The 144,179-nt window shown below is 44.9% G+C and overlaps 1 protein-coding gene across 3 annotated transcripts; it reads left to right on the top strand.

The window, feature by feature from the left end:
• Positions 1–23,704: 23,704 nt before the first annotated feature.
• Positions 23,705–131,297, top strand: LOC147115358 (cyclin-dependent kinase 13-like). Of its 3 annotated transcripts, XR_015079122.1 has the most exons (15): positions 23,707–25,048; positions 28,030–28,671; positions 42,821–42,994; positions 53,002–53,141; positions 62,558–62,728; positions 64,691–64,880; positions 85,330–85,386; positions 90,610–90,711; positions 90,822–90,899; positions 93,222–93,338; positions 96,895–97,026; positions 103,360–103,559; positions 122,283–122,765; positions 127,856–129,103; positions 131,107–131,297. XR_015079122.1 is itself a non-coding variant. In XM_085993901.1 (14 exons), exons 1-14 carry the CDS (start codon positions 24,069–24,071, stop codon positions 128,731–128,733), a joined length of 4,344 nt encoding a protein of 1,447 aa, XP_085850027.1. In that variant the 5' UTR covers positions 23,707–24,068; the 3' UTR covers positions 128,734–131,297. The 3 variants fall into 3 exon arrangements, 2 of the variants coding, with proteins under 2 accessions (XP_085850029.1, XP_085850027.1); XM_085993901.1 differs by having other exon boundaries at positions 127,856–131,297; XM_085993903.1 differs by lacking the exon at positions 42,821–42,994 and having other exon boundaries at positions 23,705–25,048; positions 127,856–131,297.
• Positions 131,298–144,179: the final 12,882 nt, after the last annotated feature.

The raw sequence follows: 144,179 nt of genomic DNA, 5'->3' as shown, positions 1-144,179 counted from the left end.
CACTGATCTCCAGGAACGAATCCCCGGGAGGTGATGCAGAGTTGCAGGTAGGTTCAAACTTGCTTTGTCGCCATTGTTGTGTCTGTGTATAATAAGACACAGACTGCAGGAGAACGGTGGCTCACACGGGAACTGGTCTGTACAGATTACTACTCAGTGCTATATACAGGTGTGATCACTGCCGGTACTGCAGTATACATGAGCTGTAAAAAGTAGTTCCCCCCTTAAAGGTATATACATTACATCTACCACAGAAGGCAGTGGAGGCCAATTCATTAAATATATTCAAGAAGGAGTTAGATATATTTCTTAAGGCTAAAAGAACCAAGGGATATGGGGAGAAGGCAGGGACAGGGTACTGAATTTGGATGATTGAAGGATTGGGATTTGAACCAGTTGAATGTTGCAGTCGAGCGACACAGCAGGACAACCTAGTTTCAGTCGAGACTAGTTAAAAAACACAATGGACTGAACTACAAAAGTGATTAAGCATGTGGAGATATGAGAAGCTGCAATAACAAGGTTAGCTATGTCCAATCATGAGTCACTGATCGGCCGAAGCCACAATGAAGTAAGAAAGGACCCTGCTGTCCAGATAACTGGACAAACTTAGATAAAAGACAGAACTAAAAGAAGGGGCTTAGCTAACGATGTAAAGTTATAATTAGGTTGTTTTTGAAGGAATATAATTGGGGAGGGGGGCGGCTGTTGCCACGAAGCCAGACTGGCCAAAGAATAAGTAATGTAATCAAGGCCATCGATGTGCTCCAGTCTTGTACTGTATATAAGCTTGTGAATTTTGTTGATCAGGGAGAAGGTGCTCACACAGACCGCGGGGTCTGAGACGCTTCTCCCAGAGCTCTGTTTTCAATAAACTGCACCTTTTACTTTACCACAGATTAGATGTGAATTTATTTTCACCCAACAAATTGGCGCTGCAAGCAGGATACTGCAGAGCTGGAAGACCGCCTGCACCAGTGAGCGGGGCGAGTAGTCAGATCTTTGACCGTCCAGAAATTGGATCACTCGGAAGGGCGGTGTGACAGCAACGCAGTATCGAAATAATCTGGTATCCGTGACGGGTGAGAGATGCAGTTTAAATAGTAGTTAAGTTGATTGAAACCTGATGTGTTATTTCGGAATGTAAATGTCTCGAGGACCCATACTGAGCCAGAATTAAGAGGGCGACTGGGCCCCACGTGAATGCCAGAGTTAGTTGGGAATCCGAGACAGACTAAAAGGCCTAGAAATTCAGTTGGCTGCGCCAGGCGCTAACGCCAAAAAAGGGCTATATTTCCGTCGATAAAGTCTTCACGCCGGAATGCAGACCGATCTGCGCCGACGCCCAAATTCATTTGAGATTTAGCGCCGGCGCAAAGTGTTAGCGCCCACTCGGGTGCGCGCGCAGCTTATGACGTCATATCCTCGCGCAACGCTGTTTTAGCGCCCCAACCCGGAAATTGAGTGGCGCCCGCCCAATGTGGGCGTGGCGCTATTAGGAATTGTAAAATGGAACGTTGCAGAGGCCCTGTGGGCCTCGGGGAGCGCAAATTAAAGGGCACCTCCACTGACCTATAAAGCCCAGCCATTTTGCTGCAATGACTTCACTGCTTTGGATTTCTACACAGAGACCAAGGGACAGAGATTCCAGATTTGGGACAAGATAGGAGAGGTCTTTCTGGCTTCTGGCCAGTGCTTTGACATTTGACTCTTGCTGATTTCACTGTTGCGACCTTGATTATGGGGGCTGCATGGGGGGCCAACATTGAGTTGCAGCATTATGTGCGGAGGGCTCGCAGACGCTGTGAGAGACGGGCAGCCATGCGTAGACACAGAAGGGCCATCAGGCGTCGCCAACGTAGGCCTTACGCACCCAGGCAATACCGGCAGCAGGTGTCCTATGTCACCATGTCTGCGGCACTTTGTGTAAAGAGGCTGCGCTTCAGAAGGGAGGTGGTTGGAGAGATCTGCCAGCTGCTTCACGCAGATTTGCAGCCACAGCTCATGTCCAGGACGTCTCTCTCAGTGGAAGTGAAGGTCACGGTGGCTCTCAGCTTTTATGCAAGCGGCTCGTTCCAAGCCGCTGCTGGGGACATCGCGAACATCTCCCAGTTCGCCGTACATCGCTGCATCCATCAGGTCACCGATGCACTGTTCGCGAGGAGACACCAGTTCATCTCCTTCCCCATGACCCAACAGAGGCAGCAGCAGCGTGCAGTGGGATTTGGCAGGATCGCGGGCTTCCCCATGGTGCAGGGCGCCATTGACTGCACGCATGTGGCTATGCGGGCACCTATAGACAATCCCGAGGTTTACCGCAACCGCAAGGGCTACCATTCCCTCAATGTGCAGCTGGTGTGTGACCACAGGCAGCGCATCCCAGCTGTAAATGCCCGCTTCCCAGGAAGCAGCCACGATGCTTTTATCCTGCGCCAGACTACTGTGGCTGACATGTTCCAGGCACAGCCTCCACCAAGGGGATGGCTTATCGGGGACAAGGGCTACCCTTTGTGCACATGGCTCATGACCCCGCTCCGCGCGCCCAGGACCCCAGCGGAGGACTCATACAACGAAAGCCATCAAGCAACAAGGAACGTCATAGAGCAAACCATAGGCGTCCTCAAGCAACGCTTCCGCTGCCTGGATCGCTCCGGCGGCTCTCTACAGTATTCGCCGGATAGAGTGTCCCAGTTCGTCGTCGTGTGCTGCATGCTGCACAACCTGGCTATCCGCCGGACGCAGGCACTGCCACCTGACATTGCACCACCACCTGAGGAGGACGAGCAGGAGGACCATCAGGAGGAGGAGGGGGAGGAGGAGGAGGAGCAGGCCAGGAGGGGGCCAGAAGGCCCAAGGGCCGTACGCCGGGGGCTTATTGCTCGACACTTCTAGGCCCGCTGTGAGGGAATGGCCTGTGGGAATGAGCGCACCTGAAGGCAGCCGCTCCGGAAGCCGTCAGCCAGTTAACGCAGCAAACACTTGAAACATGACACCTGGACAAGCTGACAAACTGAGGCCCCTTCCCACATGAAACTCAAAAACACAGAAGACACCCAAAAAACAGTCACAAACATATGTCACTCCCCCAACCTGGGGAGGACTAACAAAAGTTGGCCATCCACATGGCCTTCAACATTGGCCGTAACAAAAAAAGGGCCCCCCTCGCCAACAGAAAGACCCCCATAAAAACAAAAAATGCCTTCAATTTCGGCCATCCACAAAAATCAGGCCCCAAAACACAATCCCCCCCATATATACAATGCCGCAGAGACCACACTCTAGCGGCTGTGCCGAGAGGGCGAGTCCTTAGAGAGCCTTCCCCGGCCCCTGCCCGGCCTACTGCTCCGCCTCAACATGGGCCCTGTGGCGGCCTCAAGGCTGGGGGAAGGCTCATGAGGGCCCCCATGCGTCGCGACAGATGGCCTTGGGGGTCGGCCAACACGACGCACGTCCCGGGAGGGGCCGGCTGCTGACTGGTTCGGCTGTGGCTGGCCAGCATCAGTGGCAGCAGCAGCTCCTCGCACCCTGGCTGGGGGAGTGGCAGTGTCGGATGCTCCAAGGGGGGCAAGCTGGCTGCTGCCAGGCGCGCGAGGTTCAGCAGACACAGTGGCAGTCGTCTGGCCTGGCAGTTCAGCTGGCGCAGCTATGTGCTGGAGGCCAGGCCGCTGTGTTGCAGCAGGGCGGCGGGTGCGGGTGCGACGCCTCTGCGTCAAAGCGAGTGTGGCAGAAGTCAGTGACCGCACTGCCCGGGTATGTGCCTCCAGCTGCTGTGACAGTGTTTCGAGGGAACCACCTCTCTGGCGACTCTCCTCCTGCAGTGCCGCGAGTAGTTCGACCCCCCTGGCGTGCGCTGCGGCCAGTTGCTCCACCCCCCTGGCCTGTGATTGGCCGAATGCTGCCACACTCTGAGCCAGGGACTCGATGGCGTGCGGCATCTGCTGCACAACCCCCATGAACTCATGGTGGCGCTGGTCAGACGCCACCGAGATCTCTTGCAGGAGGCGCACCTCCTGGCCGAGGCCACTCTCCGGACTGGAGAGAGGACTCTGCAGCTGGGGAGAAGCCGGCCGAGCTGGCCGACCCCTGCCGCCTGCCTGGACCCCACTGCAAGCAGGATCTGCCCTCCCCTGCAACACCTCCCCCTGGCTCTCCTGCATGCCAGATGTCCCCCCTTCATTGCCATCCCCTGGCACGGCTGAGGGCTCGCCCGATGGCCCGGCTTCCTCCTCGTCCTGGACGTCCTCCTCCTCCAAGGGCCTGGCACCCGGCGCCTCAGGGACCACCTCCTCCTCAGCAGCTGAAAGCAGGAAGGCACAAGAGTAGCTTTAAAGTGAGGACAGGGCGTCAGCGAGGGACGCCTGAGCGGTGGCATTATGCGCATTTGTCCGTCAGTGGGAAAGGATTTAGATCGGAAGCACTAGGGCAACGAGAGAGCTGCAAGCGGTCATCTCCTTACCAGTGGCTTCCAGCACAGGGTCGGCATCCCCGATGGCTACTGGGCCAGTCACCCGGGGACGCAGGAGTCCAGCGACGCTCTCCTCCAGAGCACTTAGAGCCTGGTAGTGGGGCCGTCCACCACCGGTCTCCAGCCGGCTGCGCGCATTTCTTGCCAGCTTGGCCTGCAAGAGAAAGGACGGACTCTAAGTACAGTGTGGTGCCCTGTTGCTGTGTGTACTGCCTCCCATGGTGGAATAGCCTGGCCAGTGTGGTCAGTGCAGAAAGTGCTGCTGATGATCATGCCAGTGGCATTGCTGCGTGAGGAGGGCTGCCCATTATGCCTTTGAGGTCCCTTTGCCCATAGTGTGAGGCTCACATGCAAGGATGAGGAGGACAGTGGAAAGGGTGATGTAAGAAAAAGGAGACTTACCATCAAGTAACTTTAAAGTAAGCTTTAAGTAACTTATAAACACACTATATACACGAGAGGTCTTTACCATGCCTCTGGTAGAAGCCTCTTACAATACTGAACAGACCAGTATTTATACCAGTCCAACAGGAAGTGACATATGACAGGAAGTGAGGTATGTACACAGTTCATAGTTCATAGTTCACAGGAAGTGATGACATAACTTCCCGGAAGTTATCATTTTTATCACATTCTTCCCTCCTGCAGGATTAGGAGGCTGTGGTCTACCTTTTGGTCCGCAGCCGCCGAACAAGGAAGAGTCGCACCCGTTTGGATTCCCGTCGTAGAGGGTCGCTGGTCCGCTTGCATGCGGTTGGCCATTGGTCAGAGTCTGTGTGGCCTGGATTGCCCTGTGAAGGGTCGGGGAGATCATGGCTTCGAGTACGAGCCCCAATAGGTTCAAAGTCGGACTGCCTCTGTTCAGAGGGAGGTGCAGAGCTGGTCTGTGGCGGATCAGTACTTTCATGCGCGGTACTGGGAGGGTCGCAACCTTGAGCACGGGGTTCTACCGGCACCAAGCTAGTTGGTGTCCGATCAGGATCCTGGAGAGGGGTACCCGATAGGTCCCAAGAGTTTCCTGGTGAAATGCCATCACCCGATGTCCCACTAGGTCCTGGTGGGCAGGGAGCCAGATCCCGTAATGATACGGTAGATTCTCGGCCGTCGGAATATCGTATGTTTGCATAGGTGGGGTTGGCATCGGTTAGTTCGACCTCGTCTACAAGAGGGTCATTTTTAGACGTCCAAACGTATCTTCGGAGTAATACAGGTCCAGGAGTAGTTAGCCATGACGGGAGTGATGTCCCATGAGATGAGCGACGCTGGAATCCAAAGAACCGCTCATGAGGTGTAGTATTTGTGGCTGTAGAAAGCAGGGACCGTATAGAGTGCAATGCATCCGGAAGCACTGTTTCCCATTGCTGGTCTGGTAGGCCCCGAGATCTTAAAGCGAGACGTACGGAATTCCAGATGATACCGTTATACCTCTCTACCTGCCCATTTCCGATGGGATGGTATGGTGTTGTTTTGCTTGTAGCAATTCCCCGTTCTGAGAGGTAGTCCTTGAGTTCCCTTGACATAAAGGATGGACCCCGATCTGAGTGAATATAAGCCGGCATGCCACAGAGAGAAAATACCTGCTCAAGGCAGCAGATTACTGTGGACGCCAGCATATTGGAGCAGGGGAAGGCAAACGGAAAACGTGAATATTCGTCGATCATGGTGAGCAAATATGTGTTCCGAGTTGAAGAGGGCACTGGGCCCTTAAAATCGATGCTAAGTCGTTGCATCGGTTGGGTTGCATGTATGAGTATACCATCTGAGGGGCGGAAGAACTGAGGTTTTAATTCCGCACAAAGCCAGCATTCTGAGCATATTTTCTTTACATCTCCAGTGGAAAAAGGGAGATTCCGTGATCGTACGAAATGTAGCATGCGCGTAACGCCAGGATGACACAAACCATTGTGGACATCCATGAGAGTGGAGGATGACATAGTGGAGCAGAATGCCCGTGTGAGGGTGTCCGGGGCCACATTCTCCTTGCCAGGCCGATAGAGAATGGTATAACCAAAAGAGGCCAGTTCCATCCTCCAAAGTTGTATTTTATTATTCTTAATTTTGGTTCGTTTTCGATTATCGAGCATGAAGGCGACTGATCGTTGGTCCGTGATCAATGTAAAGTGCTGGCGAGCTAGAAAATGGTTCCACTTCCGTACTGCCTCTATGATGGCTGTGGCTTCTTTCTCAACCGGAGGATAATGTAGCTCGGCACCTTGTAAGGTCCTGGACATAAATGCTACAGGACGACCTTCCTGATTCAGAGTAGCCGAGATCGCCACCTCCGAGGCATCACATTCAACCACGAAAGGGAGATTCTCATCAATGGAGTGAAGAGCCGCTTTCTCCAACTGTTTTTTGAGAAGGTTAAAGGCTGCAACAGCCGCTGTTCCCAGTGGAAATGATCTAGCATGCAGCAAGGGTTGGATTTTGTCCGAAAAATGAGGAATCCATTTAGCGTAGTATGCAAACAGACCGAGAGCCCGACGTAAAGAAGCCGGATTCTTAGGTGACGGGAGCTCTTGGAGCGGGCGAAGTCTTTCTGGGTCTGGCTTAATGATACCATTGCCTACGCAGTAGCCAAGGATGTTGATGGTCGGTTGCGACTCAACAGATTTGGATTCATTCAGGGTCAAATTACGGCAATGGAGGGCATCCCGAAATTTTTGGAGGTTGGAGTCGTGTTCCTGTTGATCGTGACCTGCAATGGTAATGTTATCAAGATAGGGAAAAGTGTCCCTTAGGTTTTCCTGCTTAACCAGGCCATCCATTGCCCGTTGAAAGACAGCCACTCCATTTGTAACCCCGAATGGGAGGCGACAAAATTGGTACAGCCGTCCATTAGCCTCAAAGGCTGTGTACTGCTTATCTGAGACCTTCAAGGGTAACTGATGATAGGCACTTTTTAAATCGTAAGTTGAGAACACTTTGTATTCGGCCAGTTTATTAACCATATCATCAATGCGTGGCAATGGGTAGGCGTCCAAGTCGGTATATTGATTGATGGTTTGCGAATAATCGATGCATAGTCGCTGTTTGTGAGGTTTTAGAGGGTTCTTGACAATGACGACTTGAGCCCGCCAGGGCGACGAACATGGTTCAATGATATCCTCTGCTAGAAGTCGAGAGATTTCAGCCGCAATAAAAGATTGGTCTTCCTGATTAAAGCGCCGTGATTTCGTTATTATCGGTTGGCATTGAGGCGGAATACTGGCAAATAATGAGGGTTCATCAAGTGAAGCTGCTGATAATGCACAAAATGGTAATTTAGACGGTATATTAGAAATAGTAAGTCCGGGTTTGGATCCACCAAACTCAATGGTGAGTTTCTTATGCTGTTTTTGGAAGTCCAGCCCTAAGAGGAGATCACTACATAAGTCCTTGAGCACCGAAAGTCGGGTGGAGGGATACATACGACCATGAAGTGTCATATCAACAACACAAAAGCCGGAGATTCTGGTATTAAGTGATGACTGGGCCATCGCAATTGCCTGGTCCGATGGGAAGACATGTAGTTTCAATTTCGCAACAATCTGTTCCTTAATGAAACTATCAGTACTTCCTGAGTCAATTAAGGCATCTAAGGTATGCCCTTTAATTGAAATTTTTGTGGCTGCATGAGACAGGTTCTGTGGGCAAGCAGCTGTAATTGGTGTCGTTGCACAGAGAGTGGCTAAAACTCTCGGTGTGCTTCTTCGGGAGAGAGCTCGAGAGGAAGCTTGATAGGTCCTAGCTGGAGCATCTTGATAGGCCCTAATTGGGGCAGTTCGGTAGGCCTTAGCTGGATTGGCCCTCGTAGAGGCCCTTGATAGGTAAACTTTAGCAAAGTGTCCTTTTTTCCCGCAATAACTGCAGATTGCATTGCGAGCAGGGCAGGTTTTCCTAGGGTGAAAAGCATCTCCCCAAAAGAAGCATTCCTTCCTAGATTGCCAAGAGGCTGCTAAAGTGGGGTCGTCCTCCTCTTCTTCATCAGAATTATCAGAATTAGATTCCCCCATGATAGGGTTCACCTGAGACCGCTTGAATTGTCTGGTTGCAGCTACAGCAGCAGATCGAGATCTGGGCAGCTGATAGAGGTCTGCATTTCTCTTTGCCAAATCCAGTGAACAAGCTAGGTCAAAAGCTCTTTGTAGCTCAAGTGTTTTACTTTCTAGTAGACGCTGGCGTATAAATGGAGAGGCAATCCCGCAGATGAAAGCATCACGAATCATTTCTTGGCGGTACAGCTCAGCTGAGGCTGCCTGAAAGTTACAATCTACGCTGAGCCTGCGAAGTTCTTGCAGGAATTCGTCAATTGATTCCCCTGGCCCTTGTCGGGCTGTGGCCAGTAGATGTCCAGCATAGACCTCATTTGGGGTCTTCGCATACAGTTTCTTAAGTGCCCGAATCACCTCTTCGTAATTATCCCATTCATCAACATATTCGAACACTTTTGGGGTCACATAATTGACAAGTATCTTCAATTTAGCAGGAGCATCCGCTTTACATTCATCCAGAAAATTCTCAAAAGTACGATACCAATGCTTCCATACCCTGCCAGCTGCTGGTGTATTCGGGTCCAAGTCCAGACGAATAGGTCTAAGGATTTTCTCCATGATGGGTGGTTCCCTGGATCCTTAACTTCCGAGTTTGTCTGAAGGTCTAGTATTTGTCAGTGTAAATATTAAGTTACTTAAATTGATGTAAGAAAAAGGAGACTTACCATCAAGTAACTTTAAAGTAAGCTTTAAGTAACTTATAAACACACTATATACACGAGAGGTCTTTACCATGCCTCTGGTAGAAGCCTCTTACAATACTGAACAGACCAGTATTTATACCAGTCCAACAGGAAGTGACATATGACAGGAAGTGAGGTATGTACACAGTTCATAGTTCATAGTTCACAGGAAGTGATGACATAACTTCCTGGAAGTTATCATTTTTATCACAAAGGGTACTCACCTTCACCAGCCGACAGAGGTCATTGAACTTTTTGCGGCACTGGTCCGCAGTCCTGGGCACATCTGAGTTTGAGGAGACCCTGCGTCCAATGCTCCTCCAGGCTTTCCTGAACTCTCTCCTGGGAGCCTTTCTGCCATTGTCCGGGCACAAGATGGGTCTTCTCTCCTGGACAGCATCAATCAGCACCCTCAGTGCATGGTCTGAGAAGCGCTGGGCTCTTTCACGGGCCATCTCCATCTGTTCTGGCGCTATTTTGTCCCACCAGCACTGTTGAGGCCTAGCAGCAGGGCTCCAGTGTGCAGGGCGTGGCAGCAGTCAAAGTTGACCCTTCCCCCTTTAAGAGCAGGCCGGCGTCAGGGTGTCTGCTGTCAAGCAACACATGACCGCACCTGCGCTGCGCCCGGCATCAGCGTTATCAGGCCGCAGCGCCGGTTTAGCGCCGGAACCGAGCATTGCAACGCCGGTTTCAGCGCTCGCCAAAACTCTTGGCCAAAACCACTGAATTTCAGCGCGGTTGCCTGCAGTTTCCGGCGGGCGCTAAATTTACCGAACGCCCGACTTTAGCGCCCCAAAACTGTGCAAACTGAATTTCTAGGCCAAAGTCTCTCTGCTGTGTTGCGTTGCGGGATCTGTTGGATTGCATTAAGTGACGTATTGTGCTAATGTATTAGAGCCTGCAAGTGCCAGACGAGCACCTCTGACAGGGATAGTTACAAGTCAGGACCGCCACCATCTAGTGGTGGACGATAGGTAAGACCTCTGAGAACGAGTTACTAGGGTGGACCGGAACGCGGTAAACTAGTGGAAAAAAAAATGAATACATTATGGCGGAAGGCGGAGGCCCAGACTGGGGTCCGCCAGGATCGATGAGTCGGCTCTATGCTGACGACCAAAAGGGTTTGATCGATAAAATGAAGAAAGATGGGTGGGATCCACTAGAAAAACCAATAACACAGCGGGAGTGGTGGGAAAAGCAGAAACAAAAGAAAACTAAGAAAGCAGGAGTAATTTTAATACATCAGGTAGTAATGTTAACAAAAAGGGTTAAGGCACAAACCAGTAAGATGGAAGAACAAGAAATAAGAATAGCAGAATTAGAAACTTTAGTAGAAAGGATGGAATTGACAGGCAAGGGAAAAGGAGACGAACGGGATAAAGAAAACCCCCCGCCGTATGCCTCGGCTCCACCTAGAGACGAAAATGATATTCCAGCAGTGCCGATGGCACCCGTAATACGACACCCAGTGCCAGCTCAAAGTCGATATCGGGCTTTCTCCCCTCTTGAGAAACAAGCCATTCTTAAAGATTTAGGAACCCTTAAACCTTGTAGTCAGAACTCAGAGTTCTGGAGGAATTTAGAGGAAATATGGGAAATCCATGATTTACATCCTCGAGACATCCACCAGTTAGTTAGGGCGAAATGCCCAGCCGACAAATGGAGAAATGTAAACCCCGCTGCAGGCATGCAAGACGGAGCGTGGGCAGATGCAGTACCTGCGGGTGCCGCACTAGCGGCACAGCGGGCAGCATATGGGCCCTTTAAGATCGCAGTAGAAACGGCACTTGGGGCCCCTACTATAAACTGGGGAAAAATCCAATCAATAAAGCAAAGAAAGGGAGAATCTAGTAGTGATTATGGAGAACGATTGTTTGACGCCTATTGCGAATCGTCAGGGCAAGCAAACCCACAACGAACAGACCAGCCCTTCATCCAGATGTTTAAGGATGGACTCTCATCGGCACACCAAGCCATCCTAAAAATGGGGGTAGTAGCTGCCCCTACGTATGATCTCGCAGTTCAATGGGCATGTCAGATAGACGCAAAGGAATCTGAACACACCGAAAAGGGAGGTGTAAAAGTTAAACAGGAAAGGGTAGCAGCAGGGGAGGCATCACAATCAAACAAGAGGATTCAGGGGAACTGTTATAATTGTGGGAAGATGGGACATATGGCAAAGGATTGCAGGAGTGAAAAGAAAGGGGGATGTGACTATTGCGGTAAGCCAGGACACCAGAGTTACAGCTGTTGGCAGAAGAAAGGAAACGTGGACCAGACACAGGGCGCTTATCTCAGTCCGGAGGATAGAAGGGACTTTCTTGAGTACCTCAAGTCAAAAGGGAAGAGTCAATGACGGGAGGCGGCCCCCGTAAAAGGAGGCTCGGATAGCCGAGTCTATGCAGCAGCATTATTAGGGGGCCGACCATGTGAAATGTTAGTTGACACAGGAGCCTCAGTATCCTTGACTGATTTGCCCCTTCCAACAACCAAGGAATATGTATATATAGTAGGATTAGGGGGTATAAAAATTAAGGCTTATAAAAGTGAGGTACAAGTTTTAGAGTTAACAGGAAAACTCCTCCCCGCCCAATTTTATGTGTGTCCAAATAACGAAGGTACCATATTAGGAATAGACTTGCTAAAAGAATTTAACATATTGGTGGACTCCGCGCAAAATAAAATTGTTTGGTCCAAAGGAGATGGGTCCAAGGTCAGTATAGATAAACCATGCACCAATTTGGCTAGGGTAGGGAGTGCAGCATCTTTGAGCAGGGATTGGGAACTAGAACGGAAACCATACGGGACCATATGCAAAATTATGAAAGGGATTTGGGCTAAGACAAAACAGGACACCGGACAGGTAAAAATGGAGCCAATCACGGTTCCAGGTCCGGAACACAAGCCCCATAAGCAATACCCTATTAAACCAGAAGCCCGGGAAGCGGTACAAGAAATAGTGCGTGATCTGGAAGAAAGGGGCATAATTAGGATTACCGAAAGCACGACCAACTCGCTCGTATGGCCAGTCACCAAACCGGATAAATCATTCCGACTGACTATTGATTATACGGAATTAAACAAGGTAACGCCCAAATTGCACCCAATAGTGGCCAGCCTATCCACAATCTTCACAGAAATCACAGAAACCCCACAGTGCAGATAGAGGCCATTTCGGCCCATCGAGCCTGCACCGACACATATCCCACCCGATCCCTGTAACCCCTACAATCTTAAATGCCTTGAACTCGGAGCACAAGATTTTTACAGTTTTGGACATAGCTAATGGATTCTGGTCTTTACCTTTAGACCAGGAATCCCAGAATAAGTTTGCCTTTACGGTCGGGGAAAGACAGTATACATGGACTAGGCTACCTCAGGGGTTCCATAACAGCCCGGCGGCATTCCACCGGGTAATGAGTTCACTGTTAGAAACAGTGAACCTCAACCTGTACCGCAGCACTGTATTGCAATACGTGGATGACCTGTTAATCGCCTCGGAAGATGAGCATGGACATGCAGCTGCATTAACTGAAGTCCTACAAGCCCTGGAAATAGGAGGGTTCAAGATAAACCCTAAGAAAGCTCAAATCGGGCAGAGCACAGTTATTTACCTGGGACAACAATTGTCACAGGGGACCAGAGCCATGCCAGGTGACCGACGGAAGGCCATACAAGAGATGCCCCGACCGGTCTCAGTACGAGGAATCAGGAAGGTTTTAGGTCTCTTTAATGATAGTAGGAATTTTATAGCGAACTTTGCAGCTATAGCGGAACCCATCCAGAAATTGGTGAAAGGGGGGAGTCCCGGTAATACCCCGGTAGAGTGGGGACCAGAACAGGAGCAGGCATATGGGAGTTTAAAACAAGCGCTGATAGTGGCCCCTGGCCTCGGTCTACCCGACATGAGGAAACTATTCCACATTCATTGTGAAAACGAAGGGGGGGTTCTACGCCGCCGTGATAACCCAACAACATGGGGACAGGCAACGGCCGGTAGCATATTACTCCACTAAACAGTCATCCATAGCCGCTGGATTATCACGATGTGTAGCAGCACTGGATTGCGCAGCGTGGGCGGTAAAGGTTAGTGAGCCCACAGTAATGACCGGGGACATTATCCTCCATACCAGACACACGATAGTAGAAATGTTAAATAATAATAAGCTACGGTCAGTATCTAACATGCGAAGGGCACGTTGGGAGACGGTCCTAATACCTAAGGACGAATCAGTGGTAATTGTTAGGGATAGAAACATAGAAACATAGAGATAGGAACAGGAGTAGGCCATTCGGCCCTTCGAGCCTGCTCCGCCATTCAATGAGATCATGGCTGATCTTCGTCTGAGATCTTAGCTGATCTTACCAGTTCAGTACCCCGTCCCCGCCTTTTCTCCGTAACCCTTAATCCCCTTAGCCTTCAGAAATATATCCAATTCTCTCTTGAAAATATTTATTGAATTAGCCTTCACAGCCCTCTGTGGCAGGGAATTCCACAGGCTCACCACTCTTTGAGTGAAGAAATTCTTCCTCATCTCTGTTTTAAATGATTTGCCCGCTATTTTTAGACTGTGGCCCCTGGTTCTGTGCTCCCCTGCCATTGGAAACATTCTCTCTGAATTCAGCCTGTCCAGGCCTGCCATAATTTTATATGTTTCGATGAGATCCCCTCTCAATCTTCTAAACTCCAGTGAGTACAAGCCCAAACTATTCAATCTCTCCTCGTAGGTCATTCCCGCCATTCCAGGTATCAGCCTGGTGAATCGCCGCTGCACTCTTTCCATGGCAAGAACATCCTTCCGCAGATGGGGCGACCAAAACTGTACACAATACTCCAGATGCGGTCTCACCAGCACCTTGTACAGCTGTAGTAAGGTATCCCTATTCCTATACTCGAACCCCCTTGATATGAAGGCCAACATACCATTTGCCTTCTTAATCGCCTGTTGCACCTGCATGCTCTCCTTCAGTGACTGGTGCACAAGAACACCCAGGTCCCTCTGCACTTCCCCATCTCCCAATCTATTGCCATTTAGATAATAATCTACCCTCCTGTTTTTACCCCCAAAGTGGATAACCTCGCATTTATCCACATTATAGTGCATCTGCCACGTATCCGCCCATTCCCCCAACCTGTCCAAATCGCACTGTAGCCTCCTGACATCCTCATCAGAGCCCACCCCTCCTCCTAGTTTAGTGTCGTCAGCGAATTTGGAAATATTGCATCCAATTCCCTGATCCAGATCATTTATATATATTGTGAACAGCTGGGGTCCCAGGACAGATCCTTGTGGCACCCCGCTGGTCACTGCCTGCCACTCCGAAAACGAGCCGTTTATTCCAACTCTCTGTTTTCTATCCGCCAGCCAGTTCTCTATCCACGTTAATACTTTGCCCCCAATCCCATGAGCCTTAATTTTGCATGATAATCTTTTGTGTGGAACCTTATCGAAGGCTTTCTGGAAGTCAAGGTACACCACATCCACTGGCTCTCCCCCATCTATTTTACCAGTTACTTCCTCAAAAAATTCCAGCAGATTAGTCAAACACGATTTACCCTTTGTAAATCCATGTTGACTCTGTCCGATCCTTTCCCCATTTGTCAAGTGCTCCGCTATTTTATCCTTAATAATGGACTCTAGCATTTTGCCCACAACCGATGTAAGGCTTACTGGTCTATAATTCCCTGCTTTCTCTCTACCCCCCTTTTTAAATATTGGGGTAACATTAGCTACCCTCCAATCCACGGGTACTGTTCCCGAGTCAATGGAGTTCCGGAAGATGATCCTTAGAGCATCTGCTATCTCCAGGGCCACCTCCTTAAGTACCCTAGGATGTAGTTTATCAGGCCCCGGGGATTTGTCGGCCTTCAGTCCCCTCAACTTACCCAACACCATATCCCTAGAGATACTAATTTCTGTCAGCTCCTCCCTCTCATTAGTCCCTATGTTTGCCGATATTCCTGGGAGGTTATTTGTGTCCTCCTTTGTGAATACAGAACCAAAGTATGAGTTTAATTGGTCTGCCATTTCCTTATTCTCCATTATATATTCTCCCGAATCGGACTGCAAGGGACCGACTTGGGATTTTACCAGTCTTTTCCTCCTGATATACCGATAAAAGCTTTTGCAGTCTGTCTTTATGTTTGCTGCAAGTTTACTTTCGTATTCTATTTTCCCCTTCCTGATTAATCCCTTTGTCCTCTTTTGCTGTATCCTGTACTGCCCCCAATCTTCCGGTCTGGTGCTTTTTTTTGCCAGTTGATATGCCCTTTTTTTTGATTTTATGCTGTCCCTAATTTCCCTCGTTATCCACGGTTGAGCCACCTTTTTAGGTTTATTTTTATGCCAAACCGGTATAAACATGTTCTGGAATTCTTCCATTCTATCTTTGAATGCTTGCCATTGTCTATCCACTGTCAATCCCCCCAGAAACACCACCCAATCAATCTTACCCAATTCCCGTCTCATACCCTCGTAATTCCCTTTATTTAAGTTCTGGACCTTAGTCTCTGATTCAATTTCCTCACTCTCCATCTCGACTGAGAGCTCGATCATATTATGATCGCTCTGACCCAAGGGGCCTCGTACAAGAAGATTGTTGATAAGTCCCTTCTCATTGCACAATACCCAGTCTAAAATGGCCTGATCTCGAGTCGGCTCCTCGACATATTGGTCCAGATAACCGTCCCGAAAACATTCCAGGAATTCCTCCTCCTCAGAATTTTTACTAATTTGGGTAGTCCAATCAATATGTAAATTAAAGTCACCCATGATGACAGCTGTGCTCTTATCGCACGCTTCTCTAATTTCCCTTTTTATGCCTTCCCTCACCTCCATATTACTATTTGGAGGCCTATATATCACACCCACTAACGTTTTCCTCCCCTTGCTATTTCTCATTTCTACCCATACAGATTCCGTTTCATCCGAGTTAATATCCTTCCTTTCCATTGCATTAATCCCCTCCTTTACCAGCAATGCTACCCCACCTCCCCTACCTTTTTGCCGATCCTTCCTAAATATTGTATATTCCTGGATATTAAGTTCCCAGCCTTGCCCACCCTGCAGCCACGTTTCTGTAATCCCAATCAAATCATACTTGTTTACCTCTATTTCCACAACTAATTCATCCACCTTGTTCCTAATGCTTCTAGCATTAAGATACAAAGCCTTCAGGCTTGCTTTTTTCACACTCTCATTATGAATTAGTTTGGCCCTTTGTGTTTCTCTCCTTTGCTTATTGCTTCTCACCTTTCTACCATCTATTTCTGACTTCATATGACTTCCCTCTTTTCCACTACCTAGGTTCCCATCCCCCTGCCAAATTAGTTTAAATCCTCCCGAACCGCCCTAGAAAATATTACCCCGAGGACATCGGCTCCCTCACAGTTCAGGTGTAGACCGTCCCCTTGGTACAGGTCACTCCTCCCCAAGAACTGGTTCCAATGCCTCAAGAATTTAAATCCCTCTCCCTTGCACCACTGCTCAAGCCACGTATTTAGCTTATCTATCTTACTCTCTCTAAACTTATTAGCTCGTGGCACTGGTAGCAATCCAGAGATTACTACCTTTGAGGTCCTACTTTTCAATTTAGCTCCTAACTCCCTAAATTCAGCTTGTAGGACCTCCTCCCTCTTTTTACCTACATCGTTGGTACCTACATGTACCACGACAACTGGCTGATCCCCCTCCCCCTTCAGAATGCTCTGCACCCGCTCCGAGACATCCTTGACCCTTGCACCAGGGAGGCAACATACCATCTTGGAGTCTCGGTCTCGGCCACAGAAACTCCTATCTATCCCCCTTACAATTGAATCCCCTATCACTATAGCCCTATCCCTCTTTTTCCCGCCCTTCTGTGCAGCAGAGCCAGTCATGGTGCCCTGAACCTGGCTGCTGGTGCCTTCCCCTGATAAGTCATCTCCCCCAACAGTACCCAAAACGGTAAACCTGTTTTGGAGGGAGATGACCGCAGGTGACTCCTGCACTACCTTCCTGCCTTTACCCTGCCTTTTGGTCACCCATTTACTGTCTGAGCTAGCCTTTACCTGCGGTGTGACCAACTCACTGAATGTGCTATCCACAACATCCTCAGCATCGCGTATGCTCCAGAGTGAGTCCATTCGCAGCTCCAGCGCCGCCATGCGGTCTGCTAGGAGCTGCAGCTGGACACACTTCCTGCACACATAGTTGTCAGGGACAGTGTCCCTGATTTCCCACATGGCACAGGAGAAGCATGACACGGGTCCGAGCTGCCCTTCCATGACTTAACCCTTACAATACCCTTTTATTTACTACGATTTAGCTTAATTATTGAATTCTACTTAGAATAAGTTTGTGAAAGTACTCACCAAACAGTCACCTACCTGTTTTCTGGTGTTGTATTTTCACTGCCGCCTCCTGTCCTGGAACCTTCTCCACCTAGGTTAGGCTCCTGAAATAAAATAAATTGAACCTACCTTTTCAACTTCCCCTAACCCCTAAAAGGTTAGAGGAGGTGGAAGGGTGGGAGACACTACACTGTAGTGTTTCGGGTTTAGCAACAGCTCCACCTATATAAGAGTTACTGGCCTCCTGCTCTCCCGACTGCACCAGCTGTGAAAGAAAAAGCCCGCGAAAGGTGAGCTTTTAAACTCACCAGTTACTGGCCTCCTGCTCTCCCGACTGCCCCAGCAGTTACTGGCCTCCTGCTCTCCCGACTGCCCCAGCAGTTACTGGCCTCCTGCTCTCCCGACTGCCCCAGCTGTGGTCTCGGGCCTCGCCTCTCTCCGGTTTTTATACCGGGCTCTGACTCACTGCTCCCGACTGGTCTCGGGCCTTGCTGGTCGCCGGGTTTTCTCCCGAGCTCCTCCTCGCTGCTCCCGCTGGTCCCGACTGGTCTCGGGCCTCGCCTCTCTCCGCTTTTTATACCGGGCTCTGACTCACTGCTCCCGACTGGTCTCGGGCCTCGCTGGTCGCCGGGTTTTCTCCCGAGCTCCTCCTCGCTGCTCCCGCTGGTCCCGACTGGTCTCGGGCCTCGCCTCTCTCCGGTTTTTATACCGGGCTCTGACTCACTGCTCCCGACTGGTCTCGGGCCTCGCTGGTCGCCGGGTTTTCTCCCGAGCTCCTCCTCGCTGCTCCCGCTGGTCCCGACTGGGGGAGAATCCCGCGGAAGGGATCCTGGGATCAGGGGAACCCCACGTATGTGCAGAAGTAGATGAGGAAGTAGATGGAGACCCTTTGGAGGAAGATCCTCTGGAAGACCCACAGCTTACCCTGTACGTGGACGGCTCCAGAAAATATGTTGACGGGTCTCCCCGAACTGGGTGGGCAGTCGTAAATGAAAAATTAGAAACAGTATTGTCCGGCAGATTGGACAGGGCATTATCAGCCCAAGTGGCAGAATTAGTAGCACTCACTGAGGCCCTGACCCTGGCAGAAGGAAAAACAGTAAATATTTACACAGATAGTAGATATGCATTTGGAGTGGTGCACGTTTATATGATAGCTTGGGGAAGAAGGGGATTTGTCACTGCAGGAGGAGATCTTATCAGACATCAACAGCGAATAGGGGCCCTCTTGGAAGCTGCAAAAGCACCAAAGCAGGCGGCAGTAGTAAAAATTAAAGCCCATCAGAAGGTAGAAACCCGCCAACAAGAGGGCAATCGGGCCGCGGATTTGGCAGCGCAGCAGGCATTAGAACAGGAACTACCGGTAGCAAGTACACAGGTAGACCAGATAGACATCGGAAGGTTGCACCAGGATACTGCGCCGGGAGAAAGGCAGGAATGGTATCGGGTAGGAGGTAGAGCAGATGATCAGGGGGTTTGGCGAAAGAACGGGAAGGTAATAGCCCCCGCTTGTATTCGACAAACACTCTTGGAGTTACACTATGGCACAGATCATGCGGGCAGAGGGGCGATGACCCATCTGGTAGGACAAGAATGGTGGTGGCCAGGTGTAGGAAGGGATGTAGCAAAGTATTGTCAAAAGTGTCTGACATGCGCCCAGCATAACCCAGGACGGCCAGTAAAAATACGAATGGCCCACCAGCCGAGACCTAGAGGCCCTTGGGAAAAGATACAAATAGATTTCACCGGACCATTACCAAGTTCCAGGGGGAAGAGATATTGCTTGGTAATTATAGACCAGTTTACTCGATGGGTCGAGGCCTTCCCTACTAGGGACTGCACAGCCACCACAGTGGCAAGAATAATGGCAGAAGAAATAATTCCCCGATGGGGAGTACCAATCCAAATTGATTCAGATCAGGGGACACATTTTACAGGGATAGTAATAAAAAAGAGATGGGAATAAAGCAAAAATTCCATATTCCCTACCATCCCCAGAGTTCGGGAATGGTGGAACGAATGAACCGGACTTTGAAAACAGCCTTAGCCAAGGCGTTAGGGGAAAAGCAACAGCAATGGGTAAATGTATTACCAACCGTGTTAATGAAGTTAAGGGCGAGCCAAACCGAACGACGGGTTTATCCCCTTACGAATTAATGACGGGGAGAGCGATGCAACTCCCCCATGGAATAATAACAGGAGGAGAGGATATAGGCCCTCTGAGAGATAGAGTCCGTAGGTACGTCTTGGAACTAAGTAACCAGTTAAAGGAAATGAGACAGCAAACTAGGGATAGACAGGAGGAAAGAGATAAAGATTTGGAATTGACTGCACTTCCACATATCCCTCCAGCGGGAACTAAGGTAATGGTTAAAATTTTACCAGAAAAACCAGGCTTTGCCCCAAAATGGTCAGGACCGCATCAAGTCCTTATTAGTGGGGATACGTGCGCATGTATAGATATAAAGGGGATGGGGCGGTGGAAACACTGGACTCAACTGAAGGTCTACAAGGACTAAAATACATATTTGTATATCTAACAGGTGATACCTGCAATCAATCTCAATAACCCTTTGGAAAATTGTTAATACGTCTTTAAAATGTATTTGACTATAGTATTGTTTTGTGGAATATGTGTGGCATTGACCAAAGTGACATGCCACCCGGCATGGGAAAAGCGAGAATTACATGTTAATACCTTTTTGTATATAAGTTATGTGTATGCAAGGGACAAGGGAGAAAGTGCATGTTGGGTATGTAGCCATATCCCAATCCACTCCAGAGGGGGAATCCCTCTTAGACCAGTACCATTGAATGTAATTTAAATGGCTGAGTGGTTAGTTAGTAGAAACAATACGAGCAGTAGTACTAATGGTAAGGACACCCAGAGCAGAAAACGGGAGGAACAAAGAGTACAGTTCAGGAGTGCAGGATATCCCTTAAACATGTTTGAAGGATGGTACAAACCCGTGTATAATATAAGCGAAAAGCCACCGTACCTTATCCTCACAAACACAACTGGGGTAGGAAGACCCGTTGGGGCGATATGTTGGATAAGGAATGTAAGCAGAGGGGAAGAGGGGAATCTGGAAGCAGGAAACAGTCGTTGTAAACATAATTGGACAACCCTCGAACAAGGTTCACCCTTAGAAGTTTGGTGGTTTAACACAACTGGTTTAACAAACCTCACTAGTGGGGGGAAATGGAACGGAATCACAGGGAGTAACGGCGAGTCTGGCTTTTCCACATTCACAACGAATATGAACCTAACTGCCTATAACGGGACCTATTTTATTTGCGGACATAAGGCATACCCATAGCTTCCACGAAATTGGACTGGGTCCTGCTATTTGGGATATGTGGTGCCATACATCCATCACTTGCCCTCCCTAACAGATCATCACCATTATCGCTCCAAAAGGGCAATTACAGAAACAGAGCGGTTCTTCGCTATTTTATTCCCCGGGTATGGGACGGCTAGGGCAATAAAGGAAATTCGACTCGTAGCATCGGTATTAGAGAAAGTAGCTAATGACACAGCTGAAGCCCTGTCTGAAATAAGTGCAGAAATGGTGGCTATGAGAACAATAGCTCTCCAGAATAGGATGGCCCTTGATTATCTCCTAGCTAAAGAAGGTGGCACATGCGCAATGATAGGCGCTGAGTGCTGCACCTACATACCAGATAGCTCAGAGAATTTAACCAATTTGGCCGAGCATATACAAAAGGAGGTAAAGAAATTACACCAAACCTCAGGGGAAGGTTGGTTGGACTGGCTCTTCGGAGGATCATGGGGATTGTATTTGATACATGGATTTATAATTGTTGTTGTAGTGATGACAATATGTTGTGTTATGACAACGATTTTGAAAGTATGTTGTAAATTGGCCCTCGCTGACATTCCAGTAGCATCTGGAGATGCGATAAAACCCTGGCTATCAACGACAGACGAACTGCAAGCAACAGGAGAAGACAACGAGGACAACGAGTCTCACATGTAAAGAGTCACATGATGAGCAACGAAGGACGAGCTCAGGACAATTGAGCCCAACCCTCAATACAGGGTGACTACCCGGTGGATGGCAAGAAGCGGCATTGGAAGTTGGTATCCCGGGGCAAAATCTAAATTTGTACCGGGACCAATAGGAGGGATTGAAGGATTGGGATTTGAACCAGTTGAATGTTGCAGTCGAGCGACACAGCAGGACAACCTAGTTTGTCGAGACTAGTTTAAAAACACAATGGACTGAACTACAAAAGTGATTAAGCATGTGGAGATATGAGAAGCTGCAATAACAAGGTTAGCCATGTCCAATCATGAGTCACTGATCGGCCAAAGCCACAATGAAGTAAGAAAGGACCCTGCTGTCCAGATAACTGGACAAACTTAGATAAAAGACAGAACTAAAAGAAGGGGCTTAGCTAACGATGTAAAGTTATAATTAGGTTGTTTTTGAAGGAATATAATTGGGGAGGGGGGCGGTTGTTGCCACGAAGCCAGACTGGCCAAAGAATAAGTAATGTAATCAAGGCTATCGATGTGCTCCAGTCTTGTACTGTATATAAGCTTGTGAATTTTGTTGATCAGGGAGAAGGTGCTCTCCCAGAGCTCTGTTTTCAATAAACTGCACCTTTTACTTTACCACAGATTAGATGTGAATTTATTTTCACCCAACAATGATCAGCCATGATCTCATTGAATGGCGGAGCAGGCTTGAGGGGCCGAATAGCCTACTCCTGCTCCTATCTTCTATGTTTCTGTGCAACCCTGGGCACCAGTGGTTTATAAAAAAGACTTGCATTTATATCGCGCCTTTCACGACCACCGGACGTCTCAAAGCACTTTACAGCCAATGAAGTACTTTTGGAGTGTAGTCAGTGTTGTAATGTGGGAAACGCAGCAGCCAATTTGCACACAGCAAGCTCCCACAAACAGCAATGTGATAATGACCAGATAATGTTTTTGTTATGTTGATTGAGGGATAAATATTGGCCAGGACACCGGGGATAACTCCCCTGCTCTTCTACAAAATAGTGCCGTGGGATCTTTTACGTCCACCTGAGAGAGCACACGGGGCCTTGGTTTAATGTCTCATCCGAAAGACAGCACCTCCGACAGTGCAGCACTCCCTCAGCACTGCACTGGAGTGTCAGAGGAGAGGAGGCTCGTGAACAGAAGTGATACACGCAACGGCCACTATCACTCTCACTTTTCTTTTTTCTCCCTCGTTGCCTGTGCCCTTTCATGGTGTGGAGATGCCGGTGTTGGACTGGGGTGGACAAATGTAAGAAGTCACACAACACCAGGTTATAGTCCAACAGTTTTATTTGAAATCACAAGCTTTTGGGGCGCTGCTCCTTCATCAGGTGAAGTGGAGAGATGCCTATAGACACAGATTATATAGTCAGAGAATTACTATATAATCTGTGTCTATCTATAGGCATCTCTCCACTTCACCTGACGAAGGAGCAGCGCTCTGAAAGCTTGTGATTTTCAAATAAAACTGTTGGACTATAACCTGGTGTTGTGTGACTTCTTACATGTGCCCTTTCAAGCAGTGGGGTAGATCTTGACAGTGTGCCATAGTGTGAAGCGGGTGATAGTAAGTCGATGGGAGAGATGTCCCCGAAAGAGGCCCCTGATTTGCCATCACCCGTTTTACAACATCGCACAAAGTCAAAAATCTACCCCAGTGAACTAGAACTACCCTCTCACAGCCCAGATTTGGTTATGGAGGGGTGGTCTATTCGCTCTCTCTCTCCAGTACTTGCCCTACACGTGAGATTAGGAACCCGTTGCCTGGGGTTCATTGGCCGTAGACTTGTGCCAAAACAATTCGGTGACATCTCCTTACCCCAGTGCAGTGGACATGGTGGCACTGTCCACGATCCATTGGGTAATGCCAACACTTGCGAATTAATTGTGAGACATGTGATTTTTAATGAAAATTTACTCCAACTCGCGAAGGGTGGTGATAACGGTAGGATTTTTTTAAAAAAGTGCTTTGTAAAGCATTTTCAGATGCAGTAACGCAGTTTTTGTAAAGAGCTGTGACCTGAAGAGGTTAAATAAAGCCACTTATGAGATTTATAAACCAAAAAACTCATGATTTCTTAGCAAATCTCCTATAAGAGTTTGTCTAATGATTTAGGCGACGGTGGGATTGGCATTACTGTAACTCAGTAAAGTGGGATTTGAGCTGCAAAAGGCGACCAGGCCCTGCAGCCACACTCGCTGCTTACAGGCCGAGAGATAGACAGCGGCGCCCCGGAAGCAAACGGCTGAGGTCGACGCGGTATCTCGGGCGGCGGCCATTTTGTGAGTCGGCGCAGAAGCGGAGAGCGCCGCGGAGCCCGGATGTGCCGGCGCTGTTGGAGGAGCGAGAGAGAGAGAGAGAGAGAGAGAGCGCCCCGGACACAGGCCCCGAGCAGAGCAGCGCAGCGCAGCGAGGCCGCGGCTCTCTGACACAGCACCCACCCCCCGGGCCTCACAGTGGGGTGTGCGGCAGCCCCGAGCGGATGGAGTGAGAGGCGCCGGGTAGTCGCGGAAGTCAATGCCGAGCTCGGATACGCGCGGCGGGAGCCGGGGTCGCAGCCCCAGCGGGAGGAGACGCCAGAGTGAGAGCGGGCCGGCGCAGGCACGGGATAAAGGCCGCTGCGCCACGGCCACTTCTTCATCCACCTCACGGCGCAGCAAACGCCGCCGGAAGCGCGCGGCCGACAGCGGGGCCCGGCGGCGGGACGGCAAACACCCGGCGGCCGCAGCCACCACCTCGGCTTCGGGCCCGTCCGCCATCCCGCTCGCACTCCGGGGCCTGGTGGAGTACGACGACGTGAGCTCGCAGTCGGAGAGCCTAGTCCGCAGCCCCGCTTCTTCCGCCGGGCGCCGACCGGACCGCTGGCGGGACAAGGAGAGGCGGAGACGGGACAAGGCCAAGGAGAGCTCCCGCTCCCGGGCCGACGGCAAGGCCAAGAGCAAGAGCCGAAGCCGGAACAAAGCGGCGGCGGGCGGCGAGCAGCCGGCCCAGGGCGACAAGGAGGCCCGAGGAGGCCGCGGCTCGCACCGCACTGACAAAGAGACGCCCGCGGCTTACAGGGAGCCTCCGCCGCGGGCCTACCGGGAGCCCGAGTGGGAGGCGCCGCCGCGGGCCTACCGCACTTCGGCCTCGCCCCGCAGCCCGCCTTTCCAGGAGCCGAGTCCGTACGGGACGGCCGTGTCCTGCTACCCACAGGCTTACGGAGCCGCCTCGGGCCCCGGCCACAGCCCCGCCAGGCCTGCCGCCGCCTTCGACCTGTACGGCCGCAGCCCGCCGCCGCTCTTCGCTTTCAAGCCGCTATACAGCTCGCGGGACCCGGGCTCGCACCCCGGCTACACGGGCCGCTCCCCCAGTCCTTACTCGGCTCCCCGCCGCCGCTCGCCCAGCTTCTCCCGGCACCTCAGCCCCTACGAGTATGGCGGCCTGTCCCCCAATCCCTACTCCAGCAGCAGCCGGCGCCGCTCGTCCAGCCCCTACAGCCGGAGCCCCGAGCTCAGGTACGGCCGCTGTCAGTCTGCGTGTATCGGTGCAGGTATCTGGCAGCAAGTGTTAGCACTTAGGGAAGTGTATCGCAATTATAACTGCATAATAATGTAGCTCTGCATATATAATATCTAAAGTTAGTCTGAAATATAATGTATCCATACAACAAATATACTATAAAATCTGAAATATTTGTATTCATACGTGGAAATATAAGTGTCAAATAATGCATTCATACAACTATAAAGTGTCAAATATAATATCTCCACATATCGAATAAACCATGGTCTGATATATAATGTCATACATCAAATGTGCCATAAAATCTGAATTATACTGTACATACTATACTGTAGTACTGTACTATTAGTACACTTAATGTCCATCAAATGTAATTCCTAACTTCTGTCAAATATTTCTGACATACCTTACATTGCAGATGTTATGAGTAGAAAATCTAATACTGTATCAAATAATATAACCATAGATAGTTTGCTAATTTGCATATAAAATACTATGTTCAGTATATTCTATATTGTGTGTATGTTTTATATAATTGAGTTTTTAAAAGTTTGAAACAAAATAAATCGGGTTTCAGGTTGTTGTAATGTCCAAAGAGGAAGGTTGTTCAGTGTTAATTTGGGTTTTACAAAAATAATTGCTGTGCTGATTATATGTAAAAATGTCATGGAGCTTTTGAAAGGTATGCCTGTTCTTTATATGCACTAACCTCTTGCAGTTAAATTATCTAATTTTGCAAGTTTGAGGATTCAGTGGTTCTTGACGATGTACTTTAATTCTGTATCAGTTCTTGCTGCTGGCAGCAAAAAATCCTCTTTATAACAGGGGTGTAGTAGCACTTAAGTACTGTGATAATATTTCAATACTGGTGACCTTTTGGTTAATCGTGTAATCAGGTGGTTTACCTGCCTTAATGTCAAAATAGTTGGGGAACTAAAATTACTGCATTATATATTATTGAATTCTTGTTAAACTAACTATAGCTGACCGCATACATTTTTTTACAAAAATCTGCCATAAAAACATCGATTAAAAAAAAATATATATAATTAGTAGAAGCTTAGTACTTCAGTCACTGGAAGTCTTTGACAATGTCCCCATCTAATTAAGAGTGAGTCTGTACATGATTACTCTGTTTCGGTATTCCTTATGTTATTATGCGGTAGATTTCAATAGCTGGTTGCAGTTGTCAGGTTTTGAGATTGTCATCCGCTGTTACTTTAAATTATCAAACCCTGCAGGTTGTTTGTACTGTTCGCAAAAGTTAACTTATGATTTGTACATGGTCTGTGGCAGTGGTGTCCAAGCTCTTTGCCTTAGAGTCATAGAGTTATACAGCACAGAAAGAGGCCTGCCAGCCATCAAGCCCTGTCTATTCTAATCCCATTTTCCAGCACTTGGTCCATAGCCTTGTATGCTATGGCATTTCAAGTGCTCATCTAAATGCTTCTTGAATGTTGAGGGTTCCTGCCTCTACCACCCTTTCAGGCAGTGAGTTCCAGATTCCAATCACCCTCTAGGTGAAAGTTTTTCCTCAAATCCCCTCTAAACCTCCTGCCCCTTACCTTGAAACTATGCCCCCTGGTTATTGATCCCTCTACCAAGGGGAAAAGTTCCTTTCTATCTAACCTATGTCCCTCAATTTTGTACACCTCAATCAGGCCCCCCCTCAGCCTTCTCTGCTCTAAGGAAAACAATCCCAGCCTGTCCAGTCTCCCTTCATAGCTGAAGCGCTCCAGCCCAGGTAACATCCTGGTGAATCTCCTCTGCACCCTCTCCAATGCAGTCACGTCCTTCCAATAGTGTGGCGACCAGAACTGCACACAGTATTCCAGCTATGGCCTAACTAATGTTTTGTACAGTTCCATCATAACCTCCCTGCTCTTGCCTTCATTAGCCGAGGCATAGAATATAAGTATCTTATCTACCTGTCCTGCTGCCTCCAGGGATCTATGTACATGCACACCAAGGTCCCTCTGATCCTCTTCCTGGATACAATGGAGCCTTGGAGGCCACTTATAGTATTTGAATGCTAAGTAATTTGCAGAAATCTTAAGTTGCTGATACAGACGTGTCTTGGTGTTCTGATTTGGGAGTTACAGAGCAACACTGCTTAGTAAAGAACCCTTTTCAAACTTCCTGGCTCACAAAATTTGAACAGGACTAAATAGCGAGCAAGAAATACAAGAACCTAATAGACCCTGGGTTTCGAGAGCTGGATTGCCAGGGTTCGAGAGTGACCTACTGGCTGTCGTTCAGATCCCCTTGAACTACTGGTGTTGAAAACCTGTCGCACACACTGACTGATCAGGTTCTTTTAAGCATCATTCTGTGTGTTATCTTTTCAGCGCTCAATATTGCTCAAATTAAACGTATAGTGTTAAGACCATGCAGACTGTGTGTACCCTGTCTAACTTTAACTTTAATTTATTATATTTTGATGTTTGTGCATAACCAGTGAAATTTGACCAAAATGTCAAAAATCTGTGAAAAATATACAAATCAACATATAACTGACAAGTGATTTAAGTTAAGAGCACATATTATGGCGGGCGCATTCATTATTTCCCTTGTTATATGTTCGAACAGGAATGTCCAGGCTTCTGGTTTTCACGAGCTGCATGACTCAAACAGGACAAACCAACAAATAAGCCTGCAGTTTGGACACCCCTGTTGAAGACAAATAGTGCGAATTTTAGTTATTTGTTTGTATGAAAACTGTAGTCTACTCATAATTTAAAATTGCTTACTTCAAATTAACTTTTTTTTAACATTATTCATTTTGCTGTATTTATGATGCTCAATTCCAATATTTGATCATTCACATTTCTTACTGCAAGAAATGACTTTGCATTATCAGGAGTAGACATATTTACTTTAAATGATTCAGACTTTATTTGCATTTAGATTAAATGATTTGTGCTTTTGGTCTAATTAGTTGGGCCTTTATTGATTGCGTGATTTGCAATTTCAGGAGGCCTAAGTCACGGAGTAGAAGCCCATATTACTCTAGACGCTCAAGATCTCGCAGCAAGCACCGTGTGTCAAGGTCTCGCAGTCGGCAGTCAAGCATTTCACCGAGCAGTTTAACTTATAAGACTAGTCTTGCTGCTGAGTTGAGTAAGCACAAAAAGGCAAGAGCTGTTGAGGCCGCTAAAAATAATGCGAAAACCTCTAATGCACTTAATGTAACTACTGCCAGGGCGTGTGGCAATGCCAGCTCAACGACAGCAGCCCATGCATCTCAAACAAAGGATACAAAGGAGGTGAATAAGCTCAAGTCTGAGCGAGCAACAGTTTCCCCATCAGACACTGGAATCCAGGTAACAGTTAAAAACGAGAAACCTAAAGCCAAGACGATTACTCAGGAGGCAAAAATAGACCATGACTCGACCGCGGACAAAAAGGAAGTGACGCAGACAAACTTTGGGGCAAAAATTCCCAAAACCCCAACATTGAAAGTGGAGTCAACCACGCCAAAAGAAAAACACAAGCAAACTGTGCCAAGTGAAGCTGCAAAGGAGAAAGAGAAGAATCCAGCACTACTAACATCAACGCTACCATCACTACCTCTGCCCCCAGTGCTGACCAAGGAGGAGCATGAAGATGTGAGCAGGTGAGAGTTGCTGTAAAACATTGTGGAACTTTCAGTTGCATATCTGAGTCAGGACAGGAAGTGGTGAAGAATTGATTAGTTTTTGAAGCCTCTTGCTTACCAAATTTTATTTGTGCATTGCTGCATGTGAATGCATTTTGTTTTTTGTAGATACTAGAACAGTTTGCTTTTTAAAAGTGCAGCATTTTTTTCAAGGATGGGGCATGGCCTTTAAGAACATGAAGAAAGGATGGACCTGCATTTATATAGCACCTTTTACTTCCTCGGGACTTTCCAAAGTGCTTCACTTTTGAAGTGCAGCTACATAGGCAAACATGGCAGCTAGTTTATTCCCAGCCCAACCCCACAAACAGCAATGAAATCAATGACCAGATAATCAGTTTGTGATGTTGGGTGAGGGATAAATGTTGACCAGGGCACCAAGAAAACTCCCCAGCTCTTAGTCATAGAGTCATAGAGTAATACAGCACGGATAGAGGCCCTTCGGCCCATCGTGTCTGCGCCGGCCATCAAGCCCTGTCTAATCTAATCCCATATTCCAGCATTTGGCCCGTAGCCTTGTATGCTATGGCATTTCAAGTGCTCATCCAAATGCTTCTTAAATGTTGTGAGGGTTTCTGCCTCCACAACCCTTTCAGGCAGTGAGTTCCAGACTCCAACCACCCTCTGGGTGAAAAAGTTCTTTCTCAAATCCCCTCTAAACCTCCCACCCTTTACCTTGAATCTATGCCCCCTAGTTATTGACCCCTCTACTAAGGGAAAAAGCTCCTCAGCATCCATCCTATCTATGCCCCTCATAATTTTGTACACCTCAATCATGTCCCCCCTCAGCCTCCTCTGCTCCAAGGAAAACAAACCCAATCTGCCCAGTCTCTCTTCATAGCTGAAGCGCTCCAGCCCTGGTAACATCCTGGTGAACCTCCTCTGCACCCTCTCTAACGCGATCACATCCTTCCTGTAGTGTGGTGACCAGAACTGCACACAGTATTCCAGCTGTGGCCTAACCAGTGTTTTATACAGCTCCATCATAACCTCCTTGCTCTTATATTCAATGCCTCGGCTAATGAAGGCAAGTATCCCATATGCCTTTTTTACCACCTTATCCACCTGTTCCGCCGCCTTCAGGGATCTGTGTACTTGCACACCCAGATCCCTCTGACCCTCCGTCTTGCCTAGGGTCTTTCCATTCATTGTGTATTCCCTTGCCTTGTTAGTCCCCCCAAAGTGCATCACCTCGCACTTTTCCGGGTTAAATTCCATTTGCCACTGTTCCGCCCATCTGACCAACCCATCTATATCGTCCTGCAGACTGAGGCTACCCTCCTCGCTATTTACCACCCTACCAATTTTTGTATCATCCGCGAACTTACTGATCATACCCTTTACATTCATATCCAAGTCATTAATGTAGACCACAAACAGCAAGGGACCCAGCACCGATCCCTGTGGTACCCCACTGGCCACAGGCTTCCAGTCACAAAAACAACCTTCGACCATCACCCTCTGCCTTCTGCCACTAAGCCAGTTTTGTATCCAATGTGCCAAGGCACCCTGGATTCCATGGGCTCTTACCTTCTTGACCAGCCTCCTGTGCGGGACTTTATCGAAGGCCTTACTGAAATCCATGTATACCACATCCACTGCATTACCCTCATCCACACACCTAGTCACCCCCTCAAAAAATTCAATCAAATTAGTCAGACATGATCTTCCCTTGACAAAGCCATGTTGACTATCCCTGATTAATCCTTGCCTCTCCAAGTGGAGACAAATTTTGTCCCTCAGGACTTTTTCCAATAATTTTCCTACCACTGATGTTAGGCTCACTGGCCTGTAGTTCCCCGGTTTTTCCCTACTACCCTTCTTGAATAATGGTACTACATTAGCGGTTCTCCAGTCCTCTGGCACATCCCCTGTGGCCAGAGAGGTCCTGAATATATGTGTTAGAGCCCCCGCAATCTCCTCCTTTGCCTCACACAGCAGCCTGGGATACATTTCATCCGGGCCTGGGGATTTATCCATTTTTAGGCCAGCTAAAACCGCCAATACCTCCTCCCTCTCGGTTAATATGTTCGAGCATATCACAGTCCCCCCGCCCTATTTCTATGTCTACATCGTCCTTCTCCATAGTGAAAACAGATGCAAAAAATTCATTTAGAACCCCTCCTACATCTTCCGGCTCCACACACAGATTGCCACTTTTGTCCCTAATGGGCCCTATTTTTTCCCTAGTTATCCTCTTACCCTTAATATACTTATATCTTCTTTGAATAATGCCATGTATCGGTTCCGTCCATCTGCGAGGGCATATGGGGTTTCTGTTCAGTGTTTGATCCGAAAAGGAATGCCGCACTTCCTTAGTCTAGATTATATGTTTATGGTACGGTAGTGTAGTCGTTATGTTACTGGACTAGTAATCCAGAGGCTTGGACTAATAATTCAGGATGCGCAAGTTCGAGGCAGTTTGAGGATTTACATTTAGTTTTTAAAAGGCCACTACAGAGGACTGCAGCGGCTCAAAGGGAAGGCCCACAACTGCCTTCTCAGAGCAACTAGGGATGTGCATTAAATGCCAGCCTAGCCCGCGACTCCCACACTCCGAGAATGAGTCCTGGAGTGGAGCTCGAACCCACCAACCTCTGACTTGGAAGGAAGAGTGATACCAACTGAGTCAAGCCGTTACTTAAATGTTAACATTTATTTGAGGGTTTCTTGGTGTTTTGGCAGGTGAGAAGGAAAAGTGCGAGTTCTGTGGTATTTGGGTCAGGTTTCTCAATCTAAATGGTTAAAACTTATTGCATCAATATTGTGTTTACAAATAATTTGACCTGCGTTGTTGACTTCCTTGCACATATTCGATTCCTCTGCTGAACCTCTCTCATCTGCCAATAGCCAATATATCAGTAAGAGAAAGTTTTGCGCTGTCTACTATGGTATGTTCTCTATCCCTGATACTGTATTAGATGTATCCCAGCACTGTAGTCATAGAGTAGCGCTTATGATACTAGAAACCCTGAGGTTTGTAGCACCAGAAAAAATGACCATGAAAGGTGCCATTTTCTTTTAAAAGCCCAACTGGTTAATTAATATATCCTACAGGGAAAGGTACTTGCCGCCTATGTTCCCTGTAATTATTTTTGGCCCTGTGGGCCATTCAAAATACCACGCATGCGCAGTTTTTACATTGAAAAGCCGGCTGCGCGTGTTCTCTGGAGCAGTGCACACCTTACAGGGAACAGTACTTGCCACCCCTATCTAGTCTATTGGTCTAGTGACTTCTGTTATGTTTGCACTCCGATTTATAGAAAGAAAGAAAGACTTGCATTTATATAATGCTTTTCGCGACTTCAGGATGTCCCAACGCGCTTTACAGCCAATGAAGTGCCGTTGAAGTGTAGCCTCTGTTGTACTGTAGGAAACGTGGCAGTTAATTTGTGGACAGTAAGCTCCCACAAACCGCAATGAAATAATGACCAGATAATCTGTCTTGGAGATGTTAGTTGAGGGCTAAATTTGGCTAGCACTCCCTTGCTCTTCTTTGAAATAGTGCCATGGGATCTTTTACGTCCACCTGAGAGGGTAGACGGAGCTTTGGTTTAACGTCTCACCTGAAAGATGGCACCTCTGACAGTGCAGCACTCTGTCAACCTTCTTGATTAATGATGCCACTTGTGGGCATTGCCTGTGAATGGTGTAAAGCTACATATAAACCACTATATTGAAATAAAAACAGAAAATGTTGGAAATGCACAGTAGGTCAATCAGCAAATGTAAAGGGAAGGCTAGGTTAACATTTTGGATGTACACCTTTCATCGTATTTTATTTGTCTGATTCTCAAATGGCGAGGCTTGTTGAAGACTTAATTCTACTTGTTGCATAATTAAGCCATTTGTTTTGAGTTAAATTCTGTAAGTAATTTAATTTAGTTGGTGTGGTTAAAAACGTATTCTCGCATTGCTGTAAAATATTTGCAATGCAATGTGAAAGTTGAAAATGAGTTGCCGAGGACAGATGTCGGGTGAAAACTTTGGTTTTTCTGAGCCCCATTAGTTTGAAGCCTTCTCTTATGCATGGAGTAATCTCTTAGTTCCATGATATTTTTGTGGTTATGTAGTGTGGATTAAAAGATTGGGGGAATTATTTTCATATCCTTGTAACTATGTTTTGGTGAAGTCCTTATTACCTTTATCTATGCACCCATAAAAGTTTTATTGTGGGACATAGTCTACTGTCTTTTAAGTGGATTGGGATCATTTTAGATGAAGTTAGGGCTGTATCTTGTTCGAGTACAAGATCCTGTTTTGGTAACTTCGTACAGACCACGCTGCTTAAAACTAATAAGCAGTCTCACCAAAGACATGGTTGTTGGGCCTTGTTCGAAGCAGAATTTGATTTGTTCCACATACTCAGGCTGCCCTGTCATTCTGGACAGAATCCCGGTGGCTGTATGTACACGCACTGGGAGACCTAAGGGGCTGGTGGTACTATTTTTATAGGTTCTTGTCTCCAAGCAGCTGATTACTTTTAGACAAAAACCCTGGGCTTGTTGGAATGGCTTCGAGCATACACTGATAGCTAGAATATATTTTGTATTGCTGCAGGCGGCGGCCCAGCAGATTCTAGCACTTTTTAAGCATTTCTTTGTATCGTCCTGGTGGTGGGAGAGTGTTAGGCCAAGCTCTTGGGGAGGGGCAAAAATGTTGAATAAAGATTTTAATGAAATCACACATTATTTTGGTGTCTTATTCTCCCAAGCCTTTATGCCCCAAAGCCTAACTGTTCATTGGATATTTGGGTAAGGTAGTTGATTCAGGATATTTGTGTTCTCGGGAATTGCTAATCACGCAAATCTTCTCTCGATTGGCTTGGGTTGTGTGTGCGTGTGTACACATGAAGAACGGCAGCTCGGAGAACCTCCCCGACAGCCTCAAGTCCTTGGAAGTGAAACTCAAAGTGCCAGTGTATTGAAAGAAAACTAGAGCAGAGGGAAATGCAGATTGAGGCAGAGGTCAGATCCAGTTCCGAGTGGATTGGGGTTGAGAGCATGTCTTTGGGGAATACCCTGCATTCAGTGGTGTTATTCCTGACCATGGAATGCTGATGCTGACACCAGAAAATGTTGCACTCCCCAGTGCAAGCATCCTTCATCTTGCTGAGCACTGAATTCACGCAAAGAAAAAAATTGCGAGGTCCTAAAGTGAATAGTTAGTGTGTGAAAGCCAACAAAACATTCAGTGACTCATAGGACAAAAGAGTGAAACAAGCCATCAATGGAAAGGCGTTGGCCCAGAAATTTGGGTCGGAGGCTTCCCCCCGGGTGTAAGCCTCCGCCCTGCACTTACCTAGCGCGCCGGCTGTTGTGCTGTGGGCCCACGTGGGATTCCGATCCTGGGCCTGCTCCAACTGCCGGCGCGCAGTGCTTGCGTATCCCAGGGGCGCAGTTAGTTCGAAGTGGGCCATGGAGAGCCAATCGTAGCGGGGAATCTGTATTCATAGATTTGACAGGAAGGGCTGTCAAATCTATGAATACAGTTCAGCCCCAAAACATCACTAAAACTTCAAAAAAATTTTTTACAAATCACATTTTTAAAATAACTATAAATTACATAAAATAACTATTTAATAATTTAAATTTTTGAAAAAATTAATTACAGTTTCTAACGGGGCTAAAAAATAAACTTATCTTTCTTTAAAGTATTTAAAAATAATAAACCTGCGGAAAAAAGTTTTAATTTAATTCACCACTTACCTTGTTAAAAGCAGGCCTTGCGACTGCTTTTTACAAGCGTAGCTCCTGGAGACTTGCCCTCATGGAGAAAGCTGCAAAAAAAAAGGAAGTTCCAGGCGTACACGCTGCCTCTCCAGCGCACGCGTTCGACCTGTGAACCCCTTCCTTTAAAGGAACGGAAGTTCCGATTTCCCGCGCAAGCGCAGTGCATGCACAAACCCGGCACTTTCGTTGGGCCTACGCGTGAGTACCCAGCACTTGCTCACCTGTGGGGACCCAAAGTTCTGGCCCAATTTTAAAATTCGTTTCCAATTTCCCCTGGCAGCTGCAGGGGGAAATTTGAATTTTTAAAAAAATATAGTTCCTTAAAGTAAAAGCCTAATTTATTTCCTGTTATCTATTCCATTATCATGTATTATTCCTGCTCATGCCTGCACCTATGATTAGGGGAAGTGGTCTGCCATGGCAAAAATTGGCAGAATTAGCAGGGCAGGGGCAAGAGTAAATGGCGGGTAGTTACATAATGTACAGGTCAATTCCTGTCAGATTCTCCTCTTGCCAGCACTTCAGTCTTGACCAGCAGCATGTTTTATCAGTTGCCTGACTGTAACATGTAACAGCTGGTTTTACCATCGGCCTTTAGCTCACTGGCACTGTTTGTCTGAATTAAAGCATGGATTTCATCATGGCTGTCATGCCATGACAACTGACTTGCCCTAATCATGATCACCTATTCATGCCCTTATAGGTTGCTAAACCTTATAGATTTCAATCATGTGGCTCCTCTTGGCATCTTTCCTATTACTCCAAAACTTGTCAATTATTGACCATGTAATTTTAAGTTTCAAAATATTCTGAGGTTTAAATCCACATCATTGTTGCACGCTATCACTGTGGATACCATGATACTGCACTGTGTGTGTATTTCATATTAAAGCTCATTGATTTGAATTGTGTTGCTTTGATTAGCTGTTCCCTCCTCTCTGGACTGTTGAGTTCACCTTGCTGGTTATAACACTCCAGCTCCTGGACATCTCCATCAGTGCTGTCAAAACCCTGCTTACTCGCTCTATTAGCGCACTTGGGCCGAGCCCAACCACTTGCAATTTGCAAAATACATTCCCAAAGGGAAGCTTGAGCAAGAGTGTCAATTGACAGTGAGTTTTGAGTTTGGGGATTTCATAGCTCAGTAGCGTAACACCTCCGAAAGTATGTCGTGCCAGCCTGGCTCCGTGGTAGTGCTCTCGTCTCTGAGACTAGGACTTGAGCATGTAATCTAAGCTGACACTTCAGTTAGAGATGCCATTAAGACGTAAAAAATCCTATGGTGATATTTGCAGAACAGTAGAGAGTACTCCCAGTGTCCTAGTCAACAGCACCAAAAATCAACTAATTGTTCATTCATCTCATTTGCTGTTGGTGGGACCTTGCTGTGTGCAAATGGCTGTTATGTTTCCCTACATAGCAACAGTGACTACATATCTCTGTGCCTTGTTCCTTTCTATCTCTAACCTTCAGTGCTCTCCCCTCCTTTCACCTCACCAGGCTGCTGTGCCTTCAGCTGCCTGTGCCCCATGCTTTTGCATTTCTTCCCTAAGCCCCCCTCCCTCTCTACCTCCCTCTCTTCCTTGAAGATCCTCTTTGAAACCCATCTCATTGACCAAGCTTTTGATCACCCCTCCTGATAAGTCCTTTGGCTTGACGTCCATTTTTTTCTTGTGCCTCTGAATGCTTTGGGATGTTTTTTGACTTTAAAGGAGCTATTTAAGTATGTGGTGTTCAAAAGTAATTCATTGTCTCTGATGTGGTTTAGGACATACTGAAGATTTTGTTTTCATGGATGGAGTTTAACAACACATACTATTGTAAGGAGAATGTTTAGTTGGTTGGTATTCACAGTACCAGTGTGTTTTTTAATTGTTCTTATCTGACTTCCTCTCAGTATAGTGTTTTACCTGCTGCTTACAAACGATCATATTTTACTGTTGGTGTAACAGCATATTTAAAGAGGGAGAGAGAAAAAGGGCTAGTTCTGATATTTTAAAATTTGATGAAATGGTGTCATAAATATCCTTCTCTATGTTGCATTCCCCTGAGCTAGTTGAATTTTGGGAGACAATTCTAGCCGTGTGTATTCTCAATGATCAAGAACACGTTTTCTTTTTTAAAATAAATTGATTACATTCTGCCTGTGCTTTGTTGGGCAGATGCTGCTTCTTCCCCACATTGTGGATGGAAAATTGTTTTAGCAATTCACTCATTTAATCATTGTATTGGACCGTGTAACTGATAAATCAGTTCATAGTAACCAGGGATTCTGGGCATGCTCAAGCTCATTTCATTATGTATTTTGAGAAGCACGATGTGGTGATCCAGTACAGTATAATGAAACTACAGCAGCCTTCCAAAACCACGTACTTTATCTTGCATAGGGTGTTTTGGAAACATAGCTTGCAAAGATATTTGTAACGAAAGGAAAACCCGCCACCCTCGGTATTGCATACGCCTAGCAACACTGTTGCGGATCTGATGCTTCATATTGTATTGGTTGTTTCCAACTCTTCGAATGTTCTCAATGACAATAGACCAATGTATTGCTGTAATGTGCTAGTTTAGAAGTTGGAAGCTAATGATGGGTAAAGGTGGTGCATGCACGAGTGTATAGATGCACTGTACTTGGCAGCAGTGACTCAGTTTCTGCTGCTGCCCAACATCTGCTGATTTGAGAATACAGCCAATTTGTTGTCTCCCCTGTATGCTCAATTTGACAGCAAGCATGTTTACAAAAGTTTGAGAAGCCGTTGCAACATACAATAGGTTGCAATATTGTTGCTGTAAAACAGTGAGTGAGAAATTTTCATAGCATGTTCACTTGAGCAGGGAGATGCAACTAGCAGTACAGTTATGGATTTTACCCTTCCAAACATGGGTTGTGTCCAGAGAGAGCATTTTGAAATGCTAACAAGTTACATTAGAGTTCAATCTGATCTTACAAAGGAGGCATATTTGACAAGATATTTCAAGTAACCTGAACAATTGGTAAGGGCCCTGGAAGGTGGTGGGAGATGCCATATCTCCCAAGGTTTTAGGAAAGTTGCACCATTTATTTACAGACAATTTGGCAGACATTCGAGTAGTGTTTTGTATGGCACTCCACCAAATTATAATTGCTCTTTTTAAATGTTCCTAAAATTGTCAAATTGTACAATTCTTTGAGCCGTGTATACCAGCCAGTGCTGTTTCTCAGGTGGGATTGGCTTAGGGTGGTTTAGCATACCATGTGGTCTTTCCTGCGATCTGCTTTGGTGTACTGTGGAGCATGATCATGGTTTTCACCAACATTGGGACCAACCGCCTATTTGTATGTTGTCCTTGTACAGTGGGCCTGGGGCCTTTATCTGTCAGAGATAACACTTGATGAATCTCTTGAGTAATGCTGCATTCATTGAGATGGTTAGAATCCCTTGTAGATGATTATAATTCATTTGATTATCAGTCAAAGGGATAGAGTTAGTGGTTCTTGTACAAATTATCTTGGTACCCAGCTGTAAGAATCCCCATTAGAATTCTATGATTAAGGAGTGAACGCTCTTTAAAATAGTGCAGTTACACTACAACGGTTAAAGTGGTTTTGCTTTGCACTGCTAAGCTTTCAGGCTAAGTATAGAGTCCAGTTGGACCCTAATTCTGGAATTGCGCTGCAGAGCTTTAAGTTGGTGCAAAGCAGAACTGCTTTAGGGTAGATAGAGAAACTTTTTCTGATGTGGTGGAGTCTAGGACAAGGGGACATCACTTTAAAATCAGAACCAGGCCATTCAGGAGAGAAGTTAGGAAACACTTATTCATGCAAAGGTTGGTATAAGTGTGGAACTCTCCTACAAAAAGCACTAGATCACAGAAATCACAGAAACCCCACAGTGCAGATAGAGGCCATAGATTTTTGCGAGCCAAGGGTATAAAACAACACGGCGCCAAGGCAGTTGGATGGAGATAAGGTACAGATCAGCCATGATCTCATTGAATGGTGGAACAGGCTCGAGGGGCTGAATGGCCTACTCCTGTTCCTATGTTTACACTGATGCTACAGTTGCAGTGTGAATGCACACTCCGAGCATTCTTAAAATATCAAGTGCTCATCTTCTTTTGCTCCCTGTCACAATCACCTCTTTGTGATGGTGACATTTCACCAGGTACTTAAATGGTCGTCTCGCAGCAGAAGTGTCCAAGCTTTGTTTGTGGACAACTTGGGTCTATATCATAGAACCCCACGTTTGGGAGGTGCTGTCGAAGAAGCTGTGGCGCGTTGCTGCAATGCATCCTGTGGTTAGGAAGCACTGCAGCCACAGTGTGCTGATAGTGGAGGGAGTTGCTGTTTAAGGTGATGTATTGGCTGCCGATCAAGCGGACTGCTTTGTCAGAAGAACAAGAAATATAGCAGGAGTAGGCCATTCGGTTACAGCCTGCCAACTCGAAACTGACCTTTTTATTCCTACTCTCTGTCCGTTAACCAATCCTCAATCCATGCTAATATATTGCCCCCAATCCCATGAGCCCTAATTTTGTGTTATAACCTCTTGTGTGGCACCTTATTGAATGCTTTTGAAAATCCAATACATTACATCCACTGGTTCCTCCAATCTACCCTCAAAAAAGCTAACCGATTTGTCAAACACGATTTCCCTTTCAAAATCTATGTTGCCTCTGCCCAATCATATTACACCAGGTTATAGTCCAACAGCTTTATTTGAAATCACAAGCTTTCGGAGCGCTGCTCCTTCTTCAGGTGAAGTGGAGAAATGCATAAAGACACAGCTTATATAGTCAGAGAATCATGTCAGATGTTTACAGGTAACCTTTCCAACTGCCATTAATCACACCTCGGCAGAGAGATAATCACAGCAGTCAAAGGTGTGAATGGTGTCCAAACAGGTCAGTCAGGGAAACATTACATCAAAGAACAATGAGGTGGGGTCACAAGGGGCCAAATATTGCAGATGCTGGGGTCTGTATGGAAAAACAAAAAAACAGACAAAAAACATTTTTTTTTTTTTTGGCTGGAAATCACAGCAGGTCCGGCCGCATCCGTGTAGAGAGAACAAGCCAATGTCGACTCGAGTCTGGATGACCCTGCATCAGGTGGGGTTACATGTAGCGTGACATGAACCCAAGATCTCTGTTGAGGCCGTCCTCATGGGTGCGGAACTTGGCTATCAGTTTCTGCTCGACGATTTTGCGTTGTCGTGTGTCTCGAAGGCCACCTTGGAGAATGCTTACCCGAAGATCGGAGGCTGAATGTCCTTGACTGCTGAAGTGTTCCCCGACTGGGAGGGAACACTCCTGCCTGGTGATTGTTGCGCGGTGTCCGTTCATCCGTTGTCGCAGTGTCTGCATGGTCTCGCCGATGTACCATGCTCCGGGGCATCCTTTCCTGCAACGTATGAGGTAGACAACGTTGGCCGAGTCACATGAGTATGTACCATGTACCTGGTGGGTGGTGTCCTCACGTGTGATGATGGTATCTGTGTTGATGATCTGGCATGTCTTGCAGAGGTTGCTGTGGCAGGGTTGTGTGGTGTCGTGGTCGCTGTTCTCCATAAAGTGTCTTTATGCATTTCTCCACTTCACCTGAAGAAGGAGCAGCGCTCCGAAAGCTTGTGATTTCAAATAAAGCTGTTGGACTATAACCTGGTGTTGTGTGACTTTTTACATTTGTCCACACCCCAGTCCAACTCCGGCATCTCCACACCAATCATATTATGATTTCCTAAGTACCCTGTTACCATGTCCATAATAGATTCTCGCATTGTCCGGCTAACTGGTCCATGGTTTCCTGTTTTCTCTCTTCCTTGAATAGCAGGGTTATAAATCTTGGGAATTCTGGAAGATCAAAACCAATGCATCCACTATCTCTGTAGCTACCTCTTTTAAAACCCTTGGATGTAGGCCTTCAGGTCCAGGGGATGTGTCGACTTATAGTCCCATTAACTTCTCCAGTACAATTTGTTTACTAATAGTAATTTCTTTAAATTCCTCATTCTCGCTAGACCCTTGGTTCTCCACTATTTCCAGAATATTATTTGTGTTTTCTACCATGAAGACAGATACAAAGTATTTGTTTAATGTCTCTGCCATTTCCTTATTCCCTATTATAATTTCTCCCTTCTCTGCCTGTAAGGGGTCCATGTTTACTTTCACTAATCTCTTCCTTTTTACGTATCTATAGGTGAGTACCCAATTACTGTATACTGCTCATTTCTTGATTTAAAAAAAAATTTCTTTGTTAAAAATAGCCTCGGTAGATAACCCTCTCCGTCATCTGGAGTTTTTGATCATGTCGGTGCCGGATACCAAAGAGTTTCCTGTAATCAAAAGAACTCGGTGCTACTTAATGTATTGTATGCACCAAATAGTAAGAAGTGGAACATCTCATACGATTGGTGAAAGTCTTATACTGCCAGTAGTGACTGAAATGGCATTGATGGTATGTGGAAGGATAGTTACTGACCAGCTAAGTCTTATCCTACTGTCTGACAATATGATTAGCCCCAGTATTGCTGATAGAGCAGGAGTCATCCAGGAGCAGCTAGTCAAAGCAGTGAGGCTAAGTCCATTTTTTCAGGCTACAAATTGATGATCGTACTGACTGTGTACCAGTGCAGCACGAATTATGGTTTTCATTTGATACTTCATCTCACCTGAGATCAAAGAGGACTTTTCATTTTGCCATTCTGTCTCACTACAGCTGAGCAAGTGTTCAGAATTTTAGGCCAGTACGTGAAAGATAAAAACACTAAGTGGAATTGTTGTGTCGAGATTTGCATGGATGTGGTAAAAGGTGTAACTGGATGGAATGGTGGATTTGCTGCTCGGGTGAAATCATTTCCACCACACTGTGCGTGGCAGTACTATTGCATGCACAGTATGCTACCGACCATAGAGCACATATACCAGAAACGCTGTTTATGGAGGTCACGGTCCACCATCAAAGACCCTACCCACCCCAGTCACAGTCTGTTCGCCCTCCTGCCATCTGGGAGACGCTACAGATGCATTCGCACCCGTACGACCAGATTTAGGAACCGCTTCTTTCCCAGGGCTGTCATCCTACTGAACTCCACAAATAAACTCTAAAGCCTGCACATCTGCCAATGCACTTTATTATGGTCATGTTTATGTTAATGTATTACAAGCCAAATGTATGTTGAATGTTTAAATGTCTTAATCTAAATGTACACTCTCGGGAGCCGCAAGCCTACATTTCGTTGTACTGCACTTGTGCACTAACAATGACAATAAAAGTTGATTTGATTTGATATACAGGGAGGTATTAGCTGCAAAAGCAATACCAAAATGGCTGTCAGATGTACTAACTGCTGCTCTCAAGGTTGTGAACCATACAAAAACTCGACCACTGAACTCATGGGTCTTATGCCATGTGAAAAGATGGGACCGTAGCACCAGCAACTTCTGCTTCAACAGAAGTCGATGGCTATCTTAATGGTAAAGTTTTGGGAAAAACCTGCAAACTCTGAGCAGTGCCGTATATTTTTGATCAACTCCAACTCGCCACTTCACCATCATTTCAGTGACCATCTTCTCCTGGTTTTACTAGGCTATTTGCCTGACATTTTGACAGGCTTAATGAACTTATCAGCCCTCCCAGAAGAAAAATAATAGCAACAACATGCATTTACATAGCTACTTCAATGTAAAAATAAAAGTCCAACAATGTTTGAGGTGTAATCGGGCAAAAATGGGTGCCAAGCCAAAGGAGGAGATATTAGATGGGGTAACCAAAAGGTTGGTCAATGTTGGTTTTAATGTGGGTCTTAAAGGAGGAAAGCGAGGGGTTTAGTGAGGGAATTTAAGGGTGTGGAGCCTAGGCGACTCGAGGCATGACCACCGATGGTAGGACAAAGGGTGTGGGGGTAATGTTTAATATAGCATTACTTGTAAACCAGTATGAACCAGAAATCATAGCTGATGGGCTAGTTTTGGAACTATTATACTTTTACATTACCATTTATAGGACTACTGATCATTCACTTTCTAGAGACCACGGTCATGTCTAGTGTTGTGCTACCCTTCAGCTGTGCCTACTCTTCCCAACTATTTCCAGCGATTTGTGCTTTTTTTGACCGAAGGAGATTTTACCTTGACAACAAACCGAAAACAAACAAAATTCATGTTGGCTAATGCCTGACAGCACTGAGTTGAATTTATGACCACAATGGTGCAAAGCAGGTGTTGTAACTGATACAGTAATGGGTCAGTGTAGAGGGGAAGAAGTTTTTGAATGCCCCTATGTGGTTGTAATGAGTCTGTTGACCTTCAGTCTTTTAGGGTTCATTTGATTGCCAGGAAAAAAACTGGTAATGAAATTCGGTTCTGTCTTCAATCTATATATTTTCTACTTACAGTCCAAAAGATGGTCTTGTAACAAAGGCAGTAAAGAAGGACCCTGAACGAAAGCCTCGGCACTTACTAACTGACCTTCCATTGCCACCTGAACTTCCAGGATCTGATTTACCTTCACCTAAAACTCCTGAAGAGAAGAAAGCACCTGTTCTTTCACAGATTAAAAAGCGACCCAAGTGAGTGAAAATATTTGTTTGGTGCTAAAGATCAGCCTTTTCTACGTTATGCTAGATCACTCCAGGCATTCTTGGTGTGGCATCTATGTATAAAGGAAAATGAACACCGAATGGGCCAGAAATTCGGGTCCCCATGGGTGAGTACGCGCTGGATACTCATAGGGCCAATGGAAGTGCTGGTTTGATGCATGTGTTGGAAACCGGAACTTCCATTCCCTTGCAGGAAGGGGTTCACAGGTCGAATGCGTGCGCCGGAGAGGCAGCGCTTACGCCTAGAACTTCCTTTTTTTTTTACAGGTTTCTCCAGGAGGGTAAGTCTCCAGCAGCTACGCTTTTAAAAAGCAGTCGCAAGGCCTGCTTTTAACAAGGTAAGTGGTGAATTAAGTAAAATTAAAACATTTTTTCCGCAAGTTTATTATTTTTAAATACTTTAAAGAAAGGTAAGTTTATTTTTAGCCCTGTTAAAAACTGATTAATTTTTTCAAAAATTTAAATTATTGTTTAAAATAGTTATTTTATGTAATTTATAGTTATTTTAAAAATGTGATGTTTTAAAAATTTATTTGAAGTTTGTGTTAGGTTTTGGGGCCGATCTCTATTCATAGATTTGACAGGTCTTCCTGTCAAATCTATGAATAGAGATTCCCTGCTACGATTGGTTCTCCATGGCCCACGTGATCCCAGGGGACGCGTCGAACTAACTGCGCCCCTGGGATACGCAAGCACTGTGCGCCGGCAGCTGGAGGAGGCCCAGGATCGGAATCCCATGTGGGCCCACAGCACAACGGCAGATGCGCTAGGTAAGTGCAGGTCGGGGGCTTGCACCCGCAGGAAGCCTCCGACCCGAATTTCTGGCCCATATAGTGTATAGGTCACACTTAGACATCACATTTGTGTGTGTGGGGAAAAAATGAACAAATGATGGAATCCTAGTAAAGGAGCGAATATAGTTGCAGTTCTGTCATTCTTGTTTCAATGAAGCAATGATAATAGACATGTTGAAATTTTATACTGCAGTGAAATTTCCATTCTTGGTTATCCATATGAATTTTCCCGAGAGCTAAGGCTTTGAGTCGATGGCCTCACTCGGAAGAGGGCACTCTACAGTATGAATTCAGGGCATTTTGCTGAACTGATCAAGAGGAGGACACGTATCAGAGATTTGCTGATAGTTATTTGAATTTTTGCAGTTGACGGTTAAAATGTTTGTTGTGTTGTGGACTGACTTGAACTGGGAGTGGGAACTGGAGTTGCTCTGAAGCCATTTTTGTGCCCTGCCATGTGCACTCAAAGCTCCTCTGGGTTTTTACTATGTTCTTTTGAGGTGGTTATGTATACACATATTGATGGTTTTCATGCAAATGTCTGTGGAACTACCCAGCTTAATGAATTTCCAGTTTTGCTTACTGTATGTAGAGCTGGAGTCTGAAAAAATACAGCAATAGCAATCAAAATCTCCACTTGCATTGTAATTTTTTTTTGTTAGTATAAAGTATATATTTAAATATGTGCAAGAAATGTCAGGATGCCAATGTATTTATGTTGCAAGTGGCTTTTATTTTTACTGCATATTCTATGGAAAGGCGAGAGTAGCTGCCCTCAACATCAAGGCAGCATTTAACCAAGTACGGTACCAAGGAGTCCCAGCAAAACTGGGGTCAGTAGGTAGATCCAACAGTGGTGGGCATTCTAGCTCGTGCAAAAGATGGTTCTGGTTGTTGGTCAATCATCACAGTCCCAGGACATTGTTCCAGTAGTTCTTCAAGAAAGCATCCTTAGCTGCTTTATCAACTACCATCCCTTTGTTAAACAGTCAGAAATGGGGCTGTTTGCTGACTCTTTCAGTGTTTGGTTCCGTTCACAATCCTTCGATAATGAAGCAGCTTAGAGCAAGATCTGAACAGCATCCAGGCTTGAGCTGACAAGTGGCAAGTAACTTTCACATCACATGAAGTGCCAGACAATAACCATCTCCACTAAACCTTTGATTACGCTACAATTACCAAGATCCCACTGCCCCCAAGCCTCCAACTTCCTGAGGTTCACTATTGACCAGAAACTTAACTAGACCAGCCATATCCATATCGTGGCTTCAAGAGAAGGACAGAAGCTGGGAACTCTGATTTTTGGCTTACCTCCTGACCCTTTAATGCCTCTCCACCATCTACGAAGTTCAAGTCAGGAGGGTGATGGAATACGCACCACTCCTCTGAAAGGGTGCTGCTGCAATACCACTCATGGAGCTCAACACCATCCAAGCAAACTGAAGAGACTGCAATGACTGGAAAATTGAAAGGCACATATCTTAAGGTTGATTGGAATTACCATCAGGACTAGAGATCTTACTGGAGTACAGATAGTGAAAAATCCAACTGACAAGCATGAATAAAACTTGATGCCAGTTATAGTGGTAGAACAGAAAGTGGCAACCAAGATCAATCAAGATTAGAGGTAGAAGAGAAAAGTGAAACAAAAGGTAAGCATTCTCTATAGAAAGCCTAGTTTGCAGACTATATTCTAAAGACATCCAGCCACTGCTGTGCTCTTTAGCATCCAACTCTCCGCATCATACAGAAGTGTTGACCAGGCGTGAGCACGTTCCAACTTGATTTTAAGAGGGCCAACCATCAGCTTTGAATATTGTTCTGTGGCACGCAAATATGTCAAAGCATCACCTTATCTTGGGGAGAATCTGGATTGCAATTAGACCGGCAGTTGTCATTGCAGGGGCCTAGGGCATAAAAACCCAAAAAGGAAAAGTGATCCAACCATGGCTAACAAGAAATTAAAGCTAGTATTAAGTCAAAGGAGGAAGCTTATAAAGTTGCCAGAAAAAGCAGTCAGCCTGAGGATTGGGATCTTTTTAGAAATCAGCAAAGAGGGACCAAGAAATTGATAAAGGGAAAATGGAATATGAGCACAAACTAGCGAAAAATATAAAAATGGATTGTAAAAGCTTCGATAGGTATGTGAAAAGGAAAAGACTGGCAAAGGTAAATGTAGGTCCTTCACAGTCAGAGATGGGAGAATTTATAATGGGGAATGAGGAAATGGCAGAGAAATTAAATAAATACTTTTTCTGTCTTCACGGAGGAAGACACAAAAAACCTGCCCGAAATGCAAGAAAACCAAGGGTATGGCGCGAATGAGGAACTTAAAGAAATTATTAGTAAAAAAAAACAGTAATAGCAAAATTAATGGGACTAAAAGTCGATAAATCCCAAGGACCAGATGACCTACATCCTAGGGTTTTGAAATAGGTGGCCATTGGAATAGTGGATGCATTGGTTGTCATCTTCCAAAATTCTATAGATTTTGGAACAGATCCTGCAGATTGGAGGATAGCAAATGTAACCCCGCTATTTAAGAAAGGAGGGAGAGAGAAAATGGGGAACTACAGACCTGTTAGCCTCACATCAGCAGTTGGGAAAATGCTGGAATCTATTGTAAAGGATGCAATAACTGGGCACTTAGAAACTAATAGTAAGATTGGGCAGAGTCAACATGGATTTATGAAAGGGAAATCCTGTTTGACAAACCTATTGGAGTTCTTTTGAGGATGTAACTAGTGGAGTAGACAAAGGGAAACTGGTAGATGTGTATCTGGATTTTCAGAAGGCCTTCGATAAGGTCCCACACAAGAGGTTGGTGAACAATATTAGGGCACATGGAATTGGGGGTAATATACTAGCATGAATTGAGAATTGGTTAACAGACAGAAAACAAAGAGTAGGGATAAACGGGTCTTTTTCAGGATGGCAGGCTGTGACTAGTGGGGTACCGCAAGGATCAGTGCTTGGGCCCCAGCTATTCACAATCTATATTTAATGATTTGGATGAGGGGACTAAATGTAACATTTCCAAATTTGCTGATGATACAAAGCTAGGTGGCAGTGTTAGTTGTGAAGAGGATGTGAAGAGGCTTCAAGGTGATCTCGACAGGCTCAGTGAGTGGGCAGATGGAATATAATGTGGATAAATGTGAAGTTATCCACTTTGGTAGAAAAAAACAAAGGCAGAGTATTTCGTAAATGGTGAAAGATTGGGGAATGCAGATGCTCAAAGGGACCTGGGTGTCCTTGTACATGAGTCACAAAGTAAATGTGCAGCAAGCCATTAGGAAGGCAAATGGTAAGCTGGCCTTCATTACAAGAGGATTTGAGTACAGGAGTAAAGGAGTCTTACTCCAATTATATAGGGCCTTGGTGAGACCACACCTGGAGTACTGTGTACAATTTTGGTCTCCTTACCTAAGGAAGGATATACTTAGCATAGAGGGAGTGCAACAAAGGTTCACGAGATTGATTCCGGGGATGGCGGGACTGTCGTATGAGAAGAGATTGAGTAAACTAGGCCTGTATTCTCTTGAATTCAGAAGAATGAGAGGGGATCTCATTGAAGCATACAAAATTATTACAGGGCTTGATGGGGTGGATGCTGGGAGAATGTTTCCCTTGGCTGGGGAGTCTAGAACCAGGGGCCTCCGGATAACAGGTAGGCCATTCAGGACTGAGATGAGAAGAAATTTCTTCACACACAGGGTGGTGAGTCTTTGGAATTCTCTACTCCAGAGGGCTGTGGAGGCTCAGTCATTGGGTATATTCAAAACAGAAGTCGATAGATTTCTGACTAGTAAGGGCATCAAGGGATATGGCGATAGGGCCGGTGAATGGAGTTGAGGCAGAAGATCAGCCATGATTTCATTGAATGGCGGAGCAGGCTCGAAGGGCCGAATGGCCTACTCCTGCTTCTTATGTTCTTATGATCTTCTGTCTAGCTGCAAAAACTAGATCAAGAATTATTAAGGAACTACCAGGGACTCCATATCCCAGCTCTTTTGTTTGTGTATGTACCACAGAATACCGCTGTACTATGAAGCATAAGTCATCACTCAAGAATAACTCGTACCATTCAGTCACATATATCTCATGTCCTTTACCTTTCATTCTATATCCCTGGAATCCTTGCTGAAGATGGGCAAATCACACTCTTGGGGTTTTGGATGGTGCAATTTAATGCACCTTCACCTACACACACAAGAGTTTTACGTAGACTAAAATCCAATCAATCTTTTGCCCGACTTGCTTAAACCTTGCTGCTGGCATGCGTTTGCCTCATGATATGGCCACATAAATTGACAAAGTTACCATCGAGATGGAGCGCAAGGGTTGGACTCTGCTCAACAACAAATTACAAAAATTTTATCCTTTTTAGATGTCAAATCTGCAGGATTCAATTCACAGATATTAGACATTTTGTCTAAATGCACCCATTATATATGGGTTCAGTTATTTATTGGACCTCTGAACAGATACCTTGGCATGTACTAAATACTCCATATTGCATTTAAGTGGTGAAATAGAAAGTGCAAGTATGGTACCTATTAGATGATTAAAATGTTTATGCCAAGATGTATAGGACCACCTTTGTGCCCTTGCTCGTCCAGAGTGTTTGTGTTGCCTGCTGGGAATATTTCCAGCTGGAGCAATCCGCCTCTTTACTTACATAAGAACATAAGAAATAGGAGCAGGAGTAGGCCAATCGGCCCCTCGAGCCTGCTCCGCCATTCAATAAGATCATGGCTGATCTGATCCTAACCGCCAATCTACTATCACAGAACCATCTCCTGAATCTAACAGAATTAGACACATGAAATAGGAGCAGGATCAGGCTACACGGCCCCTGGGCCCGCTCCGCTACCCACAGGGCCATGTCCGATCCGAACGTAGACTCATGTCCAAATTCCTGCCCGCTCCCCATAACCCTTAATTCCCTTTACTTCTAGGAAGCTGTCTATTTCTGTTTTAAATTTATGTAATGATGTAGCTTCTACAGCTTTTTGGGGGCAGCATATTCCATGGACCTACCACCCTCTGAGTGAAGTAGTTCCTCCTCATCTCAGTTTTGAAAGAGCAGCCCCTTTGATGCGCTATCAATTCTAATAAAAGGCTGGGCTGAGTTCAGAACGACAGGCTTTTATTAACTACTGAATTGCACTTCAGACAGATCAGGACTATGCCTCTAGTGGACGACCGAATGCCAGGAGCTGCCATGCGGCCGCTCTTATACTCGGTAGCCCAGGGGCGGAGTCAGCTGAGGCATAGTCAGGCACAACAGTGAAACGAGAGTGAACGACAACAACAACAACAGTGAACTACAGTGGTTTACCACACCCTTATTCTAAGACTATGCCCCCTAGTTCTAGTTTCACCCATCATCGGGAACATCCTCCCCGCATCCACCCGATCCAACCCCTTCACAATCTTACATGTTTCAATAAGATCGCCTCTCATTCTTCTGAACTCCAATGAGTAGAGTCCCAATCTACTCAACCTCTCCTCATATGTCCATCCCCCTCATCCCCGGGATTAACCGAGTGAACCTCCTTTGTACTGACTCGAGAGCAAGTATGTCTTTTCTTAAGTATGGACACCAAAACTGTATGCAGTATTCCAGGTGCGGTCTCACCAATACCTTGTACAACTGAAGCAATACCTCCCTATTTTTATATTCTATCCCCCTAGCAATGAAAGCCAACATTCCATTGGCCGCCTTAATCACTTGCTGCACCTGCATACTAACTTTTTGAGTTTCGTGCACCAGGACCCCCAGATCCCTTTGTACTTCAGTACTTTCCAGTTTCTTGCCATTAAGATAATAACTTGCTCTACGATTTTTCCTGCCAAAGTGCATAACCTCACACTTTCCAGTATTGTATTCCATCTGCCAAATCTCTGCCCACTTACTTAGCCTGTCGATGTCCCCTTGCAGGTTTTTTATGTCCTCCTCACTCACTACTTTCCCTCCCATCTTAGTATCATCTGCAAACTTTGATATGTTACACTCGGTCCCCTCCTCCAAATCGTTAATATAGATTGTAAAGAGTTGGGGACCCAGCACTGACCCCTGTGGAACACCACTAGTTACTGATTGCCAGTCCGAGAATGAACCATTTATCCCAACTCTCTGCCTTCTGTTAGATAGCCAATCCTCTATCCATGCCAGAATATTACCCCCAATCCTGTGATTTTTTATCTTAAGCAACAATCTTTTGTGTGGCACCTTGTCAAATGCCTTTTGGAAGTCTAAATACACTACGTCCACTGGTTCCCCTTTATCCACCCTATATGTTACTTTCTCAAAGAACTCCAGCAAATTTGTCAAACATGACTTCCCCTTCATAAAACCATGCTGACTTTGTCCTATTAAATTATGATTATCCAAATGCCCTGTTACTGTCTCCTTAATAATGGACTCCAATATTTTACTTACCACAGATGTTAGGCTAACCGGTCTATAGTTTCCAGCCTTCTGTCTACTGCCCTTTTTAAATAAGGGCGTTACATTAGCAGTTTTCCAGTCTGCCGGGACCTTTGCTGAGTGCAGGGAGTTTTGGAAAATTATTACCAATGCATCCACAATCCCTACCGCCACTTCCCTCAAGATCCTAGGATGTAAGCCATCAGGTCCAGGTGATTTATCCGCCTTGAGTCCCATTATTTTACCGAGTACCACTTCCTTAGTGATTTTGATCGTGTTTAGCTCCTCCCGCCCCCCCCCCCCCCCCATAGCCCCCTGTTTGTCCAGTGTTGGGATATTCTTAGTGTCTTCTACTGTAAAGGCTGATACAAAATATTCATTCAGTGTTTTTGCCATCTCCATATTTCCCACCATTAATTTCCCGGTCTCATCCTCTAAGGGACCAACATTTACTTTAGCCACCCTTTTTCTTTTTATATAACTATAAAAACTCTTACTATCTGTTTTTATATTTTTTGCTAATTTACCGTCATAATTTATCTTCCCTTTCTTAATCAATCTTTTTGTTATTTTTTGCTGTCTTTTAAAGTTTTCCCAATCCTCTATCCTCCCACTAGATTTGGCTACCTTATATGCCTTTGTTTTTAGTTGAATACTATCCTTAATTTCTTTACTTAGTCTCGCACCCATTTGTTCAGCATTCTCTCCCCTTTGGCGTCCACATTCTCCAGTCTTCAGTCATCCTTCTTGCCCTTCCTTAAACCATGAGTAAAATTTTGTTTGTTGGGAAGCTTATGATGACCCACTGCTTTCCTTCACTATTAGCCATCATGATGGTAGCAACCAAGAATCCAGTAAAAATAGGAATATAATTGGTATATTTCAAATGCTGGCACGCACTTGCATCTTCAGACTTGCAGCCCTTGTTGTTTCTCTCTCACTGTTATAGTCAATGATTATATCAAACAAGTTGAGTAAATAGGTACAGTAATGGGAATCCCCTCTTCACTTCAATCATTTTGGCATTTTACCATAAGTCATCTCGCATGTCTACTCCCTCACACATCTGCTTTACTAGTCTGGGATTTTTTTTTTAGCTACTCCAGAGTTCCATGAACTCTACACAGCATCTTTCCACATTTGATTGTGAAACACCCCCACAAATCACTTCCACACTCCCAGTATGTTTCAGTCCTCTGTCAGTGTGATTACTTGGTGAGCATGAGCCATGTTCATGTCCTGTTCTGAAGCCATATTTCCACTTTAAAGTTAACCCTAACCCTCGCATGGCTGGGTTTGGTGAAACATGGTCAGGATTCTTTGAAATTATAAAATCAGTTTTTAAAACTAGAGCCTAATCTCCTAAATGATGTATATGGAATAGACAAGTTTGAGGCAATAATCTGTCAGAGGTATTTAGTGTGGGAACTATTTTTGCTCCGGAGATGTTGCAGCCAATATATGAGCAATCAGATATCTGATGTAGCAGAAGATCTTTGGTAGGAATATAAGAAAATATTAAAACCGGTTAATTAAAGTATGAGGGATATCGGTGAATATCCTAGAGCATTCTGAAAATCAGTAAGGGGAAGGTACTTGACAAATCAAAAGGATGGCGGCGCAACCGATCCCCTTGGCCAGATTGCATATTACCTTGAGCTGGGGAGTCCAACCGCAGGTCCAAATGTGACCCACTTTCTGATCTCGCCTGACCTATAGAAGTCTGCGTTTTGATCACTCCTACTGCGAGAAACAGCTGATCTGCTGATCGGCTTCTGGTAATTAAAAAGGAATCGGGCACCTGCCTGCTTTGTTAGCAGGAGTGTACTGGATTGACATGCTTCCACTGCCAGCAGCACTGCTGTCACTTTCAGTCGAGAGCTGTGTCAGGAATCCACAATACTGAAGGAGGAGAGCGGTGCTGCTGGAAGCAGGAGCTGAAATCATTCCAGTACACTCTTCTTGACAAAGCTGGTAACGCTGTCCATGGATTTTTTTTTCATATAAATTCCCACAAACCCACTGGAAGATTAGCTATTTCTACTGTTTTTTTTAAACAAGCGAGTGCTTTTCATTATCTCGCCCACAGCTCTGCATTGGGTGTGGGAGTCGAAGTGTAGCCTATCTTGGACGAATCCAGGCTCTCAATGACTGAGCCTGAGGACTTCACCTTTGCCCCCAACCAAGAAACTCTTGGACCCACTCCCAACATATAGCATCAGCGCTCACATTGCTTCCCATCATGTCTCAGAAGTGGCGGTCACTTCCAATTTGCCTGCCCAGCCACTTGCATACTGATGCATCTGTTTCTTCCACCTGCCGTGAGTCGTCATCTGCTGTTGCCTCTAACTTGAGACCTGATACTGCTACCCCTCGTTCTCAACAGTTGCAGAGAGGACAAAAGAAAGGGAAATAGAAAAATAGTAGTGAAGGAAAGACCGAAATGAACTGGAATGTGGCAGAAGTGAAAGAGAGAAAGAAATGGAATTGAAGTGAGCGAGAAAGACACCTAGGGGAAGTGGTGTACTTAGAGGTAACCCACAGGAGTCGGTGTCAGACTGGGGGAGATGCTGAGTGGTGTTAAATGACCAGATAAGTTATTTAAACTATGGTTCTATATCACTCAGCTAATTGCTTTTAACAGTTCTGACTTGCAGCATTACTTCCGTTTGACTAGCGTTAACCCTGATTGTCTGCTCGTTAGCTGATGATTATATTGAAGTTTGTAACTGATGTTTTATTTCCAGAATCTGTGGTCCTCGACATGGTGAGACAGAAGTAACAGAAATAGACTGGGGTAAACGCTGTGTGGACAAATTTGACATCATTGGAATAATCGGGGAAGGAACTTACGGACAAGTTTACAAAGCTAAAGATAAAGATGCAGGTAAAATGTTATTCCTTGCAGTGGTTTGTTAAGTGAAACTTTAAATTGAGCTTAAAAATGAGTGTTTGTATAAAGGAAGAAAGGGGTAACATTTCAGGTCACTGACCTTTTGTCATCGATGTGGAACGTTAACCCTACCTTCCTCTCTCCACTTTTACCTTCCTCTGTTTCACTTCCTTGCTTTTTTTCCAATTTCTGATTTTTAGTTTTTTGTATATTCCTTTCCTGTTGCTGTGTCGTTAAAAGTAATTCTGACCTGAGTTTTTCCAGCAATTTCTGTTTTTATTTCAGATTTCCAACATCTGCAGAATTTTGTTTTTCGTTTTGTATATATGTATAAAGATCAGTTAAGGTGTTTTTGTTTGGTTTTCTGGTTGTAAAAGTAATATTCTCTTGCACCCCATCCTACTTTAGGTGCCCCTGTGCTACATAGTATTCTGAGGATGACCAGTTAGTCATAAGCAGGCTGCCCTTGAATGTTACAAACTTCAGCATTACACTGTCCCCTCTGCTAGCACCTGCTGCTGTGTCTCCCCATGATCATTCCTCCACTCAGGTCTTCCCATACATAGTCGAGAGGGCAGCATGCAACCTTATTCCGAGTTCTCTGCAGCAGGCAAATTGTGAAAAAGTGGTACAGGTTGAAAGACAGGTCCTGTTTTTCGTCTGTTTCCTTGGAAGAAGTGGCGAGCATCTCACTGATGTGTCCAAGACCTGGAACTTGCTATGTTCGAGTTAGAGGGTGTGAACCAATGCCCTGCTTACACCATGTTTGTATGTGTTCTATAAATGACACTAGTGTTAAGTTACACTGTTTTACAAGTCCATCTATATTTAGAAGATTTAAAGGCAGGAATCCAATAGGCTTGTATATGATTTTTACTGCATTAGTTTTGTGTGTTTTCAGTATACTTACGAGTGATGTTTTGTATTTTTACTCAGACTCTTATGTGATTTTGCACATCTATCCCGGTGAGAGGCAGATTAGAGTTTTGAGGGCATTTCTTCTGTTTCACTTCCTTGCTTTTTCTCCAATTTCTGATTTTTAGTTTTTTGTATATTCCTTTCCTGTTGCTGTGTCATTAAAAGTAATTCAGTCTTTTCCTAATTCTTTAAACCTGCACGATACAAATATGAGCATATAACACCTGACAGTCCACCATCTACAAGGCACAAGTAAGGAGTGTGATGGAATACTCTCCACTTGCCTGGGTAGAGCAGCTCCAACAACACTCGAAGCTCGACGCAGGACAAAGCAGCCCGCTTGTTTGGCACCCCATCCACCACCTTAAACATTCACTCCCTTCACCACCGGCGTACCGTGGCTGCAGTGTGCACCATCTACAAGATGCACTGCAGTAACACTCCAAGGCTTCTTCGGCAGCACCTCCCAAACCCGTGACCCCTTCCACCTAGAAGGACAAGGGCAGCAGGCGCATGGGAACACCACCATCTCCAAGCTCCCCCTCCAAGTCACACACCATCCTGACTTGGAAGTATATCGTCGATCCTTCATCGTCGCTGGGTCAAAATCCTGGAACTCCCTACCTAACAGCATTGTGGGAGTACTATCACCACACTGACTGCAGCTGTTCAAGAAGGCGGCTCACCACCACCTTCTCGGGCAACTAGGGATGGGCAATAAATGCTGGCATTGTCAGCGATGCCCTGATCACATAAACGAATACATTTTTTTTTTTTTTTTTTTTTTTTTAAAAGTCGAGGGGGTGTAGAAAGAAGTAATTGTAGGGCACTTTAAGAGCTTTGTGTTGTGCATAGCCAACTTAATTAGATTTCTCTCCTCTCGCCTCAGGATGTTGTACATAACATATTATTCAGCCCATTGTCATGCCTTTAGTTCTTTTCAACTATTGTCAGAAGTTTAACTCTCCTTTCCATATAAACTTTTGTTCTTTATCCATTGGTTGTGTTCAGTACTACAACCTAATGGTCCTGTAATATAAATCTGTGAATTAACTTTATTTTAGCCAATGTTGCTAAGCTTTTATTCAACTTGGCAGTGCTATTTCTTATCACTGTTACTTGCTTTGAGACTTGTGTTTTCCACTAGGGCATGTCCTAACTCAACAGACGGATGGACCAAAACTGACATTTTTAGTATTGTTTTACATTTAATTTACAAGAAACGATTGGGTGTCTTGGTGTCACCCAACCAACTGCCTCAGTTGGTTTGATCCTGATTTTAAGATCTGTGACCAAAGACAGGACTCGGTACGCCAATTTTTGCTGAAAGGGAATGGGTTTGATTTGCCTTAGGAGGTAATATTGCTGCAATTTTATCCATGGTAACTTGCTTCTTCCACTGAGAAAATATTTTTGGGAACCTGTGCAGGGAGACAGAGGAAAGGGAAGCAAGGATAGAAGCAAAAGACAGGAAGGAGAAAAGCAAAAGTGGCAGTCAGAGAAATCAAGGGTTTAAATCAAACATGGCCACAGTAAATAATAATTCTAAAAGTCTAAGTATTAAAAAAACAAGCCTGAAGGCTTTGTGTCTTAATGCGAGGAGTATTCGTAATAAGGTGGATGAATTAGCTGCGCAAATAGATGTAAACGGATATGATATAATTGGGATTGCAGAGACATGGCTCCAGGGTGACCAAGGCTGGGAATTCAATATTCAGGAGAAAGAGGCAAAAAGGAGGTGGGGTAGCATTGCTAGTTAAAGAGGAGATTAACACAATAGTAAGGAAAGATGTTAGCTCTGATGATGTGGAATCTGTATGGGTAGAGCTGAGAAATACCATGGGGCAGAAAATGTTAGTGGGAGTTGTATACCGACCCCCAAACAGTAATGCTGAGGGTGGGGATGGCATTAAACGGGAAATTAGAGATGCGTGCAATAAGAGCACAGCAGTTATCATGGGTGACTTTAATCTACATATAGATTGGGCTAACCAAATTAGTAACAATACTGTGGAGGAGGAATTCCTGGAGTGTATACGGGATGGTTTCCTGGACCAAAATGTCGAGGAACCAACGAGAGATCAGGCCATCTTAGACTGAGTATTATGTAATGAGAGAGGATTAATTAGCAATGTTGTTGTGCGAGGCCCCTTGGGACGGAGCGATCATAATATGATAGAATTCTTCATTAAGATGGAGAGTGAACTATTTGACTCCGAGACTAGGGTCCTGAATTTAAATAAAGGAAACTACGATGGTATGAGGCGTGAGTTGGCTAGAATGGATTGGGGAACGTTACTTAAAGGGTTGACGGTGGATAGGCAATGGCAAACATTTAAAGATCACATGGATGAACTACAGAATTTGTTCATCCCGGTTTGGCATAAAAATAAAACAAAGAAGGTGACTCAACCGTGGCTAACAAGGGAAATTAGGGATAGCATAAGATCCAAGGAGAGGACACATAAATTGGCCAGAAAAAGCAGCAACCCTGAGGATTGGGAGCAGTTTAGGATTCAGCAAAGGAGGACAAAGGGATTAATTAAGAGGGGGAAAATAGAGTATGAGAGTAAGCTTGCATGGAACATAAAAACTGATTGTAAAAGCTTCTATAGATATGTGAAGAGAAAAAGATTGGTGAAGTCAAGCGTAGGTCCCTTGCCGTCAGAATCAGGGGAATTTATAATGGGTAACAAAGAAATGGCAAATCAAATAAATACATACTTTGGTTCTGTCTTCACAAAGGAGGACACAAATAACCTCCCAGAGATGTCGGGGAACATAGGGTCTAATGAGAGGGAGGAACATAACATAAGAAATAGGAGCAGGAGCAGGCCAATCGGCCCCTCAAGCCTGCTCCGCCATTCAATAAGATCATGGCTGATCTGATCCTAACCGCCAATCCACTATCACAGAACCATCTCCTGAATCTAACAGAATTAGACACATGAAATAGGAGCAGGATCAGGCTACACGGCCCCTGGGCCTGCTCCGCTACCCACAGGGCCATGACCGATCCGAACCTAGACTCATGTCCAAATTCCTGCCCGCTCCCCGTAACCCTTAATTCCCTTTACTTCTAGGAAACTGTCTATTTCTGTTTTAAATTTATGTAATGATGTAGCTTCTACAGCTTTTTGGGGCAGCATATTCCATGGACCTACCACCCTCTGAGTGAAGTAGTTGCTCCTCATCTCAGTTTTGAAAGAGCAGCCCCTTATTCTAAGACTATGCCCCCTAGTTCTAGTTTCACCCATCATCGGGAACATCTTACCCGATCCAACCCCTTCACAATCTTATGTTTCAATAGGATCGCCTCTCATTCTTCTGAACTCCAATGAGTAGAGTCCCAATCTACTCAACCTCTCCTCATATGTCCATCCCCTCATCCCCGGGATTAACCGAGTGAACCACCTTTGTACTGACTCGAGAGCAAGTATGTCTTTTCTTAAGTATGGACACCAAAACTGTATGCAGTATTCCAGGTGCGGTCTCACCAATACCTTGTACAACTGAAGCAATACCTCCCTATTTTTATATTCTATCCCCCTAGCAATGAAAGCCAACATTCCATTGGCCTTCTTAATCACTTGCTGCACCTGCATACTAACCTTTTGAGTTTCGTGCACCAGGACCCCCAGATCCCTTTGTACTTCAGTACTTTCCAGTTTCTTGCCATTAAGATAATAACTTGCTCTACGATTTTTCCTGCCAAAGTGCATAACCTCACACTTTCCAGTATTGTATTCCATCTGCCAAATCTCTGCCCACTTACTTAGCCTGTCTATGTCCACTTGCAGGTTTTTTATGTCCTCCTCACTCACTACTTTCCGTCCCATCTTTGTATCATCTGCAAAGATGTTACACTTGGTCCCCTCCTCCAAATCGTTAATATAGATTGTAAAGAGTTGGGGACCCAGCACTGACCCCTGCGGAACACCACTAGTTACTGATTGCCAGTCTGAGAATGAACCATTTATCCCAACTCTCTGCCTTCTGTTAGATAGCCAATCCTCTATCCATGCCAGAATATTACCCCCAATCCCGTGATTTTTTTATCTTAAGCAATAATCTTTTGTGTGGCACCTTGTCAAATGCCTTTTGGAAGTCTAAATACACTACGTCCACTGGTTCCCCTTTATCCACCCTATATGTTACTTCCTCAAAGAACTCCAGCAAATTTGTCAAACATGACTTCCCCTTCATAAAACCATGCTGACTTTGTCCTATTAAATTATGATTATCCAAATGTCTTGTTACTGTCTCCTTAATAATGGACTCCAAAATTTTACCTACCACAGATGTTAGGCTAACCGGTCTATAGTTTCCAGCCTTCTGTCTACTGCCCTTTTTAAATAAGGGTGTTACATTAGCAGTTTTCCAGTCTGCCAGGACCTTTGCCGAGTTCAGGGAGTTTTGGAAAATTATTACCAATGCATCCACACCCCCTACCGCCACTTCCCTCAAGACCCTAGGATGTAAGCCATCAGGTCCAGGTGATTTATCCGCCTTGAGTCCCATTATTTTACCGAGTACCACTCCCTTAGTGATTTTGATCGTGTTTAGCTCCTCTCTTTTCCCCCCCCCCCCCCCCTTTAGCCCCCTGTTTGTCCAGTGTTGGGATATTCTTAGTGTCTTCTACTGTAAAGACTGATATAAAATTTTCATTCAGTGTTTTTGCCACCTCCATATTTCCCACCATTAATTTCCCGGTCTCATCCTCTAAGGGACCAACATTTACTATAGCCACCCTTTTTCTTTTTATATAACTATAAAAACTCTTACTATCTGTTTTTATATTTTTTGCTAATTTACTTTCATAATCTATCTTCCCTTAATCAATCTTTTAGTTATTTTTTGCTGTCTTTTAAAGTTTTCCCAATCCTCTATCCTCCCACTAGATTTGGCTACCTTATATGCCCTTGTTTTTAGTCGAATACTATCCTTAATTTCTTTACTTAGCCACGGATGGCTGTCTTTTCTTTTACACCCTTCTCAGTGGAATATATATTTTTTGGAAGTTGTAAAATAACTCCTTAAATGTACACCACTGATCATGTATCGTCTTACCCTTTAATCTATTTTCCCAATCCACTCTACTCAATTCCGCTCTCATACCTTCATAGTCTCCTTTATTCAAGCTTAGCACGCTTGTTTGAGATCCAACCTTCTCACCCTCTAATTGAATATGGAATTCAACCATGTTATGGTCACTCATTCCAAGGGGATCCTTTACTAGGACATTTTTAATTAATCCTGTCCGTTACACAGGACCAGATCTAAGGTTGCCTGCCCCCTGGTTGGTTCAGTTACATACTGCTCAAGAAACCCATCCCTAATACACTCAATGAACTCATCCTCAAGACAGCCCTGCCCAATTTGATTTGTCCAATTAATATGATAGTTAAAATCCCCCATAATTATAGATGTTCCCTTATTACAAGCCTCAACTATTTCCTGATTGATACTCCGTCCAACAGAGTTGCCACTGTTCGGAGGCCTATAGACTACGCCCACTAGTGTTTTTTTCCCCTTATTCCTTACCTCCACCCAAACTGTTTCATTATCCTGAGCTTTTGACCCAATATCATTTCTCTGTATTAGTGATTCCTTCCTTTATTAACATAGCCACCCCACCTCCCCTTCCTTCCTGCCCGTTAAACTGAACTGAATGAAATCCGTATTGTTAGGGAAATTGACGGGATTGAAGGCCGATAAATCCCCAGGGCCTGATCATCTACATCCTAGGGTACTTAAGGAAGTGGCCCTAGAAATAGTAGATGGATTGCCAGTCATCACCCAAAATTCTATAGACTCTGGAACAGTTCCCATGGATTGGAGGGTAGCTAATGTAACCCCACTATTCAAAAAAGGTGGTAGAGAGAAAACGGGGAATTATAGACCAGTAAGCCTGACATCGGTAGTGGGGAAAATGCTAGAGTCCATTATAAAAGATGGAATAGCAGAGCACTTGGAAAACAGTGACAGGATTGGACAAAGTCAACATGGATTTACAAAAGGTATATCATGCTTGACTAATCTACTGGAATTTTTTGAGGATGTAACTGGTAGAATAGATAAGGGAGAACCAGTGGATGTGGTGTATTTGGACTTTCAGAAGGCTTTCGATCAGGTCCTGGATAAGAGATTAGTGTGTAAAGTTAAAGCACGTGGGATTGGGGGTAAGGTACTGACTTGGATAGAGAACTGGTTGGCAGACAGGAAGCAAAGAGTTGGAATAAACGGCTCTTTTTCCGAGTGGCGGGCAGTGACTAGTGGGGTACCGCAGGGATCGGTGCTAGGACCCCAGTTGTTCACAATGTATATTAATGATCTAGATGCGGGAACTCGATGTAATATCTCCAAGTTTGCAGACGACACAAAGCTGGGTGTGTGTGTGCTGTGAGGAGGATGCCAAGAAACTCCAGTATGATTTGGACAAGTTGGGTGATTGGGCAGATGCAGTATAATGCGGATAAATGCAAGGTTACCCACTTTGGTGGCAAAAACAGGAAGGCAGATTATTATCTGAACAGCAATAGATTGGGAGAAGGGGAAGTGCAATGAGACCTGGGTGTCCTTGTGCACCAGTCGCTGAAGGTAAGCATGCAGAGGCAGCAGGCGGCTACGAAGGCAAATGGTATGTTGGCCTTCATAGCGAGAGGATTCGATTACAGGAGCAAGGATGTCTTGCTGCAGTTGTACAGGGCCTTGGTGAGACCACACCTTGAGTATTGTGTGCAGTTTTGGTCACCTTATCTGAGGAAGGATGTTCTTGCCATGGAGGGAGTGCAGCGAAGATTCACCAGACTGATACCTGGGATGGCAAGAATGACGTATGAGGAGAGATTGGGTCGATTGGGCTTGTATTCGCTGGAGTTTAGAAGAATGAGAGGGGATCTCATTGAAACTTATAACATTCTAACAGGACTAGACAGACTAGATGCAGAAAGGATGTTCCCGATGGCAGGGGAGTCCAGAACCAGGGGTCACAGTCTAAAGATAAGGGGTAAGCCATTTATGACTGAGATGAGGAGGAATTTCTTCACCCAGAGAGTGGTGAACCTGTGGAATTCTCTACCAAAAAGGCAGTTGAGGCCAATTCATTAAATATATTCAAGAAGGAGTTAGATATATTTCTTAAGGCTAAAGGGATCAAGGGATATGGGGAGAAAGCAGGGACAGGGCACGGAATTTGGATGATCAGCCATGATCTCATTGAATGGCGGAGCAGACTCGAGGGACTGTATGGCCTACTCCTGCTCCTATCTTCTATATAACTAGAACAAAATTAATTTGCTGGTAGACCCAATCGTTTCTTCTAAATGAATGTAAACCATCCCTAAAAAATGTCACTCTTGAATTGAGCAATCTGTCTGTTCTGCTCTAGGGCAGGTCCTAACTCAAGTCTCTCTCACAGTTCTTGACCCGCTTACTAAGGAAGAGTAGCTGAGGTGGTTTCCCGTTGCCTTCCTCACTATTTTTTATCTCGGAATAACCTCTCATAGGTGGGCTGCAACCAGGGCCAAAGAGCCCCACACATTGGATGCAAGCACCCCTGTTGGATGTCAACCCAGTATTTGGAGCCGGAGCTCCAGTCTTTGCTTGCCAGGGATGTCTGGAATGGGGCCCGAATCCAACCTTTGACTTGGAGGTGGGAATACTACCGCTAAGCCTGTGGTCACTCCGTCTAGACATGTACAACCCAGTATTTAGACACCATATTCTGGTCTCCACTTCCTGGGGCTGTCTGGAGTGGGGTTCAACCCCTTCACCTCTGGTGGGAATGCTACTGCTAAGCCAAAGGCTCACTCCTTCGGTCTTGGTAGGAATATTATAAGTATGCAACTTTATTCTTTGCTATCTTCACGTGTAGATATGCCAAATCATGATGCCTGTTATTTGGTCGATTTTGTAGGATTTTGGCACTACTGGCAAGGCAGCATTTTGTGTCCATCCCTAGTTAACCTGAGGTAATTGAGAATCAATCATATATCGTGGGACTGGAGTCATAAGTAGGCCTAAGTAGTTGAGGCAGATTCCCTTCCCTGAAGCACATTGGTGGACCAGTTGGATTTTTACAACAATCGGGCAGCTTCCATCGTCATTTTACCTGGTGCCAGCCCACAAATAAACGGATTTATTGGATTCAGTTTTACAACTCACCATGGTGGGATTAGAATTCACAACCTCTGGGTTGCTAGTCCAGGGCCATAACCACTCTGCTACTGTACGCTAGATATACCAAAGAATGTTAGTAAAGTAGAGGAAAAGAGTTGACTTCAGCAAAAGAAAAGTAAATAAACTTTGCAAAACAGTATTTGTGTTTTATGGGGTACATTTACATTTAGGGCAGTGTGTTTGTGTATGTGCACGTTGCATGTTTGCTCACCAATTCTCAGTTTGTCTCTGCAAAAATAGTTTGTTCCTTTGAAGTGGACGTGTTAAAAGTTTACAGATTATATTTCTAATTGTTGTACGTTTGTTTTCAGGTGAAATGGTTGCTTTAAAGAAAGTCCGCTTGGATAATGAAAAGGAAGGCTTCCCTATAACTGCTATCCGAGAGATTAAAATACTAAGGCAGTTACACCACTCGAGCATCATAAACATGAAAGAAATTGTGACCGATAAGGAAGACGCATTGGATTTTAAAAAAGATAAAGGTATCTGGATCTATCAAAGTTTTAGGATTTGGAAATATTTGGGGGACTGGTTGGTGCAGTGAGTTAGAACAGTGTGTCTTGAGTCTGAATCCAGCTCCAGCATTCAGTTGCAATATAACTGAATGCAGTAAAAGTCTCGTGCTGGACTATAAAATGGATTGCTGCTATCTCAATGCAGCAGCAAATTACTTTGCAAGCTTAGCTTTTGATTTTTATAAATGAAAAGTTGTCTCATATTTCCCCACACGTGCTTTGTCTAGGACACTGGCTGTGTATGGTAGGTTTCAAATATGCATGCTTAGATACCAGGCCACAGCACGAGAAACTCTTTGGATACTGTGTGGAATGATATAACACAGGAGGCCGCCATTCGACCCATCATGCCTGTGCTGACTCTGAAAGAGCTATCCAACTAGTCCCTCTCCCCTGCTCTTATCATAGCCCTGCAAAATTTTCCACTTCTAGTATTTATACAATCCCCCTTTGAAAGTTACTACAGTACTGAATCTGCTTCCACCACCCTTTCAGGCAGTGCATTCCAGATTGTAACAACACTGTGTAAATTTTATTTTCCTCCTGCTGCCTCTGGTTCTTTTACCAATCACCTTAAATCTGTCTCCTCTGGTTACTGACCCTTCTGCCACTGGAAACAATTTCTCCTCATTTACTCTATCAAAACCCTTCATGATTTTGAACACCTATCAAATCTCCCCATAACCACCTCTGCTCGGATGAGAATTACCCTAGTTTCTCTAGTGTCTCGATGTAACTGAAGTCTTTCATCCCTGGTACTATTATAGTAAATCTCCTCTGCACCCTTTCTAAGGCTTTGAAATCCTTCCTAAAGTGTGGTGCTCAGAATTGGACACTATACTCTAGCTGGGGCCTAACCAGTGATTTATAACTATTTAGTACAACTTCCTTGCTTTTGTCCTCTCTGTCTCTATTTATAAAGCCAAGGATCCCTTTTTAACAGCCGTCTCAACTTGTCCTGCTAGTTTCAAAGACTTGTGTACATACACCCCTAGGTCTCTCTGTTTCTGCACACTCTTTAAAATTGTACCATTTAGTTTATATTGCCTCTCCTCCTTCCGACCAAAATGTATCACTTCACACTTCCTTGCATTAAATGTCATCTGCCATGTGTCTACCCATTTCACCAGTCTGTCTGTCCCCCTGAAGTCTGTTACTATCCTCCTCACTGTTACTACATTATTGAGTTTCGTGTCATCTGCAAACTTTGAAATTATGCCCTGCATGCCTAAGTTCAGGCCATTAATGTATATCAAAAAGATATGTGGACCTAATACCGACCCCTAGGTGACACCACTGCACACTTCCCTCCAGTCTGAAAAACAACTGTCCACCACTACTCTCTGCTTTCTGTCCCTTTGACATTTTTATATCCATGCAGCCACTGCCCCTTTAATCCCATGGGCTTCAATTTTGCAAACAAGTTTACTATGTGGTACTTTTATCAAAAGCCTTTTGAAAGTTCGTATACACAACATCAACTGCACTACCCTCATCAGCCCTCTCTGTTACTTCATCAAAGAACTCAATTAAATTAGTCAAACACGATTTGCCTTTAACAAATCCGTGCTAAAGGTAAAATAAAAGATTTTTGGTTCCCATTTATGTTACCTGCTAATCTATTCTCATACTCTCTCTTTGCCCCTCTTGTTTCCTGTTTCAGTTCTCCTCTGTACTTTTTGTATTTAGCTTGGATCTCTCAATTATGAACCTGATATTTATCATAAGCCTCTTTTCTGTTTCAGTTTAATCTCTATCTTTAGTCATCCAGGGAGCTCCAACTTTGGATGCCCTTCCTTTCCCCCTCGTAGGAATGTGTCTAGTCTGTACCCGAACAATCTCCTCCTTGAAGGCACCCTACAAGTTGACCCCTTACCTAGTAGTTTATTTAATTTTGTTACTTTACAATGTATTCTACTTCTCTCATAGGTGCATTTTATTTGGTGTTTGAATATATGGACCATGACTTAATGGGACTCTTGGAATCAGGATTAGTGCATTTCACTGAAAACCATATCAAATCCTTTATGAGACAACTAATGGAAGGTCTGGACTACTGCCATAAGAAGAATTTTTTGCATCGAGACATCAAGTGCTCCAATATTTTACTTAATAACAGGTATTACCATATTCAAGTAGGCAAATTGATTAGCACTGGTATAAAATGAGAAATGCTTGTAAATTGTAATTGCTTATAAATTGGAAATCTTTCATTTCTGATTCATTTGTTAATTTCAAACAATTGTATATAAAAACATGTTTTGATTCTGATGCAAGATGCTACTTGTCAGGTTTCCTCAACCCACAATGTACAGGAAGATAACATTTTTATAGTACATAGAGGAAGGTGAGAACTAAGCAAATTATAGCAATCCAGGAGCTGGTGGAGCTCGACTCACTTCAGACATCATCAAACTACAGAAATCTGCTGTGCCTTCCCATTTCTTACTTTCTGCAGCATGTTGTGTTGCAGGGCATAATTTAGCAACTTTTGGAGTCATTCTAATGTGTCAGTATTTGTCTAAATACAGTAGGGTATTCCACTGTCCAATTTGGGACACTGATCCTAAAAGATCATAATCTTATGTAACTTATTTTATAGGTCCTTGGGTGCCTCAGCAGACTTGAGTGAAATTCCTGCCCCTATATCGCTCTCCTAACAAGTACCTGCTGCTTGTTTTCCTTCAGCCAATTTCTTATTCATTTCCTGGTTTTATCCTGAATCCCACCACTTTAAGCTTGCGTAGCAGCCTTTCATGAAGTGCTTTGTCGAGACTCTCTGGAAGTCTAGGTACACTACGCCATAAGGCTTTCCACAGTCCACTTGGGATGTCACTTTCTTAAAAGGAGCTTGGTAGGCAGGATTTTGTCCTTCTGAAGCCATGATGGCTCCAGTTTACTAGGTTATACAGGTAATCCTCATGTTTGCATCTGATAACTTTTTAGTTATTATTGATGTAAGGTTGTAGTTGTCTTGCTCTGTTTTATCACATTTACTTTTTGAATATAGAGACTCATTAGCTTACTTCTAATTTAGTGGAATTGTCCCAGCATTCATCAACTCTCAGGATGATGTCAGCACTTCACAGGTCTCATCCTACCTGTTTGTCAGTCATTAAGCCTACCTGGACTATATCCAATAATAGAGGACATATTTTTAGTGAATTCTCTAGTGAATACTTGAAAGAAGTAATAATGGAATATATTGACTATTTTACGCTTGTCCTCAGTTTATCCTGTTTGTGTTCTTCAAGATTCTTATCTTTTTTCTGACAGTCCTTTTACTGTTATGCTGCGAGGATTTCTTGCTGCTTTGTTGAACATTTGCAGATATGCTCTTCAGGTTCCTCTTTTCTCTCTCAACATATTTTTGAAGATTCCTATATTCATCCTGGTGCTTACCTCACTTTTCTCCCTGCAGATTTTGTGCAGTTCATTTCTGTTATTTTGATCTATTTAAGGTTATGCCGGATGTGACTTTCCCTATTCTCACATTGTATAATTTGCTTTGTTCTGGCCTTCCTGACTTTTAGTCAGGTTGGTGGTAGCAGTGTTGTGACTGAAGTCTTCATACAAGAAAAAGTTTGTTAGCAATTTTATCCCTTGAAATGCAGATCTCTTTGGAAATGCTCCTGGGTTCAGCATTTTCCCATACTTTTCTTTCGTTCGGCTTGTTCATCATTTCCACTTCGAAGTGCAGCTCATTTTTGACGTTCTTTCTTTGATTGTGTTTATGTCAGTTGATTTGTTCAAGATGGAGTGCCAATCTGGCACAAGTCCTCTCATCCTCCACTTGTTGTGGTTCTGAGAGGAGCATTCATCTGAGCAGCAAGTTTTTTCCCCTGGTGCTGAGTACTGTCGTAGCTGCTAGGTAATCTTGTATTAAAAATATGAACTGGTATGTTCTTGTTGCCAGTATACTTAATTGTGTTTCTCCATCACGGCCATTTTAGATCTGGTCCCTACTATCACCTAGTTACCTTAGGGTGCATTGAGTGGGCATTTTAGTCTACCACCTTAGAAGTTGACCTATAGTTGATCCACCTGCCTTTGTGCAGGTTGTGTGTGCATGGTCTGTTTGGAAGAGAGAGTTTAATGGTAGGAGTGGCATTGTTCTGTATTTAAATTGTGGCTCATCCTCATTCTTAACAGATTTGGAATGCTTGAAATTTGCTGCTGAGACATTGTTCACCCTTTAAACTGACTCCATTTTGGAACAAAAAAATGCTGGAATATGCGAATTGTTGGTTAGTTGCTGTTTAAAATTTTTTTTTTTTTTTTTTTTTAATTCATTCTCCGAGTAGGCATTGCTGGCAAAGCAATTATTGCCTGTCCCTAATTGCCCTGAGAAGGTGTTGGTGGGCTTTCTTTTGATACAACTGAGTGGCTTGCTTGTTAATAGTCAACCACATTGGTGTGGGATTGGAGTCATGTATAGGCCAGACCGGGTAAGGATGGCAGGTTTCCTTCCCTAAAGGACATTAGTAAACCATTTGGGGTTTTACAACAGTATGACAACTTACTGATACCAGCTTTTTATTTCCAGATTGTTTAAACTGAATTCCAAGTCTCAACTGCAACAGTGTGATTTTAAACTTGCATTTTCTGGATTACTAGTTTCTGGATTACCAAATTACTATACCTTACTACACCTCATTAGGCTACTGTATCCAGTGCATTTAAAGGGATCATACAACAACAACTTGCATTTATATAGTGCCTTTTAATGTAGTAAAAATGTCCCAAGTCACTTAGCTACCCATCTGATCTTTGCCTCATCTGCTGATGGTCCTATCCTTATGTGAAAAATACATTTCAATCAAAAGTCGATGGTCTTTTTCATTTTTTATCATGTAAAACAAGTATTGTTTTAGTCGGTTGAATTAGCTGCTGTCAGCCTAGATGGCAGTAGGAATGGCACAATTGGCCTCGGTGCACATGAACTAAGATGGGGAAATCAACCAAGAATTGCTGCTCCTGTTCGCTGTCTAGTGCCTGCTGCTGGAAAGTATGTGTGTGAATGGCTCAGCTATGATGTTCCCCATGGATGAATTGCCTACCAGCATTCCCTGTCTAGAGTACACATGATTTTGGCATGGTACAAAAGGCGATGGGCACCTTCAAAAGAATGATAGCGAAAATTTGCAAAAAAAAAATATGGGCGATTGGCACTGAGCGCTCTCCTCCCCCCGGTCTCGCGCACTCTCCGCACGCCCCCCCTCCCCCCTGGCCTCGCCCGCGCTCTCCCCCCCCCCCCCCCCGGCCTCGCCCGCGCTCTCCTCCCCCCCCGGCCTCGCCCGCGCTCTCCTCCCCCCCCCCCCCGGCCTCGCCCGCGCTCTCCTCCCCCCCCCCCCCCGGCCTCGCCCGCGCTCTCCTCCCCCCCCCCCCCCGGCCTCGCCCGCGCTCTCCTCCCCCCCCCGGCCTCGCCCGCGCTCTCCTCCCCCCCCCCCCCGGCCTCGCCCGCGCTCTCCTCCCCCCCCCCCGCGGCCTCGCCCGCGCTCTCCCCCCCCCCCCCCCCCGGCCTCGCCCGCGCTCCCCCCCCCCCCCCCCCCGGCCTCGCCCGCGCTCTCCTCCCACCCACCCCCCCCCCGGCCTCGCCCGCGCTCTCCTCCCACCCACCCCCCCCGGCCTCGCCCGCGCTCTCCTCTCCCCCCCCCCCCCCCCCGGCCTCGCCCGCGCTCTCCCCCCCCCCCCCCTCGCCTGCGCTCTCCTCCCCCCCCCCCCCCCCCCGGCCTCGCTCGCCTCGCCCGCGCTCTCCTCCCCCCCCCCGGTCTCGCCCGCGCTCTTCCCCCCCCCCCCCCCCCCCGGTCTCGCCCGCGCTCTCCTCGCGCTCTTTCCCCCCCCCCCCCCCGGTCTCGCCCGCTCTCCTCCACCCACCCCCCGGTCTCGCCCGCTCTCTTCCCCCCCCCCCCCCCCCCCCACCCCCCGGTCTCGCCCGCTCTCGCCTCCACCCCCACCCCCCGGTCTCGCCCGCTCTCTCCTCCACCCCCCCCAACCCCCCGGTCTCGCCCGCTCTCTCCTCCTCCCCCTGGTCTTGCGCGCTCTCCTCTCTCCCCCCCCCCCCCCCCCCAAACAGACAGACAAACTCTTTTATTTATATATATATATATATATCCGGCAGCATCGGTAAAGAAAGGAAAAATGTTAACGTATCAGGTATAACCCTTTGTTACATTCTGATGAAGGGTTACAGAAATGCTAGCATTTTTCCTTTCTTTATTGATACTGCCTGACCTGCTGAGTGTTACCAGCCTTTTCTGCTTTCTTTTTACTTGTGAATAGTCTTTCTAGTTAATTGAGTAAGTTCTGTTTTCCATGTTCTCTCCAGTGGCTCTGGGTAAATGTGCTGTGTGGCGTAGCAATGATAATAAAGGTCTCAAGTGTTTGAGGTAAATTGGCTTTTTTGGGTAGGGGAGGAAGTGCTACTGATTATTATCCAACAGCCCCTGTAGGAATTGTGTCTCGATGCTTTTGAGAGCAGGATTCAGCTTGGCTAGGATTTACTCCACCTTCCCCTCACCCGCCCCCCCCCCCCCTTTCTCCTTTGACAAAACTGAGTTAAAATAAAAGCAGTCTGATAAAATGAAGGTTGTAGATGTAGTGTATGTGCCTTTAAGGCAGAACTACTTTTACAGCTCCTGTATACTGTAGTACCGGCAGTGACCACACCGGTATATAAGCTTTGCGCATGCCTCTGTACCCCCAGTCTAGAGACTACCCTCCTCCAGTAAAGACCTGTTATTTGTTAATGTACAGCATCCGTGTGATTATTTAATAATAGCATATCCACTGAACCACGGACCCAACAGTGGCGACGAGTGTCGATTTGAATCTACCTGCAACATAAAAAAAAAAATAGTCGAGGCCAGGAACCGCCCAGCAGTCAGGCAGAGATCCAACTTCGCTGGGGAGGCTGTGGAGAGCCGGGCTTGGTTCCCCAGCCACAACGAGCAGTAAGAGACCGACGACAGCTCCAGCGCAGACCCTTCCCGAGCAGCGGCGGCTGGAGCTGACCGACGGCGGAGAGAAAGCCGAGCAGCGTCGACGGGGTAAGACAGAGGGTGAAGAGCGCAGGGCGCAGCTGGGGGTTGAACACCGAGCGGCGTCGAGAAGAAGAAAACAAACCGGAGAGAGAGAAGGTAAGAAACAGCCGGGTTCTAGACTGAGCGGCATCGAAAAATATAAAATGAACGCGCAGAGCACAGCCAGTGCTCACGGGCTGAACAGGGTCCACGGGGCGAAGAAAGGGGAGACGCCATTGAGCCGCGGAGAAGGAAGAGCGCGGGAGGCGCCATTTTTAGAAGCCGCAGCGGAGAAGGGCGAGCGCGGGAAGGAAGGAAAGCGCGGGAGACGCCATTTTGTGCCAGCGGAGAAGAAGGGGAAGCGCGGGAGGCGCCATTTGTGATAGTTAACTCACACCCAAGGATGCCGAAGAGTGGCAGTATCTCTGCGTTCGACAATGAAGTTGAAGATTGGGCGACATATGTGGAACGTATTGAGGTGTACTGTATTATGTCCGTGTGTAATTGAGACACGGACTGCAGGAGTTGGTTATAACAGGTCTTTACTGAGTGGAGACAAACTGGAACTAACTATGCAAAGTTACTACACCGGCTTATATACAGGGGTGGTCACTACTGGTACTGCAGTATACAGGGGCTGCAGAATATAGTTCCTTCTGCAAAGTACATACACTACAATTCCTCCCCTTTTAGCTAAACAGTACATAACATTCGATTAATAATTAAATAACATATTTACAATTACAGTTGTCATATACATTAGCTGAAGTTAAGCAATTATAAGTTCAGTCTTTGAGGAGGCTTCCTGATTCTGTCTGGATAACGCCTCTTTGGGGTATCAGGTTCTTCTGGCAGAGTTGATTCGGAATCAATGTCGTTGTTTGGTTTGTCTGCTTCCAATATTCCCGATTCTGAGGTAGATGCAATTGGTACTTCGGTTTCATCACCAGGTGCATCGGATCGTGGTGTGGAATTGACGTTTTCCATTGACTCTAGAATCTGGTCAGCATGGTGTCTTACAATGCTCTCTCCAATGTCCACGGTATACATTAGAGGTCCTTGCCGTGTGCAGATCATTCCTGGCTGCCATTTCTCTGTGCGGTAGTCCTGGGCCAAAACCGGCTGACCTATCTTAAAACTCCTGGTCGGCCTTTCATTCATATTCTGAAACTGCCTGTTCTCCACATCTCTTCTGATGTTTGGCTTAACCAAATCCAAGCGGCATCTTAGTCTTAGATTGAAGAACATCATGGCTGGAGTTTGGTTGGTAACCGCATGTGTCGCATTCCGGTAGGCAAACGAGAAGTTATCCACCTTGTGTTGTAAGGGTATGTCTTCATTACACATTGCCTTGATAGCCTTCTTGAATGTTTGAACGAACCTCTCAGCCAATCCATTGGTGGCTGGATGATATGGGGCGGATGTGTAATCCTTAACACCATTGTTCTTTAAGAACCTCCGGAACTCTTCAGACACAAACTTTGGTCCATTGTCTAAGCAAATCTGTTCAGGCAGCCCATTTCTGGCGAATATGGTTCGTAAGACTGTGATAGTTTTTTCTGTGGTGGTTGAGGACATTTTTATTACCTCTGGCCACTTTGAATGTGCATCCACCGCAATTAAAAACATCGAGTCCATAAATGGACCAGCAAAATCAATGTGCACCCTTTGCCATGGAGATGAGGGCCACTCCCATGGATGTAGAGGGGCTTGTGGTGGGGCGTTTTGGACCTTCTGGCATCCTGTACAGCTCTTGGTCATCTCTTCGATTTCTCTATCGATTCCCGGCCACCACACAAACGCTCTGGCTAAGTTCTTCATTTTTACCCCTCCCAGATGACCCTCATGAAGCTCATTGAGCACTCTATCCTTCAATTTGGGTGGATTTACTACTCTGGATCCACACATCAAGGTTCCTCTGCACACTGACAGCTGTTCTCTCCTTGGTGAGAATGCTGGCAACAGTGGTTCACCATGTGCTGGCCATCCCTTCACCGTTAAATCATAGACCCAGGAGAGTGTCGGGTCATTTCGTGTTTCCTTTTCTATGTTTGCATTCGTCACAGGCAGACATTCGACTATGGTCAAGTGGAATATCTCCACTGGATCCACTGCAGGTGCTTCTTCCACCGTCGGCAACGGTAGGCGCGACAATCCATCAGCATTCCCATGCTGTTTAGTTCCTTTGTACTCGATGTCATATTGGTGCGCCCATAGGAAAAGGGACCACCTCTGTAGCTGTTGTGCTGTCATTATTGGGACGCTTTTCTGAGGGTTGAAAATGGAGACGAGGTTGATGATCAGTTAGTAGAGTAAATTTCTGACCGTGCAGGTAGTGATTGAACTTCTTCACCCCCCACACCAGGCTGAGGGCCTCTCTGTCAATCTGGGCGTAGTTACGCTCGGCTGAAGTTAACGAGCGTGACGCAAAAGCTATCGGCCTCTCTGAACCATCAAGGAATTTATGTGACAGTACCGCTCCAATGCCATAGGGAGACGCATCACACGCCAGTCTTATCGGTAGTGATGGGTTATAGTGAGCCAATACTTCTCTTGAAGTGATTAAGTCTTTACTCTTCTGAAAGGCCCGTTTACATTCATCGCTCTATTTCCATGCTACTCCAGTTTGTAGTAGGGCGTTCAATGGGTGCAGAATTGTGGACAAATTCGGCAAAAACTTATGGTAGTAATTCACCAATCCGAGGAATGACCTCAGTTGCGACACATTTTCAGGCGCTGGAGCCTTAACTACCGCTTCAATTTTGTCAGGGGACTTATGTAACTCCTCTTCATCAATCACGTGGCCACAATACGATATCTGTTTCTTTAAAAACTCGCACTTGGGGCGATTGGCTCGTAGCCCATGTTCTCTTAGTCTAGTGAGCACCTGCTCTAGGTTGGCAAGGTGTTCACTGTCATCTTCACCTGTCACTAGGATGTCGTCCAAGTAACACTGAGTCCCCGGAATCCCTTGCAGGACTTGTTCCATCGCTCTTTGCCATATCGCCGGAGCTGATGCTACTCCGAATACCAGTTGATTATACTGGTAAAGACCTTTGTGAGTGTTTATCGTGAGATACTTCCTAGAGGATTCTTCAACCTCCATCTGCAAATATGCTTGTGCTGGGTCAATTTTTGTAAAACGTTTCCCTCCAGATAGTGAGGCGAAAATATCTTCTATCCTCGGGAGAGGATATTGTACTGTGTGAAGGACTGGGTTCACAGTCACCTTGAAGTCCCCACAGATGCGAACCTTCCTTGGCTCCTCAGACTTATTGTTTAACGTTTTCTTCATGACAGGAACGATGGGTGTCGCCCACTCACTCCAGTCTACCTTCGATAACACGCCTGCATTCTCCAGATTCTCCAGCTCTGCCTCGACGGCTGGGCGAATTGCATATGGTACCGGTCTTGCTTTGAAAAACTTGGGAATTGCATTCTCTTATATTTTTATCGAGGCGGTTACGCCTTTAAGAGTTCCCAGTTCTTGTTGAAATATCTCTGGCGTTAGCTAAGATTTTTGACAATCGTCCAGGTGTGACATCGTCATCCTTTTTATCAGCCACCGTCAGTGCCTGAATGGAGTGCCAGTCTAAACTTATCTTTCTGATCCATTCACGTCCCAATAACGGTGGTCCACCATCTTGCAGTATGTACAGATACAATTTCTGTATTTCCTTGCCGTTGTATTCGACAGGCACCCTTATTTTCCCTCTGGGGTATACTTTTTGCCCCGTATACGTCTTCAAGACAATGGATGTCTCTTTCAAGGGTATGTGTGAGAATAGCCGCTTGTAGTCTCGTCGATTCATGACGGTCAGGGCTGATCCTGTATCCAATTCCATTTTGACTTGGGACCCTGCTATCGTGAGGGTGACCCAAATGGTTCGGTGATCCTCTTTTGCGATTACATTGTGAAGTTTGAGACAGCTTAGTCTCTTGTTCCCGGATTCACTATCGCTCATCTGGTCTTCGGAACTACTGTCCGCCATCTTTTGTACTTTCCTGTACTGTTCCTTCGTAGCCTTTTTGTTGTCGTTAGTCTCCTTCCCAGACCTGCAAACTTGTGCAATGTGTCCCATCTTTCCGCATTGCCTGCATATTTTGTCCTTGGACCAGCAGTCCTTCTGGTCATGGGTTGTTCTGCCGCAGCGATAACATTTTTGAAATCCCCGTGTCATTTCATGGGTGCCGTATTCCTGTGGCTTTTGCTGTATTTCCGCAGCTCCCCTTGCTGCTGCTTCGTACGATACTGCCACGCTGAAAGCCTTATCTAGCGTCAGCTCTTTCTCTGAGAGTAACCTCTTCTGGGTTCCTTCACTCAGGAGTCCACAGACAAGTTTGTCCCGTAGAGTATCTGTCAGTCCTGCTCCGAACTGGCAGTGCTTTGATAGCTTGCGTAGTTCCGTAAGGTAATCAGCATTGCTCTCATCTTTATGCTGATTTCTCCTGTGGAATTTAAATCTTTGCTATCAGCAGCGGTGTAGGATTTAGGTGTTCCTGTAGGATATCAACAATTTTGTTAAAACTCTTCACCATCGGTTTGGCTGGAGTAATCAGGTTCAGCAATAGGCCGTACGTTCTTGCGCCCATTAAGTTTGAGTACCGATGCCTTTTTCTCATCGGCTACTTCGTTTGCCTCGCAATATACTTTGACTCTTTCCACATACGTGGTCCAGTCTTCTATTGCATTATCGAAGGCAGTGATATTGCCAGTCTTCGGCATCTTGGAAATCTAAGATGGCGCCTCCCGCGCTTTGCCACCTTCCCCGATTTAACAAAATGGCGCCTCCCGCGCTTTCCGTCTTCTCCGCTGCTGCTAGCACTCTCGCTGGCGTTTTATGCCTTGATGGCGACGCCCTATGGTCTTCGCGCACTTCCCCCCCCCCCCCCCCCCCCCAGCGCTGCTGTTAACGCCGCTCTCCGCGGTTCCCGTGGCAAACTGCAGCTCCTCGCGGCTTTCTGCGCTTCTAATTTCTTTTATTTCCCCGTCGGAGGAGGAACCCTACGGGACACTTTCCTCCCTGTTCTCGGGTCTGTACGCTGCCCGGCTTCGTAGCACCGGCCGCGCCCTGTGTGCTCCACCCTCTCTCCTCTTCCCGACAACGCTGCTCGGCCCCGTTGAAAAGCCGCCCGATCGAGCTCTAGCCCGCCGCAGCCCAGGAAGGATCGGTGTACTACCTGCCACCAGCCCGCTTAGCTGGAACACCATCGACAGGATAACCAAGCCCCGCTCTTGACAGCCTCTCCTGCAAATCTTGAACTCCGATGAATCAGAGGCGGTTGCCCATGGTCGACGCCCGTTTCTTCTGTTTTAGTTTTTTTCTTTCTTCCTTCTGGCCTCGACCTCTGACAACTTCGCTTCAGGGATGGATCCCCATGAGGTGGTGCAGACTGTAGGTAAGTTCGGATCTGCTCGTCGCCAGTATTATGTCCGTGTGTAATTGAGACACGGACTGCAGGAGTTGGTTATAACAGGTCTTTACTGAGTGGAGACAAACTGGAACTAACTATGCAAAGTTACTACACAGGCTTATATACAGGGGTGGTCACTACTGGTACTGCAGTATACAGGGGCTGCAGAATATAGTTCCTTCTGCAAAGTACATACACTACATACTGCAGGGCGAATGAAGTGCCAGATGCTAATAAAGCACTGGTTCTGTTAAATTCCTTCGGTGCAAAAACTTATGGGTTACTGCGAAATCTAATAACCCCAGAGAAGCCGGTAAACAAGAATTTTGAAAGCATAGTAGAAATCCTACAGGACCACTTAAACCCCACACCGCTGCTGATAGCAGAACGATTTAAGTTCCATAAAAGAAACCAACACAAAGACGAAAGCAATGCTGAGTACCTAACGGAACTGCGCAAGCTATCGAAACACTGCCAGTTTGGAGCGGGACTAGCAGACACGTTAAGGGACAAGTTTGTGTGTGGGCTACAAAGTGAAGGAACCCAGAAACGGCTTCTATCAGAAAAGGACCTTACGCTGGACAAAGCTTTCAGTATGGCAGTATCACACGAAGCAGCCGCAAGGGGCGCTGCAGAGATACAACGGATATCGCAAGAATATGGCACCAATGAAATGTCCTATGGAACAGGGAAGTGCTATCGCTGCGGCAGAACAACACATGACCAGAAAGATTGTTGGTTCAAGGACCAAGTGTGCAGACAGTGTGGGAAAGCAGGACACATAGCAAGAGTCTGCAGGTCTGGGAAGAAAACCAACAGTAAGAAATCTCCACAGGAGAAGTACAAAAAGGTACACCAGGTGATGGACAGTGGTTCAGACGAACAGAAAAGTGACACAGACTCCGGAAGCAAGGAGCTGGGTTGTCTGAAACTACATAAGGTAACCGAAATGGAGGATCACCAGACTATCTGGGTTACACGCAAGATAGACGGAGTCCAAGTGGAAATGGAATTGGACACAGGGTCAGCTCTAACATAGATACATAGAAGATAGGAGCAGGAGTAGGCCATTCGAGCCTGCTCCGCCATTTAATGAGATCATGGCTGATCATCCAAATTCAGTACCCGGTCCCTGCCTCTTCTCCCCATATCCCTTGATCCCTTTAGCCTTAAGAAATATATCCAACTCTTTCTTGAATATATTTAATGAACTGGCCTCCACCGCCCTCTGTGGCAGAGAATTCCACAGGTTCACCACTCTCTGGGTGAAGAAATTCCTCCTCATTTCAGTCCTAAATGGCTTACCCCTTATCCTTAGACTATGACCCCTGGTTCTGGACTCCCCGGCCATCAGAAACATCCTTCCTGCATCTAGTCTGTCCAGGCCTGACAGAATTTTATAGGTTTCGATGAGATCCCCTCTCAATCTTCTAAACTCGAGTGAGTATAAGCCCAATCGACCCAATCTCTCCTCATACGTCATTCCTGCCATCCCAGGTTTCAGCCTGGTGAATCTTCGCTGCACTCCTTCCATGGCAAGAACGTCCTTCCTCAGGTAAGGCGACCAAAACTGCACACAATACTCAAGGTGCGGTCTCACCAAGGCCCTGTACAACTGTAGCAAGACATCCTTGTTCTTGTACTCGAACCCTCTTGCTACGAAGGCCAACATACCATTTGCCTTCTTAACCGCCTGCTGCACCTGCATGCTTACCTTCAGCGACTGGTGTACAAGAACACCCAGGTCTCTTTGCACTTCCCCTTCTCCCAAACTATTACCATTCAAATAATCTGCCTTCCTGTTTTTGCCACCAAAGTGGATAACCTCACATTTATCCACATTATAGTGCATTTGCCATGTTTCTGCCCAATCACCCAACCTGTCCAAATCGTGCTGGAGTTTCACGACATCCTCCTCACAGCATACCCTCCCCCCCAGCTTTGTGTCGTCTGCAAATTTGGAGATATTACATCCAATTCCCTCGTCCAGATCATTAATATATATTGTGAACAGCTGGGATCCTAGGACAGATCCTTGCGGTACCCCACTAGTCACTGCCTGCCACTCGGAAAACGACCCGTTTATTCCAACTCTTTGCTTTCTGTCCGCCAACCAGTTCTCTATCCAAGTCAATACCTTGCCCCCAATCCCATGTGCCTTAATTTTGCACGCTAATCTCTTATGTGGGACCTTATCGAAAGCCTTCTGAAAGTCCAAATACACCACATCCACTGGTTCTCCCTTATCTATTTTACCAGTTACATCCTCAAATAATTCCAGTAGATTAGTCAAGCATGATTTACCTTTTGTAAATCCATGTTAACTTTGTCCGATCCAGTCACTGCTTTCCAAGTGCTCTGCTATTACATCTTTTATAATGGACTCTAGCATTTTCCCCACTACCGATGTCAAGCTTACCGGTCTATAATTCCCCGCCTTTTCTCTACCACCTTTTTTGAATAGTGGGGTAACATTAGCTACCCGCCAATCCATGGGTACCGTTCCAGAGTCTATCGAGTTCTGGAAGATGACCAGCAATGCATCTACTATTTCTAGGGCCACTTCCTTAAGTACCCTGGGATGTAGATTATCAGGCCCTGGGGATTTATCGGCCTTCAGTCCCATCAATTTTCCTAACACCATTTCCCTACAAATACTGATTTCTTTCAGTTCCACCCTTTCATCAGACCCTATGTTCTCTGGCATCTCTGGGAGGTTATTTGTGTCCTCCTTTGTGAAGACAGAACCAAAATATGTATTTAGTTGATCTGCCATTTGTTCCCCATTATAAATTCCCCCGATTCTGACTGCAAGGGACCTACGCTTGACTTCACCAATCTTTTTCTCTTCACATATCTATAAAAGCTTTTACAGTCAGTTTTTATGTTCTCTGCAAGCTTACTCTCATATTCTATTTTCCCTTTCTTAATTAATCCCTTTGTCCTCCTTTGTTGAATCCTAAACTGCTCCCAATCCTCAGGGTTATTGCTTTTTCTGGCCAATTTATATGCCCTCTCCTTGGACCTTATGCTATCCCTAATTTCCCTTGTTAGCCACGGTTGGGTCACCTTTTTTGTTTTATTTTTATGCCAAACTGGGATGAACAAATTCTGTCATTCATTCGGTCTTTGAATGTTTGCCATTGCCTATCCACCGTCCACCCTTTGAGTGCCATTCCCCAATCAATCCTACCCAACTCGCTCCTCAGACCATCATAGTTTCCTTTATTTAAATTAAGGACCCTAGTCTCCGAGTCAACTACTTCATTCTCCATCTTAATGAAGAACTCGATCATATTATGATCGCTCCGACCCAAGGGGCCTTTTACAACAAGATTGCTAATTAACCCTTTCTCGTTACATAATACCCAGTCTAAGATGGCCTGATCTCTGGTTGGTTCCTCGACATATTGGTCCAGGAATTCCTCCTCCACAGTATTGTTACTCATTTGGTTGGCCCAATCTATATGTAGATTAAAGTCACCCATGATGACTGCTGTGCCCTTATTGCACGCTTCTTTAATTTCTCTTTGAATGCCATCCCCAACCTCCGCCTTACTGTTTGGAGGTCTATAAACCACTCCCACTAACGTTTTTTTCCCCTTAGTATTTCTCAATTCTACCCATACAGATTCCACCTCATCAGAGCTAATATCCTTCATTACAATTGTGTTAATCCCTTCTTTAACCAGTAATGCTACCCCACCTCCCTTTCCTTTTTGCCTATCTTTCCTGAATATCGAATACCCCTGGATGTTGAGTTCCCAGTCCTGGCCTTCCTTGAGCCACGTTTCCGTAATCCCAACCAAATCGTATTTGTTTACTTCTATTTGCGCAGCCAATTCATCCACCTTATTACAAATGCCCCTTGCATTAAGACACAAAGCCTTCAGGCTTGTTTTTTTAACGCTCTTAGACCTATTAGAATTATTATTTACTGTGGCCATGTTTGATTTAAACCGTTGATTTCTCTGACTGCCACTTTTGTTTTTCTCCTTCCTATCTTTTGCTTTTATCCTTGTTTCCCTTTCCTCTGTCTCCCTTCTCAGGTTCCCAACCCCCTGCCATTTTAGTTTAAACCCTCCCCCACAGCACTAGCAAACACTCCCCCTAGGACATTGGTTCCAGCCCTGCCCAGGTGCAGACCGTCCGGTTTGAACTGGTCCCACCTCCCCCAGAACCGGTTCCAATGTCCCAGGAACTTGAATCCCTCCCCCTGGCACCATTCCTCTAGCCACGTATTCATCTGAAGTATCCTTCTATTTCTACTCTGACTAGCACGTGGCACTGGTAGCAATCCTGAGATTACTACCTTTTGAGGTCCTGTTTTTTAATTTATCTCCTAACTCCCTATACTCCGCTTTTAAGACCTCATCCTGCTTTTTACCTATATCGTTGGTGCCTATGTGCACCACGACAACTGGCTCTTCACCCTCCCCTTCCAAGATGTTCTGGAGTCGCTCGGAGACATCCTTGACCCTTGCACCAGGGAGGCAACACACCATCCTGGAGTCTCGTTTGCGGCTGCAGAAACGCCTATCTATTCCCCTTACAATTGAATCCCCTATTACTATAGCTCTACCCCTCCTTTTTCCTCCCATTCTGTGCAGCAGAGCCACCCCTGGTGCCAGGAAGTTGGCTGCTGCTGCCTTCCTCTGATAAGCCATCCCCCCCAACAGTACTCAAAGTGGTGTATCTGTTGGAGAGGGGGATGGCCACAGGGGACCCCTGCACTACCTGCCTGCGCCTAGTACTCTGCCTGTTGGTCACCCGTTCCCTTTCTTCCTGTCCAACCTCTACCTGCGGTGTGTCCAACTCCGTAAATGTGCTATTCACGTTGTCCTGAGCATCGTGAACGCTCCAGTATGTGTCCAATCGCAGCTCCAGCGCCGCAATGCGGTCTGTCAGTAGCTGCAGCTGGATGCACTTCCTGCACATGTAGTTGTCAGGGACACCGGAAGTGTCCCTGAGTTCCCACATATCGCAGGAGGAGCAGATCACGGTGCCCGGCTGTCCTGCCATGACTTACCCTTTAATTAATTGAATTTAAATTAAATCAATCAATCCCACTAATTACACTACAGTTAACTGGTTTACCAACAGTCCCTGCTACACCAGAGAGACCTTAGAAACTATAAACCAGAGTTAAAGTTTAAAAAAAAAGTCATAACAGTCATAAATCAAAGAGACTACAAGCGGCTATTTTCACACATACCCTTGAAAGCTACAGAGATTGTCTTGAAGACGTATACGGGGCAAAAAGTCTACCCCAAAGGAAAAATAAGGGTGAAAGTGACATATAAAGGCCAGGAAATACCTAAAATGGATATATATGTATTGCCAAATGGAGGACCACCACTGCTAGGACGTGAATGGATCCGGAAGATACAATTAGATTGGCATTCCATACAGGCTCTGAAGGTTGAGGCCAAAAAGGATGACGACGTCACACCTGGACGACTGTCAAATGCTAACTGACGCAAAAGAAGTGTTCCAGGAGGGATTAGGAACACTAAAAGGAATAACAGCAACGATTAAAATAGAGGAAAATGCAAGCCCAAAGTTTCTGAAGGCCAGACCAGTGCCTTAAGCGATCAGACCAGCTGTTGAAGCAGAGCTGGAAGGGTTGGAACGTTCAGGAGCACTGTCCAAAGTGGACTGGAGCGAGTGGGCTACACCCATCGTTCCTGTAATGAAGAGGTCGTTGAGTAATACGCCTGGGGAACCAAAGAAGGTCCGCATCTGTGGGGATTTTAAGGTGACAGTGAACCCAGTCCTTCACACGGTGCAATATCCGCTTCCACGAATTGAGGATATTTTCGCCTCGCTATCTGGAGGTAAACACTTCACCAAAATTGATCTAGCCCAGGCGTACTTGCAAATGGAGGTAGAAGAAGCTTCGAAACATTACCTTACGATCAACACTCATAAAGGTCTCTATCAATACAACCGGCTGGTGTTTGGAGTAGCCTCGGCTCCGGCTATCTGGCAAAGGGCGATGGATCAGGTCCTGCAAGGGATTCCAGGGACCCAGTGTTATTTTGACGACCTCTTGGTCACGGGCGAAAATGACGGTGATCACCTTGCCAACTTGGAGAAGGTGCTCACCAGATTAAAGGAGTATGGGTTACAAGCTAATTGCCACAAGTGCGCGTTTTTCCAGAAACAGATCTCGTATTGTGGCCACGTCATCGATGAAGAGAGGTTACATAAGTCCCCTGACAAGATTGAGGCAGTAGCCAAGGCTCCAGCACCGGAAAATGTGTCACAACTGAGGTCGTTCCTCGGGCTGGTAAACTTCTACCACAAGTTCTTACCAAATTTGTCTACGGTATTACACCCGCTGAACACCCTACTGCAAACGGGTACCATGGAAGTGGGATGACGAATGTAGACGAGCTTTCCAGAAGTGTAAAGAATTGATCACATCAAAAGAGGTGTTGGCCCATTTCAACCCAGCACTACCAATTCGTTTGGCATGTGATGCATCACCCTACGGTATTGAAGCGGTGCTGTTGCACAAATTCCCAGACGGGTTGGAGAGGCCAGTAGCCTTTGCGTCTCGGTCACTAACCTCAGCCGAGCGCAACTACGCCCAGATTGACGGAGGCCCTCAGCCTAGTTTGGGGAGTAAAAAAATTCAACCACTGTCTGCATGGGCAGAAGTTCACCTTGCTGACTGACCACCAACCACTTGTCTCCATCTTTAATCCTAAGAAGGGCGTTCCAGTGATGACTGCACAGCGGTTACAAAGATGGTCCCTGTTTCTAGGGACAAATCAATATGAAATAGAATATAAAGGCACGAAACAGCATGGGAACGCTGATGGGCTATCGCGCCTGCCACTGCCTACTGTGGAGGGAGCACCAGCAGTGGACCCTATCGAGATATTTTATTCGTCAATAATTGAACGATTGCCAGTAACAAACGCGGATATAGAGGAGACCCGCAATGATCCGACGCTGTCACGGGTATATGAATTGACGGTGAGGGGATGGCCAACACATGGCGACTCACTGTTGCCAGCATTCTCATCCAGAAGAGAACAGCTGTCAGTATGCCAGGGGACCTTGATGTGTGGATCCAGAGTGGTGATTCCACCCAAGTTAAGGGAGAGAGTGCTAAATGAGCTACATGAAGGTCATCTGGGGGGAGTGAAAATGAAAAGCCTTGCTAGGGCTTGTGTGGTGGCCGGGAATCGATCAACAAATCGAAGACCTAACCAAGAGCTGCTCAGGATGCCAGAAGGTACAAAATGCACCACCACATGCCCCTCTACACCCATGGGAGTGGCCATCCTCTCCATGGCAACGGGTGCATATTGATTTTGCTGGTCCATTCATGGACTCAATGTTCTTAATAGCAGTGGATGCTCATTCAAAGTGGCCTGAGGTGATAAAAATGTCTTCAACCGCTACAGAGAAAACGATTGCAGTCCTACGGACCATATTTGCCAGAAATGGTTTGCCAGAGCAGATTTGCTCTGATAATGGACCACAGTTTGTGTCCAACGAGTTCCAAAAATTCATGACATGAATGGGGTAAGGCATTACACATCCGCCCCGTATCATCCAGCCACAAATGGATTGGCGGAGAGGTTCGTACAAACCTTTAAGAAGGCGATAAAGGCCATGTGCGACAATGAAATTCCACTACAGCATAAGATGGACAATTTCTTATTAGCCTACCGAAACGTGACACATGCAGTTATCAACCAGACCCCGGCCATGATGTTCTTTAACCGAAGGTTGAGATCTCGTCTGGACTTGCTCAGACCAAATGTGCGAAGAAATGTTGAGGACAAACAATTCCAGCACATCAATGAGAAGCCGACAAGGAGCTTCAATGTAGGGCAACCAGTCTTGGCCCGTGACTATCGAACAGAGAAGTGGCAACCCGGAACGATATGTACAAGGCAGGGGCCATTAATGTACACAGTGGATGTCGGGGAGAACATTGTGAGACGGCACGTCGATCAGATCTTAGCGTCACAGGAACGCATCAACCCCATGTCTCGAGTACCTGGGGATGAACCCGACATACCGGTAGCATCTACTTCAGACCCAGTAGCAGTGGAACCCGATGAACTACCCAATGAAAAGGGGTCAGAATCGCCTCTGCACCAAGAACAAGAACCTCTGGAAAGGTGCTATCCCGAAAGGGTCAGGAAGCCGCCCCAAAGACTGAACCTATAAATGGACTTTTGTTGTTTAATGTACATGTTGAAGTGTTAATTGTTATTTGAATATTAGGGGTATTACTAATCTAAAAGGGGAGGAATTGTAGTGTATGTGCCTTTAAGGCAGAACTACTTTTACAGCTCCTGTATACTGTAGTACCGGCAGTGACCACACCGGTATATAAGCTTTGCGCATGCCTCTGTACCCCCAGTCTAGAGACTACCCTCCTCCAGTAAAGACCTGTTATTTGTTAATGTACAGCATCCGTGTGATTATTTAATAATAGCATATCCACTGAACCACGGATCCAACAGTAGACAGTTGTCTATGGACCAAGCCAGGTTCACTGGCTTTGTTCTAGGTGCTAATTAAATTTACGAGATCAAGGCTTTGCAAACCAGGCGTTTGGTGAACATCTACGCATCCACATTCTGTTCAATAGTTTGCATCATTGTGTCATTAATCGTGTGATTGACAGCTTTGACTTCAGAGGCATTAAGTCTGGGTCACACTCATAGGCTTTAGTTCTGTCCAGCAATCTGAACTCCGTGGATGAATTGAGATTTACATTATCCATTTTGCAAGTCTATGAAAGACCGTTGCTTATCAAGCATGTAAAAAATACATTCTGAAAAAGATACAGTAATCCCTTATGTGAAGATTCCAATTTTGTTTTGAGCATTGTGCTGATTCAATATCTTGCTGTATTATTTGGCTTCTGTGTATTTGATCAAGTGGTTTTAGCTTTTACGCATTGGTCTGCATTGTGATATTTTTTCTATCTTTTTGGGAGAGCAAGGGGAGGGGCAATCCCTCCTCCTTCCCCTCTTTTTTTTTTTCTCCTCCCACCAATTGGTCTCGCTCTCCTTCCAATACTTCTCACAAGCCATCTCTCCTCTTGTCCTCCATTCCCCCCCCCCCCCCCCCACCAACCTCTGTTCCTTCGTTCCTTCTCTTTCCCCCTCCCACCTTGCTTGCTTGCACTTTTTCTCTTGATGTCCCTATACCGTTCTACCTTTCTCCCTCTCTCACGCACAGGCCAGAGCTTGCTGGTGAGGCAATTGTATGGAGTATGTGAAAGCTGCTGCCTGAAGAACTGCTCCATCAAGAGTTGGCTTCAGGAGAGAACGGATAAAGGGTTAAAAATAGAAGGAAAATATTCTTGATTTGGTTTCCCTGTTGAGTACATGTTTTTCCATTGCATGAGTCTGCTGGAAATGTAATTTTTTTATAATCCTAGTTTTATTCTCCAAACTTCTAACTATGGTTGCACTTAATGTGCTAGCTTTTTAAAGATCAAGATGATAGCAAAATACTGCGGATGCTGGAAATCCGAAATAACAACAAAAGACGCTGGAAAAACTCAGCAGGCCAGGCAACATCCATGGAGAGAGAAATAGAGTCAACATTTCAGGTCGAAACCCTTCTTCAGAACTGGGTTTCGACCTGAAACGTTGACTCTATTTCTCTCTCCGCGGATGTTGCCTGGCCTGCTGAATTTTTCCAGCGTCTTCTGTTATTAAAGATCAAGATGTTGCTTTGGTTAGGCTCCATTAACTACACGGTGCTTAAAATACAAAAAAAAACTTCCTTTCTGCAGATCTGTTGGGACTGTAATACATTTTTTGAATATTGCATTCCCAATTCTCATTTTAGGAGATGCCAATCATATTAAGCCCTTTACGGTGTCTAGAACTATAATTTTTACAACTTTTTCTTAAGTTTGTTGTATTTTATATATGTACTATAAAATTTATTGTATTAAGATTATAAAATTGTTAATCGTTTGACCAGTTTTAAAATTACATTGTGCTGTTGGTGTATTCAAACTACTGATGATACTAGTACCATGTCCCAAATGTAGTGTTCAAACGACCAAAATAAATGTAAAGATTAAAAACCTTGACGTTTAACACAAGTTTAATTGAATGTAATTTTCTTTGCCACCAGGGGGCAGATAAAACTTGCTGATTTTGGGCTAGCTCGACTGTACAACTCGGAGGAAAGGTATGTGGCATTATAAAGTGTAATAATTCATATCGGCTTTAAAATACTGGAACCTTCTGAAGAATAGGCCCCTTGAGCCTGTTCCACCATTCAATTAGATCATGGCTGATCTGTACCTCAACTCCTGCCTTTGCTCCATATCCTTCAATACTCTTGCCTGACACAAATCGATCTCTCTTTTGAAGTTTTTGGCCAGTTGAAAAAAACGATCAGTAAAAACGATTATTAATAAAGCATTAACATTGGAACGTAGTGAGCTTCAGGTATGAATTGACAATGTATTCCACGCTGTCGTCACTTAATGCAATTTATAAAGGAAATTTGCACCAATTATGTAGATGAGGAACTTGTCTAGTGCACCATCAACACAGCAAATCTTTCTTTTCAAATATCAGGAATTCAACCTATCCGTTTTGAAGTTTGCACATCAACAGATGTGACTTCACTGCTTTTTAACCAGGCATGATTGTAGATGCAAACTAGTATATTCCCCTTTTATATTTGCAAAAACTTGGAATTTAATCATTCTAGCATTCAAAAGTCCACATATACAGTAAACATAGAAGATAGGAGCAGGAGTAGGCCATTCGGCCCCTCGAGCCTGCTCCGCCATTCAATGCGATCATGGCTGATCATCCAAATTCAGTACCCGGTCCCTGCTTTCTCCCCATACCCCTTGATCCCTTTAGCCTTGAGAAATATATCCAACTCCTTCTTGAATATATTTAATGAATTGGCCTCTACTGCCTTCAGTGGTAGAGAATTCCACAGGTTCACCACTCTCTGGGTGAAGAAATTCCTCCTCATTTCTGTCCTAAATGGACTACCCCTTATCCTTAGACTGTAAAGGTCCTAGTGAACAAGTAACAATCATGCGCAAAAAAATTTAACTGGCAAAAGGCGAATTTCAGTGAGTTAGAAAGTGATCTGGCCCAGTAAGATTGGAATCAAAGATTGGTAGGTAAAACAGTAAATAAGATTGGGAGGCCTTCAAAGAGGAGATTGTTTGGGTACAGACAAGACATATTCCCATGAGGAGGGAAAGGAAGGGCATCCACAGCTAGAGCTCCCTGGATGATTAAAGATACGGGGAAAAATTCAGTATCGCCCCGTTTGGGGCGCCATTATCAGCCTTGCGCAAAGTTTAGCGCCTGGCGCTAATTATCGCCTCCGACAGCAAACTTGGCTTTCATTGCCCCTGGAGGTGATTGGAGCGCTGGCAAAGCAAGGAAGGGCAAATCAAAATAACCCTGCAAAGTACTGCTCAGTACTGAAAACTCCTTCGCGCAGCATTGAATCTCTCCAGAAGTCAGTCTCTCTCTCTCTCTCTCTCTCTCTCTCTCTCTCAATACATGGTGCAAAAATGTTACTGACAATAAAAGGCAGGAAGTGGTTGCCTTTAAATAGCGCTCCCCTAGTCACTTTCTGACAGCAAAACGCTCCCCTCAACCTGTCATTGCTAGCGGCAGGGGGCGCCACTCAATACCCGGTCCGGGGTGCTAACGGGGCGTTGCGCACTCGACTGACGTCACAATCTGCCGGCGCAGGAGATCGTGGGGGTAGTGTTTAGCGCCGTCGCAAAATGTCTAGTTAATTTCGCGAGCGGCGCAAACATTGCCACGCCCGGGCGCTAGTTGCTTTGCGCCCAATTAGCGCCCTCTTAAGGTGCTAACGGGAGGCGCAAACAACTGAATTTTTCCCCCATAGAGATTAAAATGAAACAGAAAAAGAAGGCTCGTGATAAATGTTAGTTCATAATACAGTAGATAACTAAGCTGATTACAGAAAGTACAGCGGAGATCTATAAAAGGAAATAAGAGGGACAAAGGGTGTATGAGAATAGATTAGCAGCTGACATAAAAGGGGAACCCAAAAGTTTTTATAAACACAAATAGTAAAAGGGTATTCAAAGGCAAGATGGGGCTGATTAAGAGCAAAAGGGGAAATCTTCTTGTGGAGGCAGAGGGTATGGTTGAGGTACTAAATTAATACTTCACATCAGTCTTTACTAGAGAAGAGGATGCTGCCAATGTAGCAGTAAAGAAGGAGGTAGTAGAGATATTGGATAGGATAAAAATAAGATGTAGTACTCAAAATAGAAAAGTCACCTGGTTAGAATGGGATGTATCCTAGGTTGCTGAAGGAAGTAAGGGTGGAAATTGCGAAGGCTTTGGCCACAATCTTCCAATGCTCCTTTGATGTTTGGGGCAGATTGCAAATGTTGCACCCTTGTTCAAAAAAGGGGAAGTGGATAAATCCGGCAATTACAGGCCAGTCAGCCTAACGTGGTGGTGAAAATTTAGAGGCAATAATATGGGACAAAATTAATTGGCACTTGGAAAAGTATGGGCTAATAACTGAAAGTCATCATGGATTTGATAAAGGCAAATCGTGTTTGACTAACTTAATTGAGTTCTTTGATGGAGAGGGTTAATGTGTATATGGACATTCAAAAGGTATTTGATATAGTACCGCATAACAGACTAGTTAGGAAAATTCAAGCCCATGGGATTAAAGGAACAGTGGCAGCGTGGATACAAAATTGGCTCTCAACAGAGAGCCCAAAATAGTGAACACATTTTTTTCAGACTGCAGGGAAGAATGCAGTGGTGTTCCCAGGAGTTGATATTCGGACCACTGCTCATTTTGATATATATTAATGACCTGGACTTGGGTCTACTGGGCATAATTTCAAAGTTTGCAGATGACACAAAACACAGAAATGTAGTAAACAATGTGGAGGATAATAACAGACTTCAGGAGGACACAGAATGATGAAATGGGCAGACACATGGCAGATGAAATTTAACAGAGAAGTGAGAAATAATACATTTTGATGGGAAGAATGAGGAGAGGCAATATAAACTAAATGGTACCATTTTTAAGGGGTGCAGAAACAGAGACCTGGGGGTGTATGTATACAAATCTTTGAAGGTGGCAGGAAAAGTTATGAAGACTGTTAAAGCATATGGGATTCTTGGCTTTATTAATAGAGGCATAAAGTACAAAAGTATGGAAGTTATGCTAAACCTTTATAAAACACTGGTTAGGCCTCAGCTGGAGTATTGTGTTGAATTCTGCACACCAAACTTTAAGAAGGATGCCAAGCCCTTAAGGAGGGTGCAGAAGAGATTTGCTTGACTGGTACCAGAGATGAGCTTCCAGAATGAAATACTTCAGTTATGTGCAGAGACAGGAGAAGCTGGGGTTGTTTTCCTTGAGCAGAGAAGGTTAAAAGGAGATTTGATAGAGGTGCTCAAACTCATGAACTGTTTGGTTAGAGTAAATAAGGACAAACTGTTTTCAGTGGCAGGAAGGTCAGTAACCAGAGGACACTGATTTAAGGTGTTTGGCAAAAGAACCCGAAGCGACATGAGGAAACATTTTTTTAATGCAGTGCGAGATATGATCTGGAATGCATTGTGTGAAAGGGCGGTGGAAGCAGATTCATTAGCAACATTCAAAAGGGAATTGGATCAATACTTAAAAGGGGAAAAAATTACAGGGCTATGGAGAAAGTCCCACTCCTCTGCACTAATTGGATAGCTCTACCAAAGAGCCAGCAGAGGCACGATGGGGCAAATAGCCACCTCCTGTGCTGTATACGGATGCAAGCCCATCGCGCCAAACTACCTGTAATTGGCACTAAATTAGCACTAAAGAGGCCTTTGTGCAGAAGTCCGAGAACCTATTCTAGAATTTCTTTCATTCTCGAGTTCACTGGCCTTTTGTGTCATGCATATCCGACTGCTGAGTGTGTCGCTGACCATTTGTAAGCTTTCTGCTGATGAGGTCGCTTGGAGATGTGCGTGTTTGTTTTGGAGATTACTTTATTTAATTTCCCTTTCACGACGGACAATGCGCTTGACAAACCAGGCCTCTGCTTACTTGTATGAAAAAATACATATACTTGTTAACACAAGTAACAAATCATAGATGCATAACATGTGGATACTTACTGACCACTTCCTTTCCCAACTGCTCCCCAAAACTTTTTTTCAAAGATTGTGATACAGTCACAGGCACACTAGCCCTGTAACTGATGTATTTCAGGAAAGGACTTGCATTTATATAGTACTTTCCACAACCTCTGGGTGTTTCTCACCCCCACGTGGGGGTGAGAAATAGTAATTATGTTTCTTATCCTTAATTATTTTTGTCTTGTGCCTATGAATTTTCAGCTGGATCATTTACTATTATAATGCTGAACAAAGTGGGTATGTTGCTGTCCTGTATAATTACCCAATCATTTTCAAGCACTCTGAAATCTTTCACTCTCATTTAAAGAGTATTAAAGGTTGCACACATCCTAATTTGCACAGCAGTTCTTGCAAGAGGAAAAAAAAGACCGGTTTTCTAATTGAGAAACCACAGTGAAGGGCTAAGGTCCCCAGTGCAGGATACCACCAAGTCTGAAATAGTGAAAGGGAAGATGAGGCATATCAAGAAGTAATGATTGCAAGATTCCACCCTTAGGTTTTAAAAGCCTGAGGTCCCTGAGAAAAGATGAGTAGGCGATGGTGCAATGAGTCTTCACTTCAACACAGTGGGGCTGATGCAAGGAGGAAGACGCACTGTATTTGGAACTTAGATGGAACTCAAAAGAAAATTTCACAGGAGCACAGTTCATCCTATTGATTAAAAAGAAAGACAACACTGGTTGGAAAAGGAGTGAGAGCAGTGGAGGCTAGACGTGAGAGGAATTGCATATTGGACGGTAGGCTTCTCCTTGAATCTTGTCCAGGTGTGTGCAATGGATGGTAAAGATCCTTTCCAGATATTGGATCACTATTAAGATTTTTAATGAATTTGTATTTTTATAGAATTAAAAATTGTGCGGGCACAAAAACAGGAAACTAAGCTTGTTAGAGGTAGTTTTATCAGTGGAGAACCTTGGGCTCCAAAGAGAAACAGTGGGACAGCAGATGAAAATGAATGGAATCAAAATTCACGAAGACACCACAAATGTTGAAGAAGTACAGGTTAAAGAGGAAGAAGAAAATGTGGGTATGTTTTATGCTGTCTTGAGTGGGCCTGGTAAATTGTGAATTTTAAGGTTATACTTGCATTGAGAGAGAAAAAAAAAATCAGATTTATTTTTGCCATTGATTGGGCGTGTTTCGCGCTGTCATTGTAACCTTCACCTGTTTCGCTTACCTCAAAGTTCCTTAGATTTTGGAGGTACTGATACTTAAAATTCTGTTCTCCCATTTGTTATTTTAGTCGGCCATACACCAATAAGGTTATTACTCTCTGGTATCGGCCACCTGAACTCTTGCTGGGAGAAGAACGATATACACCAGCTATAGATGTATGGAGCTGTGGGTAAGTGATTCATATTTGCTGTCTGTCAGAATAATCATAGAGAAGTGTTCTGTCATCTTTTAAATAAATATGAGCATGTAGGTGCTTAATACTAATTTTATTTTATGCAGATGTATTCTGGGTGAGCTTTTTACTAAAAAACCCATCTTTCAAGCAAACCAAGAACTTGCTCAATTGGAATTGATCAGGTAGGTGTTCAACATTGCTGTAAAATTCAATCTTCATCCTAGTATTTGCAGTCAGTGTTGACACTCCTAATTAACTCTGCTCTTGTTCCCCTAAGTGTTAATCTCCGAAAGGTAATGCAATAAAATTATTCAGGGAAAAATAAAAGTAACTTAAACCTCAGCTTGCTGTCATTCTGCATTATGTAATAACCATCTATGGCTACCAACAGAACTCGAACCCTGGCAGTTCAGTCATATTTGCATTTATATTTCTTGCTTCCTGGTTTATCCTGTTTTAATTTTGTGGGCCTGGTGGTTTGGAAAGCATGGCTCTTGGTACTGTTACTTCATTGGCGGGTAAATCTTAAATCAGAATGCCAACGTCTGTTAATATCAGCAACCTGAGCAACTTTATACAGTTGGACCGCAAGGTTCTATGGTATACACCATGCAGCCCATGAAGACAAAAACTTGAGCATCCATGCCCTGGATGAGCTTGCTTGCTGCCCCGCGTGGTCTATTAAAAGCACCGACACTGCCGATTTCTGAAATGATTTCTTGCTCAGGCCACCAGGCTCTCTCTCACTTAATACCCTGTTTACAATTCCAATTGATAATAGTTATGACATTGAACTTTAAAATGGATACACTCAATAATTCTGAAACCAAAATCAACATTCCCCATTCTGCACTTTCCACGCACACCTAGTACAGGAAACTTTGGTTTATCCGGAGGTTGTATGGCCGGAAACCTCGATCTAACGGCAGAAATCAGCAGCCGTTTTGTTAGGTTTTTTTTCTTCTAGCATTTTTTTTAAACAGTCAGTCTCTGGAAAGCCTCTCTGAAGCTGTTGCTAAGCTACAGAGACGCTTCCAAGGAACGGGCCGACTGTTTACAAGCTGTTGCTAAGCAACAGTGTTTGTTGTCAGATACGGAGATGAAAACCTCCGTATCCTTCAACATTAGCGCTGGTCTGTCCGGAAGTTTTCATAGATCGGCATCACGTTGGTGCCAGATATCGCGAAGTTTCCTGTATGTGCTAACTTGATAATACACTATTTCATCAGAACCTGAGTATGCATGTGAAAATGTCCTGCTCCAGTGCCAAACGTGGTTTTTATATTTGGATCAGTATGTCTTTAACATCTAGAAAAAGCTTTCAATACTGCGCAAAATGCAGTAGAACATTCACAATCACAGATGCTCATGGCTAAGAGATAACCTAATTGTTACCAAAACATGATACAGTAATTTGTCAACTTAGCATCTGGTTCATGAAATTCACCTGTAAGAAATAGCTACCATGTATTTCCAATATTGTTCAGAACAAGATAGCCCAGCACACTCAGCCTGAGAACGGTGCAGACACGATGAGCCGAATGGCCACCTTCTGTGCCGTAAATTTCTATGATTCGAACTCCAGCTACACCCAGTTGGATGATGCTGAACGCATCTCGACAGCAATCGGGACCGAGTTGGTGCCAAGAACTATGTCAGTCAATGCCATGGACTCGTTGGAATCTGTTGATGATGACTTAACATTACTGACACCATGTGAATTTGAGGACCTTCTATTTCCTCTGCTGACAGCTGATGAACACCAAGAGAATTGTCAGCCAGCACAGGATACCTTTCAGACCACGCTGCTTTAGTAATGCTCAAAACAAATTGTGAATATCCCCCTACGGGAAATGGGAGGCCTCCTAAACCATTGGCCAAGCCTATTTCTAAATGAGCCATGCTTATAGGGGATGAGTAACTCGCCTCAACCTATTGGAATATAATCCCCATCTGCACCATTTTCTTTGGGCTCCTCCCACTGAGACCTCAACAGGCTCCCTCTGGGGAGGAGGATTCAAGTGGAGGCACCATTTACTAGACAGTACTGCTGGGGGACTGCAGATTACACGGCATAACCAATTATTTGCCCTGCAGCCATATCTGTTAATACTATAGCAATGGGAAGAGGCAGCACCCTAGCTTCTCCTCCAAAGGGATCACTTTTCACAGTTGGATAGGTCAATAATGCATTTGAACTTGTAGACATTGTGTTTTATAGTCTGGTTCTTCAAAAGCAACAACTGTTGGATCAGTGTCTCCTGCACCAGGTGGCAGGTGCCTTAATTTGATCCTCCAGGCATACAGTAATAGATCTTACTAACGCAAAAAATAAAAAAAATTGTCAGTCATGTTCTACTTGTGTGGGTCAAGTTGTATTTAGCATTGAAATACAAGTATTAATTTTAGCTAAATCAAGAGTGGGGAAACATGCTGGGGAAAAGTCATACTGTGTACTGAAAAGCAGTTGTGATCCTTCACCTTATTTTATGTTTTTCTGATAGCCGAATCTGTGGTAGCCCGTGTCCAGCAGTGTGGCCCGATGTGATTAAATTACCTTATTTCCATACAATGAAGCCAAAGAAGCAGTATCGCAGACGATTAAGAGAAGAATATTCTTTGTAAGTGTATTACTGAAAACTCATTTTAAGCCCTGGGACTAGCCAGATTGATCGTGGCAGTCTTTTCCAGTCCTGTAGATTTCTGTGTTCCTAAGTAATCTTAATATATTTTTCTTGACTTTTAATACCAGAAATGAGAGATTATAGTTTTGAAGGGAAGCTTGAAAAATTGTGTTCTTTTTACTACTGGAACAAAACAGGTTAAGGAAAGATCTAATAGAAAGTTTCAAAATTAATGAAGGGTTTTAGAGGATCAATAGTGACTAATTGTTTCCATTAGTTGGTGAATCTGTGACGGGGGGACAGAGACTGAGGATTATTACAAGAAGAATGCAGGGGCATGGGATTAGAGTAAATAATCCCAGTTGAAGCGTTGGTACTGGCACAGGCATGATGGGCAGAATTACGACTTCCTATGCTAGAAGTTCTGTGCAATACAGGAAGGTTTACTCTGATGGTGTAAGGGTCAACTTTATTTTTTTTAATAAGAACTTAATATTTTTCACTTATTTGGGGAGTTTGGTGAATCCTGGAGAAAATCCCAACATGCTGGGTAAAACAAGGCCAGAACTGCAGAGGCAGGAACATTTTCCATTCCAAGAACGTTCCCTTCTACTTTAACATTTTCTGTTTCTAATCCCTATCCTGTTCACATTTTCGAGACAAATGTTGGCTGGTTTCCCCAGTTCAGGGTATGTGTAGACACCCTCAAACCTACTGCCTTTCCGTGTTCACATATATTCACTATTAATCAATAGGACAAATGTTGCTGGTACTCACCTGTACAGGTGCCATGTCATCGGACTGCTTTCAGTGCCATCTGTTGTCATCTCATAGCATCCTTATCCAACTGGGAGAGTGAGGTCCTCTGGCCATTAGCTTTAACCAGCGTGGATGCATGCTTGTTGCTTTAGTGATCTATTGCTCCCTGTTGTTAAAATGCATTGCTCTCAATCAGCGTTTGAATCCCATTTCAAGTTGTCTGGGAGTCCAATACCTCTGCTATGTTTTTTAATTTTTCAATGCTCTTAAAACATAAACATAGAAGATAGGAGCAGGAGTAGGCCATTCAGCCCCTCGAGCCTGCCCCGCCACTCAATGCGATCATGGCTGATCATCCAAATTGAGTACCTTGTCCCTGCTTTCTCCCCATATCGCTTGATCCCTTTCGCCTTAAGAAATATATCCAACTCCTTCTTGAATATATTTAACGAATTGGCCTCTACTGCCTTCTGTGGTAGAGAATTCCACAGGTTCAACACTCTCTGGGTGAAGAAATTCCTCATCATCTCTGTCCTAAATGGCTTACCCCGTATCCTTAGACTGTGACCCCTGGTTCTGGACTCCCCAACCATCGGGAACATCCTTCCTGCATCTAGTCTGTCTAGTCCTGTTAGAAATTTATAAGTTTCAATGAGATCCCCTCTCATTCTTCTAAACTCCAGCAAGTACAAGCCCAATCGACCCAATCTCTCCTCATACGTCATTCCTGCCATCCCAGGTATCAGCCTGGTGAATCTTCGCTGCACTCCTTCCATGGCAAGAACATCCTTCCTCACATAAGGCAACCAAAACTGCACACAATACTCAGGATGTGGTCTCACCACGGCCCTGTACAACTGCAGCAAGAGATCCTTGTTCCTGTACTCGAACCCTCTCGCTACGAAGGCCAACATACCATTTGCCTTCTTAACTGCCTGCTGCACCTGCATGCTTATCTTCAGTGACTGGTGCACAAGGACGCCCAGGTCTCGTTGCACTTCCCCTTCTCCCAATCTATTGCCATTCAGATAATCTGCCGCCTTGTTTTTGACACCAAAGTGGATAACCTCGCATTTATCCACATTATATTGCATCTGCCATGCTTCTGCCCAATCACGCAACCTGTCCAAATCATACTGGAGTTTCTCGGCATCCTCCTCACAGCGCACACGCCCACCCAGCTTTGTGTCGTCTGCAAACTTGGAGATATTACATCTAGTTTCCTCGTCCAGATCATTAATATATATTGTGAATAGCTGGGGTCCAAGCACTGATCCCTGCGGTACCCCACTAGTCACTGCCTGCCACTCGGAAAAAGAGCCATTTATTCCAACTCTTTTGCTTTCTGTCTGCCAACCAGTTTGCTATCCAAGTCAATACCTTGCCCCCAATCCCATGTGCCTTAACTTTACGCGCTAATCTCTTATGCGGGACCTTATTGAAAGCCTTCTGAAAGTCCAAATACACCACATCCACTGGTTCTCCCTTATCTATTTTACCAGTTACGTCCTCAAAAAATTCCAGTAGATTAGTCGAGCACGATTTACCTTTTGTAAATCCATGTTGACTTTCTCCGATCTGGTCACTGTTTTCCAAGTGCTCTGCTATTACATCTTTTATAATGGACTCTAGCATTTTCCCCACTACTGATGTCAGGCTTACCGGTCTGTAATTCCCCGTTTTCTCTCTACCACCTTTTTTGAACAGTGGGGTAACATTAGCTACCCGTCAATCCATGGGTACTGTTCCAGAGTCTATTGAATGTTGGAAGATGACCAGCAATGCATCTACTATTTCTAGGGCCACTTCCTTAAGCACCCTAGGATGTAGATTATCAGGCCCTGGGGATTTATCGGCCTTCAATCCCGTCAGTTCCTCTAATACCATTTCCCTACAAATACTGATTTCATTCAGTTCCTCCCTGTCATTAGACCCTATGTTCCCTGACATCTCTGGGAGGTTATTTGTGTCCTCCTTTGTGAAGACAGAACCAAAGTATGTATTTAATTGGTCTGCCATTTCTTTGTTCCCCATTATAAATTCCCCTGATTCTAACTGCAAGGGACCTATGCTTGACTTCACCAATCTTTTTCTCTTCACGTATCTATAAAAGCTTTTACAGTCAGTTTTTATGTTCCCTGCAAGCTTACTCTCATACTCTATTTCCTCCCTCTTAATTAATGCCTTTGTCCTCCTTTGTTGAATCCTAAACTGCTCCCAATCCTCAGGTTTACTGCTTTTTCTGGCCAATTTATATGTCCTCTCCTTGGATCTTATGCTATCCCTAATTTCCCTTGTTAGCCACGGTTGAGTCACCTTCTTTGTTTTATTTTTATGCCAAACTGGGATGAACAAATTCTGTAGTTCATCCATGCGGTCTTTGAATGTTTGCCATTGCCTATCCACCGTCAACCCTTTGAGTGACATTCCCCAATCAATCCTACCCAACTCGCGCCTCATGCCATCGTAGTTTCCTTTATTTAAATTCAGGACCCTAGTCTCTGAGTCAACTACTTCACTCTCCATCTTAATGAAGAATTCGATCATATTATGATCACTCTGACCCAAGGGGCCTCGCACAACAAGATTGCTAATTAATCCTTTCTCATTACATCTTGAAATTCAGTGTCCTCAAATTGAGAGTCCTTAAATTGTGAAATAATTTACTGAGGGCACCCTCCGTGTCTCATTTAAATAAATTCAGTACACTAATATGTGCATAGTTGTGAATTTAGTGTGTCTGAGGTTTGTGAAGTTTGGTTTATTTTCCAGTTCAAATTGTTTTTGCTTTCAGTATTCCAGCAACTGCTCTGGATCTCTTTGATCACATGTTAGCTTTGGATCCCAATAAACGCTGCACCGCTGAACATGCTCTTCAGTCTGATTTCCTGAGAGAGGTGGATCCTACAAAAATGCCTCCACCTGAGTAAGTCACTTCTCAAACTGCTTGCATTAATGGTCTTGCATAAGAATTGCTAGATGATAAGAGCTGGGTCTTTCTAGTTCACCATCTACCATCCTGGTGGGGGATATTCCACCACTGTATTGCTGGAAATCGCATTGACAATGCTAGATGGAAAGTGTTGGGTTCCATTCAACCTAGTCTGTAACTGCTCCTTAGAACAGATAACTCTTTTTGGCACCTTTTTATTAAGTGATCACAGTATGCTCCACTTACAGTAGATGTGGGTTTGCCTGGACAGTCAGGTAGACAAATGGGAGGTATAGAGGCAGAAAATTGGCCAGGAAGGCCTACTGCTGCACCCCCATCCTGACCTAGATTTCTCCCCTGCCCACACATGTAAATGATGGTCTCTACCTTTTGCTGTGGGTACTGCTGACCCCAAAGTAATAGAGGGTGTGGTAGTAGTCCCTGGGAAAGCAGTGGAAGGACCACTGATGTCCTTCAGTGTGTGCCCCTTGTAAGTTTGTTTCCCCCCTCTCTGTGATGTAGCAGCAGTTTCACTGTAGCGCCACCGTTTCTTCCTCCCTCACAGCAATTGGGGGGATGGGGGGTGTGAGGTAAGACAGAACCCGCTCCACATGGGTATACATTAATACAACTGAACCACAACAGCTTCCACTTGCCAGGCCCCTGAGCTCTATACTCCATCAATTTTATTTGATTAATAAACCTTACTTTTGTCTTTCAAGCAATTTTCAGTGATTTTTTTTTTTTAAAGTACAATATAAAAATTCATCTACAATAGCTGAGCACTGGAAGTGCAGTTTGTTCATGTTAACTAACACTGCCATCTGGTCAATCAAAGTAAAATACATGAATGTTACATGTTGGTTTGGATGTGGCTTGTCTTGTTTACTTGACTGTAAACTCAAACTGCACTCTAAGTGCAGCACTGTGGTAGTTACTGAGAAGGGATGTTGAAAATCATCAGCTGTTCTAAGGAACACAGTCTGGGCTGAGAGGAACTTGCCACTTTCTATCCGCTCTGTGCATCTAAGATTATTTCCTCTTACCCCACCTCCACGTTATCCTTTAAGGTCCAACTTGACACCCAGAAACCTGAAAGTGGAGTTGGACCCTGCCAAGTGTCCACTTCAAACGCTCTCATTTCGCATATATGCCCAACCTTGCTCATCCCTTTCATGCTTCCAACCTAAATGGGGGTAAGAGGGTTAAATTATGGGGACAGGTTTCACAGACTAAGCTTGTATTCCCTAGAGTATAGACGATTAACGAGTGATCTAATTAAGGTGTGATGCGCTATCAATTACTCATAAAAGACTGAGAGTTAAGAGAGTAACTAAAGGCTTTTATTAACAAAAGAATGAAGGTCTGCCTCGAGTGGTCGACCGGTCCAGAAATACAAAGGGCTGGGGAGCAGTCACCTTTATACTAGGACTTGTGGGAGGAGTCAGCCGAGGCATGTCCAGGCATGTACACAGTGGAATACAAGCAGTGGTTTACCACATTCACCCCTTGTTTAAAATTGAGTCCGGCGGGGTGAAGTGTATTAAAAGTTAGTGTTTTGGAGTCTCTCCGGAGGTCTTGTCTGCCGCTGTGATCGGCGTGGCGACGGCAGGGGTAGTGGAGCTTCCGGCGTCGAGTCCTGCGTAGGCTGTGGCACAGGCGTGTCGTCCTCGTAGATGTCGAGCGGGTCGCGGGGCCCAGGCCTGCCGTCTGCTGGGGCTGGATATCGGATCGTGGGGGGTGGGTGGTAGTGAGTAGTGGGTTACTGCGGCCCCCGAGGGTGCAAGGTCTCTTATGGAGACTGTGTCCTCCCGCCCGTCCGGGTATGCAATGTAAGCATACTGGGGGTTGGCGTGGAGGAGGTCGACCCTCTCGACCAGGGGGTCCGTTTTATGGGTCCTCACGTGTCTTCTCAGTAGGACCGGCCCTGGGGACGTCAGCCATGGCGGTAGCGATGTCCCCGATGTGGACTTCCTTGGGAAGACAAACATTTTCTTATGAGGGGTGGCGTTAGTGGCAGTGCAGAGCAGTGACCGAATAGAGTGGAGCGCATCGGGGAGCACATCCTGCCAGCGGGAGGTTGGAAGGCCCCTCGACTTTAAGGCTAGCAGGGCGGCCTTCCAAACTGTCACATTTTCTCTTTCCACCTGTCCGTTCCCCCGGGGGTTGTAACTGGTGGTCCTGCTTGTGGCAATACCCCTAGTTAGCAGGTACTGACTCAGTTCGTCGCTCATAAACGATGAGCCCTGGTCGCTATGGATATAGCTGGGAAAACCGAACAGGGTGAAGAGGTCATTCAGACATTTAATGACCGTGGCACTGGTCATGTCCGGGCAGGGGATGGCGAACGGGAAACGGGAGTACTCATCAATAATATTGAGGAAGTACACATTGCGGTCGGAGGAGGGGAGAGGCCCTTTAAAATCAACACTCAGGCGCTCGAAGGGGCGAGTGGCTTTTATCAGGTGGGCCCTGTCTGGTCTATAAAAGTGCGGTTTGCACTCAGCGCAGACTTGGCAGTTCCTGGTCATGGTCCTGACCTCCTCAATAGAGTAAGGCATGTTGCGGGCCTTGATGAAGTGGAAGAACCTGGTGACCCCCGGGTGGCAGAGGTCATTGTGGAGGGCCCGCAGTCTATCGATCTGCGCGCTGGCGCAGGTGCCACGCGATAGCGCATCCGGGGGTTCATTGAGCTTCCCGGGCCGGTACAAGATCTCGTAATTGTAGGTGGAAAGTTCAATTCTCCACCTCAAGAGCTTGTCATTTTTGATTTTGCCCCTCTGCTTGTTGTTAAACATAAAAGCAACTGAACGCTGGTCAGTGAGCAGGGTAAATCGTTTTCCGGCCAGGTAGTGCCTCCAATGACGCACAGCCTCCACAATCGCCTGGGCCTCCTTCTCAACAGCGGAGTGTCTGGTCTCCGGGCCTTGGAGGGTTCGTGAAAAGAAGGCCACAGGTCTCCCCGCCTGATTGAGGGTAGCGGCCAGGGCAAAGTCGGACGCGTCGCTTTCCACCTGGAAGGGGATGGATTCGTCCACTGCGTGCATGGTGGCTTTGGCAATGTCCTCCTTGATACGGTGGAAGGCTAAGCGGGCCTCTGCCGTCAAGGGAAAAGAGGTGGACTTGATCAGCGGACGGGCCTTGTCCGCATAGTAGGGGACCCACTGGGCGTAATAGGAGAAAAACCCTAGGCACCTCTTCAGGGCCGTGGGGCAGTGGGAGTTCCATAAGGGGACGCATCCGGTCGGGGTCGGGGCCGATGACTCCATGTTCCACAACACAGCCAAGGATGGCGAGGCGGTTTGTGCGGAATATGCACTTCTCCTTGTTATATGTCAGGTTCAGGAGTTGGGCGGTGCGGAGGAATTTTTCGAGGTTTGCATCATGGTCCTGCAAGTCACGGCCGCAGATGGTCACATTGTCCAGATATGGGAAAGTGGCCTGCAACGCATTTTGATCTACCATCCGGTCCACCTCCCTTTGGAAGACGGAGACCCCGTTGGTGACGCCAAAGGGAACCCTAAGGAAGTGATAGAGGCGGCCGTTTGCCTCAAAGGCGGTATACTGGCGGTCCTCAGGGCGGATAGGGAGCTGGTGGTACGCTGATTTCAGGTCAATGGTCGAGAAGACGCGGTACTGCGCGATCTGGTTGACCATATCAGCTATGCGGGGGAGTGGGTAGGCGTCCAGCAGGGTGTAGCGATTTATTGTCTGGCTGTAGTCGATGACCAGGCGCTGCTTCTCGCCGGTCTTAACGACCACAACCTGGGCTCGCCAGGGGCTGGTGCTGCCCTCAATAATCCCTTCAGGAGCCGCTCCACTTCGGTTTTAATGAAAACCCTGTCCCCGGCACTGTATCGCCTACTCTTTGTGGCGATGGGCTTACAGTCGGGGGTGAGGTTAGCAAACAGTGGGGGGGGGGGGGTGTGACTGAGTGTGGAGAGGTTGCACCTGGTGCGCGGCGGGCAATTTGGAAGCTGCTGGCTGCAGACTGTGAGTGGGGGTAGGGGTCCACCGTACGCCATCGTAACACTTTTAAGGTGGCACTGAAAATCTAACCCCAGCAGGACGGCAGCGCAGAGGTCGGGCAGGAGCAGAAGTTTAAAATGATCGTACACAGTCCCGTCTACTACGAGTGTCACCACGCAGTAGCCGCCGATGTCCGCCGACTGGGACTCGGAGGCCATAGAAATCCGCTGGTGCGCAGGCAGGACTGGGAGAGAGCAACGCCGCACCGTGTCGGGGTGGATGAAGCTCTCCGTGCTCCCAGAGTCAAAAAGGCAGATTGTATCGTGACCATTTACCTTAATGTCCATTGTGGAACTGGCCAGCTGGTGCGGTCTCGCTTGGTCCAGTGTAACGGATGCCAGCGTAGGGGTCGGTGTGTCGCTGCGGGTATCAGATGAGGCGGTGTTGGGGGCCTGCTGCATTCCAGCTGTCGTCCAAGATGGCGGCGTCCATGATCCCCATGTGGCTGGAGGCGTCCAAAATGGCTGCTGTACCAGTGGTTCGCACATGGCCGGGGAGGCCCAAGATGGCGGCCCGCATGGCCCACATGCGGCGCTGCTGGGGTTCGGGGTGGCTTTGGCCCTGCAGACGCTAGCGTAGTGTCCCTTCTTCCCGCAGCCCGAGCAGATCGCGTTTTTCGCCGGGCAGCGCGCTCTGGGGTGTTTTGCCTGGCCACAGAAGTAGCATTTCTGGCCTTGGGGCACTGCTGTCTGGCCTTGGGACACTGCTGCGGTAGTTGGGCCGTTACTGGGGTGTGGCTGGGGTGGCACGGCGCTATGAGGCGGTCCTACCGTGTCCCAGGCTGTCATTCCCCGCGGCGTCCACGGTGCAGAGGAGTAGGCATCCATGCCCCGGTAGGCTGCATCCAATGATAGTGCGAGTTCAGAGGCCTTGTTGAGGTCGAGGTCACTCTGCTCCAACAGTCGCTGTCGGGTGTAATTGGATCTGTGGCCCGCTACAAAAGCGTCCCGGATAAGTTCCTCTGTGTACACGGCGGCCTTTACATCCTTACAACCACAGGCCCGGCCAAGCACAGACAGTGCCTGAAGGTATTCCACGGTCGATTCCCCAGGTTGTTGTTTACGACTCCCCAGAAGGTGCCTGGCGTACACTTCGTTCACTGGGCGCGTGTACTGGTCCTTGAGGAGCTTGATAGCGTCCGCGTACGAGGTCGCGTCTTGGATGACCGAGTACACTCGGTGGTTCACTTTGGAGGTCAGGACATCCAGTTTGTCCTCGTCCGATTTGATTGCTGCGGAGGCGGTCAGGAATTTTTCGAAACACTTAAGCCAGTGAGTAAACTTGGTGGATGAGTCCGCCTCCCGATGATCTAAGTCCAGGCATGCTGGTGTGAGGATCTTCTCCATTATAAAAATTTTGTTAATAAAATTGATGCGCTATCAATTACTCATAAAAGACTGAGAGTTAAGAGAGTAACTAAAGGCTTTTATTAACAAAAGAATGAAGGTCTGCCTCGAGTGGTCGACCGGTCCAGAAATACAAAGGGCTGGGGAGCAGTCACCTTTATACTAGGACTTGTGGGAGGAGTCAGCCGAGGCATGTCCAGGCATGTACACAGTGGAATACAAGCAGTGGTTTACCACAAGGTGTTTCATATGATTAAAGGATTTGATAGGGGGTAGATAGAGAGAAACTATTTCCTTTGGCAGGGGAGTCCAGAACAAGGGACGTAACCTTAAAATTTGATCTGGGCTGTTTAGGGGTCTTACCAGAAAGCACCACTTCACACAAGGTAGTGGAAATTTGGAACTGTCTGACGAAAAAGCTGTTGAGTCTAGGTCAATTGAAAATTGAGATTGATAGATTTTTGTTAGGCAAGGGTATTGAAGGTTACGAAACCAAGGCGGGTAGCTGGAACTAAAATACAGATCAACCATGATCTAGTTGAATGGCGGAACAGGCTTGAGGGACTGAATGGCCTACACCTGTTCTTATGTAACTTGCCCTACCTAATTGCTTACTTTTTGTCCACCTCCATGCTATCGTTTATCCCCGTTGTCCTGTCCCCGTTTCTTCCCTAAACCCCCCCCCCCCCCCTTAAAAAAGGACATCTCTTCATTTGTTGCAGACATGGGGAGTGCTGCGTGAGCAGGGCTATTCTGCATCCTCAGCATGAGTGAAAGAGGTGACTAGCATTAAATTGCTAGTGGGGCCCACTGCCTAAAGCATTGTTAAGAGTAAAGATTAGGAACAATGGTAACAGCTTACAGTGGTTGGGGCAGGGCTGCTGAGCAGAGTATGAAATGGGCAATGCTTATACTCCATTAACTGTACCAACGTTGTTGTCTCTTTATGTAGCCTGCCACATTGGCAAGATTGTCATGAATTATGGAGTAAAAAACGGCGAAGACAGAAGCAGTCTGGAATTAGCGATGATGCAGCGCCCAAAGTTCCTCGTAAGGACTCTGCTTTAAGTATGGATGATAGCAGGAACAACACGCCTCAAGGCTTGCAACTCTCTCAACATAAAACTCAGGGCAATTCCAGTATAGGACTAGGTCAGTGATAACTCTGCTTTCTGTTGTTTTCTCCATTTTCTCGCTTGTGCTGCATGTTCATTAATAAAAGGGTCTGCTGCAAATATGCCTTCAGCTTGTCTCCATATTCTGTCCTTTAGGCTCCAAAATTCAATTTGGCCTGTAGAATTTTTCTGTTAAAATGTAACAGCCCTAAGCGACATTGATGATAAATAAGTGCCAGAGTGACCTTTTCGTACACTTCAGTTAACACCCAAGACAAGGGGCTGCACAAGTCAAATGCTCGTTCAATAAAATGTCTCTTAATTAGGTCACATACATAAGTACTTTGCTTGGCTGTTGGGCTTGCATGTCTTAGATTTTGTCTTTTACCGCTTGTTACCCACCGTTCCAATTTAATCTTCATAATTGTATTTTTTCTTTCTTCCCTGATTCTCTCTCAAGTACTCTCTTGTTCTCTCTCTCTTTCTCTCCCCCCCCCCCCCCCCCGTGTGTCTCCTACATTTATCCCTTTTACACTGCATGTGCCCTACTCCTCTGCCCCTGCTTTCAGGGCACATGCACTCTGAATCTCCCTTCCCCTGTCTCTCTGTCTCTCTTTTATTTATACATATAGCCAAGTTGTTAATTTGCTTAATTTGAGCTTAGCACTCTCGTCTCTGAGCTAGAAAGTTGTGGGTTCAAGCTCCCCTCCAGGACTTGAACTCAATCTGGGCTGACACTTGAATGCAATATTGAGGGAATGCTGCATTGTTGTAAATGCTGTCTTTTGAATCGGGCATAAAACCAAGGCCTCTTCTGTGTTCAGGTGATCATTAAAGATCTCCTGCACTAGTGAGTGAAGAATTGTTAATTTCACTTTGTATCTAGCTAACGTTCCTCCCTCAGCCAACACCATCAAAAACAGATTAACTAGTCATTCACTGGGTACTTCTATTCCTAAAAATGTTTGTTTTTTGGGGGCCTTAAGCATACTGTTTGTATTGTGTGAGCAGAGGCTGCACTCAATTTCTTTCCTTATTGTTTGAGACAACAGTGCTATCTTAAAAGACCACTACTCCCACTAAGTCAGACACCTTTTTAAGCCCCGCTTTACAATCATGTGTACACATTTTGTCCTGCTAACTTGACCATCCAGCGATTCAGGAAGCCGACTGCTTACTTGGTTCCAGCCTATATTTTCAACTCCTCTTTTGTTATCTGCTGGGTAAACGGGAACAGTATTTCAAGTTGAGCCCGAATTGAAAAGCTTTTGCTGCATTGTGCCTGTGTCACCAGGATACAGCTACAGCTTATCCACCCGGATTGCAAGTGCAGAGGTAAAGGACAAATTCTTCAGAAATTCCACTGAGGATTATTGCGTAAGTTGTATCTGAGCATCCAACAAGATCTAGTTCAAGCCTAATTGTTCCTAACTTTCACTTGTTACATCACGGAGCCATGCTGCAGCTCATTCTCTCAGGGTGAGCGGACTGTACCAGTTAACTCAACAACTCTCTAAGTCGGCCACTTTTGAGCAGTTCCTTACAATGGGGAACTTAAGTGAGGCTATACTAAGTTGCTGTTAAATCTATACGTGCAGTAGAAAGTTATTAAAATATGCTTTCTTTTCCTCTCCTAAAATGGCTTGCATTTATGTACAGTCTCACATTGCACAATGAAAGCAAAGCTTCATTAGGTTTTGGGTTATCCAAACATTCTTGTTTGTGATAACTCGTGTTCCTTATGGTGTCTGATGTCTATACATTGCCTTTCTTTCTGGAGCAAGGGAGAGCTTGTGGCTGCACTCGTCGCTGTGAGCCAGATGCTGAGATTCCTCTGCAATAAAGTCCTCAGTCTTTCTGTGTGTTTACACAATGAACATGTCCTGTAGGTTCAAGTTCAGGCCTACTTTCTAAGCTCTGATTCCAAAATGTGCGCGGTTAATTATAACGTGATCCGCCGCCATTCACTTTTGCTGATGGTTTCAGTTCTGCATTGTCATCCACGGTTGTGCTGGTTCTCTGTTAGAACACATGACATGTTCAAATAAAGGGCAAAAAAAAACCAGTCTGCTTCTGTGAATTTGAAGTAATCAAAACATTTAGATTCTGGCATGAGTTTTCTAATTGGCATTATTTTAACTTTGGCATTAACCAGGTTAAGATAAATGGTAATGGTACAATAACACGGATCAGAAAATCTGGGCTTCTGTGTTTTTAGGATCAACATAAAATGTCAAATACAAACTTGAGTTTTAAAAATACACATCTAATCTGCCTGCCTTGCAAAGAAACCAAGTATTAAACTTTTTCGATTTAAAGCAAAGTTGCAAGTTTGTAACATGATTGAGACTGATTGAGATTGTAACCATGTATGTAGCCTTTAACCTTGGGTTTGCACCTGGCTGTTTTAAAAATGACTGTAGGCTGCATACACATCTGTACATGTAGACGCAGCAGTTCTGACTGGATTTTCTAATCACCTTCTGCAATTTTATAGATACTTTTGCAGTCTAGATAAATTGTTTCTGTATTTTAACTTTTGTCCCATACTTGGATCATGATGAGAAGTGATTGCACAATTAAGCTTATGAATTATACAAATGTAAAAAGGTAGTAACGTCTCAGGATTTTCTACTGGCATATAAGTCACAAGTGTGAAATACTCTCATTTTTACCAGTCATAATCAATTGAGATTTATCATCCATAACTCTGTAAAAGAAATTTTTTTATTTATAGAACAATGGCAACTTGCATTTATGTAGTGCCTTTAACCAGAAGCCCAGAAAACTATAGACCAATTAGCTTAACATCGATGGTAGGAAAGGTAATGGAATCCTTACTCAAAGATGTAATACAAAAACATCTAGAAACTGCAAATATAATAGCACAGATTTCAAAAGGGAAGGTCATACTTGGCCATCCTTGTTGAATTCTTTGAAGAAGTAACAGAAAGGGCAGACAAGGGTAATGTAGTAGATGTATTATATCTGGATTTTCAAAAGGCCTTCGATAAGGTACCAACCACATAGTAGACTCACAATAAGGTCAGAACATGTTTGGTCAGGGGACAAGTAGCCGAATGGATAGCAAGCTGACTACAAAACAGAATAATGGTTAAAGGTAGTTACTCAGATTGGCAAAAGGTGGGAAGTGGTGTTCTAAAGGATCGGTGTTGGGACTGCTGTTCACTAATTTCAAAAATGATTTGGACTCGAGTCGCGTGTAATTTCAAAATTTGCGGACGGCACCAAATTGGGGGGGATTGGTTAATACAGTGGAGGACTGTGGAAAAAATACAGGAAGATATTAATAAATTTGCAGAATGGAGGTGTAATTAGCAAATGAACCAATATAGATAAGTGTGAGGTGGTACATTTAGGTAGGAAGAATAAGGAGGCCACATACTCCTTTGAAAATAAGTGCCTAAATGGGGTCGAGGAGCAGAGGGAACTGGGGGGTACAGATGCACCAATCACTAAATGTAGCGACGCAGGTTAATAAGGCCATAAAAAAGCAAACCAAGCCCTGGGTTCATTTCTAGAGGGATAGAACTGAAAAGCTGAGAAGTTATGTTAAACTTGTACAGAACCTTGGTTAGACCACACTTGCAGTACTGCAAGCAGTTCTGGTCTCCATATTATAAAAAGGATATAGAGGCACTGGAGAAGGTGCAAAAAAGATTTACTAGGATGATACAAGAACTGAGAGGTTATACCTATCGGGAAAAATTGAACAGGCTGGGCTTCTTTTCTCTAGAAAAGACTGAGGAGCGACCTGACACAAGTCTTTAAGATTATGAAAGGGTTTGATAGGGTAGATGTAGAGATGATTCCACTTGAGGGGGAGACCAGAACTAGGGACCATAAAAATAAGATGGTCACTAATAAATCCAATAGGGAATTCAGGAGAAACTTCTTTACCCAAGTGGTTAGAATATGGAACCTGCTGCCACAGGGACTAAGTGAGGTGAATAGCATTGATGCATTTAAGAGGAAGCTAGATAAACATGAGGGAGAAAGGAATAGAAAAGTATGCTAATCGTTGGGTAAAAAAGGGTGGGAGGAGGCTCATGTGGGGCATAAACACCAGCATAGCTTTGTTGGTCCGAATGCTGTAAATACTATGTAGTACTACTATGTAATACGTAGTAGTGTTAAAAGGAACAGAATTCCAAGCCTGAGGTGAATTTAGGATTGGCCCAAAAGATGGTGTTTTGAATTCAGGTCTACTGTCGATACCATGTCAAGTTCAGTGGCATCAGTTGCTCTGATAGCGATGTGAGCATTTTACTTTTATGGAAGTTGACTCGGTGACCTATATCTACATGTATGATAGCATGAGCTGAGGGTGTAGCAGTGGAACACCCCCTTGTGACCTGAACCGGATATCTGTGCCTTTTGCGCGTGTATTTCTTCAATCTTTCCGAAGGTGGGCCGAGTTAACACTGGATGAGGTGTGCCTTGGTTCAAATCATTAAGGTACTTTATTCCACAACAGTGTGAATGTGTGGAGCAATAGTTGTGATCAGATTCACTATTAAATGGAGATCAGTTGCATAGATTGAACATAATGTAAAAATAATGAACATGATATGCTACCCCACTTCAGTGGTTCATCTTGCTTGACTTAAATAGACTAACTCCTCTGAATTCTGACTGAGAGTCTGCCTTTTCTGGGCCTTCTCTGTTGCAAAAGCTAGATTGCCTTTTAGGTATCTCCTCCTCTCATTACCCACTTCATAGACCGAGATGAAAGAGGTTTCCAATGGGTGAGTTTTCCGATAACCCAGACAAACTAACAAATCATTTATTTGTTTAGTGTCTGTGGAAAAACAACTTGCGTTTAGCAGATTAACCACCCTTCATCAAGGTGCCTTTTTTTGAAACTTGTGAGAATGCACATCGTTTTCTAAAAACCCAGCATTAAAAGATAACTCTTTTGCAAATCCTTGGTCAAAAAATCTTGAAATGTGACAGGTTTTGAGAAGATGTTAATGGAGGAAAGAGTAAATGGAGAGGTTTAGGAAGTGAGAGCAGGGCCTAGGCAGATGAAAGCTATACTCGCAGTGGTGAGGCAGTAAGTGCAGGCAGGGGAGGGGTGTGCACAGACAACCAGAGTCAGAAGACTGAAGGGTGCAGGAAAGAAAACAAGTCTGTAGGTGATTATAGAGGTAGGATAGAGTGAGGCCATGAGGATTTGAAGATGAGGGGAAGGATTTTATAGTTAATGTGTTGGGAATATAGAGCTAGTCTAGGTCTGGGATAATGGAGTGATGGATGAGCGGGACTTAGTGCGGAACAGGATACGGCCAGGTACATTTTGGACATGTTTGGGTTTATGGAGGGTGCAAGATGTGAGGCCAACATTGGAATAATCAAATTTAGAGGTGACAAAAGTGGATAGTGGTTTTACTAGCAGTGAACTAAAGCAAGGGTGGAGGCAGGCAATGCTGTGGAGATGGAAATCAGCCATCTTGCTGATCAAAAGGATGTGGAGTTTGAAGCTCCGCTCTGGTCAAACTGGACACCAAAATTTTGCAATGTCATCTTCATTCTGAGCAGGTGGCCAGGGAAATGTATGGAGTCTGTGGTAATGGAGCAGATTTTATGGTGGGGTCCAAGAACAATGTCTTTGATTCTTCCTGATCCGCTAAGGGAAGTTGTGATTCATGATTTGGTTGTCAGATGGCATGGATGTGATTGTGAATTCAAGAGTAGTGGTGGAGATGTACTTGGTCAACTTCCACATATTTACATGTGGATGAGGTCACTGAGGGACAGCATACAGATGAGGAAAAGGCAGGGGGAACCATGGATAGATCCTTGGGGAAATCTGGTGTGGTAGGAAAGAGAAATCCTTGCTGGAAATCCACTGGCTGTGTCCAAGTTCTTCGGAGTGGTACCACACAAAGGCTGTCTCAGAGGTTGATTATGGGGGAGAGACAGTGGAGGAATATTTCTATCAAACATTGCAGGAAGTAGAGGAAGGATCATTCGTGATTTTGACCAGGGTGGTCTTAGTACTGCACTGACTGGAAGTGGGAGATTCAAAAACAAAATTGTATCACGTCTTTAATGTAGGAAAATGTTACAGGGCGCTTCACAGGAGGGTAAAAAAAACTTGCATTTATATAGTGCCTTTCACGACCTCTGGATGCTTCAAAACGCTTTACAACCAATGAGTTACTTTTGAAGTGTAGTCACTGTTGTAATGTAGGAAACGAGGCAGCTAATTTGCACACAGCAAGATCCCACAAACAGCAATGTGATACTGACCAGATAATCTGTTTTAGTGATGTTCATTGAGGGATAAACATTGGCCAGGAAAACTCCCCTGCTCTTTTTCAAACTATTGTCATGGAATCTTTTACGCCCACCTGGAAGAGCAGATGAGGCCTCGGTTTAAAGTCTCATCCGAAAGACAACACCTCCGACAGTGCAGCACTCGCTCAGTAGTGTATTGGAGTACTAGCCTAGATTTTTATGCTCCAACCTCTGGAGTGGGACTTGAACCCACAACCTTCTGACTCGGAAGCAAGAGTGCTACCCACTGAGCCACAGCTGACAATCAGACAAAAAATTGACACCAAGCCAAAGGAGGAAATATTAGGAGGGGTAATTAAAAGTTTGGTCAAAGAGGTTTTGAGGAGGGTATTAAAGAAGGAGAAAGGTGAAGAGGTTTATGGAGGGAAGTCCAGAGCTTGGGGCTTTGACAGCTGAAGACATGGCTGCCAATGGTGGGGTGAAGTGGGGGGTTTGCACAAGAGGCCAGATTTGGAAGAATGCAGGGCTGGAGGAGGTTAGAAGTTAGGGAGGGGTGAGGCCATGAAGTGATTTGAATGTGATGATGAGAATTTTAAAATCGAGGCTTTGGTGAACCGGAAGCCAATGTATTTCAGCGAGCACAGGAGTGATGGGTGAGCGGAACTTGGTGCGGGTGTTGGAAATGGGCTGTGACATGTTAAAGGGACATAAAAAGAAAAAGGAGGTTGAAAATAGATGGAGGGCAAATTAATTTATGGTGGCTTTTATGAGTGAGAAGTGGTAAGTGGTTTTGAAGGAGGGAGTCACACTGAAGAAAGGGCACCATTAACAGCCAGCTAGCATGGGAGCCAGGAGTGGTGGCTGAGTGTTCAGGAGTTGGGTGAAGGGGATCAAGGAAGCAGCAGGTGGATTTTATGGACAATATGAGTTTGGCGAGTGAATGCAGAGAGATGGGGGAGAAACTGCAAATTAGCGAGTGTTCGGGGTTGGAGTGGTTAGGAGATCGTGGGACAACTGCAAGAGGAAGAGGCAAACGCGGATACGAAGTCTTATGTCTGCAGTACATCCTAAACCACTTTACAACCTATAAATTGCTTTTGTAGTGTAGTCACTGTTATGTAGGCAAACATGACTGTTAATTTGTGCACAGAGCAAGATCCACAAAAAGCAAATGAATGAATGTCCAGGTAATTGTCTTTTGGTGATGTTGGTTGAGGCAGGAATGTTGACTCAGACGCCAGGAGAAATCACCGCTCATCTTTGATTAAGTGCCATGAGATTTTGTGTCCACCTGAGCAGAGAATAGGTCTTCATTTTAATGTCTTATTCACAAAACAGGAATATAACAATAGAGGACCTATTACGCTGGAGGGGACTACTATAGACCATCAAATAGTGGGAAGGAGATAGAGGAGCAGTGATCAAAATATCAATAGATTTAGAATAGTTATGGAAAGGGACAAGGAACAATCAAATGTGAAAGTACTCAATTGGAGGAGAGCTAATTTCAGTGAGTTGAAGAGAGATCTGGCCCAGGTGGATTGGAATCAAAGATTGGCACGTAAAACAGTAAATGAGAATGGGAGGCCTTCAAAGAGGAGGTTGTTCGGGTACAGACAAGACACATTCCCACGCGGGCCAAAGGACGGGCATCCAAAGCTAGAGCTCCCTGGATGACTAAAGATAGAGATTAAAATGAAACAGAAAAAGGTTCATAATTCAGCAGCGAATCAAGCTAAATACAAAAAGTACAGAGGACAACTGAAAAAGGAAATTAGAAGGGCAAAGAGAGTGTATGGGAATAGATGAGCTTGTATTGTAAAAGGGACACCAAAAGTTTTTTATAAAGATATAAGTAGCAAAATGGTAGTCAAAGGAAGGATGGGGCCTGTTAGGGACCAGAAAGGAGATCTTCCTGTGGAGGCAGAAGGCATGGCTGAAGTACTAAATGAGTACTTTGCATCTGTCTTCATTAAAGAGTATGCTGCTAATGTCACAGTAAAGGAGGAGATAGTAGAGAAATTGGATGGTATAAAAAAGAAGGTATTTTAAGAGGTTTCCTGTGCTCCAAGTAGAAAAGTTACCCAGTCAGGATAGAATGTATCCTAGGTTGCTGATGGAAGTAAGAGTGGAAATTGCAGAGGCTCTAACCACAATCTTCCAATACTCCTTAGTCCAGGACTGGAGGGTTGCAAATGTTACACCCATGTGCAAAAAGGGGAGAGGGATAAAACAGGCAACTACATACCAGTCAGCCTAACATCGGTGGTGGGGAACTTTGAGACAATAATCCGAGACAAAGTTAATTTGTCACTTGGGAAAAATATGGGTTAATAAATGAAAGCTAGCACTGATTTGTTAAAGGCAAATTGTGTTTGACTAACGTGAGTTCTTTGATAAAGTAATGGAGAGGGCTGATGAGGATAGTGCAGTTGCTGTTGTGCATATGGACTTTCAAAAGGCGTTTGATAAAGTACCACATAATAGACTTGTTAGCAAAATTGAAGCCCAAGGGATTAAAGGGGCAGTGGCTGTGTGGATACGTAATTGGCTGTAGGACCACTGCTCTTTTTGCAATATATTAATGACCTGGACTTGGGTATACAGGGCATCATTTCAAAGTTTGCAGATGACACAAAACTCAAATGTATTAAACAGTAAGGATTGTAACAGACTCCAAGAAGACATAGACAGACTGGTGAAAGGGACAGATACTTGGCAGATGAAATTTAATGCAGAGAAGTGTGTAGTGATTCATTTTGGTAGAAAGAATGAGAGGCAATATAAATTAAATAGAACAATTTTTAAGGGGGTGAAGGAACAGAAAGACCTGGGGGTATATGTACACAAGTCTCTAAAGATGGCAGGACAAATTGAGAAGGCTGTTAAAAAGGCCTATGGGATCCATGACGTTATAAATAGAGGCACAGAGTACAAAAGAAAAGTTATGCTAATCCTTTATAAAACACTGGTTAGGCCCCAGCTAGAGAATTGTGGTCAATTCTGGGTACCACACTTTAGGAAGGATGTCAAGGCTTTAGAGAGGGTGCAGAGCAGATTTACTAGCATGGTACCAGGAATGAAAGACTTCACTTATATGGAGAGACTAGAGAAACTGGGGTTGTTCTCCTTAGAGCACAGGTGGTTAAGGGGAGATTTGATGGAGGTGTTCAAAATCATGAAGGGTTTTGATAGAGTAAATAAGGAGAGACTGTCTCCAGTGGCAGAAGGGTCAGTAACCAGAGGACACAGATTTAATGTGATTGGCAAAAGAACCAGAGCCGACAGGAGGGAAAAAAATATTACGCCACGAGTTATGAGTTGAATGCACTGTGAAATTTGGTGGAAGCAGATTCAATAATAACTTTCAAAAGGGAATTGGCTGAGTGGGAGGGGGGTACCTGTCCAGTGTTGTTTTGTTGGAGGTCAGTACTATGCCAATAGAAGCCGGTTGCAGGTTCCCATAACCAATCCACATAATTTGAATTGCATTGTATAATTTTTATTCTGTTGTACATCAGGGGTGTTTAAACTACAGCCGTAGCCTGTGAAACTCTGCTTAATTTCTTTCTTTCTTCTACATCCTGTTACAATTTTGTAGCCTTGGAGATTTTGAAAGGGCTGTTTTTAATGCCTCATTGGATGATAAATCCTAAATCAGAGCTCCTAGGAAGGCCATTCAACCCCTCGATCCTGTTCCACTATTCAGTTAGATCATGGCTGATCTGTACCTCAACTCCATTTACCTGCCACTGATCCCTATCACTTGATACAATTACCTAATAAAAATCTGTTGATCTAAGTCTTGAAAATTTCAATTGGCCCAGCATCCATTGCCTTTTGTAAGAGCTCCAGACTTCCATTGCCTTCTCTGTGAAAAGGTGCTTCTTGATTTCGCTCCTGAATGGCCTGGCTCTAATTTTAAGATCGTGCCCCCTTTTTCTAGATTACCCCACTGGAGGTAATAGCTTCTCTGTATCTACTCTATCGAATCCTTTTATCATTTGATGATCTGTTAGTATCAACAGCTTGAGATGGAAGCAGAATTTAAACTTCATAGGTGGCCCTCCAAGATCCATGAAGACAAAGGGCTTAAGGCTTCAGTTCGTATGTACTCGAAGGTGTTGGTGTCATGAAAGAATAGAAATATCTTGAGTGGTGTACACCAAAATGAGATTACAGCCTTTACATGACTCCTGTACGGTCATTGTTTTTATAATGTGTAAATATACTATGGGGTGCAAGGGGTGTTTTGGCTTAGTTTTATGTCTTTTGTCTAGTTTCATGGTGAACACAGGCAAGTGCTTCCATGGAGCTGTGTTTGATTGATGCCTCTGTCTGTATTAACAATGTGATGCATTTGTTGCAAGTTTCTGTAGAGCTAAGCCACCATCCATTACTGACAAATAAGTGAACATTGTAACATGGACAATGGATTGGATTTTAAGCTAGAGTACTACTGCTGTAGAAAAAGTTTGGCAGGGTGTGTAGCAGAGATTAGTTTTAAGAAAATTAAACTTGCTTTGAAGAACGTGAGGAGTAAGAAGAAATGGGAGCAGGAGTGGACCATTCGTCCTCTCAAGCCTGCTAGTAAGACCCTAAAGTTCCCCATTTCTGGTGCTCCTCCCCCACCCCCTCATTGTATGGGTTGTGGGAGCCCATAAAACCCTTGTATAGGACTAACCACTGATATAATGATGGTTACAGCCATGGAAGGAGCATTCATAAAAACACAAGAAACACAGGAGCAGGAATAGGCCATATGGCCCCTCGAGCCTGTTCCACCATTCAATACAATCATGGCTGATCTACCTCAACTTCACTTTCCTGCCCTATCCCCATATCCCTCGATTCCCTTACTGAATCTTGAATATACATAACGACTGAGCATCTACAGCCCTCTGGGGTAGAGAATTCCAAAGATTCACATTGCAACCTGTCGGACTGTTAATCAGCCTGCAAATCCTTCCACTACTTCACACTGTTTGCCAAAGGAAGAGTGTGAAGATATGAAAAATGGCAAAACTGGGACCATTGACACTAGGGATCAGCTATGTGGTTATTCTCTGTACTGCCTCCAGTGCTTGAACAGCTCCCTTGAGTCTTGCGACCAGAACTGAGTACTCAAGGTGCGGTCTGACCAGAGCTCCATGCAGTTTGATCATGACCTGGCTTTGTTGATTGTTGCTCTGGATCTCAATATGGGATGAGCAGAAATTTCCTCCCAATATTGGGAAGACTGAAGTCATTGCCTTTGGCCCCCACCACAAATTTTGTTCCCTGACCACCGTTTCCATCCCTTGCAATTGTCTAAAGCTGAGCCAGACAGTTTACAACCTTGGTGTTGAGTTTGACCCCGAGATGAGTTTCCGACCACACATCCACACCATCACCAAGACTGCTTACTTCCACATCTGTAACATTGCCTGACTCTGCCCCCTGCATCAGCTGATCTGCTGCTGAAACCCTCAACCATGCCTTTCGACTTGCCCACTCCAATGCTTTCCTGGCCGGCCTCCCATCTTCCACCCTACATAAACTTGTGCTCATTCAAAACTCTGCTGACCGTATCTTAACTCGCACCAAGTCTCGTTCACCCATCACCCCTGTGCTTGCTGACCTACACTGGCTCCCGGTTTGACGACCGCCTTGATTTAAAAATTTTCATCCTTGTTTTCAAATCCCTCCATGGCCACGCCCCATCTTATCTCTAACCTCCTCCAGCCCTACTAGACTTCGATCTCTGCGCTTGCAATTCTGGCCTCTTGCACGTCCCCAATTTTAATCGCTTCACCATTGGCGACTGTACTTTCAGCTGCCTTGGCCCCAAGTGCTAGAATTCCTTCCCTAAAGCCCTCTAACTCTCTTCCTTTTAAGATACTCCTTGATACCCACCTCTGGCCAAGTTTTTGGTCATCTGTCCTGGTATCTCCTTCTGTGGCTCGGTGTCAAAAATGTTTTTATTGTTAACGCTCTTGTTTTATGTTAAATGTGCTATATAAGTGCAAGTTGTTGTTGGTTGAACGCGTTGAGATTCTAGTTTATGAAGACTCTTTGGTTGTCTTCGGTTTCATTCTACATGCCCTTATTTTTTTCCTTCCATGTGCATTGTTTTATATTAAATTTCTTCTTTCATTTTTCTGACCACATACATATTCTATCCACTTCATCCTGTAATTTCTAAGCTGCCTCTTCTGAATCCACTCCTCCTGGATTGTCATCAGGTCATTTCAGTAAATGAAAAACAGCAATGGTCCGAACACCGAGCCCTGGGACACCTCAATTTATTACTTCTCTTTCTTATCCATTAACACTGAGTTGAACTCATTGGTTTTTGTGTGGAAATTTGTCAGGTACCTTCTGGAAGTTCAGGTACACCACATCATCATAGGGCTTACGACAGTCCACTTGAGTGTCAGTTCCTCAAAGAAGTCGAGGACATTGGTCACGCAAGATCTTCACTTAATCCAACCTGACTGCCATTACCTAGGTTATTGTTCTGCAGTTTACTCCTGATCAATTCCATTATTATGTTATATAGAATGGAAGTAGGACTAATGGGATTGTAGTTTCCTGTGCCTGTTTTGTCCCCTTTTTTGAATATGGAGACCACATTAGTGACCCCTTCAGGGTGCATTTTTAAACAATGGTACTCCTTTCCATCAATGCATACCTATTGGAACCACTATCTGCTGAAATGAAGGATACAGCTCTCTCTGAAGGTTAAATCTTTGGCTGAGTTCACAGGGCAGTTTTGAGTTTCTTTCCTCTTGCCCTGCTCTGGCACAGCCTTCATTCAGTGTGACAGAGCAAATGTTTTACTTCTGCATAGCCAATATATTGGCATTTACCAAAATACTGGGGAGAGAGGTCATCAGCTTTTGCATCCCTTTGCAATCTATTTGGCACCACTGCTGCAGAGCGGGCAGGTCTCACAACTGCCACTCTCAGGCTAGGAGGTGTATGAGAAGCTAATGATGACTGTCCCCGAGTAACAAATTATTTTTGTTCTCAGTATGTCAACCACATACTGTGGATCTGAAGCCACATGTAAGCCAAAATGTGGCAGGTTCTCCCTGAAGGTCATCAGTGAACCAGTTAGGTTTTTACGACAATGCAGTAGCTTTCAAGGTGGCCACATTTGCCCAATGTGGTGGCTGTGTTTATTTAATGCTGTACCAGCTCTCAAAATGATCGGGTTTATTGAATTAAATTTCATAACTTATGATTTTGGGGTTTGAACTCATGACTTCAAGGTTGCTGGTACAGTACCATCACCGCTATACTACTGTGCCCCAACATAGACTTGGGGACTCTCTCAATTTGAGCGTTGATCCTCCCTCCCAAGAGACCGCAGTGGGAGAAAACACCAGTCCGGGTTTCTGCTTCTGTTCATGATCCAGCACTCGCTGCTGGAAATGTGCAGGTGCAGACATAAGTGAGGGCAGGATTGGGCTAATCTGCTGTGCCCACACTCTCTTATGCCCACATTCTAGTACATCACTTCTGTACCCTTTCCAAAGCCTTCACGTCCTTCCTAAAGTGTGGTGTGCAGAATTCGACACAATACACCAACTGGAGCCAAACTGATGTTTTATATAGGTTTAGCCTAACCTCCTGGCTTTTGTACTTTATGCCTCTATTTATAAAGCCCAGGATCCCATATGATTTATTAACTGCTTTGTTAACCTGTCCTGCCACATTTGTGCACAAACACCAGCAGGGCTCGATGGTTTTGAACCCTCTTTAAAATTGCACCATTTAGCTTTTATTGTCTCTTTCTTCCTACCAAAATATATAACATCACACTTTTCTGTGTTGAATTTCATCTGCCATGTGTCCGCTCATTCCACCAGCCTGTCCTTGAAGTTTATTACTATCTTCCTCATTGTTACAGCAATACCAAGTTTTGTTTCATATGCAAATTTCAAAATTGTGCCCTATACCATCAAGTCCAAGTCATTAATGTACATCAAAAACAGCAGTGGTCCTAGTACTGAAACCTGGGGAACACCACTGTATACCTCTCTCCAGTCCAATAAACAGCCATTCACTACAACTCTCTTTTCTACCCTTTAGCCAATTTCTTATCCATGGTGCTACTGCCCCTTTTATCCCATGGGCTTCAATTTTGCTAACAAGCTTATTATGTGGTACTTTATCAAACACCTTTTGAAAGTCTATATACACATCAATTGCACTGCTCTCATCCACCCTCTGTTCCCTCATCAAAAAACTCAAATCAAGTTAGTCAAACATGATTTGCCCTTAACAAATTTGTGCTGGCTCTCCTTTATTAGTCTTTCGATTAGGCACTTTACAGTCTTCTGGATTCAACATCGAGTTCAACAATTTCAGACCATAATCTCTGCCCTTATCTTTTTTCCATTTTTATTTTCTCTTTCACGTGGCAGCTGCCTTTCATTCTGCCATCGCCATTTACACTTCATTTAGAGCCATCTTTTGTTTCTTAACTTGTCCCATTACCATCTCCTTTTGCCTTAATCTCTCCTGCCTTCCATCCTATCACAGACCTTTCCTTTTCTTCTTTCCTCCCCTCCCCCCTTTCCCTGCCCCTGCACTTGCTTAAAAACCTGTTCCATCTCCAGCTTTTTCCAGTTCTGGTGAAGGGTCATCGACCTGAAACGTTAACTCTGTTTCTCTCTCCACAGATGCTGCCTGACCACCTGAGTATTTCCAGCATTTTCTGTTTTTACTCCTTTTATTAGTCCATGCTTGTTCAAGTGGATGTTCATTTTCTCCCGGATTATTGTTTCGAAAAGCTTCCCCATCACCGACGTTAAACTGACAGGCCTATAATTGCCAGGTTTATCCTTCTCTGCTTTTTTGAACAAGGATGTAACATTTGCAGTCCTCCAGTCCTTTGGCACCACCCTTGTATCTAAGGAGGATTGGAAGATTGCAGCACCTCTGCAATTTCTACCCTTACTTCCCTCGGTAACCTAGGATGCATCCGGACCGGGTGACTTATCAACTTTAAGTACTGCCAGCCTTCCTAGTACCTCCTCTATCTTTATCTCATCCAGTATCCCGACAACCCCCTCGTTTACCGTAGCTTTGGCAAAGTCCTCTTCCTTGGTAAACACCAATGCAAAGTACTCATTTAGTACCTCAGCCCTGCCTTCTGCCTCCACCGATAGATCTCCATTTTGGTCCCTAATCGGCCCCACTGCTCCTCTGAAAACCCTTTACTGTTAATATGCCGATAGAAGACCTTTGGACTCCCTTTTATATTAGCCACCAATCTATTACATAAGAACATAAGACGTTGGAGCAGGAGTAGGTCATTTGGCCCCTCGAGCCTACTCCACCATTCAAATAAGATCATGGCTGATCTGACCTTGGCCTCAACTCCACTTCCCTGCCTGCTCCCCATAACCCTTGACTCCCTCATTCAAAAATCTGTCTATCTCCTCAATTATATTCAATGACCCAACCTCCACAGCTCTCTGGGGAAGAGAATTCCAAAGATTCACGACCCTCAGAAGAAATTCCTCCTCATTTCCGTTTTAAATGGGTGCCCCCTAGTTCTAGATTCCCCCACGAGGGGAAACATGCTCTCTGCATCTACCCTGTCAAGCCCCTTCAGAATCTTCAATAAGATCCCTTCTCATTCTTCTAAACTCCAATGAGTATAGGCCCAACCTGCTCAACCATTCTTTTAAAAGACAACCCCTTCATCTCCGGAATCTACCTCGTGAACCTTCTCTGAACTGCCTCCAATGCAAGTCTATCCTTAAATAAGGAGACCAAAACTGTACGCAGCACTCCAGGTGTGGTCTCACCAATGCCCTGTACAGTTGTAACAGGACTTCCCTACTTTTATACTCCATTCCCTTTGCAATAAAGGCCAACACTCCATTTGCCTTCCTAATTACTTGCTGTACCTACATGCTAACTTTTTGTGATTCATGTACAAGGACCCCCAGATCCCTCTGTAGCTCAGCATTTTGTAATCTCTCCCCATTTAAATAATTTGCCTTTTTTTCCCCCCCTACCAAAGTGGATAACCTCGCATTTTCCCACATTATACTCCACCTGCCAGGTTCCTGCCCACTCACTTAGCCTATCTGTATCCCTTTGGAGATTTTTTGCATCCTCCACACAATTTGCTTTCCCACCTATCTTTGTATCATCAGCAAATTTGGCTACATTACACTCGGTCCCTTCATCCAAGTCATTAATATAGATTGTAAATAGTTGAGGCCCCAGCACTGATCCCCACGACACCCCACTAGTTACAGTTTGCCAACCTGAAAATGACCCATTTATCCTGACTCTCTGTTTTCTGTTAGTTAGCCAATCCTCTATCCATGCTAATATATTACCCACAACCCTGTGAGCTCTTGTGTATTAACCTTTTATGTGGCACCTTATCGAATGCCTTCTGGAAATCCAAATACACGACATCTACTGGTTTCCCTTTATCCACCCTGCTCGTTACATCCTCAAAGAACTCCAGCAAATTCGTCAAACATGATTTCCCTTTCATAAAACCATGCTGACTCTGCTTGGCTATATTATGATATTCTCATACTGTCTCTTTGCCTCTCTTATTTCTTTTTTCACTTCTACTCTGTACTTTTTACATTGTATTATCAAGCTGACATCTGTCCCATGCTCCCTTTTCATGCTTCATCCTACTCTCTAACTCTTTCATCATCCATAGAGCTCTGGCTTTGGTTGTGCTCCCTTTCTCCCTTGTGGGAATATACCTTGACTGTACCCGAGCTATCTCCTCTTTAAAGTCCACCCATTGCTCCATTACATTTCTGCCTGCCAGTCTTTGACTCCAATTTACTCAGGCCAGATCTCTCCTAAATTCTCTGAAATTAGCCCTCCTTCAGTTAAGTATCTTTATTCCAGATTGCTCCTTGTCCTTCTCAATAACAAATCTAAACCTTATGATACTATGATCACTATTCCTGAGATGCTCCCCCACTATGACATTCTCCACTTGACCCACTTCATTCCCCAGGACTAGATCCAGCAATGCCTTTTGTTGGGCAGGAAACTTACTGATCAAGAAAGTTCTCCTGAACATGCTTTAGAAATTCCTCCCTCTCTGCCCTTAACCCATTCAATATTGGGCTGGTTAAAGTCTCCCATTATCACTACTCTATAGATCATGTAACCTCTTAGTAATTTCCCTGCAAATCTGCTCCTCTATCTCCTTCCCACTATTTGGTGGCCTACAAAATAAACCAAGTAGCGTAATAGCTCCTCTATTGTTTCTTAACTCTAACCAAATAGATTCTGTGTTTGACCCCTCAAGGACATTCTCTCTAGCACTAATATTTTCCATAATCAAAACTGCTACCCCTCTCTGTCCTTCCCTACCTTTCCTCAATACCTTGTACCCAGGAATATTAAGCATCCAATCCTCCCAATTTTTTGAGCCAGGTCTCAGTTATCGCCAATACATCATATTCCCACGTGGCTATTTGCGCCTGCAGCTCACCAACTTTATTAACCACACTTCTTGCATTTACACACATGCACTCTAAACCTAACTTAGACCTCTTTGTACTTTTTATGATCCCACCTAATTCTGTATTATTTCTAACTCTAACGGTCTCTCCCAGTCCTCTGTGCGCCTTGTTTCTACTTTTTAATACTACATCTTGGTGCCCAACCCCCTCCCTCCTGCACCATGCCTCTAGCCATTAACCTGCCATATCCTCCTATTTCTATTATTAGCGAGTGGCACTGGGAGTGATCTAGAGATTACTACCTTTGAGGTCCTGCTTTTTAAACTTCCTCCCTAGCTCCTTAAACTTTGATTGCAGGACCTCAACCCCCTTCCTTCTTAGGTCATTGGTTCCGACATGGGCCATGACTTCTGGCTCTTCCCCATTCCCCCGCAGAATGTTCTGCACCCTCTCCCTGATATTCCTTATTCTGACACCAGGGAGGCAACATACAATATGGGACTCACGTCAACGGTAGCAGAACTTGCCTGTCTCTCCTCCTGACTCTCTACTCCCCAATTACTACTGCGATCATACAATTTGCGGTTCCCCCCCCCCCATGCAGTTCTTTGCCTCACAGTGTCAGGTGTCATTACCCTCGCTGGTAATCGGTGCTGAACATTCCCGGAGGAATATTTACCTAATGCGATTGCCATCGTTACCCGGTGCTGTTACCATATTTACCTGATGTGCTCACCGTTATTATCCAGTGTAGCTACCGTATTTATCTGATGTGCTTACCATCATTACCCAGTGTGGTTACCATATTTATTTGACGTGCTTACCATTATTACCCAACATGGTTGCCACATTTATCTGCATTTATGATTTATGTTGCCATAATCTATTTATCATATTTACAAATATGCTTGGCATATTTGAAGATTGCCCCATCTTTTGTAAAGATCTAGGGCTTAATTTAAAATGCATCTTTACAAGTCACTGCTGTTAAAACCTTTTATTTGCTGGGCAATTAATGAGATTTTATATATTTTTTTTTGCAGGGAGTAAAAGCACTGGACAGCCGCTAAACCAGAATGACCTGGCCATCCTGCTGAACCTGTTGAGGTCTAAGAACAGTCTTAGCCTGGCACATCTTGCTCAAGTACTGAATATTAAAGTGAATCCTGAGACTCAGCAGCAACTCAGCACAGTTAACCTTCCAGCCGGAGTCCTGGCAGCAGCTGCTAAGCAGCAACAAGAGGTTGAAAAACCGTCACTGGTAACACCATCTGTGCCAGCTCAGCCCCCGCCCCTGCTGCCTACGGCTCAACCCCTGCCGCCTGTAACTCAGCAACTGCCGAAAAGCGAGCCTGATGCTGCTCAGGCCACCATCCAGAGTGCACTCGCTGTTTTACTAGCTCAACTGATTAAGACGCCACAGCCAAAAGAAAAAGAAATTGTCGCAGAGATAGAGAGCACTGCTGCCGATGTTGAGGTACTCACTCAAGCACCAGAACCTCCCGAGCCTGTCGCTGCTATACCCGGTATGTTAGTGTGTAATCTCTTTCACTTTATATGAATTTGTTTTAGATACTACCGATAAATTAATAACAAACAGTGCAGGTGTGATAGTTCTCTTCACACACACTTTATTCAAACAAAGCCCCTCATGGTGTGTTTTTTATCTCTCCCTACCTCCTTATACCCCCACCCTCCCTCCTCCCATGCTGCTATTCTTATTGTGTAAGTCTAGCCATTAAGTTTCATTTGACCTTGAAGTATCACAGCTGAGCTCACCCCTGTCCTTACCTAACATTTGCATATGCTTTTCAAGCAGGGTTGCTGAATAATAACTGCAGCAAGAATCTTGGGTCGGTTTGTACACTTTTTAGCAGAGACCAAAGTGTCGGATTCCTACTGCCTAGTTGAGATCAGTTCAACCAGTACAGACGAGGGACCTTCCTCGTCTATATGGATCAGTGCTGCACCACGAATGCTTTCACCCAGTGAGCCATTGGAGCAATGTCCCAAAATGAGACTTGTGTGTAATAGTCCATGAAACGTCAGACAGCAAATCCAATTCAAAGCTGGTTTCAGCCAGCTGTACCTTTTATAGGAATCCCTTTGGCTCTGTGACGAGGACAGGGCAAATGCATGTAACTGACTAGGTACAACAACATATTCAGTGTGTCTTGCCTAGATGGTTTTCGTTGACACGATTAACTTCTGAATACAGGCAACGTACACAAAGGGTTGCTTGATGTCTGCGTCAAGACTCTGAATTGCAAGCATATTTGACTCAACAGGCCTGGAAGGGAGCAACGGAACATACCAATGTGTTATCTATGATGTCCAAACCATCAGTGAGATGTTAGAGAGGAAGGCAATTAATGTCTCAATCCGTGCCATGAAAGGCCTTTTCTGACACAAATCTGTAGTTGACTGAGTCACATCGCAAGCATACAGCATTTCATTCTGAAAGTCAATTTCATTCAAAAGCCTTGTGTAATGAATTAGAATTATACAGTACAGAAGGAGGCCATTCATACCATTATGCCTATGCCGGTTCTTTGAAAGAGCTCTCCAATTAGTCCCACTCCCTTTCTTTCTCCATAGCCCTGCAAGTTTTTCCTTTTCAAGTATGTATCCAATTCGCTTTTGAAAGTTACTACTGAATCTGCTTCCACTATCTCTTTTGGCAGCACAATCCAGATCATCATAACTTGCTGCGTAAAAAAATTTCTCATCTCCCCTTTTTTTTGCCGATTACTTTAAATCTGTGTCCTCTGGTTACTGTCATTCCTGCCAGTGGAAACAGTTTCTCCTTAATTACCCTATCAAACCCCTCATAATTTTGAACACCTCTATTAAATCCCCTCATAACCTTCTCTGCTGTCGAAGAACAATCCCAGCTTCTCTAATCTCTCCACGTAACTGAAGTGTCTCATCCCTGGTGCCATTCTAGTAAATCTCCTCTGCACCCTTTCGAAGCAGGACAAATCCAATCCGGCCAATTACCGCCCCATCAGTCTACTCTCAATCATCAGCAAAGTGATGGAAGGTGTTATCGACCGTGTTATCAATAACCTGCTCACTGATGCCCAGTTTGGGTTCCGCGAAGACCACTCGGCTCCCGACCTCATTACAGCTTCGGCCCAAACATGGACAAAGGAGCTGAATTCCAGAGGTGTGGTGAGAGTCACTGCCCTTGACATCAAGGCAGCATTTGGCCAAGTGTGGCATCAAGGAGCCCTAGTAAAACTGAAGTCAATGGGAATCGGTGGGAAAACTCTCCACTGGCTGGAGTCATACCTGGCACAAACGAAGATGGTTGTGGTGGTTGAAGGTCAATCATCACAGCCCCAGGACATCGCTGCAGGAGTTCCTCAGGGCAGTGACCTCGGCCCAACCATCTTCAACTGCTTCATCAGTGACCATCCTTCCAACATAAGGTCAGAAATGGGGATGTTCAGTGCCATTCACAACTCCTCAGATAATGAAGCAGTCCATGCCTGCATGCAACTAGACCTGGACGACGTTCAGGCTTGGGTTGATAAGTGGCAGGTAACATTTGCGCCACACAAGTGTTGACTATCTCCAACAAGCGAGAGTCTAAGCACCGCCCCTTGAAATTCAACAGCATTACCATCATCGAATCCCCCACTATCAACATCCTGGGGGGGTCACCATTGACCAAAAACTTAACTGGACCAGCCATATAAATACTGTGGCAACAAGAGCAGGTCAGAGGCTAGGTATTCTGTGGCGTGTGTCTCACCTCCTAACTCCCCAAAGCCTTCCCACCATCTACAAGGCACAAGTAAGGAGTGTGATGGAATACTCTCCACTTGCCTGGATGAGTGCAGCTCCAACAACACTCAAGAAGCTCGACACCATCCAGGACAAAGCAGCCCGCTTAATTGGCACCTCATCCACCACCTTAAACATTCACTCCCTCCACCACCGGTGTACTGTGGCTGCAGTGTGTACCATCTACAAGATACACTGCAGCAACTCGCCAAGGCTTCTTCGGCAGCACCTCCCAAACCCGCGACCTCTTCCACCTAGAAGCACAAGGGCAGCAGGCACATGGGAACACCACCACCTCCAAGTTCCCCACCATCCTGATTTAGAAGTATATCGTCGATCCTTCATCGTCGCTGGGTCACAGAGGGATCTGGGGGTCCTTGTACATGAATCTCAAAAAGTTAGCATGCAGGTACAGCAAGTAATTAGGAAGGCAAATGGAGTGTTGACCTTTATTGCAAAGGGAATAGCGTATAAAAGTAGGGAAGTCCTGTTCCAACTGTACAGGGTGTTGGTGAGACCACACCTGGAGTACTGCATACAGTTTTGGTCTCCTTATTTAAGGAAGGGTATACTTGCATTGGAGGCAGTTCAGAGAAGGTTCACGAGGTAGATTCCAGAGATGAAGGGGTTGTCTTATGAAGAAAGGTTGAGCAGGTTGGGCCTATACTCATGGTTGGAGTTTAGAAGAATGAGAGGGGATCTTATTGAAACATATAAGATTCTGAAGGGGCTTGACAGGGTAGATGCAGAGAGGATGTTTCCCCTTGTGGGGGAATCTAGAACTAAGGGGCATAATTTCAGAATAAGGGGTCACCCATTTAAATCGGAAATGAGGAATTTCTTTTCTGAGGGTCGTGAGTCTTTGGAATTCTCTTCCCCAGAGAGCTGTGGAGGCTGGGTCATTGAATATATTTAAAGTGGAGATAGACAGATTTTTGAACGATAAGGGAGTCAAGGGTTATGGGGAGCAGGCAGGGAAGTGGAGTTGAGGCCAAGATCAGATCAGCCATGATCTTGAATGGCGGAGCAGGCTCGAGGGGCCAAATGACCTACTCCTGCTCTTATGTCTTATGTAACTCCCTCCCTAACAGCACTGTGGGAGTACCTTCACCACACAGACTGCAGCGGTTCAAGAAGGCGGCTCACCACCACCTTCTCGAGGGCAATTAGGGATTGGCGATTAATGCTGGCCTTGCCAGCAACACCCACATCCCATAAACGAATTATAAAAAAAAAACCTTTCTAAGGCCGTGACATCCTTCTTAAAGCGGGTGCCCAGAATTAGACATAATATTCTATCTGAGGCGTAACCGCTGATTTACAAAGGTTTAGTATAACCTCCTTGCTTTTGTACTCTATGCCTCTATTTATAAAGCCCAGGGACCCGTCTGGTTTTTTTAAGCAACTTTTTTTTAACAGCCTTATCAACTTGTCCTGCCACCTTCAAAGGTTTGTGTATGTGGACCTTCCGGTCTCTCTGTTCCTGCACACCCCCCCCCCCCCCCCTTAAAATTGTACCATTTTGTTTTAATTGGGTAAGAAATAGTTTCTTGAAAAGGGTAGTATAGCCCTTTATGACTGATTCTGTCTTTAAAGGTATAGCACTTAAAGCAATGGTCTCTTGCTGTGTGTTACTGTTTCTATGTATTAACTATCTTGTAAATAAATGTAACTATTAAATTTAGCCTGTACACATTGGCCTGATAGTGTAGCATTCATGACCTTCGAAGATGATAGAAGAATGTGGAGGTCATCCCATGTGATCTCTGGTGCCTGATATTGCAAAAAAAAACTGTATAGTGCTCTGGTCAGACACCACCCCTTGAGTACTGTGTCCTTTGTATTCCCTGTGAAGCAGTTCAGAAAAGAGCCATGTGCTGGTCCCTATCATCAAAGGACTGTGTTATGAGCAGTAACTTTTGCTTTTAAGTCTTGAAAAGAGGTGTGTGAGAGACAATCTTGTATGCAAGATAGTAAACTGTATGGAAAAGGTAGATTCAGAAAAACTATCTCAAACTGAACTTGCCATAGGTCAAGGGGACACTGGTTTAAACTAGTAAAAGGCAAATTTAGCACTGAAATCAAGCCGTTCTTTTCACAAAAAATGATCAGTACCTGGAATAGACTCTGGGTAGTGGGGACAAAAACCCTGAAATCATTTAAACAGTCGAATGCCTTCTTCATCTGTAATAATTTTGTGACCTTTTGAAAAAGATAATAGTTCATTCTGGGCACAGCAGTTATAAGGGCACAGGAATGGTGCATTGGAGAGTCTATCTGCTTGTGGAAACTACCTCTTTGCTGTGAGCCAAAGATAAAAAGTATTGGGAGAGAGCCCAAATTTTAACGCTCATACCGTGATATCTGCATTCAGGAATTTTCACTGAGCTTGTGAAGAAAGTACGAAACTCAGTATTTTAAACATTTGACCAATTCAATTTTATTAACTTTGGATATAAAGGTCATTGCATTTGACTCGTATGATTCTGTAGTGTAACATGTAACAGCTAAATCCCCAGGTTTAAGTTACAATTTCCATATATTGGAGTGGTATCACGCATGTTTAAACCCACATGCCTTAACAACTTCAGCTTTTCCCCCCAGAGGGAAGGAGCTGCTTTTCTTATACCATGCAGCCAATTTCAGTGCAGTATTGATAAAAATTCTTGGAGCTTGTTACCTGCCTGCTCCCTTGCCTGGGGATGGGCTCTGCTGTGGTTAGGAAACATCTCTCTGCAAAGAAGCGGTGATGAATGGTTTTGGTTTAGTGGTTCACAATTTTTGTTTTAAATCATTGTCATAATCCTAATGTATGTAATTTCAGATTTCAACGATGACTCTACTAGACAGTCGGATCTTAGTATCCCAGACCAGTCACCCGTACATGAGCATCCTCGAATCCTGCCTCCAGACCAGAGACCTCCGGAGCCACCGGAGCCGCCACCTGCTTCAGCAGACGGGAACTTTCAGGCAGAGGAGCAGCATAGTGCCACTCCTTGCTCCACGAGCGATCCAGCTGCAGGGGTGAAGGCAGCCCTTTTAGAGCTTTTAGCTCATCACCAAGCCCAGGAGCTGGGGCAGACAGCTGTTGACTATCGAGCAGGTGGTAACCTTAGAACTGCTGCAGAGTACGGGGATGGATTTGGGACATCCTGTTCATCTAGTAACTTCAATAGTGATGGGTACGGCAGCAGACTTGGCGGCAGTGGGGGAAGGGGCACCTTCCTGGGTAGTGCGGACGCCCCCAGTCACTCGCTACTGGATACTGTATCGTCTGCATTCAGTGTTCCATCATCTCATGCTAGTGGTGCACACCTGCATTCTGGCTACTCTGAGGCCTTTTCTAGCTCAGTGACAGGTTATGGAGAAGGGATTAGTTATCTCAACAGCAGTGCTATGCAGTTTACAGGAGATAAAGACCACAGATTTGAATACAGCCGCGGTGCTATGCCCCCGTTGGGCAGCGGTGGAAGTAATCCAGCAGCAATACCTGAAAGTACTAACAGTGCAAATGTGCCTCTTGCCACAAAACTGCAGAATTATGGGTATGTTGCCAACAGACAAGAGAACCTAGCCGCCAGTGGCCCCCTTCATGGACAGAGCTGGGGATCCCCTGGGCGTGGAGCAGGTTATTCTCATGCCTACAGTGGGCGCATTAGCACATCAACCATAGGAGGACGAGGCAGAGGTTTACCATATTGATTTACAGACCAGACTTCATATAGTATACATGAATGATACACTGATAAACAGCTGGGAAGTCCTCTGCATAGCTGTGGTTTGTACCAGGGATTTTTTAAATGTAAAATGTACATTTGAATACAAATACAAAAGTTATTAGATTTGACAAATTTGAAGTGTGTTCCATTACAAAACCGAAGGGAAGTAATGAAGAAAACACTAGACTTCTCATGAACTGCGATATTTTTCCTCGTCCTTCGTTCAACAATTCTGTTTTTAAAAAGATTATTTTTATGATTGTACATCACTTTTTCCCTTTTGACAGGTTATACCCATTTGTATTATAGCAGTTTTGAAGAGAATGGTATTTCTAGGCTGGCTGACTTTTGAGGTACTTGTTGCTTAAAATCTAGCAAGACCGTGATCATAATGTTGGCAAGAATTCTGTACATTAAGTTCTTCTGTGTGTTTGGACCAACTGTCTACTATCTGAGCTGCTAGACTCTGCAAGGCTCTTAAGTAGTGTGCTTTTTAAAAAAAAAAAAAAAAAAAAATTATTGGCAGGTAGCTGTCGGTTCTTAAGCTTGGCGTTATTGAAGAAAATGTGATTAATACACATTGTACCTGAACTAAAAACACCAATTTGATTTACCCTATTTATATAAGGACAGCGAGTATGTGGTCCTTTTTAAAAAAATAAAAAAAAAGTCATCAGAAGCTTTGAGTAAAGTCCATGCAAACTGAACTGTTGCCTTGTTTTGTAGTTCTACTTTTATCAGACAATTCTTACTAAAAACAAAAGAAATACAAAAATAAAAAGCAGCAAACACCTGGTTACTTCAGTATTTTTCGTGGGTCTTTCAATTCATTCATTTGGGCAGTTTACTTCTGCCTGTTGTCAAAATGACTTGCATTACATAAAACTGGTAGATACAAGCTAGGTTTGGAAAAGAGGGCATTTTCGATGGAGATCTCTGCTCGGTGGTAAACTTTCCCCACAATTTGTGGTACTGTACAAGGCAATTCCTACATCAAAAATATGGCGATGCCCTTTGCAATGGTAGTTAAAGCAAAAATGAATGTATGTGACAACTCATACTGCTGAAGAATGAGTGCTTTGTAATTCAATCTCCAACCAAGATCATAAACCCACTTCAGTTTCACTGTGGTGTCTTTTTTAAAGATGCCATGAGGCCTTGTTTGTTTAGAGGTATTTGTTATCTGCTATAAATCTAAAATGGTCAGAGGCAACCTGTAACAAAGGAAGCTGACATGAGTGCAGTTTATACTAGTTCTGGGCATATCTTTTTTACCTGCTTCTGCCACCGCAAAGATGGAACCTGTTCCATTCTCAAAATCCAATGTATAATAGACTTTTCGCCTCTAAATTTTCATTTTGCCCTCCAGGCATAAGAAAGTTTAATGTGAATTGCAACCAAAACTCATCACGTGTTTGAAGTTCCCCAGATATATTGAACTGTCAAGAATTCCTGTTTATTTGTTAGAATTCTGCTGTTATAATTGACATGGAAGTGCAGAGCTGTATGCAGAGGTTGGTATGTTTTTGGCAGGCAGGGTGGGAGTGGGGCGTGATGTTCCAGATCCTGATTTACTGATCTGTTCAATATAGTCCATTCTACCACCAAGTCCTACTATGCAAGCTCTCCAGTGCTAGACACTCAGCACTAGATACCATTACAGTGAAATAGTTGCTGTGTGTTCCACTGGCATGCTTGACTTTATGCACGTATGTACATATTTTGCAATGGTACCAACTTAGTCAATTTGTAGTAAATTTCCAACCATACACTAATCTGGCATGGATGTATAAATTTATAGCCCCGTTGATCTCTGCTGTTTCAAATACATGAGGATGTTGCCCTTTGGTGGGGAGAGAATTGGAATGTGTGCTGAGTTGCAGGTTTTCCAGAGTCGTGCATAAGTTTTTAAAACATTATTTTCCCACTGACAAAATAATCCTGTTCTGATTCAGTTGCAGTTTCTGTGCTCCGCTCAAAATTTTGTTGATTGAAATAAATGTACATTTCAGGTTTATTTTGTATTTTTCCATTTCCTGTGCCCACTCTTGTTGACTTTTACGCATACAGTATAATAAAAGATCTCAGGTGCCCAACCATTACTGGACATCCATATTTACTGTGATGAAATAATACTGTCCTGTACAGGAAACCTTATTGTTACACTTGTATAAATTGAGACCTGTTTTTTTTTTTTAATTTTCACTGTCATGCATAGAAGGTACAGGTTAGAAATCATTCCAAAATTGTGATATACTCGGGGATAAATGGGCACATTCATATTTTAGTGTGAACCCAGGTGTAAAATGCTTGCCCTCCCAGCCTAAATCAGTTTGTTTTATTTTCAAATTTTCAGGATGTCATTCTGTTGGCCTACTTCATCTCCACTTCAGAAGAATTGAAAAAGAAAAAGCTATTTATACTGTAATATGTTTTATGAATACTATGGCCTTTTCAAAGTTTCATGTAATTTGTTAAAAGATTGCATTCTGGCATTGTAATTTTGTATGGATCTGTAAATAAAGATGGAGATTAATTTCTGCAGAACCTGTTTGTCTACAATACCTGTGAACATTGAACTGGACTCCTCTTCCATGGATGTCAGTCTGCTGAATCTTGTGCTAAATAGCAGCCAGCAGTTTAACAATGCTTTCGTTGTGTTGCAACATAAATTTTTATACAGCCAAGAAAGATCATCTTGATGACATTCAGGATACTTACTGGAATAGATAAAATGAACCCTAATAAGTTTGAGATTGCCACAAAGTAGAGCCAGGGATAACTGGCTCAAACTTAGATAAGGAAAGCTGTTCGGGCAGAATGTGGTGAGTGTTTGGAAAGGATTGTCGAAGGGTGCAGTGGAGGCAGACGTGAGAAAATTTAAGGGAGGATTGAACCGGTATGGGAATGGATGATTGAGGGCACTAGTATTTGTTTTTGGAACTAGACAGATGGACAGCAGTCTTTTCCTATAATAAGCCTTGCAAATGAAAGATTATTTGAATAAGCTGATCTTTATTACAGTTATGCAAAGGTATTTAACATTTTCTGCTTTCCATGTTCTCGCTACACCCTTCAAAAATAAAACAACCAGAAGCAGATGCCAGCCCCTTATTGACACGAGGGTCATTTAAGTTCCACCAAATATCTGTAATCCGACACCAGGCTTCTGAAAATGGAAACATTCAGTGTCTGTGTCCTAAATGGTGTATCCCTCGATAGAAGCCACCCATATAAACTGAGGAAGCAGGGCGTGAGGTTCTTTGGATGTCTGGAAGTTTTACTTTTCCCAGACGGTAACTGACCTGTGGACAGGATTCTGGAGGTGGTGGTGAAGACTGATTCTGTACAGTCCTTCAAGAAGGCGTTGGATGTGTTTTTTTTAGAAAACAAGATACTCAAGGCATATGGATGGTAAGATGAATTATTCTGGAAAATTACGAATGGATTTGGGACTTGTAGATTGCCTGATCCCCATGAGAAGTTGGAAAGGAAATTATGACAAAGGAATCATGAATTGGCTACAAGTCTCGTTGCCTCTCCTAAAAGGTTTTGTGGGGTGGGTGGAAGGCTAGTTATGTGGGGATGTTATCATCCTAGGTACATAATAATTTGAAAAACGACAAAATTCGCCAAAAAAATCCCATTTTTTAATTGTATATAAATTCCGAGAGGACTTGCTTTTGTCCACACGGTTTTTGGAATTGGTTACAAATTTTGTGTGTGCACTAGATATTATCTCTGGTTCAATGTCATCTGCCACTCCTATTAGATGACATTTACTGCAGAGTATCTAGTGACCCAAGCACCAACAATGAGAACCCTCGTGTGTACTGGATACTGTGATTTTGCATAGGTGCATGCAATTAATCTGTCAGAAGACAGACTCAAAAGTACTCTAGTAAGATGGAACCAACTAAACCAACAAACTGGTTTATTTTTACTGCTCCTCATTATAGAAAAATAATACATAATGCATCTCAGCCCCTCTGTTATGGGCTGAACTCATTTTAGCGCTCTGACTTCTGACGCATCCTTCAGGTTTCTATGAGTATCGACTTGCTAAGCTGCTAATCAAAGTTACCACCTGAATGAAGTCCACCAGGAGCTATGACAACTACATTGCATGTTTAGTTTGGTCCCTTTGGTTTTTATTCAAAGTCAACCTGCATTTTAACATTAAAGGTGGGATGTATTTGATTCCCAATTGTCTCAAACTGATATGGTATGTGAGAATAAACAATTCTGAGACAGTTAATGTGTCTGGTATTCCAAATAATTTGTTCTAAACAACATGCCAGGTGGCTTGTGTGTCTGGGAGTTAAAATTTTGTGAGCTGAAACTAACCCAAAATTCCTTCCAGGCCAAATAGGAAAAAATCTCAACATCAGAGGTCTGTGGGTCCTGTATTAACAGGGTGTGTGGGTTCTGTATATTCCAGAGCCAAACTATGCACAGTACTCCAGGTGTGGTTTCACCAAAGCCCTGCACAATTGTAGTAAGACTCCCTGGGGGGAAAATTCAGTTGTTTTTGCCTCCTGTTAGCACCTTAAGGGGGCGCAAAGCAACTAGCGCCCGGGCGTGGCGATGTTTGCGCCGCTTGCGAAATTAATGACATATTGCAGCGGCACTAAACACTACCGCAACAATCTCCTGCGCCGGCAGATCGTGACGTCAGTTGAGTGCGCAATGCCCCGGTAGCACCCCGGACTGGATATTGAGTGGCGCCCCCTGCCTTGCCGCCTGCTGCTAGCAACGACAGGTTGAGGGGAGCATTTTGCAGTCAGAAAGGGACTGGGGGAGCGCTATTTAAAGGCAACCGCTTCCTGCCTTTTTTTGTTGGTGACATTTTTGCACCACGCATTCTGAGAGAGAGACACTTCTGGAGAGATTCAATGCTGTGTGAAGGAGTTTGGGTACTGAGCAGCACTTAGCAGGTTCATTCTGATTTGCCCTGTCTTGCTTCACCAGCGCTCTGGGGTAGTGCCTCGCTCCTCGGCCTTTGCACTTTAAGACAGGTGTGGAGCGCCTGATTTAGCGCTCCAATCACCTCCAGGGGCGATAAAAGTCAAGTTTGCTGTCGGAGGTGATAATTAGCGCCAGGCGCTAAACTTTGCACACGGCCAATAATGGCACCCCAAATGGGGCGATACTGAATTCCCCCCCCCCCCTTACTCTTGTATGCCAAACCCCTTGCAATAAAGGCCAACATGCCATTTGCCTTCCTAATTACTTGCTGTACCTGCATGTTAATTCTCTGTCTCCTATACAAGGACACCTAAATCTTTCTGAACACCAACATTTAATAGTTTCTCACCATTTAAAAAAAATTCTGTTTTTCTATTCTTCCTACCAAAGTGAGTAGCCTCACATTTCCCTACATTATACTCCATCTGTCACCTTATTGCCCACTCACTTAAACTGTCTATATCTCTTTTTGTAGGGTCTTTGCGTCCTCCTTTCTATTTACTTTCCCACCTAGCTTTGTATCCTCAGCAAACTTGGATACATTGCATCCCTTCATCTAAGTCATTCATATAGATTATAAATAGCTGAGGCCCAAGCACTGATCCTTGTGGCACCCCACTAGTGACAGCCTGTCAACCGGAAAATGACCTGTTTCTGTCCGTTAACCAATAATCTATCCATGCTAATATATTGCCCCCAACCCCATGATCCCCTTATCTGTGTAGCAATCTTTTATGTGGCACCTTATCGAATGCCTTTTGGAAATCCAAATATACTACATCCACTGGTTCCCCTGTATCTACCCTGCTAGTTACATCTTCAAAAAACTAATTAAATTTGTTAAACATGATTTCCCTTTCATAAAACCATGTTGACTTTGCCTAATCATATGACTTTCTAAGTGCCCTGTTACCACTTCCTTAATAATGGATTCCAGCATTTTCCCAACGACTGATGTCAGACTAACTGGCATGTAGTTTCCTGTTTTCTCTCTTCCCTCCTTCCTTGAATAGCGGGGTTACATTTGCTACTTTCCAATCTGCTTGGACCATTCTAGAATTTTGGGAATTTTGGAAGATCACAACTGATGCATCCACTATCTCTGCAGCCACCTCTTTTAGAATCGTAGGATGTAAGCCATCTGGTCCAGGAGATTTGTTTGCTTTTAGTTCCACTAGTTTCTCAAGTACTTTTTCTCTGCTGATATTAATTACTTTAAGTTCCACACTCTTATTAGCCCCTTGACTGGGGTGTGGGGGTAGGAAGTGTCTAGTCATGATACTCCAGTCATCATGAGTGTGGGGCAGGCTTGATGGACTAGCTGGTCATTTCCTGCCCATCATTTTCACATGGTCGTATGTTTGAGGGGGATGAGTGAGAGTATGAAGTCAAGCAGATACAATGCAAGAGAATGAAAGATAGAGGTAGATGGTAAGAATTAGAGTGGGAATTGAACAGAGAAATGGTTATGAAGTCAGAAATAGATGGTAGAAAGGTGAGAAGCAATAAGCAAAGGAGAGAAACACAAAGGGCCAAACTAATTCATAATGAGAGTGTGAAAAAAGCAAGCCTGAAGGCTTTGTATCTTAATGCTAGAAGCATTAGGAACAAGGTGGATGAATTAGTTGTGGAAATAGAGGTAAACAAGTATGATTTGATTGGGATTACAGAAACGTGGCTGCAGGGTGGGCAAGGCTGGGAACTTAACATCCAGGGATATACAATATTTAGGAAGGATCGGCAAAAAGGTAGGGGAGGTGGGGTAGCATTGCTGGTAAAGGAGGGGATTAATGCAATGGAAAGGAAGGATATTAACTCGGATGAAACGGAATCTGTATGGGTAGAAATGAGAAATAGCAAGGGGAGGAAAACGTTAGTGGGTGTGATATATAGGCCTCCAAATAGTAATATGGAGGTGAGGGAAGGCATAAAAAGGGAAATTAGAGAAGCGTGCGATAAGAGCACAGCTGTCATCATGGGTGACTTTAATTTACATATTGATTGGACTACCCAAATTAGTAAAAATTCTGAGGAGGAGGAATTCCTGGAATGTTTTCGGGACGGTTATCTGGACCAATATGTCGAGGAGCCGACTCGAGATCAGGCCATTTTAGACTGGGTATTGTGCAATGAGAAGGGACTTATCAGCAATCTTCTTGTACGAGGCCCCTTGGGTCAGAGCGATCATAATATGATCGAGCTCTCAGTCGAGATGGAGAGTGAGGAAATTGAATCAGAGACTAAGGTCCAGAACTTAAATAAAGGGAATTACGAGGGTATGAGACGGGAATTGGGTAAGATTGATTGGGTGGTGTTTCTGGGGGGATTGACAGTGGATAGACAATGGCAAGCATTCAAAGATAGAATGGAAGAATTCCAGAACATGTTTATACCGGTTTGGCATAAAAATAAACCTAAAAAGGTGACTCAACCGTGGATAACGAGGGAAATTAGGGACAGCATAAAATCAAAAAAAAGGGCATATCAACTGGCAAAAAAAAGCACCACACCGGAAGATTGGGGGCAGTACAGGATACAGCAAAAGAGGACAAAGGGATTAATCAGGAAGGGGAAAATAGAATACGAAAGTAAACTTGCAGCAAACATAAAGACAGACTGCAAAAGCTTTTATCAGTATATCAGGAGGAAAAGACTGGTAAAATCCCAAGTCGGTCCCTTGCAGTCCGATTCGGGAGAATATATAATGGAGAATAAGGAAATGGCAGACCAATTAAACTCATACTTTGGTTCTGTATTCACAAAGGAGGACACAAATAACCTCCCAGGAATATCGGCAAACATAGGGACTAATGAGAGGGAGGAGCTGACAGAAATTAGTATCTCTAGGGATATGGTGTTGGGTAAGTTGAGGGGACTGAAGGCCGACAAATCCCCGGGGCCTGATAAACTACATCCTAGGGTACTTAAGGAGGTGGCCCTGGAGATAGCAGATGCTCTAAGGATCATCTTCCGGAACTCCATTGACTCGGGAACAGTACCCGTGGATTGGAGGGTAGCTAATGTTACCCCAATATTTAAAAAGGGGGGTAGAGAGAAAGCAGGGAATTATAGACCAGTAAGCCTTACATCGGTTGTGGGCAAAATGCTAGAGTCCATTATTAAGGATAAAATAGCGGAGCACTTGACAAATGGGGAAAGGATCGGACAGAGTCAACATGGATTTACAAAGGGTAAATCGTGTTTGACTAATCTGCTGGAATTTTTTGAGGAAGTAACTGGTAAAATAGATGGGGGAGAGCCAGTGGATGTGGTGTACCTTGACTTCCAGAAAGCCTTCGATAAGGTTCCACACAAAAGATTATCATGCAAAATTAAGGCTCATGGGATTGGGGGCAAAGTATTAACGTGGATAGAGAACTGGCTGGCGGATAGAAAACAGAGAGTTGGAATAAACGGCTCGTTTTCGGAGTGGCAGGCAGTGACCAGCGGGGTGCCGCAAGGATCTGTCCTGGGACCCCAGCTGTTCACAATATATATAAATGATCTGGATCAGGGAATTGGATGCAATATTTCCAAATTCGCTGACGACACTAAACTAGGAGGAGGGGTGGGCTCTGATGAGGATGTCAGGAGGCTACAGTGCGATTTGGACAGGTTGGGGGAATGGGCGGATACGTGGCAGATGCACTATAATGTGGATAAATGCGAGGTTATCCACTTTGGGGGTAAAAACAGGAGGGTAGATTATTATCTAAATGGCAATAGATTGGGAGATGGGGAAGTGCAGAGGGACCTGGGTGTTCTTGTGCACCAGTCACTGAAGGAGAGCATGCAGGTGCAACAGGCGATTAAGAAGGCAAATGGTATGTTGGCCTTCATATCAAGGGGGTTCGAGTATAGGAATAGGGATACCTTACTACAGCTGTACAAGGTGCTGGTGAGACCGCATCTGGAGTATTGTGTACAGTTTTGGTCGCCCCATCTGCGGAAGGATGTTCTTGCCATGGAAAGAGTGCAACGGCGACTCACCAGGCTGATACCTGGAATGGCGGGAATGACCTACGAAGAGAGATTAAATAGTTTGGGCTTGTACTCACTGGAGTTTAGAAGATTGAGAGGGGATCTCATCGAAACATATAAAATTATGGCAGGCCTGGACAGGCTGAATTCAGAGAGAATGTTTCCAATGGCCGGGGAGCACAGAACCAGGGGCCACAGTCTAAAAATAGCGGGCAAATCATTTAAAACAGAGATGAGGAAGAATTTCTTCACTCAAAGAGTGGTGAGCCTGTGGAATTCCCTGCCACAGAGGGCTGTGAAGGCTAATTCAATAAATATTTTCAAGAGAGAATTGGATATATTTCTGAAGGCTAAGGGGATTAAGGGTTACGGAGAAAAGGCGGGGACGGGGTACTGAACTGGTAAGATCAGCTATGATCTCAGACGAAGATCAGCCATGATCTCATTGAATGGCGGAGCAGGCTCGAAGGGCCGAATGGCCTACTCCTGTTCCTATCTCTATGTTTCTATGTTTCTATGTTACCTGTGCCAAGTCCCATGTGGAGTGATGCTAGTCCTTCCTTGTGAATGTCATTGGAATCTTGCAAATTTTCCTCCTTTGACTCACCTTGAATTTCAGTGCCCTAAGTATAATTGATCCATCTTGTCCTCCACTTCATGAAGTGGGACCCGTCAGAAGAGTATTTGATATTATCTACTACCACCAGAGCATAGAGGACCCATACAACATCCTTTACTTGTACAATATACAGAACCCATAAACACTCTACTAATACAAGAATATACAGAACCCACACACCCTCTGTTAATAAAGGACCCACATGCCCGCTGCTAATATAGGATCCACACACCCTCTGCTAATACAAGGAAGAAGATACAGATGAACCTGAAAATATTACTTGATAACGCATCCTCAATCAGGTTGCGGCTGCTGCCTGCTTCAATAGTTAGGGGGCAGGCATTATCTATTGACCCATTGTCAAACCACAAGATTTGCATAATTCTAACCTCAAGCAATGTTTTTGGCCCACTTGAGAAACATTCTCTAAGGAAAGTTTTATGTGCATCAGCAATTAAAGATCTTGGTTAACCATGTAGACCTAAGTTATTTAGTGCATTACTCAAACAGTCTCTTTTGGTTGATGACGCACTATCCCAGCTAGTGTTGACTAATTTTGGAGCTGTTATGACTTAATTTCATGTCCGAGACACTCTACAGTAGAGTTTTGGGTCTTTTACAGGTGCAGGTAAATCAAAATGTGGGCCAGCAGTCCTCAGTCTTGCACCTGATTCCTTTTGCCTGTGATTTTCTATGCAACTGCATTTTGTGTGCTGCAGTGCTTGTACACATTGGCCCAGTAATTCGGGTCCCAACGCGTGAGTACGGGCGGGGTACTCACGCGTGGGCCCGATGGAAGTGCCGGTTTTCAGGATGCACAGCTCATGCGCTGAAAACCGGCATTTCCTGTCCTTTGAAGCAAGGGGTTAAGAGGCGGAATGTGTGCGACGTTTCAGGCAGCGCGTGCGCGCTGAAATTCCTTTTTTTTTTAAAGAGTTGCCCGTGTGTAAAGGCCTCCGGTTTTTACGCGTGAAAAAAGCAGACGTAAGTACTTAGTTTTAAACGGTAAGTGGTCTATTAATAAAATTTAGAAAATTTTTCCACAGGTTTATTATTTTTAAAGAATTTACAGTAAGGTAAGTGTATTTTTAGACCCGATTTGTTAAATTATTTTTTTCAAAAATTTGATTAATTGCTTAAAATAGTTTTTTACAGTTATTCATAGTTCATTTATTTAGTGGGATTTTTTAAAACTTTTATTTGAAGTTTAAGTACTGTTTTGGGCGCCCTGAGTTTTCATGAGTTTGACAGTTCTTCCTATCAAACTCATGAATGAACTTTTGCAACCTCCAATTGGTTGCCCAGTGCTCATGTGATCCCAGCCGGCTCATCGAACTAACTACGCCGCTGGATCACACAAGCACAGCGCGCCGGGAGCTGGACCGGGTCACAGAGCGGAAATCCACGCAGTCCCAGGCCTCAAATGTCGGCGCGATAGGTAAGTGTAGGTCGGGGGCTTGCACCCGCGGGAAGCCCCCGACCCGAATTTCTGGGCCATTATATACCAAAGCCTTATTAAGGCTCCAGACCATATGGAGAAATGTTTCAATGAATACCTGATTCAATTTCACAGATTTTTATCTTTTTAATACTGTTATTTCATTAGATTTGTTCAGTGTTTCTATAATCTTTGTTGATACCTGTACTTTGCTAATCATTTTGGGAGGGGCAATTTTTATTTGCTCTTTATGATAAATTTGCTTTTAAATGTTACAAATAATGAGCCCACTACTGCCAGGTCACCAGAAAATAGGCTGTCCGTGAATCATTTGCAGGACTTCACCAGAACAGGAACAGGTGAAAGAATTGTGGTTGCCTGGACTGGGTTTGATCAGCTCAAGGGGTCGGAGAGGAATTTTCCAGATTTTTCCCCCCATTTCGGCCCTGGGTTTTGATCTGTTTTTTTGCCTCTCCCAAATCGGGTGGAGTGTAAAATGGGCTGCCGATTCGCTATCCCCCTTCTGGCGCTGCCACCCAAGACCAATTTCACCACCTACAGCCAACCTACTATATAAGTAGAATACTGACAAATAATGTAAAGGTCACCTCAGCCTTTACCCATTATGCCTCAGATGTATTGCAAGCATGCTGCATTCCTGCAGTGCCAAAGAGGTTAAGTCTTCTTGCACCCACTTCATTCAGCAGTAACATTCACTTCTTTCGCCATGAAATAGGGGACTGGGTGCTGTGCCTTTCTGTCATTTGCTCCCAGACTCTGTAATGTACCTTAACATTGAGGGACCGGTTCTTGGTTGGGGCAGAGATCGCATTATATAAAAGGTAAGTGCATTAACAGTGCGCATGTTCAATGTGATCTGGACCTGTTTTGATCACCTGAGTGGGTCGGGGAGGAATTTTCCAGATTTTTCCCCCTCTAATTGACCCTGTGTTTTTAAAAAATAATTTTGCTTCTCCTAGGAGATTACATAGTTGTGATGGTGGGGGTTGGGAAGTGTCTCGTTATGATGCTCCAGCCATCACGAGCGTGGGGCAGGATTGATGGACCAGCTGGTCTTTTCTGCCCATCATTTTCACATACTGTATTTCATCTCATCTTTATCTGGTACTATCTCTCCCTACCACCCCCACACCCCATTGCCTTTGAACCTTAGCAAGCTACACAGTCACTTACCTTTAAGAAGCTGCATCCCTTTAAATTTCATCTGTATTGCACTTTCCTAGCCCTCCCATTTGGCAAGTTCCATACAATAGACCATAGCTACAATGGGAGCTATGACTAGATGTGGAAAGAAACTGAATCAGGAAAATTATGTGCAGTTAGCACACTACCCTAGACAGGTTAATGCAATAACAGGGTGCTGGACTGGGAAAAAAGGGAAATTCAGTGAAGCAAGAAAGGATCTGGCCCAAATTAACCAGGCAGAAAAGTTGGCAAAGAGGTTGAAAGCTCAGGAATTCCCTCCCTAAACTCTCTTTTAAGAAATAAAAACAGGAAATGCTGGAAATACTCAGCAGGTCAGGCAGCATCTGTGGAGAGAGAAACAGAGTTAATGTTTCAGGTCGATGACCTTTCATCAGAACCAGTTCTGACGAAAGGTCATCGGAAAGATCATCGACCTGAATGCGTGGCTGGAGAGATGGTGTAGGAGGGAGGGATTTAAATTCCTGAGGCATTGGGACCAATTCTGGGGAAGGTGGGACCTGTACAAGCTGGGTGGGTTACACCCCAGCAGAACTGGGACCAATATCCTCGCAGGGGGGTTTGCTAGTGCTGTTGGGAAGGATTTAAACTAGGGGGCTGGGAACCTAAGTGTGGGCCCAGAACGGAGAGAAACAAAGCTGGAAGTGCAAGTTAGAAAAGTAGTCAGCAAAACTAGTAGGGAGCAGAAACAAAGGCCAACAGTAAAGAGGGTCAAAGTGCAGAAAAATATTAAACAGGCAAAGTTGAAGGCACTCTATCTAAATGCACGTAGCATTCGCAACAAGGTGGATGAATTAATGGCACTAATAGAAGTAAATGGGTATGATGTAATTGCCATTACAGAGACATGGTTGCAGGGTAACCAAAGCTGGGAACTGAATGTTCCAGGGTACTCAACATTTAGGAAGGACAGACAAAAAGGAAAAGGAGGTGGCATAGCGCTGTTAATAAGGGATGAGATCGGTACAGTAGAGATAAAATATCTTAGCTTGGCAGATCGTGATGTAAAACTGGAGTCAGTTTGGATGGAGCTAAGAAACAGCAAAGGGAGGAAAACATTGGTGGGAGTTGCGTATAGGCCATCAAACAGTAGTGGTAATGTAGGGCACAGTATCAATCAAGAGATTAGAAGTGCATGTAACAAGGGCAATACGGTAATCATGGGGGACTTTTATCTACATATTGACTGGGCAAATCAAATTACCACTAATGGTGTGGAGGACGAATTCTTGGAATGCATGCTAGATGGTTTCCTGGATCAGTATGTGGAGGAACCAACCAGGGAACAGGCTATTCTGGATCTGGTACTGTGTAATGAGAAAGGGCTAATCAATAATCTTGTGGTAAAGGGGCCTTTAGGGATAAGTGACCATAATATGATTGAATTTTATATTAAGTTTGAAAGTGATATAGTCCAATCTGAAACTAAGGTCTTCAATCTAAACAAAGGAAACTACAAGGGTATGAGGGACAAGTTGGCCATGGTAGATTGGGAGACTACACTAAAAGGTATGAAGGTCGACATACAATGGCTAACATTCAAGGAAATAATGCATAATTTGCAACAAACATATATTCCTCTAGGGCATAAAAACACCAAAAGGAAAAGTGATCCAACCATGGCTAACAAAAGAAATTAAAGCTAGTATTAAGTCAAAGGAGGAAGCTTATAAAGTTGCCAGAAAAAGCAGTCAGCCTGAGGATTGGGGTCTTTTTAGAAATCAGCAAAGGGGGACCAAGAAATTGATAAAGAAAGGGAAAATGGAATATGAGCAAAAAATATAAAAACGGATTGTAAAAGCTTCTATAGGCATGTGAAAAGGAAAAGACTGGCGAAGGTAAATGTAGGTCCTTTACAGTCAGAGATGGGAGAATTTATAATGGGGAATGAGGAAATGGCTGAGAAATTAAATAAATACTTTGTTTCTGTCTTCACAGAGGAAGACACAAAAAACCTCCCAGAAATACGAGAAAAACCAAGAGTGTGACGAGAATGAGGAACTTAAAGAAATTATTTTTAGTAAAAAAAACAGTACCAGCAATACTAATGGGACTAAAAGTTGACAAATCCCAAGGACCGGATGACCTACATCCTAGGGTTTTGAAAGAGATGGCCATTGGAATAGTGGACGCATTGGTTGTCATCTACCAAAATTCTATAGATTCTGGAACGGTTCCTGCAGATTGGAGGATAGCAAATGTAACCCCGCTATTTAAGAAAGGAGGGAGAGAGAAAACGGGGAACTACAGACCCGTTAGCCTCACATCAGTAGTTGGGAAAATGCTGGAATCTATATATATAAACGGATCGATCTGTCTGTCTGTCTGTCTATCTGTCTGTCTGTCTGTCCTCACGTGTGCGTCTGTCCAGCTATGCGCTCGAAAGTTATAGAGCGTACCTACGCGTGCGTTACGTCGAAAGAAAGCTTACCGTTCCGAAACGGTCGTAAGCGTATTTACGTTTCGGCTGGACAAAAATCGCGCCCGCGGTATCCGAAAAACGTTCAACATTCCGCTCATTAGCATCTCATTATCCGCTCATTAGTGACAGAGTGACCTCGAGGTCGACCAATCGTACGCCGGGTTCCTGGCGCGTGCGGCCGGGCCCTCCTACGGTCGAGTGATGGGACGATTGACCAATCCTACGCTTTGGTGACCTGATGGTCGACCAATCGGTGCGTGTGTGGGCGGGCCTTATCATTCTGAACCGAGGTGAGTCGCCGCCATCTTGATTCCAAACTTTTCCTTTTTCCCGCTTTCTGCGTCTTTAAAAAAAACGTTGCTTTTAAAACACATATTGTTTTTAAAAAAAGTTAATTACTTTCTAAATCTTTTATCTAATCGCATTAATTTTCCTACCTTCCCTGTTTTTCCAGGTAGGCCTCGAAGCCTCGGCCTCTCCTCCGCACCCACGCCCAAGCTAGGCACCTCCCGGCCCCAGTCAACAAGCGACCCCCGATCGCCGCCATCTTTGTGAAGGCTGGAGGGGCGGGCCTCAGCCGAGCGCCGCTACCACCGCCATCTTAGTAAAGGGTGCGCACGCAGCAGGAGCAGCTGAGACGCGGCGTCTCTCTCTGTTCCCCGCTCGGCTCGGGCTGGGGGGCGGGGCTCTCGGGAGTGCGGATCTTGGGCGGGGCTTGGAGAGCAGGAAGGGTTACCCCAGCAACCGGGCCCGCCGGCCGTCTCTCACAGCCGCAAT

This window comes from Somniosus microcephalus, chromosome 7, assembly GCF_052327205.1.
Source record: "Somniosus microcephalus isolate GS21.2 chromosome 7, FLI_Smic_1.0, whole genome shotgun sequence".
NCBI lineage: Eukaryota > Metazoa > Chordata > Chondrichthyes > Squaliformes > Somniosidae > Somniosus > Somniosus microcephalus.
The sequence above is the reverse complement of the archived record's forward strand: the minus strand, read 5'-3'. Positions and strand labels throughout refer to the sequence as shown.

Excerpts from the sequence above, each read along its gene's own strand:
- LOC147115358 (XM_085993901.1), top strand. The coding sequence starts at position 24,069 with ATGCCGAGCTCGGATACGCGCGGCGGGAGCCGGGGTCGCAGCCCCAGC. Across the intron at positions 64,881-85,329 it reads AATATTTTACTTAATAACAG|GGGGCAGATAAAACTTGCTG; the intron begins GTATTACCATAT and ends CTTTGCCACCAG. Across the intron at positions 93,339-96,894 it reads TTAAGAGAAGAATATTCTTT|TATTCCAGCAACTGCTCTGG; the intron begins GTAAGTGTATTA and ends TTTTGCTTTCAG.